We start from the raw sequence: 123248 nt of genomic DNA, 5'->3' as shown, positions 1-123248 counted from the left end.
CCTTGCTGCTGTGATTTTCCTGCCACCTTTTTTGTTTGTTTTTGTGCATTTTCTTTCCCACCCAATGTCTGTTGATGTCCCAGCTACATTTAAGAATGTCAATAAAAATTGTTGACGCATGTGTCTCTTGCTCCTAAACACGAGATATTCGGTGTGCTGCATGCAGGAACAGAAAATTACAACCTTTCTCTGTTTCTGCTGAAGCGCATAAAGATCATTTGTTGCTAGCACATGCACTTAAAAACAAAAGCTCTGCGCCATGCTGCTTGTTTGGAGAAGCTTTTCCAAGTGCGCGCCTTTGGGAAAGGTAAGCGTTTTTACATACTGCTTGCAGAAGTTTGGCTTTAAATTGCATAGAAGGTAGAAGGTTAAATTGCATAGAAGGTGTACCAGAAGGTGGTCTAAATTTCCGGAGCCCTCCACTACGGCGTCTCTCGTAATCATATGGTGGTTTTGGGACGTTAAACCCCTCAAATCATCATACACTGTACCAGAATTTGGCAGCTAAAGAAAAAATATTTCACAGGTTTGTTCCATTAAGTTTAAATGAATGACTAAAAATACTATGAGTTTCTTTCCTTAAACTTGTGCTTTCAACTTTATTCACTCTTTCCAACCATCATTAACTTTCTCACTTATGTTCAACATGAATAAACTTGAGTCACAATAGTACTGTGATATACAGAGTTGTAGCCTAACCAGTGACTTACTGCATAAAACTAGCAGAAATAATTGCTTGGACTGGAGAAAAAGGTAACTTACAATATCTATTAAAAGTACTGAGAGTAAAAAAAAAGCAATATATAAAACATTGTGGTGAAAGTTTCCATCTATACTTGAAACCACAGGATGAATGTGTATGGATTTCTTGCTATGAACATTATCTGTAGCGTCCTCTATGGTATGCAGGAAAGCCATTCTTTACAAAAACTGTTCGCGGGCCTTCATTTTGACCCCTTGAAGCAAGCCCCCAGTTTTTTTTTCTTTCGCATTTTTTTTCGAACTACTGCTTTTAAGGCTGGGAGACATTGCCCTGCTCAGTGAGCTTGTGACGATTGCGCGCGCCCCTACGCGGCTCCTCCGCGGAGGCTTCAGTGCGCTCCGTAGGGCTCCGCTTGCCGCTCATCACACTTCCCTATTGTAGCCAGCGTACCTATAATTTTGAATCACGACCTACTGTACTCTAGACCTACTCAAATAGCAGGTTTCCCATGAAAACGCGTGTCCCAGCTCTCGTTCAACCGCTCACCATTAGTGGCGCTACATATAACCTGTTTGTCTGCTACTTTACGGTTTTGACAGCACTGGAATAAGAATGCCTGCATTCTGTGGTGAACTGCCAGCATATATGTGACTATTTCTTTACTTGTATTGCTGGTCAAGTAAACTGTTTAGTGCGCTTAAGTATTTATAGGACACTGGTTGACAAACGTGGGAACCGGTAGATTTACATGGTGTTGGGACAGCTTATATGTTGTCGAGTCCATTTGATCTAAAATAGAAAAAAATTGAATAACTTTTAGTATAATTATTTCTGAATAATTTTAAATTGTGCATAATAAATATGCACTATAAGTGCTTTGTTGGTCGAAATTTGACCACAAACAGTGAAGGTAACGTTGGGGAACAGGCGCTGGCTAACGCCACACGGCTTGTAGGTTACGGCCCTAGCGGTAAAATTTATAAACTAGAACGTGGGCGCTGAAGAGGGGCTTTTTGGGCAGGTCAGGAGTAAAGTAGGTCGTGCTTTGAACCTCCTGTGTTGTGCGGGAAAAGAAAGTGATAGGCTAACAAACTATAAACGGCGAATGTTTTAATTTGTGTTTTGTTTTATTTTAATACAAATAATGTTAACTAGAGACGATTTGTAACCCTTTTTTACATACGTTTTAAATATAAGCATAGCAGCGGCTACGTCAAGATGGCCAAAACTTCTCGCTCCAGCAACGCGATGTTTTTCATGGTACCTGACGAACAGGGAAACCAAAACTTTAGTTTAAACAGCGCGTGCTCGCGAGGCACACTCCTGAGCTGGCAATGATAGGTCGTATTATGCAATGGAAAGTCATACTTTGCTTTTGCATCGCCATCAGCTTTGTGACCGTTTACCTCAGGTTTGAAAACAAGCTTGCACTGCTCGAGTCTTCACGATTAAAACTGAGTGAGTTGTTTTACATCAAATGAAATTTTAGATACATAACGGTGATTGTGTGCTTTGTTTATTAGCCGTGTGAACGTCCCACTGAAGTATCTTTCGTGGAGCTTTCACGAACTGTGTGAAAACGAACGCGATCAGTCGCTGCGTATCTGGCCATGAAGATGAGCGACATTTCCGCCGTTTCTGCACGAACTCTGCTTATCAAACTACCTCACCTTTCCTTGTAATCGAGAGGGGGAAACGCTACTGTATATGCTAGTACCTTAGTCTACAGTGCCTAATACGTCGCGAATGAATCGAGCTGCTTTTGCTTCTTTGATGTGCGATTTCCTCGCAGCTGGTGCGACCTGGAAGCTTCGACCAAGTAGCTTGAACTATTTCTATCGATTTCGAACGCTGTGTACAATAAAAGAACAAAAAATGTACGTGAATTTAGGAGTATCTTTAATTTCAGCCTGATTTCAACACCTTTGCCGGCGCAAAGCATGAATTAATATAAACATACTGAATGCGCACTTATGCGAAGTGCTTTTTGGCATTCGTGATAACACATTCCAACAGGATTGACAAGCAAGTCATACGCAAGCTCACATATCTTCACTGGTGGCTATCTCGGGAATCCCTAAGTGTTTTGCTGAAAGAAACATTCCTTGGCATCATTGTCTGTCAGTTCTCATTAATATTGTGTCCAACAAAGAAAATAAGCCCTTAAATATACACTTTGTTTCATTCCAAGCACATAGGAAATTCAAAACATTGTGCTGCCATGATATCTAGTTGTCACAGTAAACCAGCACCCAAGTGAAGTGATTTTGACGAGCCTGTGGAAAGCAGTGGCAAAATAGAGAACAGGCAGGAGAAATCTCCCCATTTATTCAGCGTCAAGGAACACTGCCTCCACGTGCAAAAGAAACTTAAATTTTTGTTCAAGGAAAATTGATTGCACGTATCTCTCAACGGTTTCTTGAACCAATACTATCAATGCAGTCATAACTTGCTCTACACAATATTATGTCAGCTATGCAATGTCTTGTAAGCAAAACTGAAATTATCACTTGCAACATGCATGTTTGTCCTCATAGTGAAGCTTTCTGAAAATTACCCTTGTGCTTTTAATGTCTATTTTTTGAGTCGATATGCATAATATTGCTCATCTTGCCTCATATTTATTTGTATTTTTACTCAAACAGCGGACACAGTTGGTAGGCTACAGCTATTTTATCTCAATGAACGGCTGCATGACTTCCCTCCTGTGCAAGAGAGCCGTACTGATGCACCTTTGGATGACTTTGGGTTACCTGAGAAGACAATGGACAATCTTGTCATTTTGTACAACCGTGTTCCCAAGACTGGAAGCACCAGCTTCATGGGTGTTGCATATGATTTGTGTGCTACCAACAAGTTTCATGTGCTCCACTTGAACACATCTAAGAACATGCATGTCATGTCACTCCCAGATCAGGTAAGAAAGGTATTGTGCTCAACAGTTTCATTGTGGCATCTTGGATTGGGTAGAAATTGCATGGCTTGTTACAAATAGGTCTAATAACATCTGGGGAATATGTGAGCCTGGTATGTTACATAGAAACTACAACTAACTGTGTGCTCAGCATAGTGTTGTTGGTGGCCTCTTGACTACCCGACGAATTTCTGCTTCTCTCCCTTGCTCCTGGAACACATACGCCAATATCTTTGACGTGGCGCATAATAACTCTGATGGGTTAGAGAAGGAGTACAAAAGGAGAGAAAGAAAGAGAAACATATATAGAAAGAGAGAAGTTCTTGGCGAAAAAATTCATGAAAGAAATTCGAACCTGTATACAGCTGATCCAATGGCCAGCGTCCTAATCCTTTGGCTGTCCAAGCCCGCTAGCAGAACATAGCATAGCCTTGAATATTATAGTGTAACTTGGGGGTGGAAATGAGAGGTCAGCTGGAGGAGATATGATAAAAAGATGAGGGGGAGAGGAAAGCATAACATATGAAGAATGAGAAGGGAAATAGGAAGAAATGCAGAAAGAGAAAACCAAGGGAAGATATACAAAGAGTGAAATAGAGAGAAAAGGATACAAAGAGAGAAGTAGAGAGAAAAAAAAATATAAAGAAGGAGCAAGCAAGCGACCAATAGAGACGGGGGATCTAGAAGGAAGAAAAATAGAGAGAGTAATAAATAAATAGAAATAAACAGAGTGAAAAAAAAGAGAGAAGAATTCAGAGCGTGGAGAACAAGAATGAAATGGAGAAAGAAAGAAAGAAGAGTTTTTCAATACGTGGTAAAGCAGAAAAAGCCACGACAACATAGGTGCCCATCAGCTCCTTTTTAGCATTGCATCCCCAATGCGGCCTATGCTAATGTTTTGCTGTTGCTTTTTATGCCCAAGTCTTTCATGGAAATTTGGATAGCCTGTGAAATTACTTAAGACACTCTCCATGGTACAGTTTTAGATTGTATCTGCAAGTTTTGGCAGTTTCTTTCCTGCTCCATTTTGTTTCACAAGCACTGCAAACTGTGCAGTACCCTGCCTAATTTTGGGATCTTGTGGATGAAATAAAGCTTCCCATTCAGCCTTTTCCTGCATTCCAAACACGCAGACTGGTCCCGCTTACTAGTGCAATTGCTCATATTGCCCACTGGTTACTTGATCACATTCTGGTGGTATGCAGATGTCGCTGCTCTTTCTGTCCCTGCTTCAGCGGCTGTATTTGCAAGTAAAAGGTTTAAGTCTGGGAAATAATCCATGTAGGCTCTCCAGTCATAGTACATACTCACGTGCTGTTGTTAACCTATGCATCTCAATACCTGCATCTGCCTCTATCGGCATTGTCCTCTTTATAGCTGGCCTCAGTTGAATCGCTCTCTTCATCATCTTATGAAGGGGCACAAATTGCTCTCACTGAAGTTATGTTCAATTTCAATGAGAGGTTTAGCAACATTTAGGCCAGCTTTAGTGCAAGCGGCACGCCGGTGATAATAGTCAAATGTTCTGAGGCTTCAAGCTAAGCAAGCACTTTGCCCTAGTGCTAAAAAAAAAAAAAAACAACCCCAGCAGAAGTTTATCTGTTTGGCTAGAGAAGGCACTTCATGCATAGGCACTTCATGCAATGTGTGTACAATGCAGTGACCAAACGTGCACAATTCAACCATGGAAAAGTTCACCCAGGCCATGCCTGATAGCGCATTGCTATGCACTATCAGGCATAGCAATGCACTATCATCTGATGTCTGGAGGGACCTGACAGCAGGCTGCAAAAGGTTGTTTTGGGAAAACAATCCATGTTCAGCTTGATACATCCATCTTTTCATTTTTAAATAGCATCCTTGCAAATGCTTGCAGTTTTAGGAGCCAAGATTACTATAGTTGAAAGCTAGAAACGGCTACTGTACGTGCTTGTGTACATGTTGAGTGCATGGGCAAAAATGTGGCTTCGCTTCATCAAGCATTAGTTCAGCCAGTGCACTTGTGTACCAAAGCAAACCTGTGTAGACGCATTTATGCCTCGAGGAATGTTATGCCTCGAGGAAAGCTTCATGTTACTTGCCACATTTTTGCAATAGGTCGAGGGAATGGTGCAATTGAGCTTTACCTGTGCTAGCCAATCACCGTCGCAGGGATGCCAGCCCCCTATGTTAATGCACTGCATGTAAAAGGCCAGCGGTTTCACGGCCACATTATGAGTGAATTGCCTATATGCCATTAAACTTCTCTGTCAATACAAAAACGTTTGCATACCTCTTCTAAATTCTATGTGTATAAAAGGATCATTTTTCCTCAAAAGCAACCTTGCCACCGGTAGGGGTTGACAACCTTCGAATAATTGAAACTTGTGGATTCAGCCACTTCCAGTGCAAAGTTGCTTTTTTGTCCACCTTAATTGCTTTCCATTTATGCCATAATTACTACACTATAATTAAGACTACTTGCTATAATGTTTTCTTTACTTTCATTGGCTTCATTGTCTGTTGATTTCATTTGGTTCTAACTGGTGTTGCAGTCCTGGTCCAGTAATTAAAATTTAGAAAATAGTGTCTCTTTTGTTTTTTTTTTACTTATGAATAACCCACATATTAGAGTATATTACTGAGAAATCTTTTGAAAATTTGTTTGAAATAGCTGCTTGTTTGATTCAATTTTTTTAAGTAGCAGAATATTCACCACTCTGAAACTAAAAGAAAGTAAAAGGGATATTCTCCAATGATGCTTATGATATCTACCTGTCCATGCACATTATCTAATATCATGAGATAAAGTGATTTAATCATAGTGAGCACTGCTTAGTCATTCTTTACTGCTAAAATCTTGCAAACAGAGATAGCATGACATCTGGGTTTTTTGCTGTCATGTTTCTGTACGACTTAATGTCTATCATCATCAGTGCTTTCTGGAACATGTTTTGTTAATTAGATGTTTTCTGAAATACTGACTAGGTAGTGTGGCCGTAGAACATCAGGAAAAAGATAACTGGAATATGCTGTATTTTTATGTGTTCAGTCTTGGCAAAAAAAAAATGGGGGGGGGGGGGATTAAACTATGCAGGGTCTTAGGTGTGAGCAAATATAAATGGGGGGATTAAGGACAGTGTCTACAGCATTCCTCGCAGAAACATTGACTCTAAAAAATGCCAACTTTGATATAGTTATCGAGGCTATCATAACTATTTGTTCTTACGTCCGTTTCTTGGTCATTTTATTTTTCAGATTAGGTTTGTCTACAATATTTCCCTGTGGCATTACATGAAACCTGCTATTTACCATGGGCACATCGCATTCCTCAACTTTGCAAAGTGAGCAAACGTGCTAGAGATCAACTCATTTTCTGTTGCCTAGAACAGCCAGTGACCCCTGAAAAATTATAAGAAATAATATGCATTGTTGATTTACATTACCTTTCAATAGCATGCTTTTTTCAGAGATTAATGAAAGGTGTTTCTCTCTTTCTTTTGTTGTTGCTCTTTCATGGATGCTTAAAGAATCTAGATCTAAAAAATTCATTATATTAACATCTTGTAGGAAAAAACTATGATGTTGGTGCTCAAAGTTTTGCTTCAGCAACAACTGATGTGTGCTCTTTGTTTATTTAATTTTTTTTTTCAGTTGTGATAAAGGCTTCTCCATGAAACATAATTTTTGGTGTGTTATATGTGTGATGTGAGGCCTGTGCTTTCCATAAACTGAAGCAGTGTTTTGTGGAATCTTGTGTCATGTGTCCAGCGGTCGTAGCTGATTGTGACACTCTACTAGAGGTTAGCTTGTAGAGGGAGTTGGAAGCGTTTGATTGTAAGTCTGCACAAATTAGGTGGTGTCCATCTGCCTCCATTGCTGGGACAGATCAGTATGAACACTAATGCACATGACTTCCTGAGAGGTTTATACTGGCTCTTTCTGCTAACTGGGGCAGATCTTTAAAAATGTGCACTAGTACATCATGAGAATGCAACCAACTTAGTTTTTGTTTCCTGTCTCTTTACCAACTATGAGTCTCTTTTAAAATAAGCCGAGGTAAAATAACACAAATTAACCAGCCAACTTTTACAGTACTACATAAACAGAAATGTTCAGTGGAGAAGCTTTAGGCTAAGAAAATTGATGTCCAAATAATTTGTTTACGTTATAATATCTTGTGTAGTATTAATTATTTCAGGCTGCAAAGATAATGTGCTAGATGTGGCAAAGTGCCACATGACCAGGCGTTTGCCCAAAGCAACGTCAGTGCTTTCAAAGTTACTTTGAATGAATGACGTATTAAGCCTGCAGTTTGAAAGCATGAACATGTATGGAGAGCAACTGTACTGAATACAATAATATTGCCTGCCATTTTTTTCTTAATACTTTATTCATGGAAGGAGTGAGTCAAATTTAGCCTTGAGATATCTGATAAATAATGCATTCCTATTCTCAAAGCTTTGTTGACATTCTTGCTGCCACCAGACAGCATAGAGGGCAAGGTTAAAGCCTTTTTCAGCTGATAGTGATGTGTTTAAGATCAAGGGGTGTGGCCACCCCTTACCGTGAAAGTGAGAGCTAGAGCCCCTCCCTTTAGCAATGCGAAATTACTGCCAAAGTGAAGTGAAGGTGCTTTCTTGGAATGGCACCAAAATTTAAAATGGCGACGCAAAAGTTTTCTTCTCGGAAAAAAAAAAAGGGGGGGGGGGTGTGTGTCCGTGTCCATATACAGAGACTCCTCAGACATCTTCACGCTCTTGTTTGTGGCATGATGCATTACGATGGCTCACAAGCACAAGAAACGCAAAGAAACTGCGATAAGTCCGTAAGAAGCATGGCATGCAAGCATGTCTTATGAGCCAATGCATGGCTTTAAGGAACTGAAACAGATCTTGGATGCCTTACTTCTGCTGGCGGGACCCTGAAGGTCGTCATGGGTGTTTTGTGTTAAGTTCTGGGGGCGCTCATAATGTGAAAAAAATATGTTATGTGCATAGCACTTTAGGCGCTCGGCTCGTCATCCGTAGAGCTTATATAACATGACCTCGCTCGCAATCAAGTGTTTCATACAAGCTTAAACAATGCTAACGGTGCTGAAAACCAGGTGTAAATAAACGGCCAAGGTGTATAATGACATTAAGCACAATAGTTAGGTTAAAGTTGTTGAAAACCCCTTCAAAAACATGTGGTTGACACCAGGGCTGTGCAAAAGAGGGCACCACCACCCTGCCAAGTGTGTGATTACTCCTTCTTCTGGCGCTTTCTCATTACATCTGAAGAGGGAAACAAGCTGACGGAACTTGCTGTAGATGACACGTATCTGAACTGCTGTAACAAGCAGAAAGTCGATTAAGTGCAGCAAAAAGTAGCACGCATGTCACACATTGAGCGTGCGAATCTCCTCAACACGATTCTACTCGTGCCAGAAAATCACACATGCTTACCTCATACATTCACATCATTGGCGATTCGGTAAACAGAGCACTTTGCTATGAACAGGAATCACTGGGTGCCGGCTTTCACACTTCCATAGGTTTCACAGCAGTGGAACTGCAATTAGTGCAGGATTTATAACTTTACTAATCGCTGCACAAGTGTTTTTTTTTCCTATAACAGATTTCAGGCACAGGTACCTAGAAATTTCACTGTCTAGACAAGCGTTGGATTGGATTCGAGCAGGCTGTTGTTGTGTGGTCGGTGTGCGAAATGGGGTGGTGGGGGGAGGGGTGCTCGTTCCTGCAACAGTGTGAAGCATTTAAAGTAGCCGTCCCATTGGAGGGGCACTTGCTTGGAATTTTATGGTACCATTGTTGTTTGTGGTTCATAGAGACCTTCTCTCTCATTTGTTGGGAGCACGTTCGAGGGTGCTCATGTCACTACATGCTAGTGCGTGGTACGCAGCCAAAAAAAGTTAAACCACAGTAGGTATTATCATAGGAAGAAATTATTTATATTTTAATTATTAGACACTACAACTTAATCAAAGAACTTGTATAATCTGGTGGAGTTCCTGTACGAGGATACGGACAAGGGTCTGCCGATACACCCTGCCCTTGATGCCGCCTGCCAACTTGTTGCTGCCATGCTGACCAAGCCTCGAGATTTTTCCTGACACCACCATCCCCTTTTCTCCCACTCTTCCTCTTCCCGAAACAATGCCATTCTCCCAATAGGGCTATAGAAATATGCACCTTTTCTTCCTCGTAAGCCCCTACCACCACCACTGTACCTGAAAAAGTGCTTTAAATGCTCGCTAATTAATTATTGCTAATTAAATACCTAAGCTCAGTTTAATGAGGCATCCCAAATTGGTCAAGAGGACGGTGAACAAGACTAGGTCATTTGCATTTTTGTAAAGTGAATGTGGATTTTCTTATGGCTTTGCCCAAGTTCCCTGCAAGTGCCTGTGTATAGCTACAACTTTTTTCTCCATAACAGCCAGAAGATACATGACTTTCTTGACGCAATCAAAGCATACGCAATACATGCAACTTCAGCAGCAATAATGGGCTTGGCTGTTGCACAGATCAGAAATGGGTATTTGTGTGATGCCTTCCTTCAGTTCTTCTGCCATTCAATTGCTCTGTTACAAAATGGCTATTGAGCAGGAAAAAATATCTGTCTTTGTGACTTTCGGATGCTACGATAGTTGAGGCTTGCAAATAGCATGAATAGGTTGTGAAGTACTTGTGTAAAAGAATCTTTAGATAAAATGTTGGTTATCCGTAGAATTTATCATGGCATTTGCCTAGTTAACAAATAATTGTTGCAAGGACGAGCATTTACGGGCTGTGCAGTAAGCCACATGTTCTTTAGTGAGCACAAGATCACAGCAAATAAGTTGTTTGTATAATGAGAATAAACATAGCGCCCAAGCAGTTCATCATATCTTTACCTTAGTCAGCATCATACATTCATCACAACTTAGTGTGTATGAGAGCCAAACACCTTAAAAAATTCTTATGTACAGAACTTTGATTACACATTTAGTGCCATAGTAGCAAAGCTTTTCATTGCAACTGTGGAGTAAAGGTGTATTTTTCGTAGTGCATTTTTAGGTGGAAATCTTGCTGTAAAACAAGCATGCTTTTGCTGTGTTTTTATACATTTGAATCTGTATGGCTCTTTTAATATCCTCAAGCATGTCATGCTGCATAATGTCATTTTATGCTTCGATGTAAGCATGTGTTTTTATCAAATTTCTGCTGTTCTATGCAGGTATGGCGTCATCCAGAAGCCTGTCTACATCAATCTCATCAGACGACCTCTAGATCGTCTCGTCTCATATTTCTATTTTCTCAGGCATGGAGATGACTTCAGGCCTTACTTGGTTCGCCGAAGACAAGGCAACAAGATGGTAAGTTGCATCCGTGGACCCTCATCTGCTCTTGTACATCAGCTACTTTGGCCTCTGTTGTGAATGTGTTCATCAAACAAAGGCAAATGTATTACATCTTCCAAAAATAAAAAATACAGATGTTTGTTGTTGTTTGGTTATATTGTCACCTTCCATTAACTGGTTTTCTGAGTTTAGTTATGACCTTAAGTTCTAGCTATTTCTCTGGGAAAAAGCTCAATATTATGACCTATAAAATAGAACCTTGCCAAATAATTGAAAATCGACTGGTAAATACACGCATCATCATCATTCTCAGCTTTTTCTTTGTCCACAGGACCAAGTCCTCTCCTAACTATCGCCAATTCATGCCATCCTGTGAGCGTTTGTTTTATTTAATTCATGCAAACTTCTTGACTTTATCAGCCGACCTAGCTCTGCCATCTCTACATACCCATTCATTGCTCTATCAACGAGTTTACCCTGCGGGGGGGCCATCCAGGTCAACTTTTGTTTTCCTAATGTCATCTAGAATATTGGTTATTCCTGTCTTTTCTCTGAACCTCAAATTCACATTCTGGTTTCGGCATGTAAAACCATAGTAATTAATTTACTTAGTAATCAAGCATGGGGTGAATAAATGGGTGTCATCTTCATACTGTTGTCATGTCATATTTATGGGGCTCCTGTGGCCACCTGTGGTACAATGAAAAAAAAAAAAAAAAAATGGGGCGAGCTTATTTGAGCACAAGAGACCTTGTGGAGCGGCCACATTGTGTGTTAGATGCTTCCAACAATTCACTCTACATGGTGTGTTATGATAGATCTTCTGAAGATTAGGGTTGATATATGTTGAAATCATTTTTACAGTGATAGCTGTTATGACATCACAGCAAAGGTTGCTTGTGCCGTAGTTGTCCGCCGCCGGTGTCCATAACCACTGCCACGCAAAAAAAGGAGTAAATAAAAAACGCCAAGAAGATAATGGGATTCGTACTCAGGTCCCCTGCGTGCCAGCGCAGTATTCTATCACAGAGCCACGCTGGTGCTTTTAAACTCCGTTGCAAACTGGCCTTAGGTAGGCTCGATATCAGGAAAGGAATCGGGGTAATATGAGTAATAAAGCATTTTAGAACAGCAAAGGAATGACCAGGCATCACATAGTGTGCATTGCATGACTTGTGGTTGTCAGATGCTCCAACCCAATACAAAAGCTTCAGCCATAATTCTTCATTGTTGTCAGCCACAGTATCGAAAAATTGCACAAAGTTCCTTCCAGTGCAGTGGGTACCGTCTCGAAGAATGGCGCAGTAACTGCCTCCCTGCTACACAGAAGTTATGGCGGTTAATTGTGTAGTAAGTACGCTGCAAGGGTGCTTGAAAGGTCTGAAAGGCTCTGAAAGACCCCCGTCGTGATGGTCTAGTGTCTAAGGTACTCAGCTGCTGACCCGCAGGTCGCGGGATCGAATCCCTGCTGGGGTAGTTGCATTTTCGATGGAAGCGAAAATGTTGTAGGTGCGTGTGCTCAGATTTGGGTGCTCGTTGAAACCTCAGGTGGTCAAAACTTCCGGAGCCCTCTACTATGGTGTCTCTCATAATCATATGGTGGTTTTGGGTCGTTAAATTCTACATATCAATCAGGCTCTGAAAGACCATTGTTCCAGCTTTTGCAGTGACCTGTCGTTTTTTTTTTTCCCTCCATAAAGCCATTATATAGAAGTCCATTACTATTCATTGCCAACCTGTTTGAGTAAATATGCTACAGAACATTCTTTATGGTAGAATAGTCCATAAGCGCTGCACAATTTCTACAGTATAAACAAAATTTCTGACTTGGCCGGTCGGTCGGAAGACCTTACAAGATTTGGGACCATTGAAGAGTAGAGACAGCATATACCCCACAATTTCATCCTCTTGAATAGGTCTATTACTTTCTGCCAAGTTCATTCATCATCTGAAGCTACCACGCGTGTAACTTATGTATATTTATTAAAGCTTCAGGATGACCTTAATCACGTGGAGGTATGGTGTAAAAATAATTATATGGTACTAAATACTAATAAATGTGTTCACATCAGTTTCACCAAAAGGGCCAATAGGTTTACAAATCAGTACATGTTAAACAATGAAGTTATTAGGAAAGAATACAAGTACTTGGGTGTCACATTTTCTGAGGATGGGGGATGGTCTGAACACATTGCCAGTGTTCTCAGCAGAGCTGGAAAAGCCCTAGGCTTTTTACAAAGAAATCTTAAACATGTAACCAAGGAGGTTAAACAGGCCGCATATTACGCCTATGTCGGACCAATACTTGAATACGCCTGTCCTGTGTGAGATCCGTTTCACAAAGTACACATTTATGCACTAGAGCGCATTCAGTGGATAGCAGCAAGATTTGTTCTTGGAAAATATGACCGAAATGAAAGCTCCCAATGTATGAAAAGAAAACTCAATTGGCAACACTTACAAGATCGACGACGTAATTTAAGATGGAAACTTTCTTATTCAATCAATAATAAGAAAACAGGCATTAATCCTTCAGAATATTTAAAACCAGTGCATTACCATTCCTCTCATCATGACCACAAATTTAAAGTATGGCCATACAACCCCAGAACGGATCTGTTTAAGAATTCTTTTTTTCCACAAGCCATTGTGGAATAGAATGTGTTGCCAGCTGATTTAGTTGGCTGCAAGACTGCGGATTCATTCTATTAGGCACTGTGCACCCCGCAATAATGCCTATGATGACGCTGCGGGTAATGTTCCAAATAAAAAAAAAAAAGTAGAAGCGGCTGTTCACTTGCTTGCTCACTCGCTCACTCACTGAGTAAACAAATAAATAGCTTGTGTCTTGTATCAAATGTGATATATTATCGGCCTTTGTGTTGCAACAAGTTGAAAATTGTTCTGTTTGTGCAGACTTTCGATGAATGCGTTGCCAAGAAAGGGGCGGACTGTGCAGAAGAACGGCTATGGCTTCAAGTGCCATTTTTCTGTGGGCATGCTGCAAGGTGCTGGTATGTGCCTAGCAATTATTTGTGTGGCCACTTTATATAATTGTCCGGTAATGTCATTGTGGTACCACTGTAGATATATTGTCATAATTAACTGCTTTGCTTTCTTGTCATATACTTCATTCTATGTAGAAGTTTCACATGTTGCCTTCTATAAGTTTAATTGCTTAGCTTGCACTGCGGTTATTTCTTTTTGTATTTTTGAACCATATTAGGCATATGTGAAAAGTTGTGCTTTGCAAAGAAGATACAAAAGTAAGAGAAATTACTTGGGAGTAATTATCCTTTTGCAAGGCAGAAGCAGTCAAAGCTTGATAAAATCTTGTTTTTATTTTTAGGAGCTTGCTCAGCAGCTTATTATACCAGCACCCTGTCCAGTGGCCGTCAACGTGTACACTAGTGTTGCCAGTGTGCACTTTGGTCGCCGCTCCAGTCTCCTCTCCGGTGATTCCAACATGCTCACTAGGTGGTGTGCCGCTACCCAAGGCATCGGTTTTCGATGGCCTGTGTGCTCCCTTCCTCACTTTGTTCTCGCCGATTCGTAGGCACGGCAGCACGTAACAAGTTCCTACAATGAGTGTTATGAATAGATACCGATATCCTCTCAAGCCTTCCTCATCTGCCTGCTCTCAACCCCATTGAAGAACGTGTGATAGCTCCATGTCTGCCATTTATGAGCGTTAGGCATTTGACTCATGGCAGCAGCTAATAGGGCACAAAGGGACAGGTGGTGAACGTGCCCGACAACGCTGCCTTCGACATACACATCACGCGCTGGCTCGCTAACAAGCCTTCCTATAGAAATGGTGTCACCAAGAAATGCCCCGTGCACCTCCGAGCAAGCTCCTCTAACATCATTCACTTTGTGGATATCGCAGGGATTTTTTAAAAATGCTTTTCAATGGTCTCTTAGCAAAAAAAGAGCATTAAAAATTTTGTTCTGCCTTAGAAAATATTTGAGTTGGAAAGGAATATAAAGGACAAGAACTGCTCATCAGTGCATGTCTCTTATAAAAGGGTTCAACTGTATAAGGAAATGCTTACCTTATTGGAAATTTCAAGGCATTCTTCAGAACTCAAAACACATGGTGCTACACTTGTTAGACAACCACTTTCCATTTTTTGTGCCCTGTTGTGGGTGAGCTGAGTGTCGTCTCATGAATTTCCAGGATTCCAGGAAACCCATGGGCCTTGGAGCAGGCAAAGCACAATCTCGTGAACCACTATTTCCTTGTTGGGCTGACAGAACAGTTGCCAGAATTTGTGGCCATGCTTGAGGCATCTTTTCCTCGGATATTCAAGGGAGCCACCAACAAGTTTATTACAGGTAGGTCTGAAGAAGGAACCTGGCACCCACAAACATACTGTGAAATGCTGAACAACTGTCCCCCTATGGTAAAAGATAATGCGACCAGACTTGGGGGAAGGGGGGTGCTTGCTCGGTCCGAAACGAAAATTAAAGATGGGGGTGGGAAAGCCGCTAAAAATTAAAAAATGCCCATCTATGTTTCTTATAAAATCTTTTATTTATTTCCAGTATTGTTTCCCTGCGTCATTGTCAAATTTATTAAACGACTCCTCAGAGTCGGACACAAACGTTATGGGAGCGGTGGCCACGAGCGCGCCGGCCGTAGGAGAAAGGAAGAGGACGATCGGGTGTGTGCGGGGTGGCACGCGGCAGCTCCTGGTCTGGCTCTGCGTCTTCCCTGCGAGGTTCTGGGCCGAGCAGCCCCGAAACCCCGTACATTTGGCGCTCAACGGGAAGAACCCTGCCCGTGGGCCACGGACATTGAGGTACCTGGTAGTCCGCAACCATGGCACTGACGACGCCACTTAATGTGCCCACTTTTTCTGGTCAAGATGCGAGGGAATCGGTCCTCGACTTCATTGACAATCTTTTCGTGTACTTGACCGTTAGCGGCTTTTCCGAGTCCGACATGCTTCGGCGGGTCCTCCAAGTTGTTCTGCGTGGTACCGCAGAACGATGGAAGTGGCTTCAGCCACCGTTTTAGTCCTGGAACCAGTTCGTCGTGGCATTCCGGGAAGAGTTCTTACGAATCCTCTATCAGGTGTGAGCTCGACAGTCGAACGCAACACCCACAGGAGGGTCTACGAGATTATGTTCAGGCCATGTAGACGCACTTCTGTTCGGCGGACCCCACTGCATCTGAGGTGGTTAAGGTCTCGTATCTTAATTGGCAATGCTACCCGCATTTCTAGCGACAACTGTTTAGGCTGTTTTTTTCCTTCCTTGGAGGAGCTTGCTCGCTTTGCTCAGCAAGTTACCAAGCCGTCTACATCGACCGTACCCATTGTTGCGGAGGAGGGAGGTGAGCTCTATAAATGCAAGGTAGAGGCCCGTTGGTGTCGACAGGGTTCATGGGATGTCGCTGACGTTGGAGCGGTCACTGACGTTGGAGCGGACGCTGACACGAGGTGGGACGTTGACGCGACGCAACACAGCCCTGTGGAGCGAGTGAGGGCAGCAATCATAAAAGCGGTCGCAAAGTCCCGGGATGACGAAGTAGCATACGCAAAAAAAAAGGAAGAAGACGAGGAATAAAAGGAAGAAACCTAGAGCAACGGGAAGCAGGGACACGACTATAACAACAGATGAACCGGAGTTTGGTACAGAGGCGGCCCACGCATGTGACATTGAGAGAGACAAGGATGCCGTTGAACAGCATGCAAAGGTTTTCACCGAAATGGTTGCGCTCATCGACAGGCACCCCGAGGAGTTCTCGAAACTCTCCTCTGCACTCGAGGAGGAGCAGAAAAAGACTGAATCACTCCAAAGCGCATTCGACTCTAAAGAAGGAAAGGGATGAGATTGCAGAGAGCATTGGGAGTGCTAGCTCAAACTCGGCACTTGACCCGGGCACCGTAATTAGACGACTTGCGGAAGAGAATGCGGCGCTGTGACGGGAGGCTGAGTCCGTCCAAGCTGAGTACGAGAAGCTGCTCTCTGAGGAGAAGGCAAGGCTGCATTACATAGGAGAGGTCGTCCGCACCGAGTAGGAGTCCACGCTGCAGAATCTTCGTGAGAAGCTTCAGGTGACCGAGGCCGAGCACAGGAGGCGTGTAAAAAAACTGCTTGCTAGACAGGAACGGTTCTAGGAAAAAGTGAAGTTGAAAGACCAAGAGCAGCTTTGGCTGAAACACGAAGTGGACCAGTATGCCGATACGCTGGGCTCTGTTAAGTTTGGCCTGGAAATTCATCTGGGCAGACGCCATGGTGCGTAAGCCGGTCCACTGGAGAGGCTCTCAATCCCTTCGGCACCCAGTCTGCCAGACGCTGTCGAAGATTTGAGTAATTACCTAGACCATGTGACAACGAATGCGAGTTCCTGACTTTCAACTAGGGACCCTTTTGTCGTCTCTTCGAGCAGAAGCGGTGGCTGATGCCCTCGGCGACTCATCGGGCGACGGGGAAGCTGGCGTGACCGGCGCCAGAGCTGACGGGGGAGCGGCGCTCTTTTAATCCTCAATCAAGTAGCCGACCGGCCGACTGCCTATGCCCACCAGGCATTGTCCCTGCTAGCCGGAAGATGAGACGTCGTGTCGCCACGACGCCAGGATGAAAGAGGACAACAAAGACAGCATCTTCCTGGAAGAGACTGCGGCGGCCACCGCAAATCACCCCGCTAATTAGGCGGGTTGTGCGGCAGACCCTTTGATGTACGTTGTCAGGATCGTGAGAACTCTCGACTAGCGGAACACACACAACGAGGAAGAGCCCTGCTGGCGCCACCTTGCAGTGCAGTGTTCACAACTCAATATTGGACGTTCACGTGGACCGTGCATGCTCGTCCCCATCACCTGTGTGTGTGTGATTGGTGTTCCACTTGGAGAGGAGGAGCCCAACAGGGCTTAAAACGACGCCGCAGAGTGCTGGACGTCGCTCTGAACCATGTAACGGTTCAACCATCACGCTCGTGGTTTGTGAAACCACTAACCTTTCTTTGCTGTAAATATGTGTAAATAGTGCCATAAACCGGTTTTGTTTTCCGTATCCTCTTCTTGTCAGCATTCGTTTCCTCCACCCGGTTACACCACGCTACCACAAGAGACCGGGTAGTCCCCCATCTTTTACAACTGGTGGCAGCGGTGGGATCCCATCAGCAACTTCCTCCTTCCGACCCATAACAACTGGTTGGCAGCGGTGAGATGAACTTCACAACATGGTGCTTTGCTGTGGTGAGTGCTTGGTCTTTGCTATAACTTTCCAGGCTTCATGTTGCGAGAGTGAATTGATTAGAAGCGGGATTGTGTGTGCGTTAGGGGATCACCTATTTGTGAGTTAGAGGGATCACCCAATTATGTGCGAGATGCAGGACCAAAGTACAACGGCATTCATGGCGTGGAAGGCAATGCTAAGAGATGAACTTTTGGCTGTGAGTAAGCATCTAGGCATTGAAGTAGAGGAAGGAATGGGCAGGAAAGCGATTATGAGGCTGATCTCGCAAAAAGCCAGTGAGGAGGAGATTAAAAACGCGGTAAAGGTTGTAGAAAAACAGGAAATGAAGGAGCGAGAAAGAGAACGGGAAAGAGAAGAAACGGAAAGAAGGCATAGGAAGGAAAGGGAAGAAACGAAAAGAATGGAACGAAATCAGGAGCGATAGAGAGAACGGAAAAGAGAGGAACGGAACCGAGAGGAACGCGAAAGAGAGGTACGGGAATGAGAGGAACGAAAATGAAAGGAACGCCAAAGAGAGGCATGGGAAAGGGATAGAAAAGAGCGTGATCGAGCACGTGCCTTCGTGCTCGAACAATTGGAACAGAAAATCAAGGCAATGAGGCGGAAGTATCAGCCATTCGCAAGTGTAGCGCACGAGAAGTGCAAGGTGCAGGCCCAGAGCTTTAGAGAAGGCTAGCACGTGTGAACATAGCAGCAGATTCGAAGGCGAATCGAGTTTGATTGCTGCGAATGATGCTGCGCTGAGTAGAGAGGCCGACGAAGGCCAGAGCGAGTGCGACGAGGTACTATGCCTGTTAACTGTTAGCGAAACAGCTAGAATAGCTGTAGACAATCTGGCACAGACCTCAACTGTGTTTGTCGCAACAGTGGAACTTGCAAACAGTGTGGAAGTACGCAAGGGCACCGAAGAAAGCTCAGAAGCAGCGAAAGTAGGTAGCGGGGATATCAGTGCAGTCGTAGACAGCTCTCAGCAATGCGAGCTAGAGTGTTTGAAGGAAAGCAGCTGCACTGTTCCTAAGAGCGTCAAGCTGTCCGCCAGTCTAGAGTGTGAAATAGGTGATTTTTTCGAAAATCATTTAGACGGCGCGGCGTCGACAGCTGACGGGTGCAGTGAGAGTGTTAGCGACCTTGAGCTGCGAGCGGTAGGTTCAGAGACGAGTCGCAAGAAGCGGCACAAACGCAAGAGACGTCCGAAAGCCGCGAGAGAGAAAAGAAGTACCACGCGAGTAAAAGAAGACGCAAAACCTTTTAGCGTAACAAGCAGGACTAGGAGCTCTGAATCGGCGTTAAAGCCATTTTGCATGCGTCCGGGCCGCCGGATGAAAAGAAAAAGAACAGCAGGTTCTTCGCGAATAGAATCGCCTGGAAAGTGCCAGTCTTTCCGTTCTATCCACAGAACGTTTCAGGGCGCACGTGAGTACAGCGTTAGCACAGGTGAATCGGCCGGACAAGGCGACAGAGCTAAGAAATCAAAGTGCCGAAGTACTAAGGCAGGTGGTGCAGAAGCACCCTTGAATTGTAATTCCACCGATGAAGCAACCCGAGGTCAATTTCCTAATGGTGCGGGAAAAGTCGTTCGCAAACGTCGCCGTAGAAGAGTGAAGCGTATGCGCGCGACAAAGGGAATGCAAAAAGGAGGAAGCAGGCATCGGGGAGACAGAAAAGAGAGTAGCTCATCGGCCAGTTCGACGAAAAAGCCTTTGTGGCATGAAGTAAGGCACCAGTGGCGAAAGGGTAGGCCACAGCGCGCCTCCATGCGACGGAATGCACGCCGGAGATTTAAAGCTTTGCGGGGACGGGAGTGTCAAAGGGATCCAAGGAAAAAGGCCACAATAGATAAGCACCGCACGGGAGCTAGCCCAAAGAGGGCATGGCCACTCTGTCCCACGCATTGCTCGGGTCCCCTTCGCCAGATTGACGAAAATCGGCCGAAATCGCAAATGCAGCGTAACGCTGCAGTTCAGCTTGTAAGACATGCACGTTGTGGTACTGGGCGTTCTCGAAATCTGCCAAGACCTCGACCCCCCCGTGTACGACTGAAGAGTGAGGGACAGCTGTAAGCTGGAGAGAGTGACACAGGAATTTACTGGGAAGCATGTTTGTTTGCTTATTTTTGGTTTTGAAGTAATATTCCTTTGTCATATCCACGGCTAGTTTGTTTGGATACAGTTTTTCCGTTCTCGGTTTCTTTTATTATGCAGTGTTTAAGTGTTTTTTAGTTAAGTTGATATGCGGAAGCAGTGACCCGCACCAGTCAGCCGACTGCGTCAAATTGGCTTTCTTGGATATAAGAGCACGTTAGTCGCGAATGAAGACTTGTACGCCCCGCAGGTTTTTAAAGCGTAGTAGCGTTGTCGAGCGAAACCGTAGATTGTATGCTACGTACCTTTTGTTGTGTAGCGCGATGTTTTCTACCGTCTTTAGAGAGTGAATGAGCATTGTTAAAGAATGTTTTTGAAGAACACGAGAAGCGTTTTTCGAACTGCTCATGCATAAAAACATTTGGTACAGGCTTTCTTAGCGCAAAATTTACGCAAGTTTTTAAGTGTTCTTTACGTATACGGCATCTGGCATTGTTTTCTTTGCATGTGGTTCTTTGTGAACATTTACGTTAAGATGCGTGTTTGACAATGCCTTGGTTTGAGGGATTTACCTTGGTTAGGTGTGAGTTAGTATGCTAACGCTCTTTGGATGAGAGTATGATGTCGTGCTAGAGCGCACAGCAAAGTCATGTGCGTTCTTTAAAAACATGGGCTGACATGAAACTACATTCAACAAATGAGCGTGTTAGTACACGAGTTGCATTTCCCTTTGTTATTTTAGTATGTGCTCAGGGATCAGGTGAATTATTTAGCTGAGCGTTATGTTATACCGACCTTTGAGGCTAGAAATACATTTCTAAGAATTTTAGGACGCAGTTTGATCTGCTGTGAGTGAGTTTTCTTTGGCGTCAGCATGTCCTACAAGTAGGCACTCACGACTACGTTAAGTTTCATGAGAGATTAGAGAATGCGCCCAGTTACCTTGTGTATAGGGTCTGGCAGCATTCGTGTGAAAACCATGTAGTTGCGTGTTATTAAGTTAGTGTTGAGTTATCAGATTAGTTACAACATTGTAGGGCAGATGGCAGGAGAAAGTGAGTTTTTAAAGAGTGTAATTATGGTTATTTGGGGCCAAATTATACTTGCCTTTGTGTGCTTTTGTCACACGGCAATATGTTACATCTTTGGTAAGCATCTCCACGTCCATGATTGTTGTAACTTTGGCAGCACTAAATTATCTCAAAATTTTAGCGTACAGATTTTTCTTTTGTTTGTGTTTCTTGAGAAGCCTGGAGGGTTTTAAGCGGGTCCAATGTGCTTGACTTCAGCATGGTATTGTGTTGTGTGGTTCGCCTTGCTGTTGTCAATCATTGTGAGCTGGTTTGGAGTTGGTTTCGAGTTCGCAGCTGGACGGAGAAAGCCAGGCCATCGTCCTCATCACCAACCATTCTCTTCGTGCCCAGCGGTTGGGAGCGCTGGCCAGCCGAGATTTTCCGGGCGGCGGAGGAGCTGTTAAGTTTGGCCTGGAAATTCATCTGGGCAGGCGCCATGGTGTGTAAGCCGGTCCACTGGAGAGGCTCTCAATCCCTTCGGCATCCAGTCTGCCAGACGCTGTCGAAGATTTGAGGAATTACCCAGACTATGTGACAAGTGAAGGCGAGTCCCTGACTTTCAACTACGGACCCTTTTGTCGTCTCTTCGAGCAGAAGCGGTGACTGATGCCCTCGGCGACTCATCGGGCGACGGGGAAGCTGGCCTGACCGGCGCCAGAGCTGACGGGGGAGCGGCGCTCTTTTAATCGTCAATCAAGTAGCCGACCGGCCGACTACCTATGCCCGCCAGGCATTGTCCCTGCTAGCCGGAGGATGAGACGTCGTGTCGCCACGATGCCACGACGAAAGAGGACAACAAAGACGGCATCTTCCTGGAAGAGACCGTGGCAGCCACCGCAAATCACCCCGCTAATTAGGCGAGTTGTGCGGCAGACCCTTTGATGTACGTTGTCAGGATCGTGGGAACTCTCGACTAGCGGCACACACACGACGAGGAAGAGCCCTGCTGGCGTCACCTTGCAGTGCAGTGTTCACAACTCAATATTGGACGTTCACGTGGACCGTGCATGCTCGTCCCCATCACCTGTGTGTGTGTGATTGGTGTTCCACTTGGAGAGGAGTGTGATGTGTGGTGCGCGTTCAAAGTGCGCGCCTTCGAAAAGTGCGCGTCACGAAAAAAAAAAAAAAAAACAAAAGGAGAAATACCAGAGTGCACGTGCGGTGCTGCTTAAACAAGAATGACGACGTTAAAGAGCGTCAAGCACGAGGATGCGTGGCAGGACGTGAAGTAAACAAAAGGTAAAACATCCAATGGGCAGCGAACACGGAGATTTCAAGGCCCAATGGCTTGACACCACGAAAGAGCAGTATCTCCAATGAGAACGAGACAAGTGGGCCAGAGCTGAAGCAGGAGCCTGGGGGGACCAGAGCAAGGGGAATTCGAGGCAGGCAGTGCAAGCGGAAGGTCGTCACCGGACCGGGCGCTGAAGATGGGCCGTTGGGTTCCGGACCCGAGCCTACAGGACTTCCACCGGCCGGGGCCTCCTGCTGTCGGGTTCCCGCTCCAAAGGACCGTGGCCATCCGGTCCTGAACTCCTTTCCAGGGCCTGCGGACTTTGGTTCCGGCAGGCGAGCTACAGCCGTCGGGCTCCGGGCCCGAGCTGTGCGCCCAGCTGCTTGACTAGGTCGACCCTAGTTCCCGGACGCGTCGCCACCAGCCTGCGTTCTCCCGTCTCCGACGTGTCCACGCTCCTCAAGCCGAAACCATCACGATTTGGTAGGGCTTTTCGACGTGTCGCCAGCAGCCAGCGTTCCCTCGTCCTCGTCCAGCCCACGCACTGACGCAGGAGTCACGGCGTTCCGGTTTCTCATCACCGCCGAAAACCAACTTGTGGGTGAGACTGCACCGATACTCTTGCGCTACTCCCATCACTCAGCCCCTTTCGAACGTTAGGTTTAGTTACTGACTTTGAACGTTTTTGTTGGGTGTTTACAGATGTGTTTCGTCATGTCCAGTCAACTGTTTATTAAGTGTTTTGTTTTGTGAGGAATCTTTGCCTTTTTTCTTTTCAATTAAACTTTTTGTGTGTTTCTTGGAAACCGAACGGCTTTGTCCTTATTAACAAAACTCTCTGAGGCTCAGCCCGGGAGAAAAACAAATCAGCAACAAGAACCCTGCATCACAAATTTGGCGTCCGCGACAGGACGAAGTCGTTTGTTTTTCCAGTAGATTTTTTGACGCGGTTAACACGATGACGAACACGTGGGAGTTAATTGAGTTGGCGGATAAAATGGGACTGACGGGAGCGGAGTTTAGAGTATGGTACGAGGAGCGGATGGAGAGGGAGCGTGAGCAACGGGCTGCAGAACGAAAGGCGGCGAAGGAAAAGCTTGAATTGGTGCTTAGAGCTAAGAAGGAGGAGCTAGAGCGCGTAACGCGTGAAAATAAAGTGTTGCTAGAGCGTCAGACACGCATACTGAAGCAGCAGCTCCAATTAGAGAGGGTGGACTTCGAGCGGCGACTCGAGCTTGCGATGGCGAAAAGGGGGCAGCTGGCGATGCAGAAGGTCGAGCAAGCGGTGAATGTTTGCTCCGATAGCAGCGTTTGCTGGAGGGAAGTCGATTCCTGCAAGGTTGGCCTCGAGCCTCGCGACAGCCTTACTTCGGAGCGAGAAGCTCAGATAGAGGAAGGCAGAGAGGTGGACAGCCAAGAAGGCAGGAGTCATGAGGAGTTTGTTGAAGCGACGGAAAGCTTCTCTGGCTGGGAACATATTACTCCCGTTAGCTGCTTGGGGACCTCTGAGAGGCCAAGCACCTATGAAGAAGAGCGCCTGGATATGGGCGACCTAGAAGCTGTGGAAAATGTTGTGGAGCAAAGCTTCGATAGCAGGGAACAAAGACGCTCCATTCAGAATGAGGTGTGTATCAGAACGTCGCAGAGGCCGAGCACATTTCGGGAAGGGGTAGGGCTACCTCTCAATAGCTCCATGGAAGGAGCGCTAGAACGTCATTGGGAAGATGGCAGCGAATGCCATGAAGGCTCTGATATAGTGGCCACTGATTGTTTTGTACCGACAGAGGTAGCAGCAGGCACCACGTCAATGGTCCTAGACCATACGTATATCTCACTCAGAGAGAGAGGGGATTCTAGTTCACAGGATAGCGTAACTGCTATTTGTCCGAGAAAACACGATGGGAGTGCTGAAGCACTCTTCAAAATAAACAGTATCGAATCGGAGGTGGGCTCGATGGTAGGTATGGAGAATGCCAGACAGGGTCTTGAACCTGAGAACGTGATTGGTTTTGAACCTATAATTAAGTCCACTCAAGATGAGCTGTATAATGACCGAGCACAACGGCATCCCTTCTCAAGAATCCAGGAACCTCACACGCTTGTCGGAGCGTTTGGGCTTGCTGAGGGCACCCCGAGCTTGTGTTCATTAGATGGTGAACTAAAAGAAAGCATTTGTGTGAGAGATTGTGGCATTTGGACATTCGTGTCTCAGTGCGTTTCGTGTCGACGCCGACGGCTCGAGACCGCGCCCTGTTCCTCTGTGACCGGTAAGCGTTCATGTGGCCGGCGGGGGCGCAGACACGCGTTTCAGCGAAAGTGCATAAAAGCATGTTTGCCACAGTTACTTTCGAAACGTGCGAGAAGGGCAGTGCGTCTGGTTTGGGACGCGATAACCTGAGTGTAGGGTTAGAAAACCGGTAGCTCTTTCTGGACTTCGACTTTTAGATGCGGACACAAGTAGCTTTGTCCATAGTCGATTTTGTAGTAAAAAGGTTTATTCCGGGTTTCAGAACTTTTAAATGCAATTGGGTGAATCTAAAGTTTAAGTGTGGACATTTGGACGATGTAGCGAACTGTAGCCCGGTGATGTGTTGAACTGCGTGGTGCAAATATGTGGTTTAATTGTGACGTAGTGCAGAACGCGCACTCATCGGCAGTTTTTTTTTTTAAAAAAAAAAAAAAAAAAACTTGAATAAAAGGGGGGCGTATGTGATGTGTGGTGCGCGTTCAAAGTGCGCGCCTTCGAAAAGTGCGCGTCACGAAAAAAAAAAAAAACAAAAGGAGAAATACCAGAGTGCACGTGCGGTGCTGCTTAAACAAGAATGACGACGTTAAAGAGCGTCAAGCACGAGGATGCGTGGCAGGACGTGAAGTAAACAAAAGGTAAAACATCCAATGGGCAGCGAACACGGAGATTTCAAGGCCCAATGGCTTGACACCACGAAAGAGCAGTATCTCCAATGAGAACGAGACAAGTGGGCCAGAGCTGAAGCAGGAGCCTGGGGGGACCAGAGCAAGGGGAATTCGAGGCAGGCAGTGCAAGCGGAAGGTCGTCACCGGACCGGGCGCTGAAGATGGGCCGTTGGGTTCCGGACCCGAGCCTACAGGACTTCCACCGGCCGGGGCCTCCTGCTGTCGGGTTCCCGCTCCAAAGGACCGTGGCCATCCGGTCCTGAACTCCTTTCCAGGGCCTGCGGACTTTGGTTCCGGCAGGCGAGCTACAGCCGTCGGGCTCCGGGCCCGAGCTGTGCGCCCAGCTGCTTGACTAGGTCGACCCTAGTTCCCGGACGCGTCGCCACCAGCCTGCGTTCTCCCGTCTCCGACGTGTCCACGCTCCTCAAGCCGAAACCATCACGATTTGGTAGGGCTTTTCGACGTGTCGCCAGCAGCCAGCGTTCCCTCGTCCTCGTCCAGCCCACGCACTGACGCAGGAGTCACGGCGTTCCGGTTTCTCATCACCGCCGAAAACCAACTTGTGGGTGAGACTGCACCGATACTCTTGCGCTACTCCCATCACTCAGCCCCTTTCGAACGTTAGGTTTAGTTACTGACTTTGAACGTTTTTGTTGGGTGTTTACAGATGTGTTTCGTCATGTCCAGTCAACTGTTTATTAAGTGTTTTGTTTTGTGAGGAATCTTTGCCTTTTTTCTTTTCAATTAAACTTTTTGTGTGTTTCTTGGAAACCGAACGGCTTTGTCCTTATTAACAAAACTCTCTGAGGCTCAGCCCGGGAGAAAAACAAATCAGCAACAAGAACCCTGCATCACAAGGAGGAGCCCAACAGGGCTTAAAACGACGCCGCAGAGTGCTGGACGTCGCTCTGAACCATGTAACGGTTCAACCATCACGCTCGTGGTTTGTGAAACCACTAACCTTTCTTTGCTGTAAATATGGGTAAATAGTGCCATAAACCTGTATTGTTTTCGTATCCTCTTCTTGTCAGCGTTCAGTTCCTCCACCCGGTTACACCACGCTACCACAGGAGACCGGGTAGTCCCCCCAACCATAACAGCTCCCAGAGGCTTGAGTACGCCCAGGTGTTGGAGAACATAGAGAGGAGGCTGTAGGTCAGGCACACCGCAGAGATGGAGGCACTGAAGTCAAAGTACAGGGCCAAAATTGAAGTGCTGAGAGAGAGCCTGCAACAAGAGCTGCAGGACGTCAAGGCCGGCTACGCGGAAGAGCTGTGGAAGCTGCGCAGAAGCCTCGAGACCGAGCACAGCTTGGTGGCTAACTCGCAGAAGGCACAGTTCGGGCTGGCACTGGAGGCCCTGAAGAAGGCACACAAAGTGCAGATTGAGAAGATGAAGAAAGAGCACGCAAGTGTCGTAACTGGCAATGGAAAGAGCGCAGCTGGAACAGCACATGGCCGAGAAGACGTCTGCCATCCAGGAAATGAAAAGAAAACCAGAGGCTCACTACACAGAGGTCGTGGACACCGCATGGATAGAGTGTGCCACAGGAGTCAAACGGCTGCATGACCAATCGACGAAGGCAGAGCAGCAGCTGCGTTCCTTGCATCATCGGCACGAGAAGGACCCACCAAGGGAGGAGGAAGTGGTTGCTGTGACAACCAGTCTGTCTACGGAAGAAAAGCCTGTGATGGCTGTGTTGCTCGACAGTTTAGATGGGAAGCTTCCTGAAAGAACAGCCGATAAAAGAATTGCTCAGGAAGCATTTGAGTCAAAATATCACGCCACCACTTCTGTTGCAAAAAATAGAAAGTCCTTTACAGACTGGTTGGACATTTCCGTGGAGGACATCCTGTATGAGCGGTCTGAACTGATAAAGTAGCTGAGGAGCCTCAGCGCCATTGTGGACAAACTGCGGGCAGAAAAAGAAGACTTGCAGGAGTCTTTGGAGAGAGCGACACAAAGGTTGGACACGTTCAAGAAGGAACCTGTGGCTAATGCTAGTAATTGCACAGGTGTGTGTGCCCTGGAGCGCAAAATGGCTGTCCTCGAGGTCCGAAACTATGTTGAGGAAGGCGATGAAAAGCAATCTGGCATCAACATCAGTGAGGGTGGAAATGCGAGCGCCAGAGGCATTAGAAGTCAGAACTCTGCAGGGACGTCATGCTTCCACGGTTGCTGAGCTCGCCAGCGTTCAATGACTACTACGTAGAGGAGTGGCCATCACCTAGACGTCACAGGTTCGGGCGGCTACAACGGCTAAAGATACAGCGAGATGCTTACTATGGCCACGGCACCGTGCAATAATGTCAGCACCAGCAGGTCTACTTTGAGTACTTTACTACTTTGGGCCCGTTAGCTCGGTGGGACCTGATCTGCACCAGGAGCAACGGCTTCCCATTATGTTGCCTCCGACAACCGTAGTCACGAACCTGAGTAAGACTGGTGCGCCTCCGTCTTCGGGCGGCGGCTGAGATGGTACCCGTGCGCGAGTCAGCGACTACGACGTCTGGCAGCCCATAAGGTATCTCGAGGTGTCGCTTGACTGCCAAAACATGTAGTTGTGTGCACCACATGCTGTCTGCCATGACCAGGGATTTTTTTCTGAGGGAAGGGGGCAGTATGAGAGCGGCGGGGGCAGTATGAGAGCGGCGGGGGCAGTATGAGAGCGGCGGGGGCAGTATGAGAGCGGCGGCCGCGAGTGCGCCGACCGTAGGAGAAAGGACGAGGACAATCGGATGTGCGCGGGGTGGCACGCGGCAGCCGCTGGCAGCGAGCAGTTGTGGCCTGGGTTCCGGTCAACAAAGAAGTTCCTGGTCTGGCTCTGCGTCTTCTCTGCGCGGTTCTGGGCCGAGCAGCCCCGAAACCCCCTACAACGTTAAGTCTGCACACTCTGCCTGCAGAGTGTCATAGCCGAGAACAGAGCACACGAACTAGACGATGGGTAATGGCAACTGTTTAATGAGTTGAGGATCAAAGCACAAGGGCTTGTGTGGTTACATGTAGGCTCAACAGACATGGCCTCTGGTTCTTCGCACACAGCCCCATGTGTTGTTCATCTGGTTACTTGATACAGTACTCTCAGTGCCGTCTTGTAGCGCCCACGACACAGGAACAAGTGACTTGTGGTCTTCCTGTGGTACATAACCAACACCAGAGAGCCTGGCGTGCAGCGCACCATCCTCCAAACCATCAAGTGCATTAGATATGCCACACCCAGTGAATGTTTGATTCACTGTTTCTACCAAAACGGCTGCCCAAGCCTGGGATACCAAGCACAGGACATCTTGCCAGAATGGTTTTCAGACGTCGGCCTTCGGCATTTGCTCATCTTTTTTCGTGAACGCTTCCCACCCAGCATGAAGTTCAGCTTTTTTTATTGTGTGATTCCAGTAAAAAAACTAGTGGAGCCTTAAGCTTTGTCTTTAAGATTTGAATGCGATAGCGATATCCTGTCCTTAGTGCATACTTCAACCACTTAGTTAATACTTTTTATTGCATGATGTCACTGAAGTAGTTTAAATTGTGGATTACTAAAATGTAATTGATAAAGTTGAACGTGACTTGTATCAGTGAAGCTTTCGCATATGGCTGCATTCTGTGCAATGGGTAGCTTGCTTTAAACCACGAGCAATTACGTGTGTGAAATCTTTTCGAACTTGTTATGCACCCACATGTGGTCAGAAGGGAATATGCGCAGTAACATGTGTGCCGCGAAGTCGTTATGATAATCATGAAGTCGTTATGATTAACCGTGAAGTTATGATTATCACATGTTCCAATGCCCGATGGCAATGTATGCTTGTACCACACAATACTACTGCGATATTACATTTTATCGTGAAGTTTGAATAGAGGATGCGTGTGTTTGTAAAGCATGAACATTGTTTTCACTGCATTTGCAAGCAGATGAAGTTAGTTTCACTGTATTCTCAAGCAGACGTGTGGCTGTATGAGGTAGAACATCTCCTTCTCACGCAAACGGGCTGGGTTCGATCGTCACTGAGACTCTGAAATTTTTATTATTTTCTTTCATCTTTGTAAATTCTTCGGTCACACACATGATCATAATTTTTCACTCACAACCAACGATGTCGACACCGATGCCGTATTTTCCGTCACACAAGCTCTTTAACTCTATCGCGTTTTCATTAACCGGTTGAAGCAGGCTGGTGCTTTCGGCAGACACGGACATGACATCCGTGTTGCACTTGTTTAATACGTGCCTCACGGCTTGGGTCTTGTGAATTGGCACTTGATCAATTAGGAACAGGTGCTTCAAATTGTCGCTGGTTGGACCCCAGACTTTTGACACTGACTCCTGGAATTCGGGGATGAATTAAAGTAGTTGTTTCCTGCGCTTAGCAAAGTTTAAATGCCAGAAGTAAATGGAAAGTGCTACAATATCAAAATAAACACTGAATTGTAGCGTAACTCACCTGGTATATGGAGGCCCATGAAAGCTTTGAATGATATTTGCCCTCTTGATTTTTTGAAGATAGGAAAAGCTGGAAGCTTGTGTCCCGACTAACACGCTGCCAAGACAACTGTAAAGCCACCACGTCTAGCACAGCTGGTGGTCGTGATTCGTACAGTGGTTGCCCCAGTAACAATGTTCGTTCTGCTGGCTGGGTTGTCAATGAGGATCGTTGATTTGTCCGTTTTTGCAGTGTTGTGCAGCGTGTAATCGTGGCGCAGTTGCAAAAATTACAAAGTGGAAACAAAGAAGCAAAAGGAAAGTGCCGCAATATCAAAAAAACACTAAATTGTAACAAGACTTTCCTGAAATACAGAGGCTCGTGAAAGCCTTGATGGTATTTTCCTGCTCGGTGGGAAGATACCATCCAACACTTTCATGAACCTCCGTAGGTGGTGTTACGACCGGCCCTGGGGAGCCAAGCAGGGAGAGTTTGGGGGAGAACCGGTTCTTGACCTGACGGTGTCGTCCACCCCCACCTCCCCATTCGGGTTCCTCCTCGCCGGGAGAGCTACGGGGTCTGCTGTGCGTTCGTGACCATATTTGGTAACATTTTGGGGCGGCGGGACCATATATGGACCTCGTGTTGGGTGGTGCCACTCCTTGTGTTGTGAGAGGTGTTTTCCCCTCCCTCGTGGCCGAGGTGCCGGCGACACCGTATTGGCTGACGATGCGGACAAGGCGCCCAGTGTCAACAACGTGGCGCTATAAAATGCCGAAGACGTTTTGTATCACACGCACTCTTCTCTCTTTGGGTCAGTTGACCACTTCTCCACATGTAAATAAATCTCTGTTGTTCGTTCGGGCGCTTCTTCTCGCTGAATTGTTGGACGATGGATCCTGCGACGGGGCCAGCTACCGAGAACGAGACCGGCAGGACCCGGAGTCCCAACAACTGGATGGCAGCGGCGGGATGCTGATAACCCCGAAAGCGACCACTGGACGGAGTGAGCCCGAAGTTCAACAACGGGACGACAGGAGAAGGATTACACGAGCTCATCGACTTCCAGAGGGAATCGAACGGCACTTCTGAGAGGCACGACGCCGGAGACATGACTGCGAACTGGGTGAGTGCCGGCTTTCTCTGTTAAATTTTACCAGGCATTTACTCTATGTGTTAAGTAAAAGCTGGTAGAGAGGGGCTGTCTTGGTCATTGGGTTAACAGGTAACTTGCGTCAGGCAGAAATTGTGTGATAGCTTGGTTAAGCTCTTTCTGTCAGTGGCGTCAAGGTTAACAGTGACAGGGCAGGATTCCGTATAAGAGCTGTTTGAAGCTTTATTTGTATACTAAGTTAACGGAAAACTTGAGGCAACACAGGAACCTAGAGCTGTCGTTGCCGTCAAGGTTAATTAGTTGCAGGACAGGAATCTTTGTGGAACAGAGACAGCGGTACTGGAGGCAGCCATGAATCTGAAATCCCTGCGAAAGTCCATGTTATTGCTACTTGCAAGGGAGTTGAATCTGGAGGTGTCGGACTCTCAAAGAAAGCCAGAGCTGATAGAGGCGATTCTCGCATTGGGGGCGGAGGATGACGAGCTGTCAGAATGTGTCGAGGAGATTCAGGAGAGGCAAGCGGCAGAGGCCGAAAGAAAGGCGGCCGAGGCAGAAAGGAAAGCGGCAGAAGCCGAGGCAGATAAGATGCGAAAGCACGAGCTTGAAATGAAGCGCCTCGAGCTAGAGATTAGCCATAATAGTAGAACAGGAGGCAGTGAGGCATCCGGTACCGCAGAGCGGGTCAGGTTCAAAATGACGGACCTAATGAGATCGTACAAGCTAGGGGAGGACATTGGGCTGTTTCTCGTCAACTTTGAGAGAACTTGTGAAAGGCAAGGTTTCAGCCAGGATACGTGGCCTCAACGCTTGTTGTCCCTACTTCCGGGGGAGGCCTCAGAAGTAATCGCACGCCTCACGAAAGAGGAGGCTGACGAGTACAGTGAGGTAAAGTCGAGCCTTCTCAAGAAATACAGGTTGTCAGCGGAAGGTTTCAGACAAAAATTTCGCAACGCCGTAAAAGAGAGCAATGATTCATACCCGGAGTTTGCTTACAAGTTAATGGCCAACATGGGGGAGTGGCTGAAAGAGGCAAAGGCGTATGGGAATCACGACAAGGTGCTCGAGTGTATCGGTCTGGAACAATTCTATCAAAGGTTACCAGAAAAGGTGAGGTTCTGGGTGCAGGATAGACCAGACGTGAACACCGTAACAAAAGCCGCAGAGCTCGCTGAAGAATTCGTTACGCGCCGCGCCCTCGGGGCAAACAGCGAGCCAAAAAGGGAAAAATTCCTACGGCCGAATAAGGCGCCGTTTAGAAAACAACCGACAAGTCTCGCACAAAAGGGTGAGGAAAACAATTCATCTAACCTTGGGGCGTCGGCAGAGGCAAGCAAAAGGAAATTTGAGGCGAGAAAACCGGCTGCTTGTTTCAATTGCCACGAAACAGGGCACTTCGCGAAAGACTGCCCGAAAGAAAAGGTGGCCTTTTTATCTATAAATGAAGCTGACGAGAACATGAAGTTGTTAGAGCCCTATATGTACGACCTTACCGTGAACGGCAAGCAGTGTCGGGTTCTTAGAGACTCCGCAGCCACTATGGACGTAGTTCATCCGTCCTTTGTTCAGTCCGGACAGTATTCAGGAGACTGTGCCTGGATTAGACAAGCCGTAGAAGCACACAGTCAGTGCCTTCCCGTAGCTAAAGTTGTCCTTAAAGGCGCATTTGGTACGTTGGAAACGGAAGCCGCGGTATCGCCATATCTACCCCCTCAGTATCCTTTCTTATTTTCAAATAAGTCAGATCAAATGCTGAAGGAGAAAGGTCTAACGTTGGGAGAAGGCATAGTGCAGGCACTGACTAGATCGAAGGCACGTGCGCTGGCTGCGAAAGCAACATTCACTGAGGCAAACAAGCCTCAAATCGACAACGGGCCTCGTTGCGAGTTGGACACCACGTTAACAAATCGACTTGTGCGAGAACAGGCTGCAGAAGCCGTAGTCGCGGAGCCAACCATTCCTAAAGGCGACGTTGAACCTCCTCCCGAATTGGAAGGGGTCAATTACGCCTCGTTGACCGAGCAAATAGAAAATGCCATTGCTTCCAAGCCGATTCCTGGTAGTACAGAGGATAGCACAGAGGGTGACACATTCCAGGTACTAGGAACTACAAAAGAGTTGTGTGTCATGCCAACTTCAGATAATTTCAGTCGGCTGCTGCAGGTGAGCCCCGCTTCATTAATAACCGAACAAAAGGGTGACCCAACGCTTAAGCAATTCCAGGACAGTTCGAAAGAGGGAATCGCCAAACGAAATGTGAGATTCCAAGAGAGGAGCGGCATACTCTATCGAAAATATCTAGATAGGCGAGGAGTAGAATTTGACCAGGTAGTCGTACCTCAGGCGTATCGTCAGGATTTGCTTAGTTTGGTGCATGGAGAATCATGGTCAGGCCACTTAGGCGTAAAGAAGACGAAAAATCGTCTCTTACAGGAATACTACTGGCCTGGATGCTTTAAAGATGTAGAGAGGTTTGTAAAATCTTGCGATGTGTGTCAGCGAGTGGGTAAGCCGGGAGATAAGGCGAAATTTCCAATGAAGCTGGTACCCGTAATCACGGAACCCTTTCGTCGGTTGGTAATTGACACAGTAGGTCCTTTGCCCAAGACAACTTCAGGCTACCGTCACATCCTGACCTTAATCTGCCCAGCTACTAAATTTCCAGAGGCGGTCCCGCTAAAAGAGCTAAGTTCCGTGGAAGTAGTGAACGCACTTCTGTCTGTGTTTGCCCGGGTAGGCTTTCCTGCCGAGATACAATCAGACCAGGGCACCATTTTCACGAGTGCCTTAACGACAACCTTTCTAGAGCGGTGTGGCGTGAAATTATTGCATAGTTCAGTCTACCATCCACAGTCGAACTCGATAGAAAGGCTTCACTCCGTGATGAAGCGAGTGTTAAGAGCCAACCTGTGCTTAGTTCACCGGACTACTCGAGGCCTTTCATAGTCCAATGCGACGCTAGTGATAGAGGCATGGGGGCAGTTCTTAGTCAAAGGGATGAGGGGGATCAAGAGCATCCCGTCCTCTATGTTAGCCGGAAACTCACCCTTCGCGAGCAGGTTTACAGCGCTAGCGAAAAGGAATGTGCGTGCTTGGTTTGGGCAGTCCAGAAACTGGCTTGTTATATTGCCGGAAGCAAGTTCATTGTGGAAGTGGACCAGTGTCCTCTCACCTGGCTACAGACCATGTCCTCTAAGAACGGCCGCCTGCTGCGTTGGAGCCTCGCTTTGCAACAATATATGTTTGAAATACGCTACAAAAAGGGTGTACTCCATGGCAACGCTGATGGCTTAAGTCGATGCCCCTGATGCGAGAGGATGTCTAGAGAAATCTGGCATTTTTTTTCCTGACCTAGACAAGAGCTAGTGATTGTTTTTTTACTCTTTTAGGTGTACTTGTTTGAAAACGTTGAAGACACGGCTATCCAGGGTTTCGGGTTCGGTGTGCTTCCAGTGTTGTTGTTTTGTGTCACCTTAAAGTGTGAGTAACATTTTGAATAAATTGTGTATTCCTTTAATATCAGTTAAAGGGGAAAATTGCCTGGTGGAGTTTGGCGGAATTGTCCGGCGCTCACCGGCTGAGTAGTTGTTTTCATGTGCGTATGTGACGTCTGTTGAGCCCTCAATGAAGCAGGTGTTGCCCTCTACTTCATCAAAGACGGTCGTCACCAAACCGACTGCCGGCGCTGATCTCTCCGGACAGTGGCTGCAAACCTCAGCCCATCGAGATCTTCACCCCCCCGCGCGAGAGACTGTTACGACCAGCCCTGGGGAGCCAAGCAGGGAGAGTTTGGGGGAGAACCGGTTCTTGACCTGACGGTGTCGTCCACCCCCACCTCCCCATTCGGGTTCCTCCTCGCCGGAAGAGCTACGGGGTCTGCTGTGCGTTCGTGACCATATTTGGTAACATTTTGGGGCGGCGGGACCATATATGGACCTCGTGTTGGGTGGTGCCACTCCTTGTGTTGTGAGAGGTGTTTTCCCCTCCCTCGTGGCCGAGGTGCCGGCGACACCGTATTGGCTGACGATGCGGACAAGGCGCCCAGTGTCAACAACGTGGCGCTATAAAATGCCGAAGACGTTTTGTATCACACGCACTCTTCTCTCTTTGGGTCAGTTGACCACTTCTCCACATGTAAATAAATCTCTGTTGTTCGTTCGGGCGCTTCTTCTCGCTGAATTGTTGGACGATGGATCCTGCGACGGGGCCAGCTACCGAGAACGAGACCGGCAGGACCCGGAGTCCCAACAGTGGTCAGGAGTCTCTTGGTCGTCATTCGTCGCTTCATGCATGATTATCACAAACTGCTTTTTCCACCTTCCAATGTACTTTGTGGACCCGACATAGTTTCCAGGCTGAAGGGTTCTCGATAATTTGACCGCCTATTCATCTAAGACTTGGTTGCTGATGGCACGTCTCCTGCTCCGCTTTTACTAGAAATATACAAAAAAAAATAGTCAAGCTCCTCACTGTAAACAGCCCCTCCGTTGTTGAGCTTCCATTGACTCTTTTCTCTCCCAAAATTGTGCTTCTAGAAGACGTCATATTTTTCATCTCATTTGTGGACTCGCTTGATCGTGAAGTAGCGTGCGGTCAAATGCACATTTTACCACGTTGCTGATGCCAATCCACTGTTTCAAGTTTTTATTCACTGTCAATGAATGCATAGGAATGCACACGAAGTTATCGCCAGTAACTGCTTCCACGCAACGTTGCACGAAAATGGTGACTGAAGATACTGTGGTGTAGCCCCCACACACAAAGAGCAAATTTCCAACTGAGTTTATTTATTGAAGGCACAACATTTATAAACAGAAATGCTAGCACTGATAATCAATGATAATCTTACAATCCATTTCTTTTCTTGATAAAGTCAATGACGGTGTACTGACGCAAGTGCCACCATTGAAGCAGCAACTGGTTTGACCAATATATGACCGGCCACATGACAATGGAATTTCATAAACATCATTAGATACGCAGTCAGTGTATTCATTCTTGTGGTTCTTTTTACACAACCGATACTTGTCTAAAAAAAAAAGTGGTCGTAGTAGGGGATGGGAGGGGGGGTTCGCTTGATCATTAGCGCTTATTTCAGATGGAGGGGGATGCTTTCTCGAGAGGGGCACTTGCTCAGCGTTTTACGGTAATTCAATCTTTGATTTACCATATAACATCTCTAGGCTGTCATCTCAGTTGTGCTCAGCATGATGAGGTATCACTACTAGCATTCCTCTTCAGTGTTGTATGGAACAGCTTTCTAAGGAACTAGTTCCTTTTGGGAGGAATGCCATTGTTATATTCAGGATTGGTAGTACTCTAAGAGTTACCATCTACATTTACAAAGGAACAGCAGAGGGAACAGCGTTCCTTTTGTTAACACTCCACAGCATTGAACAGGTGTACACACTCGTCGCATCACCCAGAGCAGGGTGAGTGGGCAACCGAGTGAGGTTCAGAAATCTTGTGAACCGGCATGCACTCTCTTCGCCCTCTTCTTCATCGTTGTCATCTTCTTCATCTTCTGTGTCGCTCCCAAAACATGCGCACAGGTTTATCTGGCATTCGACTACTACTAACTACTTAGCTGCTTTAACTATCCAATCTATATCGGTAGTTGTATCGCCTTTCTTGTCTCTCAGTGCATACATCTGGTTCTTGCCTGTGCTCAGTTTTCTCTGCTCCGCTTTGAAGAATAATGTCTTCTTTAGAGCATATTCAATTCTTTCTATTTTATACCTTTTTATGTTAGCTATTTTACAAAGAAATATGAAAGAAAGAAATTCTTGCTGAAATTTTTTGGCAAGAATTTTTCTTTGCTCTTTCATGAAAAAATTTCTCACATGGGAACTGAACCTATGTACCCTCAGTCTGAAGGCGAGCGTCTTTCCCACTTGTTTATCCAGGCATGCTAACAGAGCACAGCATAGCCTTGCGTGATATACTATAGCAAGAGAGGAAAAGGAGGTAAGGTTGTTGAGGAAGGGAGAGAATAAAGCATTGAAAGAGGGAAAGGAAAGAAAGGCAGTAAGCAAAAGAAGGAAAGAGAAACAACGATAAAATGACCGAGAATGAGAAAAAAAATAAAGATAGAGAGAAAATACAAGTAAACAGACTCGAAAAAGACACAAAAAATAGAAAAAATATAGGACGATATTGAAACAAAAATTTCAGAACCTAGCAATACTGCAACAGTCGGGGCTACCTAGGTTCCCATCAGCTCCGCTGTCTCCTTAGCATTATACCTACAGGGCTAGCTAGTATGCTAATTTCTGTTCTTTTTCTCAGAACCAGTCTGACAGCAACCAAGGGCCATTCTGGAGTGTAGTCACACTATAGAGAACTTTCACTTTACATTCGAGAATCATTAAATCCTATTGCAAGGCTGCTGCTAAGAAAGGGTGCACTATTTTTTCACATTGGTGAAATTTTTGTTCGGTCAACTTGAAACTAGCTTGTATTTTTAAAATTTTTATGCCTGCATGTTCAGGCAGTTCTGTTACACGTCCTTATGGCCAACATTTCTAAAGCCTGTTTGAAAACTTGGCGGTGTTGGGTGGCCCGACCGCAAGCGGTGGCTTTAAGTGACACTGTTGTCACAACAGGCTTCAGCCAGTCCAGCCACTTGCACCGGATCGAGCATGTGTTTGGCTGCGGTTACGCTGTGTCTGCATGTTGTAGTACGTGCACTGAAGAGATTTTGCGTGCTGTTCTGTTTTATATAGTGTGGATATTTTCTCGTCTGGAATGCTCACTTGTGTTCTTGTGTATTGTGGGATCTCGAAATAGCGAGCGAGCGCCATGCTCTTGGAGTGAACGAACACAGCAGTCATGGTTGGAACGAACCAAACAACACATTTATTTAACTACTTCTTAAAACGACAATATTGTCAGCTGAATAATTATAACATCGATTGTGATCAATACATTAAGACATTCTTGCACAATATTAAACAACACTCAGCAACAACATGACAAATAAGGTGGTGTCGCCAACACCTGACTCGCCACAAGGGCTCCCGGCAGATGGCCCATGGTGCCATGCACCGGGGTCCCGCTGCGAGAGACAACCATTCTTGCAAAGGCCAAACGCCACCAGCCGAAGAGACTCGCTCAATTCTCTCTTGCCCCCACCAAGGCTTGCCACCAATGGTCACCACCGGCGCTACCTATATAACCATGGTTGATGATAGTGGTGATCAACGCTCTTAAACACAACGCTACTTACCGCTCAATAGCTGTGACCTCGAAACATGGCTTCTGCACGAGACACGTGCACCACGCCGCACAAACAACTTTACAGGGGGTCTCAGCACCCCCATATCCTTCTAACCTTAATTCAAATCATATCCCAAAAAGAAAAACATGAAAAAAATCACCTACCCAAGCTCTAACAAAAATGACAAAGCATGTCCCTACATAATGTCCGTGCACCACAGAACCGCCGTTGGTCGACACTGCTGCACTGCCCGGTTCGACAACTTCACCTCAGTACCGGTCCCCGCAACACGAACGTTCCTGTCGGCACGATGAACCATCACTCGCTTTGGCACGTCTTCCGGTTGCGACCAGCACTCACGAGGGCGCTGGACCGCAGGAAGTTGCGCAGGTCCCAGGTATCTCCATCGCCTGACCTCACGACCGCATTCCTGGCCAGCGGCGCTGACGATGTGCAGAAGACAGCCAGCCGCGGGTTACATCATTCCCGCTGTGTACATTCCAAACATTCAACAGAACAATGCATTAGGGCAGAGGGAAGGGAGCTTCAGGCTCCTCGGCCACATGGTACGATGGTCAGTACTGCTAGCTTACATCGGCGGCGGCCGAGACACCCAGCTAAAAAGAAGCAAAGGTCACCTTTCCAAACTTTTGCGTCGCAAGATAACAAAAGATGAGCGAAGAGGGTACGCGTGCTTCTTCGTAACAACATTCAGCTTGCGGTATTAGTCTACACAAAGGCGATACATATTATCTTTTTTTGGAACTAGAACTACTGGGAAACCCCATAAGTTGTTTGGCCTCTCAACTACAACGCCTGTGTCGACGAGTTCGTCCAAAGCAGTGTCAAGTGCTTTCAGCTTAGCCAAGCTGATCGGTCGGGGATTGCATTTCCAAGGTCGTGCATCACCCGTGTCAATTCTGTGCTTGACCAGTGTAGTGCGGCCGGGGCAGTCAGTGAACATCGCGTCATACTCGTACAACAGCGACGACAGCTGCGCTCTTTCTCTTCTAACGGGCTCTGTGCCTCTACCAAAAACAGGTGCACTGACCTTCCCTGTAGCGCGGCACATTGTTCCGGTGCGGTGGTTACTCGCTTTCTCAGCATGCTTTCTTTCTCGTATACTCCCACCTCTCCCTGTGATTGGCATGCTTTTGTCAATGCGGGGGCCTTCGAGAAAAGCTTTAGCGCATCTTCATCGCGCTCTCGGTAACCGCCGTTAGCAATATCAATGACAGTACCCGACTTGGCGAGGAAGTCTTGACCCAGTATTAGAGACATTGACAACCCAGGAAGATGACGGAACGTTGTTGCCTCACGCGTCTGTCCCAGCGGATCACTAGCCTATCCGTGCCGCTCAATTGTGCTTTGACTAGCCTATCCGTGCTGCTTGATTGTGCTGTGCCCGTAGCTAGGTGGAAGATAGTGTTGCTATGTCTCAAGCAGATATTGTTCTCGCGGAGATGGCGCAGCACATCGTCGCCGATTAAAGAAGCGCTTGCCCCAGTATCTAAAAGTGCTACGAACTTCTTTTGAGCTATCGTTAACTCGATTAGTGGTGTGGGCGAGTCTACAGCATTACTTGCGCGACAAACTGAGTGTGCCAGTGATCCGAACGCATCGGTGGAATTACTGATCGCCGCACTGTGTCCAATGTGGTTCACCGGCAGTGCCGTTCGTTACCCGAACCGCGCATTTGCTCCTGACCCTGCTGTGCAGTTGCATTCGCAGCCGAAGTGCCCTGGCACGCTGCACCGATAGCAAGGACTGCGGATCGTGCCGACTCGATCGTAAGTTGCCTCTATCAGGTGGTTCTCACTCCGTGTTGCGCCGCTCGTTAGGCCTTGTGTCGACCGCGCGCTCCTGCTATGGGATGTTTCGCATGGGGGGAGGGGGGGCATGGGCCGTACGGAGCGTGCAAATGTAGGGGTCCAAAGCGCGGTCTGACAGCTCCCAACCGCGTGGTACGTGCTCATCAGCGAACGATGCTGACGCGTTACCCCTAAATGCTTCGATCCACCTAGTTGTACCATGCGCGCCAGGTGGCTGCGCAGAGACTTAGGCCTAATTAGTTGCTCGACAACAACCAGCATCCACCCAGCCTAGGCACAGAAGAGGCAGCTGCAGGGAGACGTCCACTCTGTAAGGTGGCCCTACTCAGGTGGCCTGTACTCACAGCAACGACGCCCGGCTCCCTGAGCCCAAAGAGATAAAAGAAGCTATTTACAGAAAATCGGATCACCCACGAGGCTTCTGTACTCACTCGCTTCGGGCTTGGCCTACAATCCACATGCTCTAAGCTTTGCTCACCCCAGGATGCACACCACATGGCTCTCGTTCAAACTGAACAACGTTCTTAAAAACCTACTACTACAAAAAAACACTTGCGAGCAAAAAAAAAACGTGCTGACAAGTTTAAACACGCCATAAAAACCGATCTCCTCGCTCTCAACAAAGCACACCGCTGACGCTAGCAAAGAAGTCCCCCTAGGCCCACTCTACCCCGACTCTAACAAAAGCTTGTACCGAACTGCGACCACTGTCGTGCGGGGCTCCAAGAGCTCCACGTTGGGCAGCCAGTGTGGGATCTCGAAATGGCAAGCGAGTGCCACACTCTTGGAGTGAACGGACACAGCAGACATTAACTACTTTTTAACACAATAATATCATCAGCCACATAATTATAACATCAATTGTGATCAACACGTTAAGACATCCTGACACAATATTAAACAACACTCAACAACAACATGACAAATAAGGCGGTGTCGCCAACGCCCGACTCACCGCAAGGGCCCCGGCAGATGGCCCGCGGTGCCGTGCACTGGAGTCCCGCTGCGAGGGAGAACCATTCGTGCCAAAGGTCAAACGCCACTAGCCGAAGAGACTCACTCCTCAATTCTCTCTTGCTGCCACCAAGGTTTGCCGCCAGGAGTCACTGCCGGCGCTACCCATGTAACCATGATGATGATAGCGGTGATCAACGCTCGCGGACACACTATTTAACGCTTAATAGCTGTGACCCCAAAATACGGCTTCTGCGCGAGACACGTGTGCCACGCGGCACAAACAACTTTACAGGGGGTGACAGTACCCCCACAATATGCACAAGCGACTATAGCACCAACAAGTGCCTGAGACACGTTTGGTTTCCACGTTATCTGGCTCTTTATTCTGCGTGGGATCGTGCTATTCCCCGTCTTTACAAAAGGCTGTCTGCATTAATCATGAGTCTGTGCTGTGCATTTTCATGCCGAGAAAATTTTGAAAATGAGCAGCCAGGTTGTCATTTGTAAATAAGTTGCAATCACTCAGGGGAGTCTTGTGCAGGAAATTGGGACTAAATTTTTTCCTAAACTCCCATGATATCTTCAGAGCCGCGAAAAATATTCCACATCGAGGGAGAATGGTCGGAGAAAATTTTGGAAGTGTGTTAAATCACCGCGCGAGTCTGAAAACTGTGCGTATGCGGTAAGCGGTGTACTCACTTTGATCGATATTGAAAGTGTTCATTTGCCGTCTGTGAGTTGGCGCAGCATTGACTGCTCTGACAAAAGGGTCGTTTTGTTGCCTTTTGTGCAATAAAGGCCACACTAGTCACAGTGCACACTAGTCACTGAAAAATGCATCATTGTTGCTGAAGATAAGTCAGTGAGTGTTAGTGCACATGGGCGTGTTGCAAAGACATTTAAATCTAACACAATCACCATACTTACACAACTGACAGAATTGCTCGCGCGCGTTTACTGACTGAATGTATGTCCTGGCTGCAAGAGAATATGTGCAGGGGCGCTAATATATGAAGGAGATAGCAGCTGCTGTGAAGTATTAACCCAGAACTTAACTGTATACTTTGTTCGCATGTGAACCTTCCTACATCAATGAGCTCCTTTCCGCAACTTGCGCAGATGAGCTAGCGAAAAAATTTGGTTGCAGCTTGATCGCTATCAAAGCTTGCACATGCATGACTTAGTCATGTGCTTGCAAGGGTTGATTTTTGCGAACGCATTGTGTCACATAACCATTCTGCACAATAACATTAGCGACGTTACCTACTCTTCTTGGTGTTTATGGGCACTTAACACAAACTATAATAATAATGATATCTATAAAGCCCCACTGCGGTGGTCTAGTGGCCAAGGTACTCAGCTGCTGACCCGCAGGTCGTGGGATCAAATCCCGGCTGCGGCGGCTGTATTTTCAATGACGGTGAAAATTCTGTAGGTCTGTGTGCTCAGACTTGGGTGCACGTTAAAGAACCCCAGGTGGTCAAAATTTCTGGAGCCCTCCACTACAGCGTCTCTCGTAATCATATGGTGTTTTAGGACCTTAAACCACACATAACAATCAATTAATGATATTTGTAGGTTTCACCATAGTGATGGGCGACTGAAATTTTGACCATCTGGTGTTTAACATTAACAGACATTGTACAGTACATGGGCCGCTTGCGTTTCGCTTACATCGAAGCGCGACCGCTGCGGCTGGGGTTGAACCCTCGACCGAATGGGAATGTTGCATAGACATCTAGATCTGACACTTATCACCATGCTTTCACACCTAACAGAACTGCTCGCATGTGTTGAGTCACTTAATATGTCCCTGCAGGCTGTGAAAGAAGCAGCTGCTGTGAAAAATTAACCCGGATCATATGCTGCAGACTTTGTTCGAAACTGAAGCTCTCGAGCTCAATTGGGTCCTTTCCACAACTCGAGCAGATGAGCCAGCAAAAAAATCCTGTTCCGACTAGGCTTGATCGCTACCGAAGTGTGTCGTGCACATGCCTAACTTAGTCATGCGCTTGCGAGGGTTGATTTCCGCGAATGTGCTGTGCCACGTAGTCGATCTGCCTGACTATGTGAAGTGATGTTTTCTAGTCTTTTTATCAGCCTTTAACACAAACCATATGAGGTAATGTGAACGGTGTGAGCAAATCCCACTGCACAATTTGTGCAGCTTCAACGAAATCCTACGTATTTTCACAGAACCTACAAGAACCTTTAGAGTCTTCCCCGTTAGCTGAAAACAAATTGTTGTCACAGCTGGTCGCTGAGACAATGAACAACTCTAATGTCTGTCGCGCTGAACTTGATGAGAGCCGCATCATCTGCCGATCACAGGATGCCTGCTATAGTTCACGAACATAGAACACCACGTAACACACTTTCAGACATTCCTGCTGATGTGTTAAATTTTTACAATTTCTTAAGGAGAAAAACTAGTCATTCTCCTCGTCAGAGAGCCGAGCAAGAATTCAAGCAAGCTGGACGCGTTTTTTTTGCGCTCCCATCTCTCCTTCATCGTCGCTCCGCGCTCCTTCGTGCGCAGCCCTTCTAAGAGCTACAAACACACCTCAGAGAGGCAACAGCAAGAAAATGCAGCAGCAGGACGCCATCGCAGCAACCTCGGCATCAAAATCATCGTCCACACAGCAGCAGCAGGCACAGCCAAAGCCTGCACGCTCCAAGAAGAAAATACGGCCTCAGGGGGACAGCAACCATGACACTGCCACCCCCTCCAAGGCTCCGAACGAAACAAAAAAGAAAACTAGAACTTCCTCCTCTCCTGCCACGGCCGTGGCTTCCTGTAAGGGTCACCTCTCTCGTAGCAACACCATCTCCTCTCTTCTCCCAACCTCAGGGACTGCTGAGCAAACGGCGCCCTCCCCAAGAGCGCGCGTGCCTCCAAGCACATCCCCACGCCCTCAAGATCCCCAACTCGTTGGCGATTTAATCCCGAATGAGCTGGAGCCACGATCATCTATCAACCTGTTGGGAAGAAGGTCAACTTTCTGGCTACGTCGAGGGGCGCAATTGCCGCCTTCCTCACAATATTCCCTGCCATCCAACGTGTATGGGTGAACTTCAAGCGCAACAAGGTTTGTCCAACATGCACCCCACAGCCGATCTGACAGCCCTGCTCCAGCTTGTTACAATCTGTGAGATTCACGTCTGGGCTAAGCAACTGGACTTGAACACCAGTGTCGGCACAATCTACAGGGTAGACCCGTCCATCCCCTTTGAGGACCTTGCCAATAATATTGCGTCACCAGTGTCACTCGTGTCTGGTGTGCGCAGAGACGGCTGCCTCACTCTCCCCTTTGCGGGGACCACCATCCCCCCGGATATCCTGCTTTATAAGCAAAGGCACCCTCTTTGTCTGCACCAGCCCCGGCCCCTACAGTGTTCCCAATGTGGTCACTTCAGGCACGCAACTGCCACTTGCTCGCGGGACGAACAGTGCCTGTGCTATAGTGTCAAGCACCCCTCACCCCCCCAGGACCATGTGCAGCAGAACATCCACACTACATCAACTGTAGCAGAAAACAGTCCGCAACCGAGCTGCGCTGTTCCTCCTAACAGCTCCAACACAGGGCTGTGATCATCATGGTTTCATCTGACGGCACCGTGACTCGTGACTCACTGCCAACTCGTGGAACATGTTAGGACTCCTAGGAGCAGTGCGATGATCATCAAGGGCTGCTATTTCTGGGATGTGCTCTCTGAACCGGTAGGACGACATCGGCAGCCGTCCTGCGACCTTCATCGAGTGTGCCCATCGTCCCAATGAACATGACGTCACTGCCCTTTTACAGGACTCGGCCGGCCTCTGCTGTCAACACCATGCGCTCGACGGTGACACAGACACTGCGCGCTTCTTCACAAATGCAGTCTTCTATCCCCGTCTCCAAGTGCGCGACGACAACACTGCTCGCTTCTTCAACGCCGTCGGCCCCTGCCGGCCTTGCGACGAACACAAAGATAGGCACACTACTTGTGGGAATTCGTGCTGTGCTCCCAATGCTTCCAGTCGACTCTCCCAAGCAACGATGTTGTGCTGCGGCCTTGCTCGCCGTAATACCTTAGGATTGGCCTTCTGAAATGGCGCCACCTATTGGAGTCACCTGGACTTACTTTGTGAGTTTGGAGGACCCCACTTTTCTTGTTGCTCATGTTAATTCGTGCGCATCACTGTGCCTTGGCTTCTTGGCGTTTCTGGTCAGCTGTGCGTTGTGTTGGTTCGAGCACGTTCTGGGGGAGACAAGTTGATTAAGTCCCATTTTCCATTTTTTATCTTTTACCTTTTCCTTCCTATCCCTTTTATTCCTATTACCCTATTCCTGTGCTGACCTGTTGAGGTGTCATCTTGAGGATAGATAGATACGAGCGGCACCTTTCCTTTTGATAACCGTTTAGAGAGTCATTCTTGTCGTTGCGTTTTCAATCAATTACGTATTTGCACGGATAGCAGCTTCAAGTGCCGCATTCGCTCACGCTTCATCGTCTGCTATGGGGAGCCTGTTGCTGCAGTAGCGCCACCTGGACTGGAAGTAAGGTTTGCGCCGCTTTGAGTGTATGGTGGAGGCAGAGAGTTTGGCAACCAAACAGGTTCTATAAACGTTGCCCATGGCCTTGTCGGCATAGAGAAAAGTGGGGAAGCCAAATTACAGTAGCTGAGGCACCTTCGCATGGTTCAACAAAGTCTTCAAACGACGCGTATCGTCGTGAATCTGGTGTCTCAGGCGCATGGGACAGCACAACCCATCACAGTCCTAGAGGCTCCAGAAAGTGAGGGAATCACCGAGATGCTAACCACCAAAACCCTGCGTGGTGGCCTCCTGCTGCTCATGGATGGTCTTAGGTACCAAAGTAACGGTGCTGACGTTACATTATGGAACTACCTCTTGGGAGGGAGCGCCCTGCCGCGTGCAGCATGTACGTCCGATATTTTCTTGGTTTTATGTTCATGCACTGGTCAACTGCTAAGTTCTAGCCCAGATTCTGGGAGGGTTCCTTTTGTCGCATGGTCTTTCTGGCTCAATTGTCCCTTTAGCGTCTCCTGCTTGCCACTGGCAGCTGCCGACAAATCTGTCTCTATATAACACCTGGTTGCATAGATGGCGGGGGAAAAAGACTGAAACACACTGTACCAAGGGCGCTGCAATGACACCTGTCCGGTGCATTTGTTGAGTGTGTTTAGCCAGGCATACCTGCAACATGTAATTTATTTTCATGGCTATCAGTCTATAAATTTATTCTAGTTTGGTTCGACCGCTGCCGCACAAGTTATGTCTCTGTCATGCAATAAACGATATGCATACATTAAGCGCTACATTCTTGTTGTGCCTGCTAAGCCTGCTCCTGCTCCCACGATACAGTTCTTAATTATTTACAACACGGCAGTACTCTCAAGCATTTCGATGAAATAGCGATTCAACATTGCCAACGAAGTACTCATAAGAAAACAGGTCCATCTGTTGGATACCAACATCAAGATGCAGCTCTTGCTGAGTGCAAACAAGGAACTTTACAAAATTGTGAATATGTGCGTCAGGTATTATTTTCTGCTCACACTGCAATATTGGGTCCTCACTTATAAATCTCTCTAAATTGTTTTTTTTTTTTTGAAGTGGTTTCTTCTGCAAGAAATCAAATCGTATTGTTACACGACATCGGCAACGAAAGAGTATCATAGGCGACGAAGACGATGAAAGCGACCGTGCTCGTGTTGTTGTTGCTGTTGGGCCTCTCTCTTGGCTGCAGCTGCCTCTGACTTTCCCTGCATATTTTGTAAATATATTTATTTCATTCATTCTCTCACCCCCGTGACATTTGGTGGTGGTGCGGGGTACAACACGATATAACGAAGCTCCGCAGTGGCCGGTGCTTGGATTTTTCCACCATGGCAATCCAGGGACCCATTTCCGCTTGGCTTTACCATGGGGCATGGTGCAATTGCTTCAAAAGTTCTGTTTTTGCCTGGTTAGGCTGGGTAGGTGGTACCATCTAGCGGGGCCCACTTGAACCAGGCAAGCATAACATTTTTATTGCAGAAGCATTGTGCATTCTACTTTTGGTGTGAACGAATGCCTTGCAGTGGCATAGTTATGAATGAATTGCCTTTTTAATAATTTTTTCCCTCAATAACGCTAGGCAAATACAAACACGTCTGTGACTGTGGTTGCACAATGCGTCACAAGATGACAATACCATTTTCCAGTAACCGTGCGTTTCTACAACCTGTTGCATATTTCACCGGCCGCACAGTAAAGGCGGGCCTTGTTGGGCATTGCAACTGGGACATAAAAAGCCCACTTTCAGGCAGATGATTTTAAGTGCGCAAAAATGTGATTTTATTTCAAACTAAGCACTTCTTTGGCACAAAAGAATCACTACGAGGTTTCAGAATTGCTATTTCAACAATCAGTGTCAACTTATTATTTACCTTTAGTGTTCCTTTAAATATATTGTGCAAGTTTAATGAGGCAGTCTTCAGCACACTGTGCAAGAATTCAGATTCCATCTCACTTCATCTCGACGTCTGTGTGTCAGTTTGGCAGCAGAGTTGATAGAATTGAGCAGAAGCTGTAGAGGAGCAGGTACAGGTGTTGCCTGAATTCTTGATATGACCTTCCTGGAACAGCAATAAGCTGACCATATAGCTATAGTCAGTTAGAATATAAGAAGTCCGGAGAGGCCTCACTCAGACAACCGAAGCTTCCATGACCAAGCAAGTGGTTCTGAAGCAGCCAATCACTTCTGCGACTAAAGAAATAGTCCCGCTCATACACGCTGCAATATTCTCTGAAGGCAACAGTCACCAGCTGTTCAGTTCATGATGTCAGTCTAAAGGGCGTTCCCATTCGTGTAGGCTTGTGTGCATTTGCCTTTGAACAGGAAATGCTGTGGACTTCTGAAATTGTATTCGAGTATAGTTCCGTCAAGGATGACCATGCTCCCCTGGAATACGTCTATCATCATAGCTGCCACTTAAAGACAAATATTGACAATGCCCCTAGTACTAAAAATTTTTGTTTTTGTGCTTATTTCATTGATCATAAGGCTGCAAAACTTAAGCTTGTTACTTTTCTGCATTTTTAAATTGAGTATGAGGAAAAAGTACAAAATGCACACTGAGCTGGTCACAGTGTGCAGAATATCTCATAATGTTCGATGCCAGAAATGACGGCCACGTGCTACTGTGGTCCGTGAAAAATATTTCTCATTTCACGCCAAGTGTCCTGGACCAAGGCACTTGACTGTCACAGACGTTGCTGATAAAATTTGTGGCTTTTTGCTATATCACAGGAATCATTGTGGCGAGTTATTTTGTCAGAAAAATTTTTTTGGTCTCGTTGTGTCTTCTCAAAATTTGCTAATCGATTAATGTGCATGTATTATAAAATTTATCAGAAACTTATCTTTGTGTGGGGAACAGCAAAAATTTGTCTTCACAGCTATAGGACTTCAGTTTAAATATGTTATTATAAAACTTCGTAGGCTTTTGTGTTTCACTGCCTGTTACATTGTATCAAAAAAAGGAAACTTTTGGATTTTGTGTATAGAACATGTGTCATTCCTAACCAATTCAAAAGTCTCGTTATGACATGTAAGAAGTACATTTTTGTGTAAAAATTCTTATGCATAAAACATATTTAATACCAAAAAAAGTCTAATTGAGAAACTAGGCAAAATGTGGATGAGTTACATTTTCTTTACAAAAATTTTTTTGCATTGATGCAGTGCAAACTATACAGTATTTTGTATGCTGCCCTTGATAGAATATCTCATTTGTAAGCTCCAAAGAAAGTCTCGTTGAATTGATTTTTTTTTTTCAACTAAGAGAGTTTGCCTTTTCAATGCACTAGGTATTGCTTCATGCTGACTTTTTTTTCTGCACAGCACGTGTTTGCTATTACAGACAACCTTTTTCATTGGTGGCAGCGAGGTCCACCTTAAGGGATCAGTAGCTAGGGAGCTTAGCTGCTGAACCGAAGGTCGCAGGTTCGATCCTAGTCGCGGTGGTTACGTTACGACTGAGGCGAAATAGTAGAGGCCCGTGTACTGTGTAATGTCAGTGCACGTTAAAGAGCACTCGATAGCCGAAATTTTTGGAGCCTTCTGCTACATCTCTCATAACCATATCGTAGTTTTTGGATGTATAACTACACATACTGCTGCTATTGCTGGTGGCAGCGAGTTGCAGGGTTCATGTAAGCAGCTGTTGAGGACTCTCAACTTTTGCTCAGTCATCTCTTTGCATTTGTTGAGCTCAACTGCAGCAATCTTACATTGTTACAGTCGCATGTTCACATAGAAGCTCTGTGGATGTGCAAATGAACTTTTGCTATTCCAAAAACACGGACAATTTTTAAATATGTACACTTCAGTGAAAGTGAACATAGTTTCAGAGAGTATAAAGTGACTCAAAATCTTTTTTTTTCCTAAAAATTATTTGCTACAGTGTTCCTTTTGGCATAGTAAAATCTTGTGTAATTTATCAGTAAAACATCCTCTGTTAGAGCATGAAACCCTTGACATAATATGCTGTATTTATTTCTGGCTAGATTAAGATTTTCAGTACTCCGGGTGTCAGCACTGTTTTATATTTAAGGCACATCCAAAACCCAGGTTATGTCAAATGTGAATAAAAGAAAATTCATCCTCAATCTGCATCGCATGGCTTCTGTAAAGTTGGAGTGTAGAACTGATGTGCATATTTTTTTAGGCATCTGATGCAGCTGGAATACACGCACAGCTTGGGCATAATTAATCTTGTCCATCCCATTCTCTTCAAATTCTTTGTCCTATTCAATTAGCACTTAAACAGGTTTATTGCACTCATTTTTTGTGTGGAAATTTAGTGTGGAAACTCTTACTGGAATTTTTTTCAGTTCAAAGGATGCTGCTAATGGATAAATATCACCTTGCTCCTTGTAAAGTGTATAAGTCCTGATTTTGTCCACTAAAATACAATATCTATTTTCTAAGGCATACTTTCATTGACATTTTTGTAGTATTTTCACATTGTACTTTTTGATCATTTTGCCGAACCCTGTGTTCTCATGCAGTCATGTCATGACACGTCTCTTGTAATCTTTCTAAGCTAGCATGATTTATTTATTTATCAGTGGAACCTATATTGTCCGACTGGGCATTATTAAAGGGGGGTGAGGAAAAAAAACCAGTTTTACAGTTGTACAAAGCACATGGTTGTGCCGACGAAAATGGCATGCATTTGCGCAGCATCTCCTGCGCATTCACAAAAAGCATGCATCTTGTAGTGACGAACAAAAAGCATCGACGACGACGAAGTGATAGAAGAACGTTCTTTGCTTTCTGTGCTCCTGCAAATTAGGTTTTTCCAGTCGTGAAAAGCTATTTACAGTGTTGAGGACAACATCAGCTGTGACGCCCGACAGCAGGAAGTGGCGTGACGGTACTGAACGCCGACGTTTCACCGTCACCATGGCGGACGAAACCAGCCAAGATGAACAAGCGTGGCAAGGGCCACCTTTACTACAGTGTGGCTTCGGAACCGACGAGCATGTGAGTCAACCTGGTTCTACCAGGGTTTCTTACATCAGGGTACCAACACTCGTTTTGGAGGCGATGAGGAAACCTGAGGACATGTCGAACGAAGTAAGCTCTGCGAAAAAGGTGAGAGTGGAAAAGCATAAGGACAACATGCAGGAGGGGACATCGACCTACTCCTTTATTGATGAAGATATTGAATCTGATGAGGAAGCAGATCCTTTAACTCAAGTGACATATAAAAAGAGTAGATTTGAGGGAATTCTTGTGGTATTCCAACCAATAGAGGAAACGAGAACCTTCTGGAAAGTAAACCCAAACGCTCTAGCCTCGGAAATTGTTGCACTTGCTAAAGAGAAAGTGCGTTCTTTCCGAGTGAACAAAGATGGAAGTTTCTCAGTCACCGTGAGCTCTCTTGCTTCAGCCAAAAGCTTGCTGTCTTGTGCACAGGTGGCTGGCTTGCTGGTGAAGCCATTCATTCCGGAGTCTTACATGCGAAATGTAGGCAAAATCAGACATGTGCCTCTAGAGTACACAGAAGAATAACTTACAGAATATTTAAGAGAGGCAGCAGTGATATCGGCTAGACGCCAGACTCGTTACATACGACAAGAAGATGGCACTGTTGCATCGCACCCACTGAGAAGTGTGATTTTACAATTCAGATATGACAGACCTCTTCCAGAGAAAGTATTCCTTGGATTTACTAGCCATCCAGTTGAGGAATATCTGGGCCCAGCAAGACGCTGCTATAATTGTCAGAGGTTCGGACATTTGGCAAAAAATTGCTGAGGAACAAGGTGCTGCAAAATATGCACTGAAGACCACCATCACAAGCACTGCAAATCGATAACACAACCTAAGTGTGCCAATTGCAAGGGGCCCCACGCTGTGTCGTTCTCTAGATGCCCACAGAACAAGGCGCCTTCTCTTCAATATCAACATGACATCATCTACGGTCGCACGCAACAGCATGACGCGCCTGAGCCCAAAATGAACACCATGAACCTTGCGCGGCCTCCTCGACCGCAGCTCCTAAACGTCAGGACCATGTAATGACGTACGCGCAAGCTGCATGAGGACAACGAAAGCAAGGGAAAAGTGCGGGGACATCAACAAGCCAGCAGCAAGCTCGACAAGAGTCTCAGGAGGGACCTCAAGAGAAAAGTAACCACTGGGTAACATCCGAGAAAGCACTAGCACATCGCGTTCAGTAAGTGTAACGCAACCAGAAAACTCCTCTGTGTTGATAGCTCAGCTTGTCATACCAATGTTATTTTCGGCTTTAAAAGCCATACTAGCCGCGATCCCACAGGCTAACAATCTTCCTGAGGTCAAAGCCATCTTGTCGATGGAACAGGTAGTGTTACAATTAGTCACAACAGTCACTGCGCAGGCAAAACATGAATAATTGTTATCAAAATGTTGCAATCTTCCAATGGAATGCGAATAGCATTCGCCCTAAGTGTGCAGACTTCCGAAAATTTAAGGCTCAGAGCTCCTTTCCAGTGTTATGTATTACAGAGGCCGGGGTAGACACCACTTTTCGGTTATCGAACTACGTTTGTGTATATGTCCTCTAGATCTACAGGACCGAGCAGAGCGATGATATGTGTGAGGAAAGATCTGCCATCAGTACAGTTGAATGCTATATCATCGGATTATCCAGAATATGTAGCATGTGAGGTTAGATTTGGTCGAGTAAATATAACAGTAGTCAGCGTTTATTTCCAGCCTTCCACAAATATCTCGCTTTCTGCATTGACAGCACTTTTCTGAACGTACACGAAAGCTGTGATGTATTGCGGAGATTTCAATGCTCACAATGTCATGTGGGAAAGTGCGTACTGCGATCGTCGCGGAAAGGACCTACACTACAAAAAGCAATTCAGGATAGTTCATTATACTTGTTAACGGACGGTTCAGTGACGTTCCTACGGGGTTTCAATTACTCGAGTTGCCTAGACCTTACGCTCTGCTCACATGATATTGCATCTGGGGCGTCATGGCGAATAGACATTGAAACAAGGGGCAGTGATCATTTACCTATCCTAATACAGCATCCAGAACTACGCTTTACAATATAGGCCCTCAGCAAAGATAACTAACTGGCAAGCATTTCGTTGTCATATATCACATCAAGCTGATACTGTTACTGACACTGACAACTTAGTCTCACTCATAGAAAACAAATTAAATCAGTGTTCCAAGTTCGTTAAAATTCCTAAAGGTTACGTTGGAGTAGACACTGAATACGAAAGACTTAGGGCCATTCGCTGCAGAGCTGAAAGAAAATACAGACGCACGGGTCTACTGGAAGATTACTGCGACTGTCAAAGAATGCATGACTGCATGAGACAACAACTGGATAGACTAGGCAAAAAGTGCTGGTGGGAATTCTGCACTTTGCAAACGCCATTTACACCCGAGTCAAAGTTATGGAATGTGCTACGCTCTTTAAATGGGACAGTAACACATCAACAACCATTTAGAGCCTTAGCTTTAGTGAAGAATGTACCGGAAACAACCATTGCGGACGAATTTTGTCAGCATATTACACGACCTAGTGCAGCCGGGCACACGCCTGAATACATTAAGTCGGTTGGGGATATTAAAGCATTGATTACTTTTTCTCTCAATAGACATCATGATGACCTAGATCATTCGTTTTCACTGTAAGAATTAAATAATTCTCTTGCAGTGTGCCGACAGAAGACAGCAGCTGGCCCTGATGGGATAACATATGCAGCATTAAAAAACCTGGGTCCTGTGGCCACATATACTTTGTTGAAGATATTTAATGATGCATGGACAACAGAGTGCCTTTCACCCTCCTGGAAAGTTGCAAGAGTGGTCCCAATTCTCAAACCCGGAAAAACGTCTTTATCCATAGATTCTTTCCGTCCTGTCAGCCTGACTAGCTGTCTTTGTAAACTTATCGAAAAGATGATAGACTCTAGACTTCAGTGGTGGGTGGAATGTACGAACGTGCTTCCAGAAAATATGGCAGGCTTTCGTAAACGCCGCTGCACCATGGATGCCATTCTAGACATTGTAACTTGTGTAGATCATGAGAGGAGCTGTGGAAGAATCGTCGTTGCAGTATTTTTAGATATAAAGCGAGCATTTGACACAACCAGCCACGCTCATGTACTACACGGTTTAATTCAGTTGGGAATAGTAGGCAGGACACTAAGATGGATTGCAGAATTCTTAAGAGACAGGAAAATCTTCATTGACACGGCTGACGGTAAAAGTAAAGAGCATGAAGTTAGTCAAGGAGTCCCACAGGGTAGCGTATTAAGCCCATTTTCATTTAATTGCGTTATGGCTGTAATATCCCATATCTTACCTACTAGTTTGAAGTATTCCATATATGCAGACGATCTGTGCATTTGGGCATCAGAAAGGAGCATTCAAGCAAATCAGCAAAAACTTCAAGATGGGCTGACAATAATCAATCGCTTTTTTAAGAGCAGAGGCATGATTCTTTCCCATGAGAAAACATCTGTACTTCCGTTCACAAGAAAATGCCTTAAGAAATTCAAACTTCAGATAGACTCTCAGCGCTTACAACTTGTGCGGCAGCACAAATTTTTAGAGGTTATTTTAGACAGACGTCTGTCTTGGGCACCACTGATAAAATCATTAGAGGACAAAGTCAACTCCCTAATCAATATATTACGTCGACTGACCGGAGTGAGATGGGGTAGTTCATGTTCTTCTTTATTGCGTGTACATTCAGCAATAATTCGACAAAGAATAGCTTACTCTGCCCCGGTTTTACATGGGATATCACGTAACTTAGAGGAGAGGATTCAAAGATTGTTGGCAAGAAGCCTCCGTATATGTCTTGGTGTACCGCGAGCATCTGCCAGTGCTTTAGTAATTGCGGTGTCTCGTCAACCGACTTTCCATGCTATGAGATTTACGAAAACTTGCCGGCATGATCTTCGGTTGGCAACTCAACACGCTAATCATCCCCTATATCGAGCTATTCAGCAGAGATCAGCTGCAAGAATACATAAAACTATAGTAGAATTCAAGAGTTTACTGCCTACGCACGAATACTGGCCTCCATGTGCATCCCACCCACCATGGCGACTCTTTATCCAAGATATTAGAACTTCGATTCCGGGAATAAATTGTAAGAACGATCTGCCCATAATCGTAATAAAGCAATTAACTTTAACAGATCTTTATACTATGAAGACTATATTCACATGTATACCGACGGATCATGTCTGAATCAGAGCTCTACGTCGGCATTCTTTGTACCTGCATACCAAGCGAGAAAAGCTTTTAAACTCAGCCATTCCACAACATCCACAACGGCAGAACTCTATGCAATACTCTGTGCTTTACGCTTCATATGTTTACAGCCAGGTCCACTTTGATGGGTAGTTATCAGTGACTCACAGTCCTCATTAGTTTCTTTAAAAGGAATCAGCTTGGGAAACAAAGCTAGTGAGCTCTCATATGAAATACAGAGGACGTACGCTATAGCAAAAGATTTAAACCACATCATAATGTTCCAGTGGGTGCCAAGCCACTGTGGAATCACAGGAAACGACATAGCTGATCACATTGCACATGCAGCACACCAAGAAAATAATAAATCACTGCTACCTCTATCGATGAGCGCACGGTGTCTAATAAATAAGCTGAGCTGTCAACTGTCTAAGGAAACCTGGTTCGAAAATGGTGCGCAAAACTCTCTGTTGTATAACATTGATCCCGGTATAGAATTGAATATTCCGTTAAAGGTTAGCCAATCAATAGAAACAGTCATCCATAGGCTTCGAATTGGTACAGCCTACACGAAGGCTTTCCTGTATAGAATAAGGAAAGCTGCCAGTCCTAGTGCTCATGTGGAGAAGCTCAAGAAGACGTGGAGCATATTCTTCTGCATTGTAAAAATTATGACGTACCTGAAACGAACCTTTTTCAAAAACTCAATTCTTTGGATAAGCGACCTCCATCAATTGCACAAATCTTGGGTCCATGGCCAAAAGGAAAGCTACAAGCCACTGCAGCATGTGCAGTCGTTCACTTTCTGGAGGAATCAGAAATAGCTCAAAAGTACTAAACAAAAAACAAATGTTAACCGCGGTATGTTTCAAAACAGTCTTTTCGTGTTTCACTACGATATTTTTGGGAAAACTTTTCTGAAAACATGTCAGCATTTAAGCGACAAGATCACCTTCGACATTTTATTGAACTTTCACGTTTTTGTGTGAACACTTGAATTGGCATGATTACTTGTGTGGTTTTTTTTTTTACAAACTCAGCGTGGTGCGGACACAGTTCTATGCAGTGTGGACTCATTTCTGTGTGGTGTGGACACTCAGTGTGATAAAACGTGAACTCATTGTGTAAGTGTTGTGCTATAAGTGTTGTGCCTTGTGTTTGCTACAAAATGTGCGATGTTGACTTTTGTGCAAGAGAAGAGGAGTAGCCGGCGCCACGCATTGGCACCAACCTCTCCTTACATACATTTAATAAAAAAAAAAAAGCATCGAATAGAAGATCAACAACACACGCATCTAACCTATTCTATTCGCGAATGGTAAAAGGAAAAAAAGAATTTGCAAAGACACCAGTACGACCGCTGACCTCGCGTTTTTTTTTTTTTCGAGTGATCATTTCTATAGGACACATAGTGTAAGCTGTTTTTGATATTTTTTAATTTCTCTTGATTCAGGAAAGAGGTCACATCTTCGGAAAACTTTCAACAAGGTACAACCAAGCCAGGAGACCATAGAACACTTCAAGAGCTCGCCAATCTGGCAGATGGAGAACGAATTTTATGAATTTGCAGCTGAGCAGTTTGAGTTTACCAAAAAGCGGACTTTAGCAGCAACTCAAGATGGGCAGCTGACTGAGCTTGGCCAGCAGTTTTTCTACGAGAAGATTCGTCCCAAGTGATTGGTGACAGTGTAGTGTGTGACCTGGTTTTGAACCTGAACTGCCTTAACTAGGCTGAATCCATCAAGCCATTCTTTTTTTTTCTCGGGCCTGTGCAAATGTCTCACCTTGACTCTTGTTACTGAAAGCCAGGATCAGACGCAAGGGAGTAGGCAGGTACCAAAGTATTAATCACTATAAACTTTGGTGCTAAACTTTGACAGGGACATTCAACAGCACCATCCTTTTCACATGTCTACATGGCTCTGCTATGTGTGGGTAACACATGTGAAGAGAAAATGTGGACTGTTCTTCCACATGCTGGTAACACTCTTGTCATTAACCAAAAAAAGTTTAGACTTTAGAAGCTCATTTTTATGACACATATTGATGGCTTACTTTGTGTGATTTTTATAATGATGAGAACATGTGATTCTTGAGATTATTTGCATTTAGAATGGGGAAGTCACTACCTAAAGTTTGGGTAGGGAAAGCCAGTTGGTACAACTGCATTGCCATTAGTCAAGCATAACTCGTAAATTGGTTGGCTTTAGCTGATATGATTTATTGCTGAGTCAAACGCACAAGTGGTTAGATGACCTAGTCTGCTTATCATTTGTCATGAATGAAAGAAGATCTGTTAAGGAGTGTTTGATCAGGGTTCAGTGTTTGTAGGGAAACATAAATACTGCAAAAAATGTGCATTGAACATAGTTTGAAATTAAAAGGATGTGGCTAATATGGAGCATGGTGCCGAAATGTGGCAGCACCACATCTGAGTTGCCACTATTGAGTAATGTTGGCTATTGACCTATAGCATGCTATCCATTGTTCGGCATCCAATAACAGGCACCATCAGCTCCGAAGAGAGTGAGCACGGTTCCCTTTTGGAAAAGAGGGCACCTGATAAAATGGCAACTTCGTGCTTCGCTTCTAAACATTCTTGGCCATGCAAAATTGCAAGATTAGGCTGAGCTGTTCATAGCAGTGTCTACTTTCTGCAGGATGTGTTTTCTAGCAAAACCGGAAAGGTGGTTTATTACCCTAACCAAGAACCCCCACCACCTTTGCCAAATAGTTTCTTGAGTTTTACATGCGAAAGCCGCAGTATGAGGCAAGTAAAATCTTGCACCAAGTGTTGGAAGTGGTTGAACTTGATGTGTAGGTCCTTAACACCCGCCAAGCAGAAACTGGAACATACAGATCTTCTTATTTGAATAGAGGCAGAATAAATAAAAAAAACATGCTTAAAAAGCTTAATTATCATTATCTACTTGGGTTAGTAGCTGAATGGATGGAGCATCAAATTGCCTGAATTATAATTAAAAGTGAGGCTTTTGTGGAAAGTAGTCCCCTCTTGTGTAGTAACGAATGCTTGCTTAACGTCCTGTGGTGACCTTTGCTGTTTCATTGAGTGTTTCAGTATGGTGGAGGGGTTAAGGAGGATAAACGCTTTCTTAAGTTTTTTTATTGAGCAGCTAGAGTGGTGTGTAACGTGGGGCTCACCAGATGACTTGATGAAAACACTTGTTGTACAACTAGTGGATGACAGTTTTTATAAAGGCCATACATGCACATACTTTATGGTAAAAAAAGGAAGACCATACCATTGTTCACACTTGTAGGGCCAAAAAACAGCCTGTCACGCAGATTTTATCTAACATTTTTTTTTTACTTTTTACACTGATCATTTCACAGATAAGCATACTCATTTTGTTGCAGTATAGTTGCTACTTGTGCTGTGCTTGTTACCACATCTTCGCACACATTCCTTTAGTCTCATGTTATGTATAGCTTTTCAATTAGCCTCAGTGTTTAACATTTTGGCAGCCACTGCAGCTGTGTCTCCTTGAGGAAAACAAAAAGTCACTGCTTTGCCGCAAAGGGGAAGCAATTAATGTGATAGCACCAAGTTGGAAGGTCATGCGCACAATGGCAAACAGATGAAAATGTGCCCCGCGTTTCTCACGTACAAATGACGCACAAAACATACTCACTGGTATAGAGGAGCGCGAATAAGCATCTCAGTTGTTGATTCGCTGTATTTGAAAAGCGGGCCCTTTAACTAACGGAGACTGTGCAACACTTGCAGTGACCTTTGTGCACCCGGTAACTACAACAGAATCATTCCGGTGAAAGCTCGTAGTGTACAGTTGTCCCTACCACGAGATAAGCAAGCGCATGCGTGAGCGTCCACCCTGCCCCCTCTCCGCAGGGCAAAGTACGCATGGGACATGAGAGTGCACGCCGCCACGCCGTGACAATGTAGCGACATGAGCTCATTGCGCCATCTCACTGGTAATGCTGAAAACATGATAGTTTCCCCCGAGATGCCAATCACCAGGGGTAAGTGGTAGATATGAATAGCTTGCCGTTTGAGCATTGAAGGCGGTGCTCCTTTGTGGCGCAGTGGCTAATGCCTTGCACTCACAATACAGAGGTTCGATTCCGTGCGCGAGACTCTTTTTCTGGATTATTTTTTTTATTGCATTTTCATAATATAGATACAGATACATATACGGTGAATGACGGTGACGCTGACACTGGTGGCAAACTCCAGCCAAGAGTGTCCATATAATTGCTATTGCAATATTGCAATAAAAACAAAACAAAGTGCAAAGAGTATACACAGCATCTTAAGGTTTCTCTTGACATGGCACATGTTGCGGGAGTTCTAAATTCTAAAAAAATATTTTACATAGCAAATTTTGTTTAAAACAATGCATAATTACTTTGTATAGGATGAAGACCACTAGCACATGCAGTAGGTTTTTCCAAGTGAAGCTGAAAGTTCTGAATCCTGACTGATACTTTCAAACTTAGTTATAGTGAAATTGCATAACACATTGGAATATTTTTGTCATAGTATCTATATTTTCTATAAGCATACATCTGGCAAAAAAAGAAAAAAAAGTGATTATGTCCGCATAAAATAAAGGCATGCACAGTGCCTCCAATAGGCCAGTGAAGGTTCTCTTCCATATTTTGGCTTATTGGCATCTTGCTCTACCGGTAAAAAGCATGGACAGAGCAATAAGCGAAATACATGTGCTCTGCACCACCACATGCAAAAACTGTGGTTAGTTTTCTCATGTGGCTTGGAGACCCTTTAGGGAGTTCCACTTTTTTTTTGCCTCTTCCCTCTTTTTCTTTTTGCTTCTCTTTATGTTGGTTTTCCTCCCCTGGATCAGTGTGTCTATTAATCAATGTTTTTTGTGCTAACTTCAAATTAGTTTATTTGCTCTCATCAACTTTCTTTACATTCCTTGGAATTAATTAATCTGTACAGTTCCCCATGTTTTGTTACAAGGTCTGTGTTTACCTGATAGCAGTTTCGAGGGACACAGGAGAAAAAAGTTAGTTATTACTGATAGAGTATTTTTGGAAAGCTCTATTGTCAAGTTCACAATAGTAAACCACTTTCCGTAGTAAAAGTGGCATTCTTGGTATTTTGGATGGGTAATTTAACTAACAGTGCTTGTGAAATCACATTGCCCTTTCGCATCTTTTCGCATCTCAAGGCCACATTATAGTGGTTGTCCGACAGAATGTATTCTGTTTGTTGATTGTCTGATTTGGGTTATCTGCTCACGACTCAGTGTTAGACTTGCTTTGGTAAAAGGAACATATGAGGTCTAATGTTTCCCTGAATAAACAAATAAAATAATTGCCACTGTTATCTCAATAATAGGCCTCGCTTAAATTTTTTGTAAACAATCCTGCAGAAATAATTATGTTTGTCATGCGAGCTTTCACAGTGCCGTAATTCGTACAACAAACAAATAAAGAAGTAATTTCAGCACGCAGCAGGAGCTCTAAAGTTGCCTTGCAACACTTTTTCAAGTAATCGAATCACCTCACTATCTGAGTTTATTGCCTTGCAAATCTATTACCTTAAAAAGTGTGCGAACTCGTAAAGTATCTGTGGAGTTGTAGAAATTTGTTTCGTGGTTTAAGTGTCTTCTCTCTCTTTTTGCCCTACAAGTGCACTGAAAGCTTCACAGGGAAAAATGGCAAAGGGGCAAGAAGCTACATCAGCACACGTGATGACTTTGCGTTTTTGTTTTTTTCCTTTGAACATGCTGACTCACTTTCGGCATGATCACGTGCAAGTGCATGCGTAATGGCACCCTGTGGCAGCTGTGGTAACTATGCAGAACACGAATGCTCAAATATTCATGTTACTCTATCACGGAAATTGTCGAGAAAAAAACCGAGCTGTCTCTCTAGCAGCTTGTAATGTAATGGTAAATGTTTTGTCACGTGCAGTGGTAAAATTAATGTTTGGCTCACATGTTCAAACTAGCTTTGACTACCTATCAGCAGCACTTTCTCCCCACGTTCAAAGAGTGATGCAGGTCTCTTAAAAGGAGGCAACTGGGTGTTAGTGAGGTTGGCTCTCATGCCTTCAGTGATGGGTTAAACTCTGTGTTCAATCAAATCAAGTTCAGAATACTGACCAGTAACAGCTGAGTTAGGTTACACTTTCCTCTTTTTCAGGGTTTTAAACTGTCATCATGTGAAAATGTCTTAGAAAGATCACTTCTTTTTTCCAATTGAAGATGCTTTAGCTTTAATGCAGCATTCCAGGATGCAGAAATTTGGTTCACTTTTTTATGCATTGCAAAAACATACATTTTTCAAAGAAGAAAACAGCACCAACTTAGAAGTCTACGTTTTTGTGACCATTTGAAGCGGCCATGACACGGTTACCCAACAATTTATGGTTTTAAGTGAAAACTAGAAGAGGGTCTATTATGCCTATGCAATTTTGAAAAGTGTGCTGTGAGAGAATATTTCAGTGCAAGAACAGGTTCTTGAAGTCGCCATTTGTAAATCTCACCCACTGCCGCTGACTGCCATCTCATCATTATGTGCAGTAAGGAGATGTGCTGTCATCTTCTACCACTGTTTCAGCGGCTGCAAATTGTTAAGCTTCAGTGCCAAGAAGAAGAAAGCTCAGACATCTCAATTTTGCATGCTGCTGACCACGGAAAAATATGATTCGCTGGAATGCAGATGCTCACGAAGCCAGCTGTTTGTTATGTTATGGCTTGCGAATGTGCCAGTGCTGCCCGAGTCAGGTTGCAAGCATATTTGTTAATTTATTCACGTATAAATTAAGTGCTTGAACCAATGCACCAAAAATTTCGCCTGCTTATTTGTGAATGCTCAAGAATTAACCCCCGTAGCACAGATAATGATATAAAATTGAGTGCCATGGTCCCTTTAGAAAAGAAACAAAGCTAGTTTGATATAACAGAAAAGAAATTCTATATATACTTGTGATGTACAGGTTAAAAATGAATATTCCAAGCACACTTGTCGAAAAATGTTATGCATGAAACGCAAGGTTGGAACAACAGTTGAGCTAACTGAACAGGCCAAATAAGCATGGCTACTTGCCATAAAAAGAAAAAGGAATTGGGAAGAGGGCATGCAAAGTGATTAATATTATGAACCTGTTAAGTTGAGCATAGTAGTTTAGAAAAACTCATTAGAAGAAGGTTTCTCTCATGTCCCTGTTGGCATGCCTAAGTATTACTACAACATTAAGGTTACTGTTTTAGATGCCTCAGTGCTCAAGTCCATGCAGTGATGCAGTTTTATATTGTGAGGCAAATTCAAAGGGGCAGTTGTTTCTGATAGCGGACATTCATTCGTTTCATTTCACATTGCGCTTTAGTTGCATGGCTATCAGTTTTGCCTTTTCTGCATCTTCATCTGTTTTTATTGAAGTTCTGGTACTGATTCCTTATACTTCCACTACCTTCACCGTTGCATCTAAGCAGCTGCAGGATAAACTCTATTCCTTAAAAAAAAAAAAACTTTGCATTGTTGTCATTGCTTTTATATTGCAACTGTTCTAAACTAGCTAAACATGGCCAGTTCTGCACATCAAATGTGCGGCAGACCTAGAATTGCATGTGGCGAGCAAAATTACAAGGAGTCGAAACTTGTGGGGATCAGCTCCTGATATTATCCATTATATATGATCCTCTGATGCTGCCAGATGGTTAATGCTGCGGATAAATATGATCTGGCTTGCTTTAATCTAATCACTAAAGATTGGACGTTGGTGTGGTCTAATCGTGACATGCATGCATTTCTAATTCTGTTTTATTTTTTTTTTCGGTTGTAAAAGGTGAATTTTCGTATTTGGTTGGCATTGTTTGTGTTTTGTTTTTTCATTATAAGTTCAAATTTTATTTCAAGCTTTTTACTAGACAACCGCTTGCAACCCTTGCTTACCTTTGGGATGTGAGAGTACACTCAGCTGCTCAGTCAATAAGTTTATCATTCAGTCATTCAGGTGTGGCAGTCGTGTCAAGAAACAACTGGGGTGCTAAGTACCACACTACTGCTTAGTTTATTTTATTCTGGCAATTTTTTATATTTTTATTACTTCATAAATATGTAACATCTTTTGTTTTAATATCTCTATAAGCCCTGAGTTCTCTGTTTCTCTTAATGTCAGAATGTTGGAAGCTATGTTATGATGCGCCAATGTCGTATTTGTGAGAAATGTTATTTTCTTTTGTAAAAATGAAAAACTTTGTTTAACTGTCTATATATAAAAAGTAATTCCCAATTTATTTTTCGATACGGCACAAACTCTCCATGACAGGCCTTGTTCACAGCATTTCTTAGCTTACTGTAAGATGGTTGGTTACTGCAAAAAGCTAATGTGGAGTATTCATTGAAGTGCTCAGTTTAGGCACCAGTTTGACTATGCACTGCTCTTTCTATTTTGTATAAAAATCATCACCATTTTTTGCAATTGAATTGTCACATTTCAGCACATATTTAGGCTCAAAACTACTGTCAGCAGTAAGCATGCATACAAACAAGAAAAGATAACTATTTTAACATGCAGTTGCAATATGTGTGGCATCATTGCACGGAAACTGCTCGAAGCAGTTCTCTATGTCTGATGTAGTCCAAGTGTTCTGTGCACCTTGGTTTTTACTCCATGTATGGGGACTCTTGAAGTTGGCATAGAACCTAATTGCATGTAGGAACTTGTGAGCAGAGTTTTTGGGTAATGTAACATCATTTACAGTGCTGTATTTTGTATTTATCATATATTACACAAAAAAATCCAACTTGTGATCAGTATGTGTTGAACAATGGGCCCACTTGAAAATTTCTGTTGTTAAAACTGTCCCTCAATCATTGACACCTTAAAACTTGCATGGTGTAATCGAAATTTGCAATGGGGCCTGATGAGAAGTCCTTTTGAAGTACCAGTATGCATGGCTTGGTGTGAGTTTTGAGATGAAAGTAAGGCTTTACATCGTGCATTATGTTTCTTCTTGCCTGAAATCAATGTAAATATTTTAATATTGGCAAGAAAAGGAACTTTTTCTTTCTGCTTTATCAAATGTGGTCATGCCAAGCATTGAAGTTTCTTCTCCTCATACCTCCCTGAAAGCTTATTGACCTTTACTGAGGTGGGCAGTCCATCTCAAACTACACTTATCACATCCTGGCACTGATCACACTGAAAAGGTTTCTATACTTTTTTTACTCCCTTCTTTTTTGTTAATTCATACTAGTATATAACGTCCACTTGAGAATGGGCCCCCAAAGGTATACACTAGCCATAATACTGAGCGGTGAGTGCGGGCACTGCCTAACACTATTCATGTGTTCAGCGATGATGTCAAGGGGCATATTATACACTGGCTGGGGGTGAAAAACAAGAATGAAAGTAAGTAGAAGCAGGACAGTACAGTGCGATGTAATACTAGAACATACTGCCCTTCCGATTCCTGCAGTCTAGCTGGAGTGAGTTTCTTCCATGAATACCACTTTCCTCTGAGCAGTTTGTTGTGTAATTCACAATACCCCCAACATGAATGCAATGAGTAAATTGTGCAATGTTATGCTTTAATTGTTTATGCTTATACTCTTTCAGCTACATTTCTATGAATCATCACAGCACTGATGAAGAGGATATCATTAGTATCACCTTTAAAGTGTCTTTCTCAAAATGGCCCCCCTGGATTTCAGCCACTAGTAAACTCTTATCTCTTTTGGTTGCCACTCAAAAAGTTCAATTTTCATACTCATTTACCGCATTATCTTCAGATGGCAGGTGCGGATCAGTGGGCACTAGCATGCACTAGCTTTCATTAAATATTTGGAGCTAAACTATGGAATGAAATGAAGGACCATATGAGCGACTGTCTTGAAACATTAGAATTACTGAACACTTGAGAGCAGCGGTTTGCTGGATGAGTTGTTAATGCATCTTGGTGGAAGCATCATGAAGCAACACAGATAAAAGAAGAGGAAAGCATTGACACAGTGCTCTGCCACAGTTTTTTTTTTGTCTGTGTTCTTTCATCCTGCCTTGGACAAGGTTATTGGTGGAACGGCACTAAGGAGATCAAGGGGGGGGGCAGTGAACAGCACCCCCCCCCCCCCAGCAGATAACCTCATTGCTGATTCTTTGGAGGGTGGCCTTGCCTGCCTTATAGGACCCCTCTCATCGCAGCTTATTCCTAAGGGAAAAAATCCTGTTGCTGCTGCATATATTAATAGACATTAAAAATGACTTCACAGGACTCGCTTAATTATCCTTGTTATTAGCTTGCAACTTTTACCTCAGTGGCAGTGACCTTGATCTCATTGTTAGGGACTCATTAGCTGTGGGTAATCTATTTTGCTAGATTTTATATGCTTATGCTATTTCATATGTTTGTTATATATACTCTTGTTGCTAACTTTCTCACTCCCTGGAAGCACCGTAACATGTACTTTAAGCACATGCTGAAATTGCATTGTCAGGCAGACATTTTCTTAGAGAAAAGTGGATAAGTGGGCCTTAAGTAAGTTAAATGTTCTCACTCCTCTAAGTTGTGAGAACAATAACAATGTGGCAGAAAAGAACACAGGATTTTTGTCCATGCAGTCACTCGTTTCAGTTCACTGGCTGGTAGTCTTGAACATCAAAGGCCCCTCACACAGAGCCTGTTCCTGTGTACCTTGTTGTGGCAGTTTTGTTTTGGAGAGTAAACACTCATCTGCTGGCTACCCTAACACCATTTCAAATTTATCTAATGATGAACTGCTTTAACTTACTGTGAATGATAGCTGCCCATAGTGTCTCAGGGGAAGTGTGTCTGTACTTTTAAATTTTTAGGCATATTGTATTCATAGTTCTCTTGCCAGTTGCTATTACAGCATAACTGAATGTCAAAATGTGCACCTTGGGCACTACTTAACACCGTGTGCATTACACGGTGTGCACATTCGATCATGATGTAGTGGTTGTTTAATTACGACTTGCTGATTACCATTATTGGTTATGGTACCCATGTCATGGGCTAGCATATTTGCAAAGGTGCATACAACTTATGCGTCTGCCCCGCCGCAGTGGTCTAGTGGCTAAGGTACTCGGCTGCTGACCCGCAGGTCGCAGGATCGAATCCCGGCTGCGGCGGCTGCATTTCCGATGGAGGCAGAAGTGTTGTAGGCCTGTGTGCTCAGATTTGGGTGCACGTTAAGGAACCCCAGGTGGTCGAAATTTCCGGAGCTCTCCACTACGGCGTCTCTCATAATCATATGGTGGTTTTGGGACGTTAAACCCTACATATCAATTATAACTTATGTGTCTGTTTATCAGTGCTTGAATAGCATATTGTGACCTAAGCACCATCTTGCATTTTTAAATCTAACTGCTGTATTAGGGAAGTTAAGCTTTCAGAAATGCACACTTTTTGTATGAATTGTAAATGTCATAAGGTGCTTCAGTAGAAATAAGCTACATATAGAGAAAAAGCTTACAGTCTACCTATTATTGCCCTGTCTATTTTTCATCAACAATTGTTCAGGTAAAATTCAGGTTCAGGTAAACATGTGCAATGGAGGCAGAATGAATCTTTCTTGCTTGGTAGATATAGTAGGCAGAATAGAGCATTACAATTTAGTTAGAATACATGCTTGTTTGTGTTCCCGATTGCTGGAGTCTGTGTGCCACCACATTGGCAGTCAAATGGTTCTTTGATTTGTTGCCATATGCATAGTTAACATTCATTACACTTACATGAATGAACAGTGATGTATGCTGGTAATGAACGTGTCCTTTTAGAAATGTGTCATGCACAATAATTTCTTTGGCTTTGATAACACGCATGTAGAGCATTTGGCAATGAAGAAGGCCTTTACCTGAACCGGCTAATAGAAATTTGTAGGTTAGAGGCTGCCTTAAGCGGTTTGTATGCCTGAAGAGATATAAAGTTGTGCACACGTGCCCACAATGTCAGTAAACATTCTGACTGTCTCGTCGTTGTCTTGTGATGCTTGTTTCTTTGAACAAATTTCTGCCCCCTGTGTTCAGCAGAAAGCTGTGCAAGCCGCCAAGTCTTTCATGCATGCCATGTGTACTGATACTGCATATATTTAATGGAACTGTGTCACTAATCGTCTTTCAATGCATTTTGAGCAATAAATGTGGCTGGTGCCTGATGTTTTTTTGTCTGCAGTAACTTTTGCTTATGTCCCATCCTTCCATTTTTGCTAAGTGACAATGTAAATGCCCAAATGCCATGAACACGTTCTCGATGTCTCATACCCACTGAAAAACCTATTATTGTAGAGGTGGTTCGTGTTATATTCAGGGGCGGATTTGTCTGATTTATCTGGTTTTGTCTGAGGGGAGGGTGTAGGTTTCTATTGATGATGATGATGAGAGTCACCTTTCTTATTTACCAATACTTGCATGGCAAGGTGCTATCAATGCTTTAAAGCTGTCATTTTTTATGAGAAATAATGGCTAAAGAAATGCGGAAATTAGAATAAATGTGAAAGTAAGTGTGAAAATTAAAAAAAACGAACACTAATAAGTGTTCTACAGTTTTGTGCTGCATGCTATGGCTAGGCACAAATCTCAATGATGTTGTTTTGTGTGCCAATGAATTGCATAGGAGTAGCTTGGCATCAGTCATATACTTCCCTGTGAATAGTTTCAGTGTGGATAACTGAGCTGAAATTGTTCCTAGAAAAGAATACATGAAAATATAGGGCTTGTGGTGGAATACGAATAAAATATCAAGAAGCATGAAGAATATTATCTTCATAAGATAAAAAAAAAGTGCAACTGGCAGCAAATTGTATTTGGAATTGCAAAACCTTGCAGCAAGGTACGAGACTGGAAAGTTGCACACATGAATATTTAATCTAGTTATTTATTTATATATTCATTTATTTACAAATACCTCGCAGGCTCCATGTAGAAGTGTCATGTGAGGGGGACTATACGATAATTTTTATTAGTACATAAAACAATAAAAAGTGCAAAAACCAGGTACTGCATTATATAACTGCAGAATGTGAGCGATAACACAGGTACTAGGAATTGCAATAAACATAATATGTTGAGATGACAGAAGTCAAATGTTTTATGTAAGTCACTGTAGCTCAGACAAGGCATCAAAGAGGTTTTGCCAAAGCAAGGTAGGCAATTGGTAATTGATAATCTCAGTACTTTATAGCATGAAAACAGTGTATCCACGAATACAAGTCTCTAAAGAGTCGACTGTAAAGGGTCCCTGAATCACCTCCACTATTTATTTCACATTACAATGCTGTGACCTTGAACAATAGGGAGGTTTAGAATAGGGAGTTTTAGAATAACGTTTGCAGGCGCTCCGGGCGTTGCTGACACCATATGAGTTTTAGAATAACGTTTGCCCCTCCTAAGGAACAATCTAGGGACTTTAGCTGCCCCGCAAACTCAAATGCACGGCAACTACACATAGCCTCGACACCAGCACTTCGCGGGCCGCGATCGCCGCACGCTATTTCGATTTTTTTGCGGGCGGGCCGCAAACGCAAACGGCGGCTAGCGTACGACGCATGCGTAGTGGCAGCGACCGCACCGCAAGGGCTCGCGGTGCGCTATTCTAAAACTTCCTAATAGCGCACCGCAAGCCCTTGCGGCGCGGTCGCTGCCACCGCGCATGCGTTGCAACGTAAGCCGCCGTTCGGGCTTGCGGTTCGCCAGCAGAAAATCCGAAATAGTGTGCGGCCTGCAAGGCTGGAAAAGCGCTGGTGTCGAGGCTATGTGTAGTTTCCATGCATTTGGGTTTGCGGGGAGAGAAGCTAAAGTCCCTAGATTTCTTCCTGGGGGGGGGGGGGGGGGGGGCAAACGCTATTCTAAAACTCATATGGCGCCCACAACGCCTGCGAACGTTATATTAAACTTCTCTAATGCCATACGCAGCAGCGCGCTACAAGCTGCGGGCGTCTGCAATTACTTTTCGACAATACGCAATATATATGCGTATATATTGCAAAGAGCCGGAAGACCAGGAGAGGATTCGAATTACGTAAAGCGAAGTTCTGGCGTGACGCAGCACACGGACTGTCCTTCCAGTTTCACTGCATTTCGAAGCAGAGGAAGTGATTTTTATTGTATTCTCTGTTATTTTCCCAACCAACGATGCTGGCGCAGAAATTTCTGCGAAATGAGCACTTTAACGCTATCGTGTTGAAATACGCTATACATATAGGTAAGCAAGTAAAAAAAATCACAAATTAGGGAAGAAGTTTTGTTCTATCTGCTAGCAAGACACTGGATGCTTTGAGCTCAGAACAACTGGGCAAATCAACAATACTGGGTATATATGATGTGTCCTTGTGTAGTTACGGGCTAGTATATCAAGTATCATGAATCACCAACTCGTCCAATCAGCCATGTGGGTGTGTTTGCAAATAAGTTATGAACATAGAAAAAAAGAAATGCGTGATTTAATCAACACAGTATGGGTAAAAGGCTAACGAAGACACAATAAAAGTAAGCAACAATTCATAAAAAAAACGTATTACTCACATGCATCAGCATCATAAATAAATGTAAGGCACGGAACTATGCAGGTGTGTTGCAGTTCAGGATTGATAATTCTCATTCAATGTCTTTGGGGGATGGTGGCAGTTTGTTCCAGTCACACATCATTCATGAAAAAAAAAATAATTTTAATGTTTTAGTGCTCTCATTGATCTCCTAGCTACAGGGTATGGGTATGCTTGAATATTTAGGAAAAACTGGTTGTCTGAAAGGGCAAAGAAAACAGTACAGCACATAACAGTATAATACAGCAAAATGCACCCATCAGGGGCAAGTGAGGGCAAGAACTCGAAGGAAATAAAAGGAAAGACGAAGGAAATAAAAGGAAAGACGAAGGAAAGCGTAACTAGGGCAGTTTTATGTATCAGCAATCGAGTTGGAACAAAATCTTTTGAACCACAAAAATCAGCATGAAGACATGCTAACGGATACTAAATGAATTAGCGAAATAAATATAAATAACTTAGCTATTATATCTAATTAGGTGTAAGCCTATTGACATCACGAATCATGATATCAAAAACTAGCGAAAAAGGTGACAGCACCGAGACACTTACGAAGTAATCAATGCTGCTACTCGGTTCAAACCAATCCGGATCGAGTTCGGCGCAGCAGTAATTCAAATCGCGATCCGGTAGCTATATCACACGGCGAAGATCGCGATTAATAGTGTCCATGAATCAACACACAATACAGATCGAGCCTGATCGCGATAAAATTTCCCCGTGTGACACCTGCACGACGATAAGCGAAGTGATTTCGTTCATGCAAATTTGCTTAACACTGATACACAATGGCAAGAAAACGCATCTGGTGTCGTCTTTGAACACCTCGGTGGAACACCACCTACGCACCGCGCTGTCCGCCAGCAACATCAACAAACCTCGTGCGCCAACCCGAAAAAGACAGAAACAAGCTCGCCTAAGGACACAACGACATCGCACATGTTTCTAGGTAGTACTTAAGGTATGATTGATTGATATGTTGGGTTTAACGTCGCAAAACCACCATATGATTATGAAAGGCGCCGTAGTGGAGGGCTCTGGAAATTTAGACCACTTGGGGTTCCTTAACGTGCACCTAAATCTGAGCACATATGGGCCTACAGCATTTCCGCCTCCATCAAAAATGCACCCGCCGCAGCCGGGATTCGATCCCGCGACATGCGGGTCAGCAGCCGAGTACCTTAGCCAATAGACCACCGCGGCGGGGCTATATAGGCCGAGGGAGATCTTCAAGGGAGAAGCGGGGTGAGAGCTCCTCCAGATCCAAGTTACCCGGATGAATTCTGTGAGAAAGGAAACGCTCTTCGCTCAGTTTCAGTATCTCGACCATGATCTCGACCTCCACCGGGGTACGTCACAGCGTGACGCCACCGGCGCACGCACAAGGCTGCGGTTGGCAGAACATTATAGCAGATACCTCAGCGAGGTGCAGTCGCGCTGTGCTTGGGACAAGCTTTTAGATGCGAAGAAGCTCTTTGACTAGCCTGTGTAACGCTGTTCCTCTGTCCACACCACTACCCTCACCGCAGGTGTTGGAGCGGTGCCAAGTAACCCACGCCCTCCTAGCAGTGCGCGGGGACATCTCTCTCCTTCGCCTTCCGCGCGCTGGCCGCGTGTAGCTCTTTCTCGCTTCACCCTCTCCACCACTCGCAACGCTGGAGCCCACTCCTCATGTGGGCATCATCTCACCCGCGCCACCTCTCTCCATCTGTCGGCGAGAAGGCGCCTCGAGAATCTCGCGGCGGCAACAATGTGGACAATGCGGACGGGCGGGACGCAGTCGCGGCATGCTTTCCGCTAGTGTGCGCGTACCTTTTCCGGCTGGGCTCTCCACATGATTTTAATGAACTACAGACTTCGCTGCACCATCCATTTACGCTGTGCTAGCTGTGTACCACACGAACAAGCCGCTTATAGCCACGTTACTTCTAGCGCAATGCGGAAAACACGAAAAAGGACAGAACATCAAGAGAACAAGCAGCTCCTCTGTCCTTTATCACGTCCCCACCTCTGCGACAAAGTAACATTTTCAGCACTCTGAGGCACCAGCTCACCCCAGAACAAGTTCTAGGCGCTGCCATGCTGTTTGGCAGATTGCGGCGGCGCTCACAATCTTGCTAAACGCAAAAACACAAAATATTGCGTTTATACTTAGTTTTCTTGTCAAAACATGGCGCTACAATCTACTCACTTCCGCCATTTCGGCCAATGCCGTGTTCGGATTTATTGAGACAATGGGGAGTTTCAAACCTCGTATGATCGAATAACTCTGATTCACAGTAACATGAATAGGTGTTTGTTCTAAGTTTATGGGCTTCAAATTCCAGTTTCCTGATCAGAAAAGCCAAATTAGGATACACCACTGAAAGGACAAAAACTTGTTGTAAAGATTTGGCAACATTGCTGTATATTTGAAAGTCTGTCAACATTCAAAACTATACATTTATTGGGGCAGTAATGCAAACAAATAACACTTATTGCACCATAAGTGTTTGTAATCAATTATACACCTCTCAAAGCTGCTTTATAGTTTCAAATATGAATCGAGCGAGTGCAAAGTTTTTTGGGAAATCTTGACAACATAGTTGTTTACCTAAATGGTTGCCAAAATGAAAACTATACTCTAATTGTGGAATAATGTAAACAAGCATCACCTAAAGTTTCAAGAAATGTTCGTAGCTAATATATTAGCTAATTTAGGCAGCTTTATATTTGTAAATAAAAGTCAAGTGTGTGACACAAAATTTCTATTGAAAGCCTGGCAACGATGTTGCTCATTAAGAAATCCGACACCACGGAGGAAGGAAAGGTAGGAGAGGCCCTGACGTCACTCGTTGTGAAGCCGCGATGAAGCCGGAAGTCGGCCGTATTGACTAGGCAAATTCTCCTCTCTTGTTTACATATGAATGCGAAGCAGAAGGCGCGACTCCCTCTCTATCTCAAAAAGCACGTGGCCTGCGCGCCGCGTGCGCCGGTGCTATCCGAAACCAATGGAATGGATTTCAACACGCTGTCCTGCCGCGATATGGTTGACGAAATCTCTGCGTATGGGTGTTGTACTCTTGCACTGCCGGCGTTTACGATAAACACGGCAAGTTGCACGTTTAGCTTTTTTTATTTGATGTGTTCTTTGTGGAAATAAAGATGATATTTCGGACATTGCCGCGTGACGAACCAGGTACCGAAATTTGTACAGCTTCTTTCAGATCACTTTCCCTTCCTTTTGCGCTTCTTTTTAGGCTTTATGAAATTTTCGGTCAGGGTGTGGGCTAGACACAGTTTTTACGGACGCTGCAAATTCGGAGTACGTATACGCGCGCTCGTTCCGTGGTTTCTAGTTCAGGCACCTGGTGTAAGGACCGTCATCATTATTGAAGTTTTTCGGCCTTTATGAACGGGATGAAAATATTTCGACGCATTCCAAGCGAGGGTGTGCCGTCAAGACGGATTAATTTCCTCTCGGCAAAACCTGAACGAGGGGTTCGGGACTGGTTCGCGCAGAGAAAAAGCACGAGCCAAGAGAGGCCATTGTGTTTGCTGTGGGCAAGGGTTTCGAAGAAGACACGGAGGCAGCTGGGCCATTTTCGAGGTCACCGAGGATCTGGAAATCTCGGAACCAGCATGGTATTCGCAGTTCAGGCTGCAAGCTAAAGCCAAATTGGTTGTGGCTTCATCTTGCGAGGACAAGCGGAGCCCCGGGATATGCGCTGCTACGCCACAGCTTCTAGCAAACAACCAGGATGGAGTAGGGTTGAGAGCTGGGCTAGTTGGTGAGACATCATTTAACCATATGGTGTAGTATTAACCATATGGTGTAGTAGCGCAAATTCACGGGGACGAAGAGGACAAGAAAACACGACACTCGCTACGATAGTAGAGGGCTTGAATTTACTCATGAATTACCAGTCAATCACAAGCTACAGTTTTTGGATATTGAGTTAGATGCCACAGCAGAACATGTATGCTGGTCATACAATCCGCGAATGGAAAAACCCTTACTTAGCTACCGATCGGCACATTCTAAAGTTGTAAAGAGTGGCATAGCCTTTTCATGTTTGAGAGCAGCCTTAACAAAGTCATGTCCAGAAAAGATTAGCGAAAGCTTCAACCAACAAATTATCAGGCTAAAAAATGCTGGGTACGAAAAACACGTGTTGTGTAGATCGGCTAACAAGCTGATTAGTCACGTACGCAACAACTTTTATAAAAAAATGACAAGTAATGAAAACAGGAAGAAGATAGTGTCAGTTCCATATGCGCACAAGATTGCCCATAACTTAAAAAACGTAGGTAATCGCTATGGCCTAGAATTAGTTTTTTCGGCACCCAACAAGCTTAGTAAAATATGTTCCAAACTAGACCGTAAAGTTTCCATAGCAGTAAACACTAATGCTGCTAGTTGTACGGTTAATCACACAACAAAGTTTGTTAAGTGTAGCCTATCAGTCGTGTATTGCTTGCCGCTAACGTGTGGAAAGGTATACATCGGCCAGACGGGTCGTTGTTTGAACACCCGACTTTTAGAACACAAGCGATCATTAGGAACTGTCATTCATTCTCACATAAAGAAACACTGTTCCCAGTGTGGCTGCTCACCACTGTACAGTGACACAACCGTAGTCTTCCGTCATGGAAACCAACTAACCAGAGAAATTGTCGAAGCCTTTCACATTAAAAAAAAAAAAGAAAAGAAGGATGCATTAGTCAGTCATCGGTTTCGTTAAGTAACCGAGAAGCCAGCTACCTCGAAGGACTTAATTGAGATCAGTGTTTGCATGTGTCATACTCTCCTTTTTGTCGTTTCAAAATTTTGTTTCAAACACGTGTGAATTCCCGCAAAATTTTTTGGTTTTTTTATTTGATGTTACCCAAGGCTGTTTTAGTTATGTCATCCTAAAGTGTCTAAGCGTAACTGCCGTGTACTATCGCTCGAGTCTGCGCAAAAGCTTCTGTTGGCAATGATTCAGTGTTCGTAGTTCTTTTCTGTGTCGCTAGGGTTATGGGTTATATATGAAGTTCTGCTTCTGAAATAAAAATTAGTTGCGAGTAGTAGCGAGTGTCGTGTTTTCTTGTCCTCTTCGTCCCCGTGAATTTGCGCTACTACACCATATGGTTAATACTACACCATATGGTTAAATGAAACCAGGATGGAATGTGGGGGTGAAGAAAAGGATAATGCACTATGTTCTGCAGCCCTTGCCGGAGCCGCCTCAGCGACAAGGGATTAGTTGACTATTCCTTTTCCCCTTTCTCCATAGGATCGGTTGAATGGGGTGGCATATTTTGAAGATATCCTGGCCCACCACTACATTGTCCTACCCAAACAGTCAGGCAAGTTTGACACGTGTACTGGCAGCCGGTTTTTCGAACCTCACCCAGCTGCCGGAAGAGTCTTCGAAGCCAATATCATCGGACGTGCGCGAAACTTGGTGACGTGTGCGAAAACGTCGGTGCAGTGCGTTTGTGACCATATTTGGGCATCGTGTAGACTGTGCCCTCTCCTCATGCATTGTGTGGTGCCTTTCCTCTCCTTCATGGGCGGAGCATCTAGACCATGGAGCGCCGTATTGGCTGAAGCCGCGGACAGTGCGCCCAGCGTTGGCAACGCGGCGCTATATAAACGGAAGACTCTTGTGTATTTTAAGTTCTGAAGTTCTACAGTTCAACAGTTCTCATGTACAGTTTTTGACCTCTCGTTCTCTTTTCTAATTCTCAGTTACTAACCATGTAAATAAATTGTTGTCGTTATTACGAGCGCCTCATCTGACTTGTTCGACGATGGGTCCTAGGACGGGGGCCCGCTACCAAACTGAGACCCACGAGACCCGGAGTCGCAACACTGGTTACAACCGCCACCGGAGGAAAATCGCGTAGCTAACAATGCGGCACAAAGAATGGATGCTGTCGAACACCTGCAGTACACCACTTTAGGTGCGAGGCCCATGAAAACGCGCACACCGCCGCTGGATCGCCTGAATGGTGCCGCACCGCACTACATCAACAATAACATAACGCCGCCATTGTGCCCAGTGAATATGGCCGCTGTGACGTAATTTCCGCCACATTTTTTACGCCCTGCGCCGGCTGAGCATGCCTTCTCCTACCTTTCCTTCCTCCGTGTCTGACATCATTTAGAACTATATTTCAATTGGGGAATATATGCATTAATAATATGCCAAATTTTCGAGATACCGTAGTGTTTTATAAATCACTGAATGCAGTCCTATGTGTGTAAAAAAAGGACAAGTGAGCAGCAAGAAATTTTTGGCAGCGTCTCCTGCGCCGCGCGGCGCAGCAGCCAGTTCCACACAGAAGTGGCTCCTGCGCCGTACGGAAGTGACGCCAGTTTGAAAATTACTAACTAAAGATATTTAAATGCATAAATGAATAATGTATATAGCGTTAAACCTACAAAGATTTCACTAAACAGGTGTATGACGAATCAATTAACTTATATTTGTTAATTGAACAGAAAATACAAGTATTTATATTACAGGGGGCACCATGGGCGCTGCGGCTGCGAAAAGTAAACAGTGCGTAATGGTAGGTGCTTGCGATATGTGTTGGTGGTGAAAACTCCGGCAAAATCGTGGCCATGGCCTAGGCCACCCCCAAGGAGGACCGCCGACTCTGTGTGATTGCTGGATGCCCAGTTGAACCTGGAGGTTGGAGCTAGCGCGGCCGTCCACCGCGCCGCAGCTTCATCTGAGTGTGTGCGCCATGAAATTTCTCGGGATGAAGTGCGGATTATTGTTGTTGGACGTACTGCATTTTCGAGATTTCAATACCAAGCGCGGTGTTGTCAAAGGCGAAAGTGTTCTTGCTGCCGAGTTTTGCTTGTGGCGAAGGGCAAAGTCGACGATGAAATAAATGCTTTTGTACAGTTCACGTGTGACTGACCGGACGCACATGCATGAAACCCCAGTGCGTCGGCGAAGTGTTCATACGATGGATGGAAACAACTTTATTGTAGTGTTCTTACGAAGCCTGTCATCCCCGAAGGCCAAAGCTACTGCATTGCCGTCTGTTTTGTAAAGTGCGAAAACGTACGGCCGTTCTCATCCGTTGCAACGTAAATGCCCTGTGCTGTCACAGGCCATTCGTGCTCTTCAGCAAGGCAGACCGTCACTGATCGCCTAGACCATTGCGGTAGCACGCCAGTATTTTGAAGCGGTCTGCCGGTTACCTCATCAGGTGATGGTACACTGAGCGACATAAAAAAAAAATTCCTGAGACTACGTTGCAGGGCGACTTTCTGCCATCAAAACTTTAATAAACCGTGGAAATCAACATTCCTGACACGTGTGCCGGAGAAACCAATCCAGCCAGCTGCATCTGAGTTTTTCGTGTCCTTTTGCGTCGCACCGATTAAGAGAATAATTCACAAAACGCTTTACCATAATAAATATAGCCAATTCTGCCAGAGTCATCAAACATCCAATATGAAAGGGCCTGTGGATATATCCACCACCAGCAGCAAGTCAGGCTGACGGGAGGCCGATGAAGAGGCGCAAATGTTAAAACAATACATGCGCGAACAAAAAAAAGAAAAAGTAACAAACAGTGCATTAAGGCTTGAACCACCCACTTCACCAGTTTCTATCGTGCCACTCTAACCTACTACGCCACAGCTGCAACTCGGCTTGGAACCATTAACAAGCCAATTTTGTATTGTTGTCATGCAGGAACGATCTAACATTTTTTTTACTTTTAGGTTTGGCCGTAACCTTTAATTGCTTCTATCGTTACGTCTAGACGTACCGCTAAACACTCCGACTATTCAAACAAAGCGCCTAATCAAAAAAGTGCATGACGTCACTTTCGTGCGGCGCAGCAGCCGTTTCTGTGTGGGGGTGGCTTGTGCGCCGCGCGGCGCAGCAGTCTCTGCCAAATTTTTTTGTGAAATCCTGCCAAGGGTGTTGTCTACTGAAATTTCTGCCAACAATATAATTTATATACCAATTGGGAAATTTATGCAAGCAAATATTACCTAAGTCGTTTTCAAAAAGTGTTCGTTGCAGTTTTATTAGCCACATAATACAGCTGGATATTTAGGAAAGTCAATCGAGCAACAGTAAATTGTGACGTAAGCCTCCATTTTCTTCATTTGCTGTTGACTTCCTTTTGTCCTCGCGACCGATGGAGACTGCCCAAATTTAGACGTAACGATCAGAACGCCTCCGTCCGAATCCGAAACGCGAACAAGATCGCACCACTGTCAGATATCAGGATGTCTGGCAACCGCAACGAAGGCGCATGTTCTTGAAACCGAAACTAACATTGAGTTTTCAGGGCCTCCTACTGCCTCTTCTGTGGATCCGTACCGACAGTGTACCCCTCCACGTGGGAATGCTTTGTCCCACAGAGAGTTCCTCTCATTCCCAACCCCACCCCTTCCTCTTGGGAGTCTGCACTGCTCAGCTTACGCCGGCAGGAACAGCAGCAGCTGGTCCAGCGGGCTCGCAGGGTCCCGCAAGGCAATGGAGGCCTGGACTGAGGGCCCCACCCAAGGAAGGCTCACTGTGCATTTGTTATTAATAAATGTTTATTGTCTTTCTCTCTAGGTGCTGCCATGCCACAGAACAGCTACCAGTTGCCATACTGTTTGGCAGAATGCGCCCCGCCGCGGTGGTCTAGTGGCTAAGGTACTCGGCTGCTGACCGGCAGGTCGCGGGTTCGTATCTCAGCTGCGGCGGCTGCATTTCCGATGGAGGTTGAATTGTTGTAGGCCCGTGTGCTCAGATTTGGGTGCACGTTAAGGAACCCCAGGTGGTCGAAATTTCCGGAGCCCTCCACTACGGCGTCTCTCATAACCATATGGTGGTTTTGGGACGTTAAAACCCACATATCAATTGGCAGAATGCGGTGGTGCTCATAATCTTGCAAAACGCAAAAACACAAAATTTCGCGTTTTCTAGTTAGTTTTGTTGTCGAGACATGCTACAATCTACACAATTCCGCCATTTCGGCCAATGCCGTGTTCGGCTTTTGATACATAAAGCCTATGGGACGTTTCGAAACTCGTATGAGCGAATAACTCTGGCATTGCACTACAGCGCCACCGCATGAAGGCGAGTCTTTTTGCGGCGGTATATATCTACCGAGTGGATTTTTGAAAACCGTCTTCGGAACCTTGGACTGTTTTTGTGCCATGCGCATGCATTTGATCAGCGAATAGTTTGTAGGGCTTCATAGAACTCGTGACAACCACGGTGAGCGCTTTCGCTACGGCTTCGGTTCATGGTGTGCCGTTCCGCAAGAACGATTAAAGTGTGTTTGTGCGTCGTTTTAGTGCTTCCCCGTGAACTGCGGCTGTTACGCTCACCGAAATTCGCGGACGAGGCTTTGTTCGGCTGTCGAAACCTGCGCATGTTTCTCGCACGTGCGTGTGCTGTGAGAAATTTCGCTGATTCATGCAGGGAGGTACACGCGTGTCAGTGACAGCAGCCTATTCTCAAGTGTTTGAAGACAATGCACTTTCGTACGCAAACGTTGCATGGGTATTTTAGCGTGCCTATTTTAATATTTGCATTTCGTACGCGCGAACTGTCGTGAGCAGCAGCACCCTTTTAGCATTTCAACGATTACTTATTTCTGCTGTTAGAATTTATGCGCATTATTTTGCTATATAGAGTAATTTTTACTCATTTTCAGTCTTTAACTCATCTTATTCATGGGGAGCGGCTACTATTACCTTTGTTCAGCATCGAACCGCTGTTCGCGTGAATGCCGAAACGTGCGCCAAGGTCAAGTATATATATGACGTACACAAATTAGCGACGGATAGGTCGGTCTCCTTCCAAATAAATAATGCCTCTGCACATCTCTTTCGCAAGCGTTGGCGTGCAGTTGGGGTCAAGAAATGGTGCAGAACGAACGTCTAAATATTGTTACTGCTAGCAGTTGCTCTTTAAAAATGGGGATTTTTATAGCTGGTACATTATCTCCACAGCAGTGCACTGATTGTCTTGGTCGGGGTTCACTGTTACAAATCCATGCTGGAATATGAGAACGGTACTTAGTATTCAAAAGAGTGAGAAAATGTCGGTCACATACGCTCTCCTGCTGACTTCGATTCATTGATCGATATGTGGGGTTTAACGCCCCAAAATGACCATATGATTACGAGAGACGCCGTAGTGGAGGGCTCCGGAAATTTCGATCACCTGAGGTTCTTTAACGTGCACCCAAATCTGAGCCCACGGGCCTACAACATTTCCGCCTCCATCGGAAATGCAGCTGCTGCAGCCGGGATTCCAACCCGCGACTTGCGGGTCAGCAGCCGAGAACCCTAGCCCCTTGACCACCGCGGTGGGGCCTCCTGCTGACTTCTGCACCTGACTTCTGACTTCTGTACTAGATGTTCATCATCAAATACGCAACCACTAATCAAACATCGACCAATCGATTTTCAATTTATATCTTTTTCTGTCTCGCGGCCTTCGGTTTGTTACTTTTTTTGCCATGCTTTCCTAAAATCATCAGTTCGACTTGTTTTGTAGAACATGAGCATCAGCATACATAGGCCATTGTTTCATTAAGCTGTCGCACATGTACTAGTACTCTTTTATTTAGTGCATCACACAGTGTCATACCTCGACAACTGATGAACGGAAAGTTGTTTGTACTCATTTATTGAAGTCAAAAGAGTAACAATGGGACTGCACATCCCAGTGTATGCCCAAACGCTAGAGATGTATGATATCTTGAAGAAAGTGTGCCATATAATGCTAGAAAATGTTTCCGTCCCAGACCATCTTGTAGAAAAACGACCATCACAAGACAGCGGGACGAAACGGTGACGCACAAATGCCACGGCATGCAGGCGACGGTGAACGCGACGCCGGCGCCGGGCGCCCAGCTGGCGTGACGGCAGCAGGGGGGGGGGGGTGTTTTTTTTTCGGCGCTCGCACTTGTGGCTGAACGGTTCTGCGTAAGTTAATGCCGGCTTCTGGCGCCAAGCTGGCGCGACGGAGATGGCAGCTCCCCCCTCTTTCTTTTTTCCCCTTCTTTCGCCTGTTCTTACCGGCTGTATGCGTGACTTTTGTGCCATGCGGATGGCACGGATATTTTTTATAGCTGGGCTCCCTATAGACAGGATTTTAGTCAGTACGCAGGAGCACGCCGTCTATGTGCCATTCGTTATCCGGCACCTGACTGAGAGTGTACGGAAGGCTGCTGTTTCTGTCACATTGTGATGAAATACCACAAACATAAATGAACGCGAAGGAGGTGATGGCAGCAGTGAAATTCTAGTGACTCATATCAGAATGTCCGACACAGACAACCAACAGGCATGCGTGGTGCACAGTACAGCGTAAGTAAAGTCGTTTTGCTTGCGCTGGCAGTTCTCGTCGGAGTTCACGCGTTATAAAAAATAGATTATTGTGCACTATGGTGAGCAACTCCGGAGTTCATTCCTTCATCACTGATGAATATATCACTGAAGATTTTGTGTGATTCGAGGCTGCTCCTGTTCACGATGGTGTAAGTACTGGAAACATGAATGCATGTGTGCTGCGTGGTGAAATATTCTGCACAGTTCTGAATCTGTTCAGGTAAAGAGAATAGTCTGCTGCACGCTTGCAAACAACGGAAGACACCTTGCCGCAACGCTATCGTTGCAGGGAGCCGAGTGAAGAAAGCAACAACAACAAAAAACTAAAGCATACTGCTGCTTTGCGCGTATTTAGGTGTTATAGCGCATATATGCAGCGACCAAGCTAGTTTTATGTGAGTAGGTATAGTCCGGTCTCACGTGCACATTTGATTGAGGTAATACCTCTACGATTGGAGCACTTCATTGCTATCAATAATAACAGAGCAACTGAAAGTCTGCCCGAAAATTAACTTGTGCAAAATGGTGTTGCCAACGTGCAGCATATCTTACAAAAAAAAAAAAAACTTATTGCGTATCGCAAGCATGCTTGGATTCACGCAGTAAGGTAAAAAAATGTTGACTAAAAGCTACCTCAGCGGCGTCAGGGCGGCTTGACATATAGAGATTAACATAAAAATCATTCTGATAGGCATGGAGTCACAGACATCGACAGTAAGAAATTCACTCAGCAAAGTAAGCAAAACCAAAATATAATTATGAATATACAAATACACGCTGCGTATACCTCTCATTCTTTGTTGTAAGCGGAACCGTCTTGTACCTGTTAAACGCACTTCGCCCCGACGAAGACTACGCTAAACAAAGATTAATGATTAACGATGTCTTCTTCGATTGGGTGGGTATTCGCAATAATGCGTTTTCGAATACTAGTCCATTCAATGGTGCGTCGAGAGGCTGTTGCTCCAACCGGTCACTGTAGCTGTCGTTTACTGTATTTAGAGTACGTCTTACAGTACTGCCCTGTCACCGTAGTCTAGTGGCTAAGGTATTCGGCTGCTAACTCACAGGTCTTGGGATCGAATAGCGGCTGCAGTGGCTGCATTTTCGATGGAGGCGAAAATGCTATAGGCCCATGTGTGTGGTCAGATTTGGGTGCACGTTAAAGAACCCCAGGTGGTCTTAATTTCTGGAGCTCTCCACTACGGCGTCTCTCATAATCATATGGTGGTTTTGGGACGTTAAACCCCACATATCAATCAATCATTCTTACAGTACTTTTACTTAATCTCTTCACAACCATACGTATCGGGAGAAGGGGAATCTTATGACTTGATATACATGTGCACCATCTGTTTAAACTACCGCCGATAGTGACGTAACAGAGAAAAGTTGATGCCTGTGCCCCCCCCCCCCCCGTGGGGTCGGTGTGAAACCCCCCGAAAAAAATTTCTGGCTACGCCCCTAACATTCACATTACAATTTGGTCTAATAACTTCCCCTATACTTTATTTGCATTATCGTATATATATATATATATATATATATATATATATATATATATATATATATATATATATATATATATATATATATATATATATATATATATATATATATATATATATATATATATATATATATATATATATATATATATATATATATATATATATTGCTTTTCTTAAAATACAGATTTTTAACAGAAATTAAGGCTCATTTTTTTTGTTTTCGCACATGAACTCCACGCGGAGGCAGCAATAGTACATTGCCGCAATTAACTTGAGACTGTTGCGAATATTTGACAAAAACGCGTTCTTTTTTTGGGAAGCATAAAACTCTAAGGCGGCCACTGCGGCGCTTCTTAAGGACCACCAAAGTATTTTTGCGCACCTCCGTAAAGTTTAAGAGAGAAAGAGAAAAAAATGGATTTGTACAACCCATCGCAATCATTAAGTTGTCTGCCAGCGTATTTCAGAATGCTTGCCAATTTTCAGGACCAGATCTTGCTTTGGCTCACCTTCATTCAAATTTCATCACCTTTCTGTCACGCGTCATGCCTGTGTTTCGCCGCTCTTGTCACGCGCCGGGCGCGATCACTTTCAATTGCTCCAGTCAAGTTCGATGAAGAAATCTCGAACTACATGCAAGTTTCTTTATTAAAAAAGGTATGCCATAAATTGGCACGCACTGCAACACTATGATATATAAACCTACCCTAAAATCAATAATTAAGAAATTAATTAATGAACTCGTTAATGAAGTAACAAATTCTTAGCTGCTTCAAAGTATTTACGCTTCAACATGGAGTTCAAATGCGAAAAGAGAGGGTCTTTAATGCAATCGTCAGACCGATCTCAGCAGTTGATCTGCGCATGCGCGAGTTTCCGACAGTGGCATTGTCGCCATTCTTACGAAAGCGCGACGCCAACACGGTCCCGAAGGCGCCACTGCTTCGAACTTCGCCGCCAAGGTCACCAGCCGTTTGGTAGCGTGCGTAACTCAGCTCACGACTGCTTCTGCGCAGAGCTGATAGACGGGCGGACGAGACGACGGTAAGTTAAGGCAAAGTTTATGTACAGCATAGAATAGAGGCGTTACAAATGCAGCACTGGGGCCGACAGTTTAGGGACTCGAAGAGACGAGACGTCTTCTCTCGCACGCATACGTTGGCTTCTCTCTGACGCATACGTCAACTGCTGGCGACGCGCCGCTTGGCTTTTTTTTTATAGGCACCGGGTGGACATTTGCGTCACCAACGTCCAACCAGAAGCGCCCCGGGCCGTGATGTCAGAATCCTCCAATGGGGACTCGCCGCTGCGCTGCGTTGCACGTAAGGACGAGTGATGTTGCCACGCATTGCGTAAGACTCGCCAGACTGGAAGGCGCCGATTGCTTCATCGGGCTCGTGGGCTGAGGGAGCTCACGTTGCGTTGCGTAAGACAGACCGGTGCCACCACTTCATGACTTCGTCGAGTTGATCGCGTCAGGCGGGCTCGATCGCGGGCCTTGACACAGATTGCCTTTGCTGAGGCATTGATGTTTGGTGTGCACTCCCAGGCGTAACAGCACCCCCGCTGCCAGACAATGCGCCGGAAAGACGAGCTGCTTCCATGTGGCTCGGATATCGGGCGCGCTCGTTCGCCAGGTCTCTCCAGGTTTGCCTCCAGGGCCATGGGGAGAATGTAGCTCCAGGCTCAGTTCCATAAACACATCCCATTCTTGAGGACGGATCCGAGCTCCACTACCTTGTCGCCACAACTTGAGACGAGCGAAGCTGGCCGACTTCTGACGGTTTTTGGCCTCAGCACTTGTCGATAGTTCTGCAACTTGTCCAGAATGGTTCGACAACAGACAACACACGACACAAGCAAGCGCCCTCGGTCACCCGACAGAACACCAGACAAAGTATAGTACAACATATACCTAGCTACGTGTCTATAGGAATTTAGTTCCCTCTACATCAAGAGGCACATGTGGGACACAAGACTCTTAAAATGAGACCTCAAATTTTTACACGTACAACAACGTAATGAAATAGAATACAACATAAAGTAGGCCCCTTGAGATCATTCTGGACGAGAGCGCTCACCTAAGGCCGTGATGAGGACAAAATTTTGCCCCGAAACGCCAGCGAAAGACCGAAAGGTTGAGAAGGTACTAGCTAGAACGCACTGCTCAATGCGCCTGCATTAACGTATAGCTTTCCTTTTTTTTTTTTGTAGCGAACGTCAAAGTTGTGCTGTTGGAGTATCATGCTCCACCTCAGTACCGGCCACTTTTAGGCGACATGTTATTTAACCAGGCGAGAGGACAGAGGTCCGTTTCGACCACAAACCTCGAACCGGAGACATAACAGGCTAGCTTTTGAACGGCCCACACGAGGCAAGCGCATTCCTTTTCAGAGGTATGTATGCCTCCTCCCTGCAGCTGAGTTTTCGACTTAAATACAAAACTGGCCTTTCATTACCAGCACTGTCTTCCTGGAACAATATAGCTCCCATGCCGTGATCACTCGCGTCGCATTGAATGACAAAACTCTTAAAGAAAGCGGGTTCAATGAGAACAGGCTTTTCGCTCAGGGCCTGTTTCAGCTTGCAAAACGCATTCTCATTTTATGAGTCCCATACTACTTTAACCGGCTCGGACTTTGGAAGTGCGCAAGTTAGAGGGCTGGCAATGATAGAATAGTTTTGCACATAATGCTGATAGTATTCAGCTAGGCCCAAGAATGCCCTTATTTCAGATTTTGGGGTTGGTCGTGGATAGTTCACGACGGCGGCTCCCTTAAATTCTGAAGGTCTACGCCGGCCACGCCCCGCAACGTGTCCCAGACACCTCGCCGCACCCTAGGTGACATTTAGTAGGTTTCACGGTAAGACCAGCTTCTTTCAACCTGTTCAGCACGACGCGTAAATGCTCGACATGTTCTTCCCAGTTGTTTCAGAAGATGGCGTCATCGTCAAGATACGGCAGAGCGAACTCAGAGAGGCCATTAAGAACGCGGTACATTAAGCCTGAAAAACAAAACGGTGCATTTTTCAATCCAAAGCTCAGCTTAAGTGGACGATATATACGTTCCGAATGGAGAAACGAATGTGGCATAGCGGCTAGCGCGCTCCGTAAGGGGGTCTTGCCAGTACCCTCGCATGAGGTCTAACGTAGAAATATAGCTAGACTGTGACACAGTTTCTACCCTCTCCTCTAGGTTTGGTATTGGGTAAGTTTGGTCTCGAGTTATGGCGTTAAAACGCCAATAATTGAGGCATGGCCTCGGATCTTTTCCTGGCCCTTGAACCAATATCAGAGGGGATGTGTAGTCACTCTCGCCCGGTACTATGACTCCAAACTGCAGAATTTTATCGATCTCCTCTTTCATGATCTGCTTTTGCACAGGGGAACATCGATACGGCTTGCTACGGATTGGATCCTCACAAGTTAGCTCGATATCGTGTTCAATCACCATCGTGTTTCCGGGACGGTCCGAAAAGACGTCTTTAAACTCGGAAAAAATCCTTCTCAGGTCCTCCTTCTGGACTTCACTTAACCCTATAGGCCCTAGGTTCAACTGCTCCAAGATTACCTCCAATCCCCTTTCGATTACATCACTAGGCGTCAAAATTTCTGCTCCCTCTTCCTCTGAAGCATTCAAAAGCAGGTTTACGACCGCTTGACGTGGAACGTATGATTTCATCAAGTTACTGTGGTAAATTTTGTTCGGCCGCCTTCCTAATTTCACTTTATAATTGGTATCAGAAATCTTTGATATTACTTTGATGAGCCCTTCCCTATGAACCTCAAGCTTGTTTTTTTTTTTGGACGGCCGCAGCAGCATTACCTGACTACCTACTTCAAAGGTGTGCTTCTTCGCCGATTTGTCATAGTACTCCTTCGACAACACTTGTGCAGCCTTCATGTGGCTTTCCACAAGTTCTTTCGTTTTTCCAAGCCTCTGAAGGAGGTCTAGAACATACGCAACTACATTAGAGTCCTCATCGAATCCCTCTCAGGACTCGCGTAGCATTCACAATGGTGTTCTCAAACTCCTGGCATACACAAGCTCTGCAGGGCTAAAACCAGTGCTTTTATGAGGAGCTAATCTCAAAGCGAACATAGCGGGAGGAATACACGCTTCTCAGTCGCATTTGTGCTCGTAGCAAAGAGCTCTCAGTATCCGTTTCAGAACGGAATGCATACGCTTTACCGGATTCTATTGCGGGTGATGGATCGAGCTGTGCACTTCTCTTATTCCACAATTATCCAAAAAAGGTAGATGTAAGGCAGGTGGTGAAGACACTACCATTGTCGCATTGGATTTCAGAAGGAAAGCCGATGCGTGCAAATATATATAGCAATGCATCCACGACATGAGGGGAATTGAGCTCATTAAGTGGTATCGGTTCCGGAAATTTTGTGGCTACACAGAGGGGCGTCAGGATGTACCGACAACCTTGCCTTGACTCAGGCAATGGCCCGACGATATCAATTACTAGACGCCGAAAAGGTTCTGTGATAATTGGCACAAGCCTCATGGGTGCCTTCCACTTGTCCGTGGATTTCCCCGCTCTCTGACAAGCGTCGCACGAGCGTACAAAGTCTTCGATATCCTTCCAGCATTTCGTCCAATAAAATTCAAGGGAAACTCTAGCCTTGGTCTTTTTTATGCCGAGATGCCCTGCCCACGCGTTTTCATGCGCCAGTTCCAATAGTTGGCGATAATACTTTTGTGGCACCAAGAGCTGCTCATACTTGCGACCGTGCACGTTTGTGTAGCTCGCCGCCATGGTCACGCATATCAGCAGTTTTGCAGGTGGTGTTTGACCCCATAAACAAGATCAACTTTCTGCGAAAGCTTCTGCGCTTGCGATCGCGTGAGGGCCATGTACGCTAAATTGGAGAAGAACAATTTACCCTGCTCTTTGAGAAGCTGCTCTGAGTTGTTAGAGAAAAGATAAGGAAAACTATCGGGAAGCGCGACAGACACAGCCGCTTCGGTGCGAAGCTTACCGAACGGGCCTTCAATGACAACCGTAGCGATTGGTAAGCAAGCACTCTGCTTCTCTGCGACTTGTGTGATCCACGCGCATTCTCCTGTAAAGTCATCTGGAGACACCAACGAAGGATGGACAAAGTCTATGATGGTTGCCGCTGAGTCTCGAAGTGCTCGACACGTTTTCCCATTCACACTAATTTCTTGGAGATACGGCTCTAACAGCCACATGTTCTTTTCCGATTCTCGGATTGTTGCGGAAGCAAACTTTTGCTTACAGTTTATCGTGATGTGCCCTTCCTTTTTGCAGTTGTAGCAGATTAGCGGCTTCCGTGATTCAAACGCCCGTCTGGTATCAGTGCGTTGTTGAGGAACCTCACTCGCTGGATTCCGTGCCGACCAGTTGTGCCCTCGCGATCTCCGACGACAGCGCAGCTCTGGCCAACTGGGTTGGTTCTACGCCACCTCCTGCTGCCTGTACCCTACGACGACGTCAGCGCAGCTCTGGCCGACTGGATTAGCCCTAAGCCATCTCCTGTCATCGACAAGAGCTCTCGCAAGTGGTGCCCCGTCCTCGGACTCCTGTGACCATGTTTCTATCTTTCCTATCTCTCCTATCTCTCACTCGCTGTCCTAGCGCATCTCTCTTTCTCTCTATACCTTTAATCCTATCCTTTGTAATCTCTCCTCCCCCCATCCCTTGTGAGCTACTGTTGAGGTGTCGCACACTGAAGCAGACAGTTACGGGGCTAACTTTTTTCTTCTTTTCCCTCTTATAAGCCCAATGTGAACCTCACTCGATTTCTCCGCTTCCGTTTGCCCTTCCCCTACAGTGTGCTTCGTAAGAGACGGGTCCTTCCTGAAATTACGGTGCGGAGTGGGTTTCCGTTGATCAGACTTATTTGAAAAGCCCCCTTTCCTTTCATCCTTTTCAACGCACACTGCCCTGCTATGCAACTTTCGGCAAGTATAATACTCCTCAGCTAACTCTGCTGCCTAGTTTAGCTGTACTTCACCAAGTTTGTCCTGCAGCCAAAACTTGCCATCCTCCTCGATGCAGTGGTAGAATTGCTCCAACGCAATGCATTCTACCACTTTATCGTGATCGTCATAAACACCTTCGCCCTTGAGCCATTCAATTAAATCGGCTTCAAGACGAAACGCGAAGTCAACGTGTGACTCATTCCCCTTTTTAGCATACCGGAACCTTTGCCTGAAAGCCTCGGGTGACAAATTATATCGTCTCAAGAGCACTTCCTTAACCTCGTCATAGCTCTCAAACGCTTCTCTCGACTAGCACGTTATCACGTCGGACATTTCGCCGGGAAGAGCTAACAGGTTCTTCGTCCAAAGAGACCGCTCCAAAGCATTTCGCTCACAGACGTGTTCAAACTTGACGAGATACTTCGCCATGTCCTCGCCAACTACGAACGGTGGCAGTTAGTTGCGAATTCTCTGACCGCTGACATGAACTGTCGCAGAAGCTACGCTAGGCGCCCGCGAACACTGTAGGATTGCCAATTCTATTCGTTTCAACTCAAGGCACTCCTGTATCTCGGCCTTTTCACGGCGTTCTCGCCTTTTAGCTTCTTCACGTTCGCGAACTTCTCGCCTTTCAGCTTCTTCGCCTTCGCGAACTTCTCGCCTTTCAGCCTCCTCACGGCGTACTTTAATATCCGCCCAGTCCTCATCAACTTCCTCAGTCGTCACTCCTGCATCCCTCATGATCTCAAGGATCGCTTGCTTTAGTTTCGCACGGCCCAAAATAAGGCCAAGTTCCTCACAAATTTCGATTAGTTCCTTCACCTTAAGGTTCTCCATTGTTCACACTAGCATCTTGCTGTTTGCCCCTGTTAATAATGTACTTGCCGTACCCGCTATAAGTCTACTAGCAAGACACGCAAGCAATTTTAACACTGCCGTGTTTACACCCTCCACATTAACTTTGGTTTCAAAGCGCTCCGACTTGGCTTGAAACGATCAAAGTTCACTCTAATGCTACACACAGCCCTTCTCTAAACTACTATAACCTGTGATAGAGTAGTCTGGTGAACTGAGGGGAAAACATCAGCCCCTCACCGCATCGATGTCGCTGACACCGGCCGATCCCGCAGCTGCCATCCACTGTTACGAAGCGCGCCGCCGACGAGGTTACGAAAGGCGCCACGAAACTCGCCTCTGCCAAAGACACCGGCCGCGCCGACAGCGAAAAGGGCTCGAAGCAACGAGATGTCTTCTCTCGCAAGCATACGTCGGCTTCTCTCTGACGCATACGTTAACTGCTGGCGACGTGCCACTTGGCTTTTTTTATAGGCACCGGGTGGACATTTGCGTCACCAACGTCCAACCAGAAGCGCCCCTGGCCGTGATGTCAGAATCCTCCAAAGGGGACCCGCCGCTGCGCTGGGTTGCACGAAAGGACGAGTGGTGTTGCCACGCGTTGCGTAAGACTCGCCAGACTGAAAGGCAATGATTGCTTCATCGGGCTCGTGGTCTGAGGGAGCTCGCTGTGCGTTGCGTAAGACAGATTGGCACCGCCACTTGATGACGTCGTCGAGTTGATCGCGTCAGGCGGGCTCGATCGCTGGCCTTGACACAGATGGCCTTTGCAGAGACGTTGACGTTTGGTGTGCACTACCAGGCATAACATCATCTTAGTTGGAATACTCGAAGCACTGGGTGGCAGCTTTCTACGTGCTTTAAGTATATTTGCGTTTCGCACGAATCCTCGGCGCATAAGATGATTCAACGCGGTTAGCCATGCTAACGTGGTGATAAATCGAGTCTGGACCTCTATAGTACAGCGTACTACACTGTACCTTTAGTGCACTGCATTTTTCAGGTTGGACTGAAAATTCTAGAGTCAAGAAAAATTATGTAGCTATGTCGTCTCGGCGTGTTGATGCACGTGCGTCGCTTCGCTGAATTCATATTAGTCATTAAAAGAAGAAAGAATTCACGTTCCTATTACCATAAGAGCAAAACTTATCTTTATTGAACGTCAGCAAGCGAGTGATACAACTTACAGTATGCGGTAAAGAACACGAAACCCTACGATCCGAAGAAAAAAAAAAGAAAAGAAACCGATGGAACGAAAAAAAAAAAAAGCTTTGTGCACATCTTTTTCGTGCTGGCAACACTTTTTATTTCCACCATGTTGTCAAAGGAGGGTTAAAGCATGTGAAATCTCTTGTGAAAGGCAAAAAAATTTTGCATACACAAGGGGCTATGGAGACACACACTTTGCGCCGGATGAGTAGTGGTCCACTTCGGCTACCGGCGACGGCCTTATCGGATCGACGGCTGGGCGCTGATATCGTCGCTAAGCCTAGCTATACATGGGTAGTACGTATATACAGCGGTGAGTCAAGTGGGAGTTTTAGTGCTGGATAAGCATTCTCTTGGGGCGTTGCGGGCTTGGGAGCGCGCGGCGTTGCGTGCCCAACCCATACCCAACCAGAATGCCTTTTAGTTGGCGCCACGGTGGCACACACGCAAGTGCAAGCCGCTCGAAGTTCACACGGGCTCGCAGAGTCGGAGCGTCTTGTCACAGAACACCTGTCTTGTCGCGTAAGTATTATTTAAGTCTTTTTATGATTTAAAATGTTAAATTAAACATACATAGTGATCAGTACACTTTTTTATTGTGTACAGTAATCTGGTATACGAAAAAAAAAAATACAAGGTTACTATAACGACGGTGTCGACATCTTGTGACACTTCGTGCAACCGCAGTCATGAACGTGTTAGCTTACGCGTAATGTTTTTGAGGTGAAATTGAATAAAAAGGTTACTCATTTGTAATATTGTCGCTGAGCAGTTTTTGCACCAGATATACAATGCACAATGTTTCTGCAATGACAAAGTTGTGGTTGTCTGTTTCACTATGGCCGCGCTAGATGGCGCCACCTATTCAGCTGGTCGGGGCTGGCATATGTTTTTTTAGTTTCTATGTTCCAGGCCATTCTAGCTTTGGAAATCTGGCTGAAACCGTGTAATCGCTACAAGTGCTCGCACTTTGGCTTATGTTAACTCGGCGGCTAGAGTATCCGCAGTGCGGATACCGTGAGTTCTGGCGAAGGTGGACCACGCGGACGCATGGCCCCATCGCCCCAGCGATCTTGCAACGCATCTGTTTGGGGTTTCGCGCATGCGCAATACCACCGCCCCAACGTCCTGCGTACGCAAGCCGCTTGGGTACCCAGCACTAAAACTCCCTAAGACATCCGAGAGGACGCCGCCGCGTGCCGGCCATCTCGGAGCACATGGACGAGCACTGTTAAGGTAAACACGCAAGCGCGTGGCAGCGCTCCGCGCAGTGCCAGTGTAGAGTTACTGTAGGTCCGTTCGATTCGTTTGCACCACGTGAACCAGTTCACGAGTTGCTGCACCTTACCATTCGTTTCAGCGGTGCAGCATTGACGACCGCTGAACCCTGCCATTCGTTTCGAAAGGTGCAGCACCGGTTCACGATTTTCCTGCACCTCCCTCGCTGACGGTGCCGGCTTGGTGCAGGCGCGCGTGCAGCTTAGCAGACGACGCAGCACTTAAACGTAGGTGGCTTAGGTGCCGTACCCGCCTCTACAAATGCGAAGTGTTTTGCCAAGATGTTTGCGCCTCATAAATTGTCCGCATCTGCGTTTCGCCATAGGTCAGTGTTTGCTCAATGGTGTAAATTAACCGAAAAGAAATAAGGCCAACACCTTGTCGGCACATCGTCATTTGTTTCGGGTAACTTAGAAGTGTGGCAGCTTGGGCTAGTTGGTATGGCATGACGATAGTTATAGCGCGAGAACAAAACGACGTCCTTCTTGTCTCTGTGTCGTCGTTTTGTTCTCGCGCTATAACTATCGTCGTTGTTTCGGGTGTCGTGCTGTGCCTGCACCACTGAACTCACGCTTGTTGCGAAAGACGGACCGATCCCGCCGAAGCCACCACTGTTGCGAAAGACGGCGACGCCAACACGGTCCCGAAGGCGCCACTGCTTCCAACTCCGCCGGGAAGGTCACCAGCCGTTTGGTAGCGTATGTTTATCAGCTCGCGACTGCTTCTGCGCAGAGCTGATGAGACGAGCGGACGAGACGATGGTGAGTTAAAGAAGGTTTATGTACAGCATATATACAGAGGCGTTACAATTTCGGCACTGGGGCCGACAGAGACTCGAAGAGCCGAGCTCTCCTCTCTAACACATAGGTCAGCCTTTTCGCCTAAGACCGCCGACTCACACACATGTCGGCTCTCCAACATGGGGACTCCTCTCTCATAGGACCGCCGATCGCGACGCGCCGCAGGGCTTCTTTTATTTGCACCGGGTCCAACCAAAATGTCCAATCAGAAGCGCCGCTGGTCGTCAGGGCAGATTCCTCCAATGGGGTCGCCGCTGGGCCACGACAGACCCCCAGACACGAGGACGCCGGCTCGCTGTCACGTGCGCTGCTGACTCAATGCACGTGGGCCAGAGAGGCGCCGCGCGTGTTCACGCCGTTGAGTTGTTCGCGTCAGGCGGACTGCGGGCTGGCCTTGACCCAGATTGCCTTTTTCAGAGGCACGGACGTTTGACGAGGACTCGCTGGCATAACACGCTGCACAATTTCTGAACTTCGCGTGCACAGTCGTGAACCGGTTCCGACCGGTGCAGGTGAATCGAACGGACCTTGTATATTTCAGTGTACTGTACTGTATATGCTTCCTATGGGAGCGGAGTTGCGCATAGGTCTACCCAAGGAGGTTAAAGTAATATTTGCTGGAGTGGAGGAGGCGGCCCTCAGGTGAAGCCTCACGCCGCCATCAAGCGCGCCCTCCGCAACTCAAGCGGCTGCAGCCACACAGATGCTCCAAATGTTCGCCGGTGTTGTAGCGCCCAGACGTTAGAAAGGATGCATCGTGCCTGTCTTAAGGCTACATAGGTTAACCATAAAGGTGTTCTGGGATAATGTTACAGTTGTGGGTATCACATTTCGAGCTTGATGAAAACTGTATGCCGAAAAACATGCATGTAGATAGCTGTCTTCACATAGCTTATGACCATTATTTTACAGCGAAAACTGTTATGAGATCACAACACGGTTCACGTGCAGTTGTCCACTGCCACCGCCGGTGTCCGTAACCACATCGCGTGAAATTAGAAAAAAAAAACCTTGTACCCGGATGGCACAGTGGGGCTTCAACCTGGACCAGCAGGGTACCAGCTCAGTATGCTACCACTGAGCTACACCGGTTTTTTATTGCCTGTGCACATACAACGTTCACAAACAAATATACATCAAACAAAGGACAAACATGAACATAAGAAATAATCAAAAAGCTTCAAGGTAACACGTTTTTTTAAAATTCCTTCATCTGTAGAAGGCTTTGTACTTGATGAAGCCATTCGGGCACATCTTGTTGAACCTTTTGTGATTTTCCGAATTAACGGACAGATTGAAAGAAGTATTGCCAAACCGGACGTGCATTAACATCAACATGGCGCCCCGCCATTCTAGTTTGTCACATACTGTGCAGGCCCAGTAACATAACTAGGTCAAAAGGTATTCCTTCTTCATTTATACTACAAGAAATCTGATGCCATAGACATCAAGAGGCAGATCCTTTTTCAAAGTCTTTTGGGGAACATCCCAGAAAAAAGACTTCAAGCCAGCAGTCAATGAAAACATGTTCGATTGTTTTCGGCTTTTTGCAGAGAAAACAATCATTGCCCCAAGGAACAAATAAGCCTTTTTCTTGCATCCATGTTTTCACGGCAAGGTACCAGCGTGCAATTTAAAAAAAAAAGATTTCGCTCCAGGTGATACCTTCATTTTTTTTCACACGGCTTAAGACATTCTGGCCTGGGCCTACACTGTTATAATGTTCTATATAGGGGAACAAGAAGAACTGTTTCTACTAGATTTTTCTATAACTTTTTACGCAAAACTGTACTAAGGTATTACAATAAAAAACGTGTTTTTAGAAAGAGACATGAATCAACAACTTTCTTTAGGTAACCTCTAACGGTTGCTCTAATGTTACCAGATGCTACCACAAATTCTGGCAACTGTCTCCCAAGCCTAAGCTGTATAACAGTACGTATGAATGGGTCTTGACTATTTTGAAAAAAAAAACATGAACTGATTAACTAACTGATGAAGGTACAAATTACACAGACCATGCCCATCAGAGTGAACCCGCCTGAATAAGTTATTTCTACTTGTTCGCTCCCAAGACGAAACCTACAAAAGAACAGCAAATATTCGATGAAGCTTCTGTACATTCACACGTGAACAATGCAATACTTGAAGAACATACCAATGCTTATTGACTAAAATTATGTTACAAAAAGTCACTCTGGGAAAAATTGACAGCTGGAAACCTGTATGCTGTTCAGCTTTTTCTCGTAGCTCCACGGCCGGACGCCGCCAGTACGGTTCACTGTCCCAATAATATTCCAATGGCACACCTATAGGTATCGTACCGAAGTAGTAGTCCATGAAATATCAGCCAGGAATTGTGGAGCCACAGGCCATTAGCATGCCAGCAACCCACGACCTTGCTCCAGTTTACCCAACTGCCACTCGTATTACACTAGAGGTTCACGATTTTTATGGTTTCAGCGATATTTTCATAATATTTACAAAACACAGCTATATCACCTGCGTGTGCCAGAACCCGTACTTCAGCTTCTTGTATATATAGTTTGTACCCTTCTATGTTACTGCTTTTCAGTACTTTTTGGCAAAATGACTCTATATAATTGAAAATAGAAGGGAAGACAAAGGACAACCTTGTCGCACAGAACGTTTGACATTAATTTGTTTACCAAGAACTTTTTTGATAATTAGGCAATTTTATATCCGGTATATGCCATTCGAACTAAATCGCGAATTACGTTACCAACATAGACATACTCCAACAAAAGCAAAAAAAAAATGTCGTGGGGTACTCGGTCGAATGTTTTTTATAAATCTATATGGATCATCGCGATGTGATCGCTTGTGGCATCACAGCACTCCAATACACTTCGTGCCTTCTGAATGCTTGTGAATATAGCGCGCCCTTTAATTCCACATGTCTGGTGGTCGATCGCCTACAATGTTATTAATAACTGTCTGCAGTCTCTTGGTAAAACTTTCATCAAAATTTTGTAGTCGATATTTGATAGACTGATTTGCCTGTACGAGTTACTTCACGTAATTTGACGGCGTCTTCAGTTTTTGGAATTAATATTGTATGAGATAGAAAAGAAGGCGGCAGAACCTTTATGTCTAAAGCTTCGTTAAAAACCGCTGCTAGGATTGCTGCTGGTTTGTGTTTAAATTTCTTATAAAAAACTTCTGTTAAGCCGTCAGGTCCGGGGGCTTTCTCGAATGGAGGGAAATGATTGCTTTTGCTACTTCCGGTTCTGAAATAGGAAATTCTAAGCTGTCTTTCCTGCAATCTTCAACCTTTGACATTAATTTAACGAATTCATTCTTGAATTCATCTACGTTTACTTCGCTTTTATCAAATAGTGTGATGTAGCACTCATTGAAAGCATCCTCTATATATCTCTGTTCACTTGTAACATTACCCGTGTATTCGATATGATGTGTAGCGTTCTGCTGAGCGTTTCGTTTTTCGAGACCAAGCGTTCTTTTGGCCGGCTTCTCTCCTGCGGTCATTTTCTCCGCCCTTACCCTTATCGGCACACCACGATACTTCTCCTCGTCAATTGTTGCAATTTGGACTTCACTGACCTTATATCATGAATGAATAAGCCACGGGTTTCACTTTCCTCTGCGTGCAGATCTTTCAGATTTAAGTGTAGGGTTCTTTCTTCTTCACTCTTTGCGTGTTTTATTACACTTGAGCGCTCTATAGCTTTCAATTTAATAACCTGTTTAAATTGTTCTCATTTCACACCACATTTTTGGTCTCCACGGTCTATGTTTACCAATGCCTCTCGAACACTGTGCGTAAGTATCTCATCTTCCAAAAGATTAGAATTACGCTTCCACGTGTCCCAGTTAAATACTGGTCTACGTCTGTTTCTTTTGCCTACCACAAATGATACTAAGGAGTGATCACTAAATGAAACAGGGAGGACAGTGTACTTACTGATGATCGGAACTAGTTCCAGTGACACGTAGGCCCTATCTAGGTGCGCATGACGGGAGCCTTGAAAATGCGCATATAGTGTTGGTCCTTTCCCAATACGCTCTGAAACATTCTCAAGGTCTAAATCAGACATTAGATTCCTTAACGCTACTGTGCTTGAGTCGTTAAAGTTGGATGTATACTTGTTTTATCACCGGCACTGATCACACAATTCAAATCTCCCATCAGCATAACTATGCGATTGCGTTCACAATAAGCACGAATTTCTTCGAATGTAGCGCACCGTTAATCAACTTTAACAGGTGAATATAAATAAATCACTCGCCAATGCCGAGAAAAGAAGGCCAAATCACAAACAACAAACCTTCCGGACGAATCAGACGTGACATTAGGAACAGTGGCGCGTAAACTATCCCGCATAAAGATCACACACCCTGCCAACCTACACTTTAAGGCAAAATTACCCGAAAAAGGACTAACGGAGCTCAATAGGCGCGCGCGATGAACGGATAGACCGTTGAGGAGCAACCACAGAGGGAAGCGTGCAGCGCGAAACCACTTAGTCTCCACTAGGGATGAACCGCCCGGGGATTGCAGGCAGCGCGAAAAGCGTTGCCAAGGTGACAAACCCTCCTTCTCTACAGAACACACGTCCTTCTCCTCCTCTGCTGGCTCAGTCTTTCCCCGTATTTTGCCGGTGACGTTTCGCGGTGCATCGCGCTCGGAGTGCTCGACCACGGCTGCCTGGATTCGACGATTTAAGAATTACGACGTGGTGCTTGTGTGTACGCTTGGATGAGCGTGGGCTGCTGCTTTTGCGTTTCGCTGCACCCATGAAGTCTGGAGCAAGCCTCGACACGTCACCACGCCGCGCTGTATATCTGTGGCTTCAAGATAGTCACGACCAACACACGACAGCAATAGTTGGGAAGGCCAATATGGCGGCCGAGAAGAACAGGCCTATCGGATCTATACTTCAGTCCGACTCAGGGCAGAAAACAGCGCTAGATTCTAAGGCAAGTAGGTTATCATTCTTTATTCTACTCTATTTGTCGCGTGTGCGATAGGGATGTTGTATATCGGTCATGTTGTATATCGCACGCACGAAATGCATCGCGAAGGTCAGCGTCGGCGTCTGCAGTTCGCCTGTGCTTTGCGACTGCCTGGAAATTGGCCGCCACTGCCGTCGGCCTCCCGTACACTCGCTCATCGAGTGCTCGCCTGTCTTCGCCGCCGCGATGAGCTCAGGGCTGACGATATTGGGCTGAGACCTCGTCGCTGTGTTGGCAGTCGTCGAAAACACGTTGCGGGTTCTCGTGAAGAGCTTGGTTGTAGTATATGTCGCGCGCTGTAAGCGCACCAGCACGGGCTGGCGGGGCTTTCGCTAGCGTCGGAACTCACTGAAAATCGGTCGCCATTTCAGTCGGTCGCAAGCAGCTCGGCGCCGTCCGCTGGCCGCCGCGGCGGACTCGCGTTTGTGCGCTGGACTCGCTCGAGTTTGTGGACAAGGGCCGCATGACCGTCGATTTCTTCGGCGTTAGCTCCAAACCAGCTCGGCGCTGTTCGTGGCGGCGGCGAAGCGTACGCCCGCTTTCCTGTTCGAAGTTCGCTGGCGGCAGACACTCCGCGTGCAACGCCGTGTTTGGTCTCGCGTTCGCTTGCTCGAGCTGAACGACGTCGCTCGCTTAGGGCTCGCCGACTTGTTTGTGGTACGGAGGTTCGCGGAGTTGGGGCGGCAGCCGCCGCTCCTAAGCTGTTGCGCTACGGGGATCGAAATGAGTCTTTGACGATGTGTGACATCACGGTGAAATTATTAGCTTGTCATATCTCACGTATGTTTTCATTTCACCTTGCACGTATTTCTCATATGCATTTGTATTCATCCTCTGTCACGCGTGACTCACAATTTTACATACTTATTGTGCAGCCGTGAGCCCACAGTGTGCTGAAGACTGTGTGCGCTGGCGTCTGCGATGCCTGCCATCCTTCTCTTTCGTCAGAGCAGCTTCAAAAGGACTGTGCGAGATGTGAAGGTAAAGTTATTTGTGTGTCATAGTTTAACACTTGTTTTGTATTAACGTGCACGTACTTGTCATATGCGTGCATCTTCATCTTCTGTCACGTGTGTCTAACTATTCTTAATATATTATTGTACGTGCAGCCGTGGGAACACAACAGGCAGAAGGCTGCGTTCGTCCAGCAAGGTGCAACTATGAGGACTAACGGTTGCCCGGTAAGGTGTAAATGTGGGGATTAACAGTTGCTCTATAAGGTGCTAATATGAAGACTATGAATATGTTCTGGCTACGCCCCTAGCTGTTATGGCAGCTAGGGGCGTAGCCAGAACAGCTCACAGTGCATGACACGGACGAAGTCAGTGTGCTGTGAGATATTATGGATCTTCACTAACTAGCCCGGTAATAGACCTTGCGTAGCGAAATTTTTTTCGGGGGTGGGGGAAGGGGAAATTGTGTTGTTTTCGGGAGGGGCACTCTCTTCAAATGACAATTTCTTACTCTCTATGCCATGGCGAAAACGATTTGGGTGACAGAAGTGGGGGGGGGGGGGGGCACGGGCTTGGTGTGCCAATCTCTGGCTACACCCCTGCTTCTTAGTTGTGGCAATTAGAAGCTTAACTCTCTACCACGAGCGTAGTTAATTAACATTGGGCAACACACAGGGACCTGTATTTTTACATATTCGCGCATTTTATTTTATTATTTGAAGTGCAGTGAGAAAAAAACCAGTGTCTGAACTGTGCAATGTTTGTGATGAAAATAATTGCAAAAAAAAAAATACGAGCATAACCGAGGGATACTCGTGCCGTTATATGTATTGAACTTGAATATGTGGGAGTTGCATCGGCTACATGGCAGCTTTTTTTTTAAAAAAAAAGGTTCGTGTTTCCTAATGGGAGCTACAACAGCGCCAGAAGAAAATTCTACCGCAGAGAAATTGTAGCGAACCCAAAGAGCGAGACCCAAGCTAAAACCTCAAGCTAAAATGAAAGTGATCAAAAGTCAAAAGCCCATTTCTGATTGGGGGGGGGGGGGGGGGGCTCACTGCAGCTTTTCCTCATACATACATATTTTTTTTTCGATTAGCATATCCTTCTGAACGAGTGAAGCTTTGGGAACCCATTTTTATATTTCCCACAAAGTGGTCGAAATCTACTTATGCATAGGACTCCGTCACATGAAGAATAAAATAAGCAAGAAGATGAATGCCGATAAGTTTCTTCGTTGACTTCTTATTGTTGACAATTTACCACTTAATGCCCTCCATAACCGTTAAAAAACACGGCGAAAAGAAGCGACAGGCGCGCTTTGGCAACCGCATCTTGCATACGGCAAGATGGCCGCCACGGCTTCACTGGTACTTCATTGGTATGTATAGGCGGCCTCCTCTGCAGCAACATTTATTTAAACCTCCTTGGGTCCGCCATCATATTCAACGGCTGTGCAGTGAAGCCACTCGTCACGCGCGCAGGAGAAAAATACGGAGCCATATTTCGGCGCGGGTGGCGTGTCGCAGACTTATGCGCGCGCGCTGAGCAAGATTGCCCTGTTGCAGTGAGACGGTATATTGCCACTGGTTGCAAAAAAGCTAGAGGCCCGTGGGCTTAGATTTAGGTGCACGTTACGAACCCCAGGTGGTTGAAATTTTCGGAGCCGTCCACTACGGCGTCTGTCGTTATGATATGGTAGTTTTGGGACTCAACACTTAAGTAAAGGAGGTGAAAATGTTTGAAAGGTAACTCATTTGAAATAACGCCACTGCGCAGTTTTTACACCAAACGTGCGATGCACAATGTTTCTGCAATAATAATTTTGTGATTGCCTAGTTCATTTTCACACCGCTAAATGGCGCCACCTATTCAGTCTATCGGGGGCTAACACGTTTGCGGCTTCGATGTTCTGGCCGTTCTTGCTTTGGTAATTCGACTAAAACAATGTAATCGCTATTAGTGCTCGCACTTCTGCTTATTTTGACTGGACGTCTGGAGTCTCCGCAATGCGGGTATCGCGAGTTCCTCCGAACGAGGATGGATTCTGCGAGCCGTAAACGTCAAGCCTATCCGGCGGGTTGTTTACGTTGCGTAAAGGTTTACGTTCTGCAAAGACCCGTACATGCTCAGATTCTATCCGGTAACACGGTAAGGTGAAGAAGTATACGTACAAGCTAAAAGCCTCTAATGGCGGGCACCATGAGACTGAAATCGGCGCGGGCTGAGAACGTAAAGTTGGCTTCGCCGCGTGAATTTGAACATTTGACGTCACTTTGCACCACGTGAGAGCGCTCTCCGAATAGCGGTGTGAGTGGCGCAAGGAAAAGGTATGCGTAACTCTGCTACCTAACTCTAGGCCAGTGTGCTGGCGCGGGGGCGCATCAAAGCGTAGCGACGCATGCGCACACGGACACACGGGAACTGCTTTACGTCATTACGTCATCGGCTGCATCGATTTAGCGCGCCATTTCGTAGCAGTCAAGATCCGGTCTCGCTTGTCTGTAGTACAGCTAGAGCGGCACGCTCATGTGCGCCTGCGCCACTTGGACTCGATGCGCGGCCGCGCCGGCTGCCCTGGCTCTCCGCAGAGGGCTGCCGCGCTGAGCCGTGTTCGCCCTAACAGTGTTCACCGCTGTACGTCACATCCGGGTTTGTCAACATATGCAGCCTGCCTGGAAGCGTAGTCGGGAGCTAGCGGCGAGATCTTGTCTTCGGTCGCGCTACCGTCTTCACCATTGCTATTGGAGTCCTTTTAGTCATTTTTGGATGCAGAACAAGAAGTGGAACTTCTTCGAAAGGCAAGGCACAGCCACACGTTAGAATGTTTAGTTTCATGTCAACTAACTAGCCTGTTTTGCTGTTTCTTATTTGATTCCTGTTCATTGTGAGTTGTGTTCTGTAATCATTTGTCATTGAAGTTAGCACGTTATTCTTACTTTTTGTTTCTGTGAGATTACAAGGGTATATTCTTACTTTATTTGTTTCAATTGCATTTTACTGTAGCTCTGTCTCCCTGCTATGCACATCACAATCATTCTCAATTCTACATTGTACAAGAGGTCCCCTTGCAGTCTCTGACTATGGGACCTCTTTCTGTATATCATGCACATGTATTCTTCTTCATTTAGCACAATAAAACCTTCTGTTCTGTTCTGTTCTGTTCCCGAAATTATTACAAATATGCGCGCCCGAACAAGGATGTAGTCCGAAAAGCGCCGTATCGCTTGGCTGGCGTGCATTAAAGGGGCCCTGCAACACTTTTTGAGCATGGTCAGAAAACACTGCCGGTCAGTAGTAGAAGCTCCCGACAACACGCGAGCCCAATATTATAGCGCAGCACGCGGCCTGGAACTCACAATAAATTATCAAACTCAGCTATAAATAGCTTTCTCTTCTCTCGACAAATCAGAGAATTAAGCGCAGCTAGAGTGTACTAGAAGCCCCCATCTAGTACAGTGTAGCCCAGTAAGCCCATCTATCAGCCGTTGGCTGATTTGAAGAGGGCGCGCTCGGTTGTCACAGAGGTCGCCGCGGGAGGCCGTCACTTGTCCATTGGGCATCAAAATGAATCGGATGCCATCTAAACTTAAGTATTGGTAGGGGCCTAAACATTGCAAAATCTCTGCCCATGATTGAGGGAACCTGCAGCCGAGGGTTCCAGAAATGCCGCCCACCTAGTGTTTTCGACCGTCCACCTACATGTGCACGACATCACAGCTGACGCAATGATTAGTTGCGCAAAGAGTTATGTACACTGTTTCTTGAAGGTAAGCATGTCTGCCAAGCTATTGTAACAAAGAGGCTGTTTATACCTTCGGCAATTGAAGTTCACTTGCAAAAAGTCTATTTCATGAACCAGCATATGATGTCTTTATCACCTTCAGAGTGAAACTTTCTAAGCATTACTGCATTGTGCAAAACTCCACAGGTGAGTATATACCATTGGTATCGGCCAAGCGATACTGTCGTGTACAGCGGGAGCGATTGTTGTCAAACAAAAGCAAACATGTTAAACAACTTGAAAAGAAGAATGAAACTAACTAGAGCAAGATGACAATTTTTGAGAGAAAGAAATGCAACAAACATAGTATATGACTCAAAGTGTAACATAGAGAGAGCGAGAGGAAGGAAATTATAAGAAAATAAAGGGACCAAAACATGAAAACATACCAACACATAGAAGCAGACATGAAAAATTGACTTTAAAATATAGGAACAAAGAAAACAAACAAAAACGAAGCACAGTTGGAAGCGGAGAGATATAACCTCTGGGAATAAAGGAATAATCGAAATGTAAAGGCACCAACAGACAAAAACACAGGAGAGGAAAGCAACAGTTGTGAAGTAATGAGGATTAGATATGGGCCACATTACAGAGGAATAAATTCCCCCATCTCTGCTTTCCTTCAGTGTTCGCCCAGCCCCTAGAACACTACCATATCTTTTTTTTTTTTACGATTGCATGTCATTTGGCATCAACAGCGTGTCTGACTCCCAAATCCGGACATTTGAGAGTGCTGCCAAACATGTTTTGTATGTCTTAATTACACGCTCTTCTATGGAGTGCACAAAATGCGCTCAAAGCAGAAGCTACTTTGCATTCTTTTTTAAAACAGCACAACTGCAATGCATAGGCAGAATTAAAGCGTAACACCCCCCCCCCCCTCCCTCACCGCGCACTAGATATTATGCATTGCAAATGCCGCACGTTCACAAAAGCACACATTCCCTTGGCCAGACGATGACGTACAAACACAGCAAGGAGCATGCGCTAGGTGAGTTGGCACCTGCGAGCAGTATTTTGAACGTATGAGCTTTATTATCAGCTATACAGTGTTCTGTCATGTCGATTTCGATGTTAAACTCGGAAAGTCGCGAGAACAAACGTGCACACAACTGCGCTCGCATACATCACAGTCAATACATCTCATGCAAACTAAAACCTTGCAGTACAAATACCAATATTTTCATTGTTCATTCATTGGCAACGCCAGCCATGCAGTACACACCTGTTCTTGCTTATATAGCTACTGAAACAAAAAATCTCGGTACTTACTCGACATGCCGAACATGCTTCCGATCTCTGCCCAAGCCCGGTCCTTCTTTGTCCGATCTTTAAAAAAAGGGTGCCGCTTGTCATACAGATATGGGTACATTTTAATCGCGTCGATGAGGAGCTCGGCCGAGTACTAAAGCTGGCCGTGGTGGCATTCGTCTGATGCGAGGAAAAATCCACGGAGGAACGTACGTGTCGTTCGTACCTCACGGCAGTAGGCAAGCGCAACGAGAAAAAAAAAAAATAACATACGAGGTGGCCGGATGTAAACAAAGGCTGACGTCACTTCTGGTCTTCGCTGATTGGTTAAAGTGTTTTGCGACTGCAGTCGCGCGACCAAAAAATCGGTCAGGAAGCGACTGGCCAAAACAGTCGCTTTGCGACCGTTCGCGACTGCTTGCGACCAGTCGCAAATGGTCGCGCGACCGCGGCTAGTCGCCGGTGTGCACCAGCCTTAACGCGGGCGCGCGCGATCGCACTGAAAAAAGCCGCGCATTCGAAGAAAAAAAAAATTATGCTCAAAGTCACGAGGCACGAGTGACGTTTTTTGTTTGCCCCTTCCATTCCTCCCTGCTCAGCTTCCAGCGACTTCGTCGGGACGAGAGAAGAGGGAATGTGATTGCAGCGTGACTCCGCTCGTACTGGACGGATTCTTAAAATTTTTGCGGCGTTCAATTTGTGAGGTAATACGCTTTTCCAGATAATTAATTTCATGGTTACTCAAAAAAGTGTCTCACGGCCTCTTTAACCGAGAAAACCCGAAGAAAGAGATATACATTCGTGTCTGCAATCATCAATTCATCATAGGCAAGGGTATTTTCGAGTTAAGTCCTGGTTTACCACGCGTTCTGGCGTGATAACGTCGCTTCTCCAGAATGCCACCTAAATTCTCAGCGATGTAACAACGACCTTTTCCCCTCGAATAACAACGTCTTGTGTTGGTATATGAAGTGCAACGGCACAGTATATGTGAACGTGTCTTCTTTCATAGGATGACCCGCGAATTTAATGGACGACGTGAACCCCGGCTATATAGGCACCTAGCCTACTGATGGGCCACGGCCGTTATGACCGAACTACTACAGCAGCATGTGCACGTTTTCACAGCTCTAAAAAGCGAGAGACGATTGCGTTGGATGCATAATGTGGAAATATACGAGCGCACAAGGTTTGGAAAGAAAAGCACTTGACAGGAAAGACGCTCCCTGTCAAGTGTCAAGCCGCAGCGCGCACGCAGTTCACGGAATCTGGACATCGCTCGAACTGCCTGCCACAGACGCATAACCAGAGCGTGATGGACCATTAGCAGTAGATCCTGTCGAAACCCATACTTCGTCTTGAGAGAGACGAAGTTTTACTTCGACCATAACGTGAAATAGCGCCGTAACTAACCTCACTTAGAACAACGACACGCTGTGATGGAAGCTGCTTTGCTGCCATGCTCTTCGCCCATCCGCTGGTGAAGTAGTTGTGGCCTTTCAGCAACTTACAGACCTTCATTTATTTCAGCGTGACACGACTTGCTGAAAGCACCAAATAGCTCGCGATTCCGCCGTGTGTCACGGAAGGCAGCAGATCGACGTTCGGCGTAGCATCCTTACCGTAGCATCCTTACCGTTCGTACGGGTCGATGCCATCGCATATTTAAATTTTTTGCTCGGTGACGTACACGGTCGTCCCATGGCCTCAGAGATTGCGGTCGCGCGGCCATAATCGTCCACCGCGCCGCGTGGCTGCGCTCTGCGCGGCGCGGGAGAGCGTCGTCTCTGTTCGGTCGTGAAGCAAACTCGAAGCACATGAGAAACCATGAACGTTGCAGGAAAGTGGGCTTAGCTCTGCGCAACGTGTTGTGTAGTTACGGTATTTGAGACGTGGATAATCCCTCTTGTTTCAGTACCAGAATACCGGTTTAATTTATACATTGTTGCAAACTCTAGAGTTTGTAACAATGCAGCAGTTTCTGCAACACGGGCTCTTTTACGCTACTGCGTTAAAACGGAAGCCTACGTAGCACATTGCACACTGAATGATGTCAGCAGGTGCACAAAGTAATAATAAACTAGGAAGAATCAAAGTTAGGACAGCTTTAGTTTTATGTTACATCGTACTCAAATGCCACTCGAAGTACATGCTCCCGCCATTGCCAGAAAGTTATGCACCCCTCACATAGTGCTTTATGAATACGCATAGAATAATGCACACGTACGCCGTCATGAAATGTACTGACCCACAACCGCGGCTTGGTCATGTCTGTATCAATTATCAACGACGGAGACTAGCGCAAACGTCCTTGTCTTCATGGAGGCGCGCAAGAAGGCCCGACTGAAGTGGTTCCCAATGGGTGTCTAGCTGAACTTGGCCCTTTCACGCGTGATGGTGAAAAAGAAGTAATGGAGAAAGCAAAAGAGATCCGGCTCATTTGAAAAAAAAAAAAAATCGAGGCACCAGCGATGTAACTGCGCCCCATTTCCTTGCGAAGATACGTTCGGACGGCAACAAAAACGACTCGTGCTTTCCGCGCCGATCGCCGATTGCCTCTGGCGCCAGGTCACCAAGACGCAAAAGAGAGAAGAAAGGAACGATAAAGTGGAAGCTAAGAGATTGAAAACGCCAACGAACCGGTGGCAGCTGAGTGCGCTGGAGGATGGTGTTTCGGTGTGTTGCATGGAAACTAAAAAAAGCCAATGACAAAACAGTTGGGGTGCCGCGCTTACTCGAAACCAAGCGCCTCTTTGGCAGCCGTTGCACACGTCTTCAGAAGACACGCATTCACACGCGCGCCTAGAGTCGGTGGGAGGAATATAGCAAAGCGAACGGGAGGGATTGGTGGTGGGGGGTTGGAGTGGTCGGCGAAAAACCAAGCATCAGCGCCAGCGCTGCAGGTAGCTGCCGCAGAGGAAGCAGCAGATCTGTCTGTCTGCGGATCGGAAGCAAGGAGGCTTGAACGGCGGCGGAGCAGTGGCGCCGAGTCATGCAACCTCAGCCGGCCGATAAAAGAAGAAAAAAAGAAAACACGGGCGATTATTTTAAATAACCCTGGCGGTGGCGGCGGCGGCCGTGCTTGCCACTCTCGTGTTCGATTATGCCGCTCGAGCGGACGCGCAAACAACGAACGACACCGCGTGAAAATTGCCGGCGCCAGTCGGGGGCGAAATTCGACTGGCGAGGGCCGCACGATGGAAAGGGGACCGCGCATGCACGGACCTTGCTTCTGAACGAAGAATGGTTACGGCGGCTGGCGTTGCGGTACTCGTGCGAGAGCGCGTACGGCGCGGCTCGAATCAGGACTGCCGATATGGAGCACGAGGATCTACGTCCGCTGGTCATGAACCAATTGAGGAGATTGTGCGGGCTGAGTCCCCCCGAGCGCATATTTCAAGAAGATGGAGCTGTATACACGTACACCTTCTACTTTGGACAAGCTTGATTGGTGATTGTGTGCGGATGATCTGCGCTGCGGGGGCCGCCTTGGCTGCGACGTCGGTCAGGTTCGCGTGAATGTATATGATGGCATGCAAGGTTCGGTGTTAAAATGATTCCGCCGTTGCTCCACTTCTTGGGAATGTGTTGCAACAGCAAGCCGGGGACGGTTGCATAAGTATAGAGATGAAAAATGGGCTGCCCAAGCGCTGTATCGGAATATAATTAAAAGTGTAGTGAAGAGCTAAGGGACTATAGTGTGCATGCCGCGTTGACAACTCTGAGGTACACTGAAACCTAGGAAACATTCATGGTTCTTTATTACAATATTCAGCTTGAGATTATCCTAGATGGTTCGTGGCAGGAACTGTGAACACTTTATTGAACCAAAGTTTGCAGGACACTCAGCTGTCACAGCACTTGTAGATATTTTGTGCCAGGGCACTGTGTGAGAAATACATATTCGGAGGCACCCGTTTTATTCAGTGATTTAGTAATTGGACAAATGTAAAGGAAACAGTTGAACAAGCTCCAGCTCTGCTTTGCAATCGAAGATTTACTTCTGTACGGCATCGGTAAAATGGTCAAATAACCATTCGCGCCGTCAGTTTGCCATGTGACGAAAACAATTGCTCACTATGGAAGCAGCGTTCTAGGCAACTGTAGCAAATATTTCACATGCACTATAATATGATTCTAAAGCCACCTCTAGCCGGGACTGATGACACCTTCAGATATGGTGTTCTTCAGCAACTTCACCAACACTGACAATGCGCCGAGACCGGATCAAAGAAAAAGGAACTGTGTCGAGGCTGAAAACAATGACAAAACACACATAGGTGTTTGCACCTTAACACTGCCCTATAATATGCACAGTAAAACCTACTTACGGAAAACAGCGCTAACATAACAGGAGGAAGAAAAGTGCGGCCAGGATTCGCCTGCCTTGCATTTTCTTTCTTATCCTTTTACCCCCGTATTCACAAACGCTCTTTCACTCAAGGGTTCCCCTCGACTTGACGAAGTCAAGGCGGAGTGTGTTCCTCCACTCAAGGAGCGGCTGCGTTTCATGAACGCTCCTCCACACTTCCTTCGCCAAGGGAGGCTTTGGAAATGCTCCCTTCACTTGAGTGAACTGCATGGGCCGAGAAAAACACCTGATAACGAGAGTATTCGTAACTGTGGTCAAGCCTATCTCTGTACAAAAAATGAACACTTTTCTTCATTATTCTTTTTTTTATAAATTGACATTACAGCAAAATACATGCATTTAGAGTGGTAGCGTGGTTGGGAAGTAAAAACATCGCAAAAATATAGACAAGGACGGAGGAAGAGACGACAACGTGCTGAACTTGCAACTAAACCTTGAGCCTAAACCTTGAGCCTTGAGTCGTAAGCCTTGAGCCGGTAGATTTAGCGAAACCCTCGCTTCAAGTCTGGCAACAGTCGCACCCAGGCAGCTGAATGAACAGCTGACGGCGTTTCGTCTGCTGCTGAACGTTTCTGCGTGCTTAGTTTATTTCGTCTCGTATGCGTCTAATAGTTGCAGTTTATATTTACGATAGTGTCTGCGTGTGTGTTGTTTAATACCGCCGGGGTGACTAACGAACTACGTAAGTGATGACAGGAAGCACAACATACGGTTTCTTGCTTAGTTTACTTTCGCTTTGCTGAGAGCCTTCTGATCACTCTTGTACCCACCGAACGGATAACGTGGTGAAGTGAGTAATTTACAGTATATATGACATTAAATTGGCGTTTTGGCTTTTCCTTGCAGAATAATATTTCTGGGAATACCCCCTGAAAATGATCGTTTTGTCTGGACTGCATTACAAAACCTCAGCAGCACATAACTTATAGGGGATGTTTTAATCTTTTAGAAATAATAAAAGTGAAGCCGCTTCTGACTTTTGGTGCTGTTCCGTCTTAAAAACGACCATGTGGGTTCTCTGAACCTTGGAGAAAGTGTCGTCAAAAAGCAGAGTATTTTACTCTGCTGATTTAACGAATACCAGTGAAATAAAGTGGTAAAAATGCTCAAGAGTATTGTAGTCATTGCGGATACATATGGGCAGAACCCTGTAAATAAAATATCTTCTATTGTTGCAACATTAGCATGTCTGCACATTGGAACCACGCCATCTTAATTTCGTGGAAGGGGAGTGGTGTGGTTGTATATAAAGCAAGTTTGATTTTGTAGAACTGATTTCCTGTAGAATCAGAGAAGGGGTTTTTGTGATCCTGTCTCATCCTGAAAATGCAAACATGACAATAATTACGCATTAATCAATTAACAAAGCAGATATTGCGAATGAATAAATGAACCTTTATTACATGTGGCTGTTGAAGAGCAATGTGGCAAACACAAGAGTGCAACTACAAAGTGTCCATCAATCAAGCATATGCAGCTGACACCCTGTCAAGATAAACTTCGAGCTCGTAGGACATAAATACTATCGAGGTAGTAGACACAATAGCGTGTCGAATGCAGTGCAGCTGCACGCATTCCCTGCAGGTTTTGTCCTTTTGTATACAGTTGTGAAAACTCTGCAATGCATTCATAATACGACCCGTTTTAGGAGACCTTTCCTCTGTGTTCTTCTGTCAGCAGCCTGGCTTCTGCACAGAAGATGCAAGTAATAATATTAGAAAAACGTAATAGCTAGGGCACAAAAACCACATTTTTCTTTACTTCTCGTGGTGCACACATTCGTTATTATATCTTGCATAAAAGAACAGACATGGTCGACTTATTGAGCTTTGACAATTTTGACACATGTTTGGCTCAGGCACTTGCGCAGCTGACCAGGCATATAGTTAGGTAATTTAATTGTCTAATTGCATGAATGAGTGGCGTAGCGAGCAATATCTCTTTGGAGGGGGGTTCAACCATAAAAAAATAACCTTATAATGTATCTGCTGTATTTCTATTTCATATGATTGTGTTTTTATACGACACTTCATGCATTCTTGCGTACATGCATAGGCACTGTATATCTAAGCTATGCTTCACGTGTACTAGCAATAACAGCACACTCAGTGGACCAAATTGCATTGTGTTTTTTTTAAACTGCAATGATCTGACCTAAACAGGGGGGAAATAAAAAAAGAAAACAGGATAACTTACCTTCTCGTTGATACAGACTATCATCTGACGAAGGTATGCTTCGCCGTATGTTTCGGCTAGGGTAGCAAATATTCACCGGAGAGGAAGCCGCTCAGGAGTAGGGTGAATGCAGCGCATCGAAAGTTTGCTATTACGTTTCCTCTCCGATTGTTTGTCAAGCTTTCGTGCCACGCCATAACAGATGTGGTGTGCGAGCTTCATCGAAAGACTTGAAAGCACTGACTTCCGCAGTAAGTCTTGGAGCACTCGCACGACGAGTATACGGCACACCCGAAGGCAGGTAATCAGCTGGCTCATGCACGGAACACAACACATCACGGCACTGGTTAGCGCTCCTCTTGACACCACACCCGTTTGCTACGGTGCCACAGTATCCGTTGCCGAACCGTTCGAATACAGCTCTGCAGTAAACGCCTACCGTCACTGTCGAAACAACGTGGCGGTGGCAGCCTAATTGATTGAGAAACGCCGTCAGAGCGAGACAGGTTCCACCATGGACGCGATGTTGGCGCAGAAACTTCACTCGAGGGACGATTCAAGGTAGCTCGATCACTTCCTTGACAATCTCGAGGAAACACTCGAGATTTTCTCAAGTGAAGGAAGCGTTTCAAGTAAAGGGTGGTTTGTGAATGGGAAAAAAAGCCACCAAGGAGCGTTTAGAATGAAGGGTCGAGTCGAGCAGCGCTTCTCCGTTCCACTTTGCCTGCTCCGATGTGCAACTCCGAGTACTCTTTTCAAGAGTTATGATGTGATCTACACCACTCGGGGAGACTTAAAACTAGTTCTGCGCTGTTGTCGCCGTTAATAAGCGGAGCGCTAGATTCTAAACAAAGCTCTCCATTTGCAACGCGGCTTGAGATTTGAACTCCTTGGCCTTTGTAAGAGCAGTGCCTGTGCGATGCGCAATAGAAAGTCCCTGTTCGTGTTTTTGAGGACCACACATCTGAACAAAACTTTACGAATAACTCTTTCGCGTGTGCGTGCATGCACCACGTATTGCGCGTATACATGTGATCGTTGCGAACACCTGTCATCACCCTGCACCTGGACTAGGAAGCCAGGTGACGAACCACGCTAACATCTCCGGGGCATTCATTAATCATTGTTGTATGTTTATCTTATAGGTCGCGCTTTGTTATCCTTGTTACCATATAAAAAAATAGGTCTGTATAAGCTTTCGTGTGCGCCAAAAGGCAAATCTGGATAGGAAGTGTCTTTGTTGCTATAGTGGCATAAAAACTGGGCCTTCGCCTTTAAAAGTTCAACGCGATAGCGATATTTTTTTTTTTTCATAGTGCGTAGTTCAAACACTTAGTGTAAGAAATCGTTCCGAACTCACCATGGACGACTGCGTGACCTTAAGGGTGCAGTAACGTGTGTGCCTTCTGTAGTGGGTGATTGGCTTTAAATTATGAAGTCTTTATGATGATCCCACGTTCTCACGCCCGAGGGCAATGTACATTTGTACCACCCATTATTACGGCAACATTTCATGTTGTATTGTTAAGCAACGCATCTGTTTGTAAAGCATGAAAGTTACTTTCACAGCATTTCCAAGCAGAGGAAGTTATTTTTACAGCGTTCGCCAGCAGAGGCGCGGCGGTGTGGTAGAACACCCGCTTGCAACGCAAATGACCCGTGTTCGATCCCCACTATAAGATGCAGCTTGTTTTACTGCTTATTTTGTTTGCATCCTTCGAAATTTCTTGGTCACGCAAAGATGATTTTTCGCTCACAACCGCCGACGCCGGGATTTCTGCGAAACGAGCTCTTTAACGCTATGGCGTTAAAATATTGTATTGCGTTGGAATTAAAACGGCAGTAAAGCTGCATTTGAAACCATAAGGCATGACGTTTCTGCGAATGTTTTTTCTCTATTTTCACCATTGATGAATGTGTTCCTGCATGCGAAACATTCCGGCATTTTGAAGAACGTATAATGGCGTTAGTTAAATGCATGTACATGCATGTTAAATGCATGTACAGTTAAATAATAGTAGAGAGTGTGCCAGTTATATACTGCCCTTTCACATGAAACATTATGCATAAACTTACATGTATATGATCAGGTGTAATTGTACACAAGCGAACAGTGAGAATAAAGCCGCTGTGTGTACCGCATGCATTCCTTTAGTTCACCCAAGTTTTCTGTTTCCAGAACAAAGAAAACCTGCGTTTTAGCTTGTAAAATTTAAAAACTCAGAAACTTGCTGTGGGAAAATGTACTGATATCTTCCCTGTTGTCTTGTGATGTCCCCGCGTCGACGTCACTCATTGCAAAGGCCCAAAATTCTTACAGCCCACCATGTTAAACGTCCGTACACACACGTTTTCAATGCTAGTGCTGTTCTTTCGACTTCGCTTCACTTCAACTTTGTTTGGTTCGCGCTGAAGCGAGCTATAGAGGCAGCTTGCGAATTGTATATGTAAACATCCTCTCTCACGCCCTTTGCTGATGTCAATCCACTCGTTTTCTTCTTTCCGCCAGTCTTGAGCCCCTCGCGGCTATCAGTTGCTCCATTTTATCCTCATCGTTGAATCCTCAAAGTCGAGTTGCGTGCGCCACGAGCAAGTTTGGCCGTGGGGTGGGGGAGGGAGGGGGGTTGCAAGGATGAGGAAAGTGAGGGCCGGCCACCGCCCCCCTTTGTGCCGACGTCTTATTCATGCCGGTCCGCTTTGTCGGCTTCGGCGATTCGCTTCCTTCAACGTAAGTACGCTTCCACTTGCTTCTACCGGATCCACACTGGTGCAGCAGAGAGCGAGAGAAGAATGACCAGCAGAGATTCTGCATCCCTCGTCTCTGAGCATGGCGCAAAAAAAGGAAACAGAACAGTTTCTGTTCATAAGCTTTCTTTTTTTTTTGAATGCGAAACATATGATAGGAAGTAAACGGGAATTTCCTTGGAATACGTTTCCTGGTAATAATAAAAACCTTAATTTATCCAGCTAATACTAGCGTTTGTTTTATTAAGATAAAATTTTTAAATAGAAATATTATGGCAGTGAGAGAGTTGCCATCTTCACAAACAAGCTCTATCTCGAGGTAGAAATACTTTGCCCATGTGAAAGCTTCGTAATTAACAAGCACTTCTTCATTTTCAATTTTACACCTGTGGACAGTTGTTTATATCCTTAAGTTGTAGGCCATCACAGTTTACTGCATACCAACAAAAAAAAATCACACGTAATTTGCAGTATCCATCAGTGCTTGAAGGCGCAGGTATACACCAAAACCGAGCACGCCGGGCGCGCAGGGAAAGCGGCTGCTCCGTTACGCCAGGCCGGAACTTCCTGTGACGACGAAATGGCGAAATTCGAATGAAGGTACGTAGCAGCAGAATTTGGTTAGGTAAAACTGAAACGCGCATGTGGGCCACTTATCATTTGCGGGTGGCGTATAGTGTACAGCCCCGTTCACGTCTGTGCAGAGCGTACTATCAGCGTCAAGTGAACCCCGAACAGCAGCAAGCCTTGGCGGTGGTATTCGTGACTCCAACTGAGCGCTCGCCACCTATAGCAGCCACCCCTGGAAACGGCGCTAACAGAGTCAACCTCGAAAGGAGATATGTGACCACGTGGCGCGCGTTGAGAAACGGTCGCATAGTTCGATTATTTTCGACATTCCACACGCGTGAGCCCAAAAAAGAAGAAAGCGATGTCCAAGGACCATTAAAGGGTGCCGCAATGTGTGGCTTCACGGTGAAAAGACGGCGACGTACCGTTCTGTCACTTCTCGAAAGTTGCAAGACGACGCGCGACGGGGAACGGTGCAAATAAGGAACTTACGCGTTGGAAAGCAGGTGATGGATACTACGGTAGTTTGTTCTAATCAGTTCGCTCAGAACGACCTAATTATCCTCGGTGAATCCACCTTTATGTAGCGTGTGTGCATTCTTATCAGTATTCGGTCTTCTCTATGAATGGAGCATAGATTTGTTTTTATAAGCAAGAGCTTTAAGAAATTTGTTGCGTTACGTGCGTGACTGTATTCTTCGCATATGCTTGTTTTCTGTGCAAGTAGTGGTCCCACCCATTCTCAAATTAAGCTGCTGTAATCCTTCTCTCCGAACATTTTTTATTTAAGGGTCATGCAGGCATAACGCGCGTGTATGTATGTTCGTGTGCATATATATCATGTCCGTGCATTCGTAGCGTGCGCAGTGTGCGTGCATACATCTACTTTGAATGCCAACTATTGCCAGCACGAACAAGCGAGTGTTCGGAAGCACACAACTTTATTCGTTAGAAACTTAATAACATGGATCGTGAACGAAAAGAAAGAAGCACTCCTATTAAAATCGAAACTATGATTTGCATTTTATCAAGAGACACTGGTCCAGGCATAACTCTTTCCTGTAATCAAGTGAACAGCATGTGTATTCAGCTTTTGACGGGACAGCGGAACTCAATGGGGCACATGTTATCGGCAGTACGAGTCGCAGTTACCTCGAAAACTGTCAAGGCCTTGCCTGTAGCAGCGTAGCAACGCAGTTCAAAAGTGCTAGCACCTTTCGGATAGGCTCGCTACACACGAGCAGTTGCCTTCTTCAACCTCGCGGGCTCTCTGGACAGGTTGTTAAACTTGAAGTGAATCTGATGCGGTTCGCCGAAGAGGCTCGATGTTTGCGCTCACAGCGCCACTACTTCCGCTGTTTGGCGAGTGAAATCCTTCATGCAATTGAGAATGAGGCGGTCCGTAACTATAGCATCCTTTCGCCTTCGACGAAGGAACGCGATCCGACGCCACAATCAAGAAACGTCAGCACTGCGTCAAGTGATAGTGCCGCGTCGCCCCTGCCAAGCGCAGCCATTTTTTACCTATGTTGCCAGCTGAAAGAGCGTTTTCTGGAGTTGCGAATAGCGTGCGCTGTCCAGTTATCACGATTGACAGGCGCGCGCATCCTGTTCTGCAATTTCGCGCATATCTACGTGGCTGCCCATGGTGATGACTTGTGAACGGCGCACACTATGCCATCACGAAGGCTTGCTGCTGTTGGGGTTTCATTTGACGCAGATAGTACAATTATAGTAAGTATATTCTAGGAACTATAGTACGAGCATGCAGGCGGCCTTGCTCTGAGGGGCGACACTTTTTGGTTGTTGCGGGCCCTGATGTGGTCTGTCCAGAACCAAGCGTGGCCTAATGGGCAAACAGTCCTGCTGTGTAAGTACCAGTGGTAACCTTACAGGGTGCCTTTGGTTAACCGAACTTACACTCTCATCAGGGGGCTTGCAACATCTTGATCCTATAGAATGACGCTTTTGGGCTGATAGCGCGCGCACACATTTCTTCAGAAAAAAAATGATGCGCGCTTTTTTTCTGTTAGCGAAATACATGGTCACATGATAAAGTGATAACATCGCCATAGGCGCAAGCTGGCAAAAAAAAAAAAACGCTTAATTTTGTCACTTGTGGCTTAAAGCGATGCACATATAGAAAAAAAAATCAAGTAAAAAGCGTGCCTTTTTGTCCCACAACAATAATTATCATCCAGCTTCCTTGCGCTTTTCTTGAAAACTCGGCGCTGTCCACTTTCCTGTCAAGAAAGCTATATGCCACGCTGATAACGCGCGTGTCGTTGGTGACAGGGAAGTGCTGGGCGCGCGGCGATAGTGCAGAGAAAGGAACACAAGATAGACGACGATTATTGTTGTGCCATGGAACAAAAAGATCCCCCCCCCCCAAAAAAAAAAACAACTCGCTCCGTTGTTGTCTAGAATATGAACGTGCACGTTAGTTTTGTTTTGTTTGTTGACAGTGAACACTGGCACATACCCACTCTGAGGGACAGCAGGCCAAGAAAACTTGTACACTCTTAGCCGAAATCGGAAAAAAAGGACTAAAGGCAGCCGTTAGTCCTTTTGACCAACCATTAGTGCACCGTGCGTGCCGTGTGCAGAGCGAGAGTGACGTGAGCAAAATTTAGAGACTAACTGTTCGTCTTCACCGGATAATGGTCGAAGGTGGAGATCAACCGCAGCATTTAGTCCGCGAGATTTGGTCCTCTCAGTCAGTCCATGACCACTCTGTGCCAATACACTTAAATTTGGAACAGTTAACGTGTACTCAATCATGCATTGTAGCAGAGTGCAGTTTTCAAATTTCATATCGCACTGCGTCGGTAATCTCTATTGAGTGGGATGTGAATACTCGAGTTGGTAGATGACGATGGCGTGAACGCGCAGTGAAGCACGCAAAGATCATGGGCATGTGCTATAGTAGGAAAGTGGCGCTTGATGTTGTGCGCACTTCTGATTAAGCGCACTTCATCACCGTATTTCAGTGTTGTACAGTGTTCTCCCACTGTATAGCGCCGTTCGATCATGCGGACGAACGGCCGTTCGCTCACGTCATTGGACGTGCACTGCCCAACTTCTCGGACTTCAAACTTTTGCTTTCTGTGTCACCCGAGTACTGTCTACATTCCATTTTTTCGGACTCCGTATTGACCGTGAAGTTATCTGAGAAGTCTAATGTGTGCTTGTTTGATTCCACCTCGTTCGAATAAAAGTGATCGCAGGACGCACAAACTGGTATGCGCATGAAAATTAGGCCACTGCCGCGAAGGCAGTGTAAACATATGGCTTATCTAGACTGTGTTGAACATTCGCCATAACTACGTTTTAGCCGGGAGTACATTGAAAACTGGTACACAATAAGGATACACTACCGACTCGGCCAACCTCATCTACATAATACAGTGTTTCGTGACAATGGACCCTTCCATATTCTAATATGCTTTGTTGCATAGCATGTTCGCCTTGCGGAGAAGCTAACTTTTAAAACCCGCTTCGGCAACAAACGAATTAGCACACGGCAGCAGTTCTGGCGTCACATGATGTCGTTTATCTCCTGAAATGAAATAATAGTGTGCAGGAAGTGAGGGAAATTGTATGGCAAATGATTTTAATTGTCCAAAATTGCTTCCCTATTTTCATCACCGGTCTCGCTGAGTCACTGCACTGTACACCCTTTAATGAAAAATTTCCTGCAATGTCCAAATGCCGTGGAGAGATAGTTCTGGACAATCACCAACACACTCTCCTTCTCACTCGCCTACTACCCCCCACTATTTTGTAGACTCCCACCCATCCTGTGTGTGGGAGTCTACTAGAATCCTGTGTAAACCCCTGCCCATGCTTTTAAATCATCTTTTAGACTTTTATTTCATTGCTAATTAAGTACGTGTAAAAGTGAAGATGATGCAGTTTCTCTAGTCCCCATTTTCATACTAGCTATTACTGTTTCAAACAAACTGTTTCTAACCTTCATGTGTGACAGCAGTGTTCAATTCTGTAGACAGTTTTTCACTGTATTGCCAAACATATTCTGTTGCCCTTGAACAATGCAGATAAATGTGCCTTAGTACTGCCCTAATAGTTTTTGCCCAGACTTTCAGCGTTCGACATGCCAGCTGTGTAAATAGCTAATAAAGAGCACTTTACTGGGTTTGAATAAATGCATGCTGACAAAATGCACGCTCAAACACTTCTCGCCATTACAACGAACCATGCCACACATCATAATCATCACCACTGCAGCAATCAACTCAAGTTATCTTTTGAGAACTCACTTGTTGTTACATGGGTTCACATCTTGCTTTTATGTATTTCTGCCCTAATAGAGACATCAGCTAAATTCATAATGTGGGCGTGTGTTGGAATGTGGCTCACTAACTGCACATAGATATGCCACCATTATTTATACTAATAACACACTTCCTTACAAAGTTCCATGTTGATTACAGCATTTACCTCACACATTATCATTATAAATCTATGCATGTTATACTACTATCATGACATGTCTTTGCATTTGCATGAAATAGTTTCCGACATGCGCCTGAAATACCATTTCTCAAGCTTACACTATGACGGTGCTTCATGCATAGGTAGGCTAACTCACTCAGACTCAGATAGAGCCATGAGTCTGAATGAGTCCAGACCAAAGAATATTTTGGTGAGTCTGAGTCCAAGTGAACCTACAGCACAAGACACATTTTTTGAGTGAGCCTGAGTGAGTTCTTTTGTTTATACCGACTTATGGTCCAAAGTGTACACTCTTCAGCATTACTACCAACCTTACGTGGACTCATAACTACCCCCACCTATTTCAAAGCAGTGTCATTTATGCACCATTTCAATAGTTATTGATCAGAGACGTGAATTAAGAGAGGGGTGTTTTGGTTTCTTCTTACCAACTCTTCCGGGGAAGTTCTTGATAAATATATCTTATGTTGTCAGCTCTTTGAAGAAAAATGACCTTACTAATAACTCAAACCTATTTGAAGATACTATATCAATCGGCACCAAGAGGAGCACTGATTAAGTGAGATATTGGCGTTAATAAGCATAGACACCAGGCTTGAAAAAGTTAATTCAAGACTAACGCACTCGTGAGTCGGCTCACTCGGTCTCAGTTACACTCAGGCCTAACCATGAGCCTGAGTCTGAGTGAGTTCTGGTGACTAATATTTTGGTGAGTTTGAGGCCAAGTGAGTTCGGTGGAAGAACGTTTTCGTGAGTGTGAGTTCGTCTCAAGAAAAGTTTGGTGAGTGTGCATTCAATTTATTCGAAAGCGCAAAGTACGTTTATAGAGTGAGTGTGAGTGAGCTCCAAAAGCTGTGCCGATCAGCTGCGTGTACTGTGCATAAATGGTTCTTTTTTGTCCGACCTCATATAGCGTAAATTAAAATTTAGCGTACCAAAAAGTGCCAAACAAGTTTTCTGTAGTTGTGCATGTTGCACTTTAGACAGTGTGCAACATGCAGTTCAGGTATATGCAAACAATAAATATCAGCATCAATAAAAATAAATACAGGCAGGCTATCATACAGACAGACTATTATCAGGTTTTGAGCTCCAAATGCTTAAATTGGGCATAAACTAGTGAACTAATAAAACATAGTCAGGCTAACACCACTTAGAGACTTTTTGTGTGAGACAATATAATGTACCTAAGTCAATAAACAAACAAATGAATTCTAGGAAGCTAGGTTTGGTTGGTTTGATTCTACCTGGCATCTTGTACCAGGCAACTTGCACGAATCAATGCTATCTTTCCTAATTACACAATAAAAATGTATGAGCTAGGTATAGGGCGTCCCTGTGACAGTGCAGCGTCTTGAAATACCAAGCTGAAAGCCTAAAAGAAAAAAAAAAACTTGCTATTTCATGCACTTTTATTCTAACAACCACTCGGTTCGGACGAAAGTATTGTACTGACCCTCCACATCATCGTTGCACTTATTTTCTGCTTTAGTGGATGAAATAAGCCTTAACAGTATCAGCAGGGGTTAGCCAAGTGTAGCATCCCTTCTTGTTCTCTCCCATCTTATAGAAAACTTAATTTACTTTGTAATTTCTGGAAGGTGCCGCATCAATTTCATCATTCCGAAAAATTCTGATTGTACCTTAAATCATTCTGTCCCTCCAAATTTTCAATTTTAGCCACTGGTGTATGGTTCTCACCACACACTATTTGTGCTAAGCAAAATGTACAGCTGTAATACAGACCAATTATACTGTATTGCATAGAAAGGACATCGCAATACCAGTTTTCTACATCACAACATTGCTTAGTTTAGCATAGATGCACGCTGAAGGCCTGAGCTAATAAATAAACTAGACATCACTAAATTATGCTTCTTCACGTAACTTATAGATACTCTCGTCGTACTCCTGAATCAACATTAACATAACAAAGCTGGAGATTTGTGTTCATGTGAACACGGTTATGTCCGAATTTTTAAACACAGTAACTTAGGATAAAGAGGGATGAAGTGCTGGCAGATTGAGGAGATACTTATGATCATTAGATGCTATAACACCCCCTGAGGAGGCTTTGGTGGCCAAAGAGAAAATGATTTCGTAGCAGAAAAACCAAGGCACGGCTTCTCTTGATTGTGATCACAAAAAGCCTTTGCCGGTCTTTGGCAATAGAGTTTTAACGCCTCTCGCTAACACCAAGCAAAGTCAACTGTTTTTCTAGGTCTTAAGCTCTTTTGCTGGCCTCCGAACAATGTTATACTAAGCTATATTTTTACTCTTTATATAGCTTCTTTCCTATCCTTTTTTAACAAACTGCTAATACCTGAACAATTAATGTATAGAAATTCAAGTACTCCTGAAGTCAAGATTGTCACAAATTATTCGGATTTTCTTTAGCGTGTCAGGATGGTGTCATAACTTATTGAACTTAACTGTAATGAATAAAGTATTTTTGCTCTGATTGAACAGGTGCGGTTTCAATTGCCATGTATTTGCACAGATTGTCAAACACATCACAAATGATCTAATAACAAATGCTTCAACTTAGTAAACAGAAAACTTGTATAATGTGGTGTTTTATTGCATCTCATGAAGAGGGTAACATCATTCAGTAAAAGCAGTGCTGGTGATCTCCATAGTCATAGAACTAATTGAATTTAAGTAATTAGTATTGAGGTTCCACTTTGTTGCATGTACATATAGTAGCATCATATTTATCCTCTTCTTTATGCCTGTGCATTTCATTATAGACATTTGAACAGCCCGGAAGTCGTATTATTATTACTTGTCTTTGTCATATTTCACTCCCACTTCGCATAGTGTTTGATGCTAGATACCAAAAGAGATTAATATGTAACATCTCCCATTCACCACGAAGAGGTTTCTTTTTAAGCTATTGTTTAAGGCAGTGACGTTATTCAGCATTCTGTTGTAGAGCATATGAGCAATACTGTTTGTTTGTACGGGACGTTGTACCATCGGTCGCATATACATGCTTTTTTGGTCAACACATGCACCTTTAAAAATCATCAGTGTAAATGCGGCTGTCTTTATTTAATTATGAAGTAGTGCATTAAAAGAAAGAAAGTCTATATCTCTTTTTTGACCCTAAGGTAAACGGAAATGGTGCCGTCCAGTCAGAGGTGGATCCAGCCAATCATTTATGGGGAGGGGGGTTGCTTATAATAACACTGGAGAGAGGGGCGTGGTCATTACCTTTTGTTTTTTACTAGCTTAAAAAATCTATCATAGCATAAATACCATTATTGTGTGATTAAAGGAATCCCACTCATTTGTCCTAATTGGTGATAACAGGTGGACGGCAAGCACCGAAGAGAGGGGGAGGGGGTACTTACAAGCTTTGGGGGGCGATCACCTCTAGCGCTCCCCTCTGGATCCGCCACTGCGTGCAGTTCTGCTCGAGATCACAGGATTGATTCCGAACCTCAGGAGCCGCATTATAATAGTTGTAATATGTACTAGTGCTCTAGTTACATGCACTCAGAGAGATGAGGAGGTCAAAATAATTAAGCCTTCACTTGAAACAGTGCATCTCATAACCAGATGTTAGTTTTGCGACATGAAACCGTCGAACTTAATTTTATTGATTCTTCTCTAAACCAGCATAGATGTACAGTGCTTGTAAAATTCTGCTCCCAGTTTTTCTTGTGTGAATGTGTGGTTCATCACAGAATTATGGCATTATTTAGCAATGTGATTTTTCAAGGCCTTCCCTATTGCCATGACCTTTTTTTCATATTTGTTCAAACCAGAAGACAAGTTCCCCAGGGAACATTTACTGCATGGGAGGATGCTTCAAACACTTGCTTATGTGTTCAAGTTGGCCCATAGACACACCTTTTGAAAACCAACAAAATTTCTTCATCTTCATTAGGCAAACTAATTCTATATAATTTTGCAGCTGTCATGCAGCTATACTGTCAAAGAAATAATTTTCAGGACAAACAGAAATGTTTAGTAAAGCTACTGACAAGAAAATGTAAAGTCAGGCGTCTCTCATAATCATATGGGGGTTTTGGGACGTTTAACCCCACATATCACCGAAAATGATAAGGCAACTTTGCCTGAATAAGTGGCTTGTTATTTACTACACGCCTCAAGGATCAATATGAATTCTCTGCAACTCTCTGAGATAAGTTCAAATCTAAAAAAAAGTGCATCTTAAAGCCAAACTAGGGAGCAGATAAACATTAATGCCTTGAGCACTTTATTAAATATTCTATCTAAGATTGCATCAAAATAAGCACCTGCAAACATATGCGCAAGTAATAACAATGGAATTCTCAGCTTGAGGTTTTTGATGCAGGAAAATAAAGAAATTATGAAAACGACCACATGTCGGATGATGAAGCCAAGACAATGTTTTATTAGCAGTTTTTAAAATGCTTAACTTGTGGTTTGTTTCAATAATGTTCCTGACTTAGCTCGTTGTGCACTTGACTGGAGTGCAGATTCATTTCCACCACTGTCACTTATCCTCCTTTGATGTCCTTGGCAGCAAGTACAGCTACCTGTAACAGACATGGCAAAGTACCCCACCTCCTCCTTGATTTTCCTGTACAATTCAAGCAGCAGTCTATCTTTCCACTCCCAAATAAAAATGGTGGTGAGTAAGCTGTGCATGCATGAACGTTACTGCATGGCCCAGGCTGCAATTCAAAGCATAAACTCTCATAAGAAACTGTAATAAGTGTCTACTTTGTTTAGAGGGCAGATATTTAAGCAAAATTGGTTGAAACACAAAACTATGAAAATAGATGTGCATATTTACTGTAAAGTATCGCACAGTTAAAATAGTGTAAAGCGAACACTCGCAGATAGAGCAGCTGCATTGGTGGCAAACTGTCACAGGTCCCATTAATTCGGGAGGCGATCGCCGGGCTAATTCCAAGGGCCGAAGTATCGGCCCCCCGAACCGCACCACGAAAGCGTGGACAATTTAGAAGTGGTCCTATTTGGCGCGCCAGCAGACGCTGGCTGTGGCCCAAAGAACAAGTCAGAGCCGAGAGTTGATAAACAAAACAAAATTATATTCTCAGCTATGACAGATCAAAACGATACGCAAGTATGCACACTCGACGATAGTTGAATACAATATGTCACCAATCAAACAATGTACTACACAGTACAATCAGCCACACTCGAAACAACGGACACAGACAACAATATGCACTACAATGCAGTCGCATGAATTGAACAACCAACACACTTAAATACTAAAGAGTTAGAAAACTTATTCAGTCCAAAGTTCTTGGAACAAAAGCCTGAATGATACTCTTCCGAGAATCACTCACTCAAAGTCCAGCGTTGTTGTCATTCCGCTGCCCCCGAAGTTTCTCTTCCAGGAAACCTCGCGCCTTCACTTGGCCGCTCTCCAAGCTTCAAACTCCTTCGCCGGAAACACGTCGGCTTCCCACACGCAGCTGTTGCCACGCGTCTTCGCTCGCTAGCGGTAGACACACACTCTTGCCTGTAGCTGGAGTCGTCACCCCTCAGGTGGAAATCCTCTTCTCCTTTGTCACGGCAGACAAAAGGCTTCGCCCACAAGGCGGTACACCCTACGCTCTCTGGCGCATATTTTCTTCTTCTCCTGCTTTGCCACTAAGGACAAGACCTTCACCGACATACGCGGCGGGATACCCTACGCACTCTGGCGTCAACTTCC

General features: G+C 45.4%; 1 protein-coding gene across 1 annotated transcript; it reads left to right on the top strand.

Moving 5' to 3' along the window:
• Positions 1–1910: 1910 nt before the first annotated feature.
• LOC119161088 (heparan sulfate 2-O-sulfotransferase 1) lies at positions 1911–56913 on the top strand. The gene is made up of 7 exons (XM_037413422.2): positions 1911–2161; positions 3349–3620; positions 6855–6940; positions 10818–10956; positions 13858–13955; positions 15122–15279; positions 56218–56913. The coding sequence occupies exons 1-7, from the start codon at positions 2038–2040 to the stop codon at positions 56439–56441; spliced, it is 1101 nt and encodes a 366-aa protein (XP_037269319.2). The 5' UTR covers positions 1911–2037; the 3' UTR covers positions 56442–56913.
• Positions 56914–123248: the final 66335 nt, after the last annotated feature.

This window comes from Rhipicephalus microplus, chromosome X (assembly GCF_043290135.1).
Source record: "Rhipicephalus microplus isolate Deutch F79 chromosome X, USDA_Rmic, whole genome shotgun sequence".
Lineage (NCBI taxonomy): Eukaryota > Metazoa > Arthropoda > Arachnida > Ixodida > Ixodidae > Rhipicephalus > Rhipicephalus microplus.
Note: the sequence above shows the minus strand (reverse complement) of the source record. Positions and strands in the feature narration are given on the sequence as shown.

Excerpts from the sequence above, each read along its gene's own strand:
- LOC119161088 (XM_037413422.2), top strand. The coding sequence starts at position 2,038 with ATGATAGGTCGTATTATGCAATGGAAAGTCATACTTTGCTTTTGCATC. Across the intron at positions 6,941-10,817 it reads GCATTCCTCAACTTTGCAAA|GTATGGCGTCATCCAGAAGC; the intron begins GTGAGCAAACGT and ends TGTTCTATGCAG. Across the intron at positions 10,957-13,857 it reads GAAGACAAGGCAACAAGATG|ACTTTCGATGAATGCGTTGC; the intron begins GTAAGTTGCATC and ends CTGTTTGTGCAG.